This window comes from Lithobates pipiens, unplaced genomic scaffold (genome assembly GCF_037356315.1).
Source record: "Lithobates pipiens isolate NorthernLeopardFrog02 unplaced genomic scaffold, aLitPip1_a1.2 Scaffold_1, whole genome shotgun sequence".
NCBI lineage: Eukaryota > Metazoa > Chordata > Amphibia > Anura > Ranidae > Lithobates > Lithobates pipiens.
This window is the reverse complement of record NW_027507685.1, coordinates 229,730,333-229,850,403: the sequence shown is the minus strand read 5'-3', so window position 1 is coordinate 229,850,403 and position 120,071 is coordinate 229,730,333. Positions and strand designations below refer to the sequence as shown.

The following is a 120,071-nucleotide window of genomic DNA, read 5'->3' as shown; positions in this document are numbered from 1 at the left end:
AGCTTGCATATTGCACTGCAAACTGACAGTTCGGACATGAATTGGATTACATACGTGTGAACACACATGCGATCCGATTCTGGTCCGAACAGAAAAAAGGGTCCTGTGCGTGTTTGGACCGAATGCGGTGCTATATCAGCCATACTATCTGTATGACTGACATCGCACTACACAGACATTGCATGTAATGTGAACAGCAGTGCGCTGCGAATTACATGCAATAAATATATATAAATCAATCCATATATCTGTGCATCCGCATGAATCAGTCCATCTCTCATATAGACGCCAACGTTTTTAAAAAAAGCATTGTTGCATTTTAATGTAGATATGAAATTAATCCAGCCGTTATGTGTTAAAATTATATTTAAAGTTGATTTTATTATACTTAAAATTGATTTTACTATCGATTTTTATTTTATATTATACAGATACAACTAATTTATGCCCCATTATCTAAAACTGATAATTACAAAAAATGTCTATATAAGTATTTATAATTCCAGCAGATTAATTATGGAGGAGGTTGGGGGATTATTATACCGGAGAAGCATGTGGGTATTATAGTGGGGCGATATAGATCGCACTGTGTATGGCAGAAGAGGATCGGCTAATGAGGGTTTGCTCATAATGATGAGAAGAGATAGATCAATATAAGGAGTGTGAGAGGATGTGGTGAGTTAGGTATAGGTGGATTGTGCCCCCCACACACACACACACACACGGGTGTCCCTTTTCTACTGTCACCAGGCAGGAGGATGTGTTCTGATCATCCTGTTGGGCGCAGAGAAGGGTGAATATGGGCATAAATTAAATAAGAAAACGGCGCGGGCCCTCAGCGTATTGTGAAGCAGAGACCGGGTTGTGACACAGCGCTCGTCACTGAATGCGCATTCCCACAGTGACTGAGCGCTGATTGGCATTGACTCGGTCTGTTGCTAGGCTCTGTCGGAAAGTGGTAAACACTAAGGGCATGGCTACGTCACACACTTGCTGCCTCGTGCATGCGCGTGCTCGGAAAGGTGATTGGTGATGCTGTAGTGTGATGATAAGGAATTGCTGAAGTGGCAATACGTGAAAATAGGGTTAATCTAGCAAGGTTAAAATATATAAAAAGGGAAAAAAAATAATAATCATACGACGCCACCCTCAGATGATGTCTTTACGACGAAACGCGTCAGTGTGGTAGCGTATGAGAGAAATTTATAGATGCAGTGGGGAGATCAGGAGAGGCCGGTCCGATTAACAACATAGATCCCAGGGATGGGTGAGCGACATAACGAGCCTTATAGAGCCTGATGAACCTTCTGTGAACTTTATTGATGCCTATTGAAGATTTCATGTTTGTGAGTGGATAGTTTGCTGTTTTTATATAAATAAAGCTAAATGTTTTTTATGGAATTACACTATATGTGGCCTTTTTTCTACATAATCATTATCTGGGAGAACTGAAGGTAGTGAAGTGAAAGGAAATGTGGAAGAAGAAATAATGAAAACCAATATGGATTAGCCTGATGTGCTTGTGAAATGCTGATTACATTAGTGCATTCTGCCAAGAATATCACCAAAAGGGGGTCTTCACTCATCACAAACCTCCTTTGGGTGGATTTCACGTGTGAAGGTGGTGTGGAAAAACAGGTGGTGGTGAAGTACTTTCCAGCACAAAGGACTAACTCTGTGGCGTCTATATGAGAGATGGACTGATTCATGCGGATGTACAGATATATGGATTGATTTATATATTGATTTATTTATTGCATTTTATTTATTGATGGCAACGGATATCCACTAATATTATAAATGATCGAAATAATTGATCGATCGAAATAGCGCTGCTTGATCAATATAACATTGAATGTCTTGAGATAGTGATTATTTTGATGTATTTATATGTATGTGGGTCCGATTTTGTGATTAATTAAATTTACTCCTGTGAGGAATAAATATAAGCAGCTGCTTGATTAGAGATCCTACAGCTCCCAATATACACACAATTGGTGTGTGAGCGCTTGTGTTTATATGTATCGGTAGTGATAGTATGTTGAGTATAAACTTAAATTGATACATACAGATATGTCACATTAATCCATGAAGTATCAAAAAATGAAAACTTTCTAATGTGGTTTTCTATTTTTTTTAAATGTGAAGGCATTATTTTACTAAATGGACTTTAAAAAACATGCTGTACTATGAGATACCTTTGCTTTTCTTTTGGACTACTACCCATTGGGAGTTCTGATGGTCACCACGGTAGGAACAACTACTGAATATGTTTACCCAAGGGAGAAGCTGAGAGATGTTCCATTTCAGGAGGAGATGTCTGACTGTGCTTTTTGACTGCAAGGTCAAATGTATTTGGTCAGATACTGACTATGCAGTTTGAGGGTCTGTGTCACACATCCTTATGAGCACCACCTACCATCCATTTAAAGAGGAAGTAAACTCTGATGGGTGTTACTTCCTCTTTGTCTCCCTGCAAAGGTAAAGCATAATGGGCTACTATGCATTGCATAGTAGTCCATTATGTGTCACTTACCTGACACAGGAGCCAGCGATGTCACTGATGTCCCCTGTAGCACGAAGCGTCCATCTTCTTCCGGATATCATTGCTCCGGTGCTGTGAGTGGCCAGAGCAGCGATGACGTCACTCTCGCGCATGCACACGGGAGCCGCCACTAATGGCATATCGACCTTGGCAGCAGCATGCTCAGTGTGCCTGCGCGCCGTAAACAGCGGTGCCCTGTCTCTTTGCAAATATCTCCTAAACCGTATAGGTTTAGGTGATATTCCATGGACCTACAGGCAAGCCTTAATCTAGGCTTACCTGTAGGTCAATGTGGTCTGTAAGGGTCTACAACTTTATGGACTTACCTGATCAATTTAAATTGGTTTGCACCTCTTTGTTCATCCCTTTTACAGGCTCTATTTTTAATATTAGTGGAGCACCGCCTTTTTCATATAATTGTGTTTATATTGTAGCCTGCAATATTGTGTCAGCTGCTCATTTCTTGACAATTAGAGGCTTAGCGCAGGTACTATTTGTGATTTAATAGTTTTGGATTGGCAATTCTATTTTCAAGACATGTTGTGAATATGAACACAGAAAGGTTCATTTACTAGAGGCAAATAGCCTGTGCACTCTGCAAGTGCAGTTTCCTTACTTACCTGACACAGGAGCCAGTGAAGTCACCGCTGTCCCCTGTAGTCCGGCACATCCATCTTCTCGGTGGGGTCTCGCAGCTCGCCGCTGTCATTCAGCGAAGCCGCGATTACGTCACTCCCACGCATGGGAGCCGACACGAGCGGCAGATCCGTCGTTGGAAATGCCCCACTTAGTGCGCCGCTGTCTATGGCGCATGCGCCGTAGACAGCGGTGCCTGTCTTGTGGCAAATATCTCCTAAACCGTATAGGTTAAGGAGATATTTCTTGGACCTACAGGTAAGCCTTAATCTAGGCTTACCTGTAGGTCAAAGTGTTTTGTAAGGGTTTACAACCACTTTAATGAGATACAGCTTCACTTTACAAAAGAATACCCAATCACACGCGAGGAAAATAAAAAACATCATTTTGCTTGCACGTGATTGCAGTGGCATAGCGTGGGTTGTCAGCGCCCGGGGCAAGGCAAGTAATTTGTGCCCCCTAACTTGCGGACTTTTAGCACTCTGAGTCCTGTCCCTTCCCTTCCTACAATAGTACTAACCAACCCGATTCCTATACTGACCACTATACTATACTGACCACTAAACTATCCTACCTACAGTATTCCTATACTGACCACTACACTGCATGACTCTAGCTGCTCTTCTACTCTGTCTCTCTCTGGCTGCTCCCTCTCCCCAGACCGTGTCCAACCCGGGCCAGCCCAGCAACACGACTCTCACATTGATCACAAGGGAGCCTCACCTTCTCTTTGTTCTCCATTGGTCCGGAGGGTTGGAGGAGGAGAAGACAGCGGCGGCTCACAGTCTCATGTGCCCCGTGCTCCGCCATGTTCAGACTCCGGTGCCCTGTGATTGGGCGTATGGGGCTGGCCTGTTAACAATCATGGTTTCTCCTGGAGTCCCGCCTCCGCACATGACCCCATTCACCCAATCACAGGGTGCTGGAGACTGAAAATTTGCAGAGGCAGGACTCTAGGATCTACCGTGAGCATGGACAGGCCAGCCCCGCCACCGCACATGACCCCATACGCCCAATCACAGGGCACCAGAGACTGAACATGGCAGCCAGAGCATGGGGACACAGGAAAGTAAATTTAGGAGGAGGCAGCCAGAATTTCACTGCTCTAAATGTTGCACCCAGAGCCACGGCCCCCTCCGCACCCCCCAAGCTACACCACTGCATGATTGGATGATGGAAGCCAGCAAAGCTTCTGCTCATTTACTAAGCTCTGTAGTAATTGCCCTTGCAGAGTACACAGTCTGCCTTTAGTAAATCAAACCCAGACTGTCCTTATCTTTCTTAGAGTGTCTCCATCTATACAATGTATGACAGTTCTATTGGTGCAAATGTACAGAGCACATATCAGGAGGAAGAAATAAATACACATTGCATGGATATTTTAAAGAGTTCTCTTAAAAGGGACCATTTGTAAAAAATGTTATATTATGTACAGTGGAACCTCGGATTGCGATTAACGGGGTTAACGAGCGTTTCACAATAAAAAAAATCGTAACTCGGTTTGCGATTGTTGTCTCTTAAAACGAGCACGATTCAGACCAAAGCGGTGTGCAGTACCGCATTTGGCCCGAGGTGGGAGTGCCCCAGAGCAGAGCCGAATGTCACATTCGGAAATGCACGGAAAGAGCAGAGAACAGCTGACCTCGGTAAATCTCGGGTAGGAAGTCTTTCTGAGGTTTGTCGAGGTCAGCCGAACTTTCCTCCTGCCTTTTTGGCCGTTTCCGAGGCTCTCCGGTGCCCTCCCCCCTCTGGCCACATGTGGTATTGCATCCCATTGAAGTCAATGTTGAACAAATTATTTTTATTTCCATTGACTTCAATGGGAAAACTCGCTTTGATATGCGAGTACTTTGGATTATGAGCATACTCCTGGAACGGATTATGCTCGTAATCCGAGGTTCCACTGTATATATATTCACACACACACTCATAAGTTTACATACCCTGGCAGAATTCATGATTTCTTGGTCATTTTTAAGAGAATATGAATGATAACACAAAAACATTTCTTTCATGGTTAGTGTTTGACTGAAGACATTTATTATCAATCAAATGTGTTTACTCTTTTTAAATCATAACAACAGAAACAATCCAAATGACCCTGATCAAAAGTTTACATTAATACTTATGTAAACTGTGTATTGTCCCCTTTAACATCAATGACAGCTTGAAGACTTTTGTGGTATTTGTGGATGAGGCTCTTTATCTTCTCAGATGGTAAAGCTGCTCATTCCTCTTGGCAAAAAGCCTCCAGTTCCTGTAAATTCTTGGTCTGTCTTGCATGAACTGCACGTCTGAGATCTCCCCAGAGTGGCTCAATGATATTGAGGTGAGGAGACTGAGATGACTACTCCTGGACCTTCACTTTATTCTGATGTAGCCAATGGCAGGGCTCACACATCCCCAAAACATCAGCGATCCACCTCCATGTTTCACAGTAGGAATGGTGTACCTTTCATCACAGGCCTTGTTGACTCCTCTCCAAATTTAGTGTTTATGGTTGTGGCCAAAAAGCAGTTCCAAATGGCATTGTGCCAGAAGGTTTGAGGCTTGTCTCTGTGCAGTTTGCCGTATTATAAGTGGGATACTTTGTGGCATTTGTATAGTAATGGCTTTTTTCTGGTGACTGGACCATGCAGTCCACCTTTCTTCAAGTGCCTCCTTATTGTGCCACACCACATGTTTTCAGAGAGTCCCGTATTTCACCTGAAGTTATTTGTGGGTTTCTCTTTTCATCCCAAACAACTTTCCTGGCAGTTGTGGCTGAAATTCTAGTTGTTCTACCTAAACGTGGTTTGGTTTCAACAGAACTCCTCATTTTCCACTTCTTGATTAGAGCTTGAACACTGCTGATTGACATTCTCAATTCCTTGGATATCTTTTTACATCCCTTTCCTGTTTTATACAGTTCAACTACCTTTTCCTGCAGATCCTTTGACAATTCTTTTTCTTTCTTCATGACTCAGAAGCCAGAAACATCAGTGCAGCACTGGGTGAAAGATGCAAGGGTCTGTCAGGAGTCTAGAAAGTCATTGACCTTTTATACACACACATTAATTACAAGCAAACAGATCACAGGTGAGGATGGTTACATTTAATAGCCATTCAAACCCCTTTGTGTCAACTTCTGTGCATGTTATCAAGTCAAAATCACCACCAGGGTATGTAAACTTTTGATCAGGGTCATCTGGGTAGTTTCTGTTGCCATTATGATTTAAAAAGAGTAAAAACACAGTTGATTGATAATAAATGGCTTCAGCCAAACACTAACCGTGAGTGAAAGAAGTTTTTTTGTGTTATCCATCATATTTTCTGAAGAAAGGCCAAGAAATCACAAATTCTGCCAGGGTATGTAAACTTATGAGCACAACTGTATAATATATATATATATATATATATATATACATATACATATACACATACACATACACATACACACACCTCATGTGTAGTCATGGTTAGATATTTTATCAAACTTTCTTCTTCTACTCACCGTATTTCTTAGTGAGAACTTCCTCCAGACTGCTGTGGTCCACATGACAGGAGTAAGTGTCGGCTTCCTGGGTTGGCACTTCCACACTGACTCTGATCTGATAGGTGCCATCAGGATGGGGGAGAGTTGGACTCATTTCATCTGAAGGAAGATGGTCCTTCCCATTCCTCATCCACTTCACATCCACAGGTCGGGGGTGAAATCCGTACACCAGGCACTGAAGTCTTGTTATTCCATCTTGCTGAGCACGACCCCACACCTTCACCTCTGGACGCACTGAGGGAGATAAAACAAAAAAAAATCTATAAAAACACTGATGGTATACATGTAAAGAAAATATGGTTGGGACTTTGTATGAGGCCATGACTATACAGTACACAGGTCTCCATCCCTATTATTTGATAAGGAGGGGAAGGGGGGAAAAAAGAGGGCAATGGGACTTTGTATGAAACACCCCACTAGGGTAGATAGTAATAATTAATTCAATATTGATTGATTCAAACACAATAAAGTGCCATAAAAAGCATTAATGGTAAATCAATATATATGATACAGAATGGAGGTAAGCATGAGTAATACATGACATAGTAAAAATTCATAGCATAGTAACATTGTTGCACATAATTAGTAATAAACTAGCAGAAAACTCAAATTTGAGTAAAAACATAGTAGGTAAAAAAAAGTTGGATTGATGATTCAAACAAGTCAACCCATGGTAGACACATGATTACTGTGGCATAGCATCAAATAATAAAAGCTTGACGCGTTTCGTGGATTGTTTCCACTCATCAGGAGCAGCTATACATTGGGGGTACCTAAAATGAATTATAAATTCATAATCAATGGTAATTGATTATAACAGGAAGAGAGGGAACAAACAACTATGGTCCTAGCACTCTTACCTATGGGTAGAAGGTTATAAAGGTAGATCATGATGATAATGATGATTGGTGGCAAATTTGAGTTTACTGCTGGTTTATTACTAATCATGTGCATTCAAGGTCCCAATGAGCTCAGTGGCCTCCATCATCCGTAAATGGAAGAAGTTTGGGACCACCAGGACTCTTCCTAGAGCGGGCTGTTTGGTCAAACTGAGTGATCGCGGGAGAAGGACCTTAGTCAGGGAGGTGACCAAGAACCCGATGGCCATTCTGACAGAGCTCTAGCGTTTCTCTGTGGAGAGAGGAGAACCTTCCAGAAGAACAACCATCTCTGCAGCACTCCACCAATCAGGCCTGTATGGTAGAGTGGACAGATGGAAGGCACTCCTCAGTAAAAGGCACATGACAGCCTGCCTGGAGTTTGCCAAAAGGCACCTGAAGGACTGTCAGACCATGAGAAACAAATTGGCTTTGGGAAACTTCTGTGAATGTCCAGCCAAAGCCCAGACTTGAACCCGATTGAACATTTCTGGAGATCTGAAAAAAGGCTGTGTACCAATGCTCCTCATCCAACCTGATGGTGCTTGAGAGGTCCTGCAAAGAATGGGAGAAACTGCCAAAAAATAGGTGTGCCAACCTTGTAGCATCATACTCAGAAAGACTTGAGGCTGTAATTGGTGCCAAAGGTGCTTCAGTATTGAGCAAAGGCTGTGAATACTTATGTACTGGTCATTTCTTTTATTTTTAATACATTTGCAAAGATTTCAAACTTCTCTCACAATGTCATTATGGGGAATGGTTTGAAGAATTTTAGGAACCCCCCCCCCCATTCCATAGCTCTCCCTCTGTCTTATCTCACTAACTCTTCTCTTATCTTTATTGCCATTGATTTGTATGTGTTTTTTTTTGTTGTTTTTTTTTTTTTTCTCTTTTTTTCTCTTCTTTCCCTCAGAGGTGTTTTTATTTTTTCTACATTCTGCTTAAAAATTTGTAAATCAGTACTGCTTTGACCTTGAAGACGGGGACATACCCCGAAAGCTTGTCCTGAAAAATTGTATGTTAGTGCAAATAAAAAAAGTATCACGGACAGTACTCAAGAATTTTAGGAAAAATAATGAATTGAATCCATTTTGGATTAAGGCTGTAACATAAAATGGGGAAAAACCGATGCACTGTGAATACTTTCTGGATGCCCTGTATAAGAGGATCGCACACATACAGAGACAACTCTACAATCATTTGTCAGGATCATTAACCACTTCAATGCAGGGCTCTTTCCCCCCTTCCTGCCCAGTACAATTTTCAGCGCAATCACATTTTGTATGACAATAGCGCAGTCATGCGACTCTGTCCCCAAACAACGTTTTTATCATTTTCCCCCCACAAATAGAGCTTTTTTTTGGTGGTGTTTGATCACCACTGGGGTTATTTTTTGCACTACAAATAAAAAAGACCCAACTTTTTTTTTTTAAAGGGGAAGTTCATGGTTTCTCTTACAAAACTTTGTAAATAAGTATTTTTTCTCCTTCATTGATGAGGCACTGATGAAGCAGTACTGATTGGCACCGATGAGGTGGCACTGGTGATGAGGCACTAATATACAGCACTGATGGGCACTCATAGGCAGCACTGATCAGGAGGCACAGGCAGGCTTCACTGATGGGCATAGCGTGCCATCCCTAATGGGCACTGATTAACATCCCCGGTGGGCTCACCTGGTGGTCATGGGTGGGCATCCTCGGGGGGGCTGCACTGACAATCAATCAGCGCAGATCCCCATCAGGAGAGCAGCCGATTGGTTTCTCCTCTAATCGTCCTCGTCAGTGAGAGTAGAAGAAAAGCCAATACACGGCTTTTTCTGTTTACACTGATCAGCTGTGATTGGACACAGCTGATCATGTGGGAAAGAGCCTACATCATAGACTCTTTACCACGATCAAAGATGCGGTGTGTCACACTGACACACCACAGATCGCTGTGCGGTGAGCCCCCGCAGGCGTGTGATCGCAGCTTATCCTGCTGGAGGTCATATGAGGCTCAGTCAGGATAACAGAACCACTTTCTGGCTGTCATTTTGTTATATGGCGGGTGGGAGGTGGTTAGGAAAGCCGACATTTTATGCCTCCAGAGTGAAAGGTTTTGCAATTCGGCAGATCAAGGTTACTCCAAAGATGTTATTCTGGAAGCCGGACTCCAGTAACACTATACACACAGGTGATACATTATCCTTATATGGGAAAGATTTTATCTGCTAAAGAATTTGCCTCTCTCTCCATCAATCCAGGAGATTTACACGACCCCCTTCCTGGAAGATAAGGGACCTGATATTTCTCTGCTTTAGTGATATATCATTTAGAGGGCTCATTCCCACCCCCAGCCTGAGACTGGAAAGTGAAAGGAGAGGCAGAAAACTGATGAGCTTCATCTCTATCACTCTGCTCTCTCCTCCTATCTGCACGCTATATGTTAACACAAACATTAAAGCTCAGCTTGTGCTCCTTCTACCTCTCCCAGTCTGAGCTCTTCTTCAAGAGGCTGATACCAAGTCAAATTAAGGTACTTGCACTGTTTGAATTAAAAAATAATAATAACTTAGATTGTAATTATGAATACAGAACTGCATTGATCCGTGTCTAGGGTTCCGCTTTAGTAAAAACATATATATTTCTCATACAGGACAAAAGCAACAGGTTCACTTAGCCACTTGCCAACCAGGCACTTTTACCCCCTTCCTGCCCAGGCCAATTTTCAGCATTCAGTGCTGTCACACTTTGAATGACAATTGCCTGGTCATGCAACACTGTACCCAAATGAATTTTTTTTATAATTTTATTCGCACAAATAGGAGCTTTCTTTTGGTGGTATTTAATCACTGCTGGGTTTTTTATTTTTTACAAAAAAAAAAAAGTTGAAAAAAAAATTAAATGAAAGAAAAAAAAAAGATAAATAGGATTTTTTTGTACTCACCGTAAAATCCTTTTCTCCGTAATTCACCGACTGACACAGCTCCACTCTTATCCATTGTTATGCCACCTTTAGAAGAAGACTAGGCATAACATGTTATGAAAAACACAGAACTTTGAGTTCCGCCCAAGGGTAAGTAACAACCCCCAGCCTTCCATGCAGCCTCAGTACGTCAACAAGCAGTATAACGGAAAGAAAAATAGGAGGGGCGGGTCCTGTGTCAGTCGTTAAATTACAGAGAAGAGGATTTTACGGTGAGTACAAAAAATCCTATTTTCTTTTGTATTCACCGACTGACACAGCTCCTATATTAGCCATTGGGACGTCCCCAAGCAGTGCCAAAACAAGGGGTGGGTCAACAGCATAAAAACTTCATCCACCATGACAAGTGGGAACTAATATAAACTTTACCCACAAAATCAACAGTGTGTGGAAAAACCACCACAAACACCGGGTGCTCCTCAACAGAGAGACACCACCCTCAAACCGCACCAAAACTGCGGTAACAAATGCAACAGTGCCTTTACTTAACCACTTAACAACCGCCCATAGCCGATTAACAGCTTCAGGGCGGTTGTTTAACTCTGAGAGGCCGTTAATTAACGGCCTCCCAGAATTCTGCTCTCGCGCGCCCCTTGGGGCGCGCACACGAGAGCATCCGTGACCGCTGGGTCCAGTGGACCGGCGCATCACGAATCACGGTAAACGGCCGCTCATCGTGGCCGTTTACCACGTGATCGCTCCATCAAATGACGGAGTGATCACTTGTAAACAAGCCGGCGTCAGGTTCCTCCCTCCCCCTCTCTGTACCGATCGGTACAGCGGAGGGGGAAGAGATTGATGTCAGCAGCGATGTGGGCTGCATCTGCAGTGCCCACATCGCTGCTCACTGAAAATTAACCCCTCGATTCCCTGCATTACTCTGCATTACTCTGCAATGCCCTGCATTACTCCGCAACGCCCTGCAACACTCCGCAACGCCCTGCAACACCCTGCAACACCCGCCAATACCCTGCAACCCCCGCCAATACCCTGCAACACTCTGCAATGCTCTGCAACACCCGCCAATACCCTGCAATGCTCTGCAACGCAGTACTCTGCAACGCCATGCTCTGAGATACCCAGCCATAGTCGGTGATACCCTGCAATACCCAGCCATAGACATCTCCCGCCGCCCTCCGGTGCTTCTACCGAATCGCTAATACGATCAAAGCCAGAATCTTTTTTTTTTTTTCAGGCTTCCCAGCTTAGAGGTGAGATGCGGGGTCTTTTTGTAAAAAAAAAAAAAGTAAAAAGAATCTTGATTTTGCAAAGAATTGTGGGAAAAAATGACAACTTCAAAAAACTCATCATGCCTCTTACTAAATACCTTGGAATGTCTTCTTTCCAAAAAGGGGTCATTTGGGGGGTATCTGTACTTTTCTGGCATGTTAGGGTCTCAAGAATTGAAATAGGCCGTCAGTACTTCAGGTGTGATCAATTTTCAGATATTGGCACCATAGCTTGTGGACTCTATAACTTTCACAAAGACCAAATAATATCCACCAATTTGTACTTATTTTTACCAAAGATATGTAGTGGTATAAATTTTGGCCAAAATTTATGAAGAAAAAATTACTAATCTGCTAAATTTTCTAACAGAAACAAAGAAAAATTTGTTTTTTTACAGAATTTTCGGTATTTTTTCTTTTATAGTACAAAAAATAAAAAACCCAGCGGTGATTAAATACCACCAAAAGAAAGCTCTATTTGTGTGAAAAAAAGGACAAAAATTTCATATAGGTCCAGTGTTGCATGACTGAGTAATTGTCATTCAAAATGCGAGAGCACCAAAAGCTGAAAATTGGTCTGGTTATTAAGGGTGTTTAAGTGCCCAGTGGTCAAGTGGTTAAAGGTACTGCATATTTATCCAAAAAAACAGGAAAAAGGAAAAAAAATTGTATAAGCAATTGCAACTATACAGCCACCTGCAAAACTATGCGGCCAAACCAGGCATCAGCCGATGTACCGACATCTACCTTGTAGAATTTTGTGAAGGTATGAACAGACGACCAGGTCACCGCTTTACACACTTGAGCGACAGATGCTTGATGTCGGAAGGCCCAAGACATTCCAATTGCCCTCGTGGAGTGGTCCGTGACTGGAAAGGGGGGGGTATCTGCCCCTTCAAGGCGTAGGTTTGTACTACAATCTGTCGGATCCACCTGGAAATGGTCGCAGGCGAGACCGCCATGCCTTTCTTTGGACCAGCCACCGAAAAAAAATAAAAAAAAATAAAAGAGTCTGACTTCCAGAAGGGAGCCGTGGCAGACAAATACACCCTCAGAGCCCGAACCACGTCCAGGGAATGGAGGGCCACCTCCTTAGGATGTGTCGGCTTAGGACACAGAGATGGTAACACAATGTCTTCATTGATGTGAAACGCCGAGACCACCTTCGGCAGAAAAGAAGGTTGCAGACGCAACACCGCCTTATCCTGTGGATAACCAGATAGGGCGACTTGCAGGACAAGGCTGCCAGTTCTGCACCCTCCTGGCCGATGTGATGGCCACTAGAAAGACCACTTTCTGGGAAAGGGTCAACAGCGGGATCTCTCTGATATTTTCAAATGGTGGTTTTTGCAGCGCCAACACCAGATTCAGATCCCACGGGGCCAACAGTGGACACACCCGAGGAACTACATGACGGACCCCTTAGACAAAAGTGCTCACTAGAGAGTGAGACGCCAGGGGTCGCTGAAAAAAAGACAGCCAAAGCTGAAATGTGTCCTTTAATGGAGCTCAAAGCCAATATCTGGTCTACTCCTTGCTGAAGAAACAGCAGGAACCTGGATATAGAAAAAGAGCATGGATGCCACCCTTTCTCCTCACACCTGGAGCTGTAGACCTTCCAGGTACAATAATATATCTTCCGAGAAGAATATTTCCATGCTCTCAGCATAGTTGGGATCACCGAGTCCGAAACACCCTGGTTCCTTAACACCTGGCTCTCAATAGCCATGCCATTAAAACCAGTGATGGTAAAGCAGGATGGAGAATCGGACCTTGAGACAGAAGGTCTTCTCGTAACGGCAGTCGCCAGGGGGCGTCTGCCACCAGGCGCACAAGGTCTGTGTACCAAGGACGCTGGGGCCAATCTGGGGCAATCAGAATGACTGGACTCCACTCTGCGGAGCAGACGTGGTAACAGCTTCAGCGGAGGAAAGGCATAGAACAGCTGGTACTGATCCCACGGAGGCACCAGCTCATCTGACACATCTGCCCACAGATCTCTTGTCCTGGACACGAATCTCGGCACCTTCCAATTGAGACGGGAGGCCAGAAGATCCATGTCTGGTGTGCCCCAATACAGGCACAGTAGCCTGAACACCTCTGGATGCAACGCCCATTCTCCTGGGTCTAGCATCTGTCGCCTGCCAGTTCTCCACTCCCGGAAAGTAAATGGCCGACATGGCCGGTACACGTTACTCTGCCCACCGAAGTATGTGAGCGACCTCCTGTGCGGCGGCTGAGCTTCTTGTTTCTCCTTGGTGATTGGTGTATGCCACAGCCGTGGCGTTGTCTGACTGGATCCTGATCGCACGCCCTCAAAGTCTTATCGACCATGTGGAGAGGCATAGCCTGATCGCTCTCAGTTTGAGCAGATCGGTAACTTGGATTCCTCCGCTGACCAGAGGCTCTGGGTCGACTGAACACCCATTACTCCACCCCAGTCCTATAGGCTGGCGTCTGTTGTGATCACCGCCCATTACAGAGGTAGGAACAAATTCCCGGATTGAAGTACCCGGGACATCAGCCACCAGATCAGGGAATCCCTGACTAACTAGCTCACCTGAATTTGTCGAACGAAGATTTGTCCCATTTTTTATCAAAATCTCCTTCTGCAGGACTCTGGTGTGGAACTGGGCATATGGTACTGCCTCGAAGGAGGCCACCATGAGTCCCAGGACTCGGATGCAGAAGTGTAGCAACCACCAATTGTGGTTCATCAGCAGTTTTACTGCTGATGAGAGTCTGCAGCTTGTCTGAAAGGAGAGACACTCTCGCTTCTATGGAGTCCAGCAGCAAGCCTAGGTACTCCAAATGCTGAGTTGGTATGATCACCGACTTTTTTAGGTTCAAATGCCACCCAAATTCCTGCAGGGTCTGCATGGTGATCGCCACATCCTCCTCTAACTCTGAGGCGGAAGATGCTCTCAGGAGGAGATCGTCTAGGTATCCCACGATCATGATCCCGCGTTTTGCTGAAGCAATGCCAACACAGGAGCCAATACATTGGTGAAGACTTGGGGGGCTGATGCCAAACCAAAAGGGAGAGCCACAAACTGGTAGTGGGCAAATTGCAGAAACTTCTGATGCCGGAGGCATATGGGTATGTGCAGGTATGCATCCTGGATGTATAAGGACGCCAGGGAGTCCCCCTGATGGAGTGCAGCGACTACTGAGCGAACTGATTCCATTCTGAACCTCTGTACTTTCACAAAGTAATTAAGGGCTTTTAGATCCAAGATTGGACGTATCTCTTCCTTCTTGGTGACTACAAACAGGTTTGAGAAGAATCCCTGGAAACATTCCGATTCCAGAACAGGTACTATCACCCTACGACTCAGTAGGTCCCTTACCGCCCCCCAAGCGGGCCTCCCGGCGAGCTGGTAGTATGGGTATGCTGGAGGGGAAGAATCTGTTTTGCGCCCAAGAGAGGAATCCTATCTTGTAGCCAGAGGAAATCAGATCGCAGACCCATTGGTCGGACAGCCGAGAGTGGGGGGCAAACCTTCATGCGGTAGCACTTTTGCTCGCAGGCTTGTTAATCTTCCCGTTCCAGGGACGCTTTGGTCCTTCAGTGGTCGTCCTGGGGAAGTTTGGTCGAAGCTCCGGGCGGACGAAAAAGATGTTTGTGAGCGGAAAATGAGGGCCCTTGCCTACAGCGTGGCTCCTTAGCCTTCCTGGCCTGTGGGAGTAGAGTACGCTTACCACCTGTGGCATTTTTAATAATGCCATCCAAAGAGGCTCCAAAGAGTCGGTCGCCAAGGAAGGGAAGATCGGTCAGGGCTTTTTTGAATGCCTGGTCAGCAGACCAGCATTTTAACCAAATCAGGCGGCTCAGCACCACTGCTGACACTGAAGCCCTGGATAACAGCGGAAGAGTATCCAGGGCCGCGTCACAAACGTACTTAAGGCCTTGCACTAGTTGGTCTGCTAGTTCCACGCAGACAGGAGAAGCCTGTTATTCTCCCAGTTTGCGGTGCAACCGTTTTGCCCACTCAGTTAGTGTCTGCGACACAAGTTCAGATGCCAGTACTGGTCGCATGGTTGACCCCACAACCGTAAACAAGGAACGAGCCACTGCCTCGGCCTTCCTGTCCGTGTCGTCCTTAAATGCAGGAGTCTCCTCTACCGGGATTGTGGTTACTTTGTTTAACCTGGATACCGGGGGGTCCACGACTGGAGGAGCCAACCATTTTTTGAGAAGGCTCTCCTCAAAGGGGTAACGCACCACCATGTATTTGGGGACTGAAAAGGTCTGTTGCGGTCAACCCCATTCCTTGTAAATGAACTTATCAAAATAAGTCAAATATGTGAACACCTTAGATGAACGGTTTGGCTATCACCATCAGTCATTTAGGACAACATTGGATCATTCAGAGATCCTCGCTGAACATCTGGAGTGAGTTTGTTGCACTGAAAGTAAAGGGGCGAATAATTTTGCACGCCCCACTTTTCATTTTTTTATTAGTTAAAAAAGTTTCAAAAATCCAATAGATTTCGTACCACTTCACAATTGTGTCCCACTTGTTGGTGATTCTTCACAAAAAATAAAAATTTTATATCTTTATGTTTGAAGCCTGAAATATGGCAAAAGGTTGAAAAGTTCAAGGGGGCCGAATACTTTCGCAAGGCACTGTATCTACAACGTGTTCAGGCTCAAAGAAAATGGCCGCCGAGCGTCCAGTATAAGGACATAAAACACAGGGGAAATGGCCGCTGGACTACAGGAAAGCATGCTGCTCCTAGAGACTGACCAAAAAAAATGTGCTCAGGCTTCAAGAAAATGGCCACCGAGCGTCCAGTATAAAGGACAAAAACACAGGGAAAATGACCGCCAAGCTACAGGAGAGCATGCTGCTCCTTGCCCTCACCTAAGATGGCTGCTGAGGGAGTGACCAGATGCAGGAGAGAGTGAGCGAGAGTGTGTGATGTGTGCTCCGAGGTGCCTCTCCCTTCAGAACCTGGGTTCCTGATCTGCTCCACTCGGCTGCTCAGCTGTTTGTGTTGAGAGAGGGAAGGCTTGGACGGGAGGATCTGATAGCCAGCAGAGAGCGTGGGGTCGGCGGTGTTATTTGTGCTGCTTGAGCGCCCCCGCAGCATTATCTCCATGTGATCTTGGTGTGATATCTGCTCTCCCCCCCTTACAGCTGCTGACGCCGCTATTGATGGTATTCCCATAGGACCCATTAAGTCTTGGGGTCTGTGGTGGCAGAGTGCGGTGTTTGGATCACTTCAGCCCTAGTCCTGGAAGGGCAGGCATTTCAGACAAGGTGGTGAGTGACTTTCTATTAGCTTCCTGTGATCTCTCTTTTTCCCCCCTGCCTGGACTGTACGTTTTATCCTTTTATCTCTCTCCAAGAAAAATATTTTTGGATCTGCATCAAGGCCAGTACTCAAGGGTACAATTAACAACACATATATAGAATTCAAGATATATAGTATAATATAAATTGCATAAAACTGCATGAAATCGCAGGACAATATATACTAGTTTTGAGCATGGCATTGTAAGCTCCATCTAAAGTTAAGATGTCTAGGAGGAGAGCGGCGGAGGATCTGCCACCACCGGAGGGGGCCTTACCAGCACGATCTGTTAAAGACAAAGACAAGAGGAACCAGAGCCAGACTGCAGCAGCAGCGGCTGTGAAACTGGAGAAATATGCCCATGCAACTGTAGTGTCGCCGGTTAAAGGGGGGGTCCAGCAGTGGCCGCCGCAAGCTAAGATGACTACAGGCATTTCTTCAGATAGAAGGAGCCAAGGACAGACCTCTTCTAACCCACCTACCCCCATAATCAGCAAAACTGAGTTCTAAAGGGGTAGGGGGGGGGGGGGCAAAAATTGGAGCTGTGCCTTCAAAGTCTACTCAAGCTTTAGAGGTGCCAACGGTTCCCCCGATGGTGGACTCTATATTTGTGAGTGATGAGCCCTCACTGAAAGACATTTTTGATGTGGTAAAAACTTGAAAGGTTTCAATTGATAGTCTTGATATCCAGCTGAAGAGTATAAAGGAGGAACGGCATTCCACAGGACAAGAACTGTGTAGGATTGCGGAAAAGACTTCAGCTTTAGAGGAAAGAATAAGCACGTTAGAGGATGATGTGTTTCCACTGTCACATGAAATAAAGGGGTTGAAGGGGAAAGTGGACATGCAGGCAGAAAAACTTGATGCGATCGAAAACAGAAATCGCAGAAATAATGTTAGAGTGTTAGGCCTCCCAGAGCAAAGTGAGGGTTCAAACCCTATAGTGTTTTTGGAGAGGTGGCTCAGGGATATACTAGGCTCTGCAATTTTTTTCTCCCTTTTTTTGTCTTGGAGGGCGCATCATGTTCCTTTGACTATGCGCCAAATGGGAGGCCATCCCAGACCCCTTCTTTTGAAATTTAGGAATCACAATGACAAGGTGGCCTTGTTACGGAAAGCCAGGGAGATGGGAGATGTTATGTATAATGGGGCTAAGATCTCTTTTTACCCTGATTTCTCCCCAGAGCTTCAAAAACGTAGGGCTGAATTTATACCAATCAAACGTATTTTCATTAAAGCGGAGGTCCACCCTAAAGTGGACCTTCCTCTGATTGGAATCCTCCCCCCCTCCGGCGCCACAATTGGCACCTTTCAGGAGGGAGGGGGGTGCAGGTACCTGTACAGTACAGGTATCTGCACCCACTTCCGGGATAGCTCTCTGAGGAAAGGGGCGTAGATTACGCCCCTTTCCGAAAGTCCCCCGCTGCCTGCTGGGAAACACACAGATCCCAGAGGCAGCGGGTCCATCCTTATTGCGCAGTGCGACTCACGCATGCGCAGTAGGGAACCGGGAAATGAAGCCGAAAGGCTTCACTTCCTGATTCCCATACCCAAGATGGCGGCGGCAGCACCCGAGAGACGATCAAGAGATCGGCTTCGGGTGCCGACATTGGGGGCGCACTGGGCGGGTAATTGTTCTTATTTTAAAAGTCAGCAGCTGCAGTATTTGTAGCTGCTGGCTTTAAAAAAAAAAAAAACACGGCGGAACTCCCGGCGGACTCCCGCTTTAAGTACAAGGTAACATATGCATTATTGTATCCAGCACGTTTACGAGTATCAGCCCTGGGTCAAGCGTATTTTTTTAATACTCCAGCTGAGGCAGACCATTGGTTTGAGGAAAACAAGATGGTCTTGTGACCTGCGACTTGTTTATGCGATTATATTGTTCTATTGTTATTTTTTTTGTGTAAAGTAATAGGAGAAATGGGGAAAGAAAATGGAGAATTTTTTTTTTTCTCTTTGGCCCCTTTCACACTAACGTCCCGTTCAGGCCCGCCTGTCAGTTTTTCAGGCGGACCTGAACGGGTGCTCCATAGAGGTCTATGGAGCGTCGGATGTCAGCGGTGACATGTCCGCTGACATCCGACCCGCTCCGATCCGAAAAAGTGTGACGGAGGAAAAAGCTATTTTTCCATCCGTCTGCGGATCGGATCGGATGACGACGGGCACTGCGGTCCGTCGTCATCCGATCTCCCATAGGGGAGAGCGGCGCTGTGACAGGTCCGTCCCTGCACAGTGTGCGGAGACAGACCTGTCATCTCCCTGCTCAGCGGGGATCGGCGGAGTGATCCCCGCTGAGCAAACGGACATCCACGGGGCGGATCAGAACTGATCCGCCCCGTGTGAAAGGACCCTTTCTCTTTTTTTCTTTCAATAACACTTTAAAATGGTATAAAATGGTATAACGGTATAATGTTATCATAATGATAGGAATAAAAGGAAATCCAGTGTGGAGGAGGGTGAGTGCATCTTGATTTGTATGTTTTGTTATTTAGAGGAATGTTTGTTAAGGCGCAAATGAGGCTCCCATTTTGGATACACTTTGCACTTATAAACTTGAGACTACAAGGATGGGATGTAAGAGGGGATAGGTATGGTAGGGTCACGAGAAAACCCTTGATGGGTAGCCCAAGTGGACAGAGGTGGGAGGGTAAGGGAGGGTGGGGGGTGGGCTCTGGGTGGATGCACCATATTTATTATTATGTGCACCTCAAGTATTTCAGGCACTACAAATATTAACACTGATATGGATATGTTTTGAGATATACTTAGAGAAATGGTTGGATTGTACATTAAAGAAGAAGAAGGAATACAAATGGGTGGAGGGTCAGACTGGTTTGGGGAGGGTCCATAGAACTCTCACTAACTTGCCTGACCCTGATACGTTTTTTTTTTCTCTTTTTGTTATTTTTGAAATATCGTTTTTTATGCTTATGCAGGATAAAACCTTTAGTATAGTTTCTTGGAATGTCCGAGGCCTGAGGGACCCAATCAAAAGAAAGATAGTTCTGTCTGTATTAGAGGGGTCAGGGCCCGGACTCCTTTTTCTCCAGGAGACGCATTTGACCAAGGATACCATTCCGCTATTGCGTAGTCAGAAATTTTGTTCCCAATATCATTCGGTTCACACCTCCTACTCGAGGGGAGTGAGCGTAATGATTGGGAAAGAATTAATCTTCTCCTGTAGAGAAAGTCACATTGATGTACAGGGCCGGTTTGTTTTTCTGTTCTGCTCAATTGAGAATAAATGATATGTTTTAGCGAATATCTATATACCCCCCCTATTTAATTTTGAGGTATCACAAGAACTGGTGGCATTTACATTAAACAAAGTGGGTATCCCCATTATTGTGGTGGGGGACATCAATTAAGTTTTAGACAGAGGTTTAGATAGGACTGTTCCCAGGTGGGAACCTAACACAGCGGCTGAGGGCCGCTTATCCTGCTTTTTATCTGAAACGGGACTATTTGATATATGGCGAACCTGATATCCGCAAGAGCGCCAATATTCTTGTTTTTCAGGTACTCACCTTACCTCATCTAGAATTGATATGGCCTTAGCTAATAGTGAAGCATTTCTGTTGATAAGGGGTGTAGAATATGGCCCAAGAGGGGTCTCTGATCACTCCCCACTGTCGTTGGTTGTAAACGCTGGGGGTAAAGCCCAACGCATCGAGTGGAGAATAAATCCAACTTGGCTAGAACTGATGGGCAGCTCTGGAGGAATAGTAGAAAAACTGCAAGAATTTGTCCAAATGAATACTGGCACAGTGTCGTGGGGGGTGGTCTGGGACTCCCTGAAAGCCTACCTCAGGGGCCTTTTAATTCAACAGGTAGAAAGAGTGAAGGGGATTTCTAAAAGGAGGGAGATTGATGTTAGAAAAGAGATGCTGCTTGCAGAAAGGTCCTATGTGATGAATCCAACCGTTGATACCCAGAAAGATTGGCTAGAAAGACAACGGGCTTACAAAATGACCATCATGAGGAAGGCAGAGAATAAACGAATATTTCAGCAACAATGTCAATTTGGAGAAGGAGAGAGAGTCGGTCGTATGCTGTCCTTTTTGATTAGAGCTAACATCTCCCCTCCGGTTGTTTCTGCGGTCAGAGCCCCAGGAGGAGGGATTACGACGGATGTAGGAGAGATAATCCAAGTATTTAGTAATTATTATAAATCTCTCTATACATCCAATAGAGAGCAAGGGAGGGAGAGAATTGATGATTTTCTTCAGGAAATATCAACCCCGACCAAATCAACAGAGGCTAAAAGAGAGTTAGAAGCTCCAATCTCGCTGCAGGAAATCCATTGTGCTGTAGCTGGGATGTCCAATCGGAAAGCCCCAGGTCCAGATGGGCTCCCCATAGAAATTTATAAAAAATATGGGGAGGTTCTGCTCCCGGAATTACTAAAAACTTTCGAGTGGGCACTATCCAGTGGGGGTCTGCCCACATCAATGTCGGAAGCTAACATCATTGTAATTCATAAGGAGGGGAAAGATCCGTTAGAACCTTCATCTTATCGCCCTATCTCTCTTCTCTGTACGGACGTGAAAATTTTAGCTAGAATTCTAGCAACTCGTCTAAACAGACACATACAAAATCTGATACATTCGGATCAGTCAGGGTTTATCCCCAATAGGTCGACCAGCGTTAATATTAGGCGAGTTTTCTTAAATATGCAGATTCCAACAGATGAGGAGGGTTCATGGGCTGTGTTAGCCTTGGACACAGCCAAGGCCTTCGACACCCTAGAATGGGATTATTTATAGAGAGTACTTGAGAGTTTTGGCTTTGGCTCTTCATTTATTAGGTGGGTGAAAATACTTTATACTGAACCACGCGCAAAGGTAAAGATCAATAATGAATACTCAAGTCTTTTTCGGCTTGAGAGAGGAACAAGGCAGAGATGGCCCCTGTCTCCTTTATTATTTGCCTTTGCAATTGAACCCCTGGCAATAAAAGACTAGATCAATGACCGAGGTACAAGGATTTCAGAGACAGTTGCAGGAGGATAAAATATCATTGTTTGCAGATGACGTCCTTTTTTTTTAGGTGATGTCCAGTCCTCACTGAAAACTGTAATACAAATGGTCGGCGAGTTTTGAACGGGCTTCTGGTCTGGTTGTCAATTGGGAAAAATCCGCCTTATTGCCGGTTAATCCTCTTGGCAACCAGACCTGTGTAGACATCCCCAAATGAAAAATAGTGGGAAAATTAAAGTATCTGGGCATCTGGATTGACAGGGACCTAAACCAATACCTCAGGGATAACATAAGTCCATTGTTGCTTAAATGGAAGCAAAAAGGAGATACTTGGAGCCGCCTCCCTCTGTCAGTAGCTGGGCGCTGTAACCTAATAAAGATTATTTGGTTACCTCAGATTTTATATTTCTTCCACAACTCCTCAGTTTGGATAGACCATAAATGGTTTAAACGAATAGAATCTTTGTTTAGAGACCTGATATGGAAGAAGGGTCAGCCTAGGATCAGCTTACAAACCATGCAGTTACCATTAAAAGAGGGGGGAGTGGCGGTTCCACATCCTAGGACATATTTTCTTGCATCCCAGCTCCAACACTTGGGGGTTGTGGAGATTATGAGGGTGGGAATCCCAATAGGAGTTTAATGTTGATGAGGTCAACGCATAACTCTCTACTTGAGGTTCTGGAGGCAGAGTCATTCTTCCATAAGTGCCCGACGTTCAAACTGATTAAAAAAGTCTGGCAGACAGCGAAGCTTTTGCTGGGGTATAAGGGGATATCAGAATATGTTCCTTTATGGAACAATAATAAACTGCCAGAACTAAGTAATATAGAGAAATCATTAGAATGGGAACGGCAGGGCATTAGACGCTTACGGCAGCTATATGACGGCAGTACCTTGAAAGCTTTTTCAGATTTAAAACAAGAATTTAACATATCAAATAGTACCTTTTATAAGTACTTACAACTTAGGCATGCGATCCAAACCCAGTTCAGGTCACAAATAATCGAATGGACTCGGCTTTCGGTTTTGACCAGTATAATTAATTCAGATGCATCTAAAGGCCTAATCTCTAAAATATATACTAGTTTGGAAGCTAAAACAATAAGCAGAATAGGACTTTCTAAGAGTAGAGCTAAATGGGAAAGAGACATAGGGGCAATAACAGAGGATTGGGGAGAAATCCTGCAAAGAGGAAGGTTGGTCTCAATCTCTCCCTCACAGAAGGTGTCGCACCTATTTCTGCTCCATGGGGTATACTACACTCCAGCAAAAATGTTTAGTTTTGGATGGAAACAAGATGATCATTGCTTTAGATGCTGAGCATCAGGGGATTTCATCCACATGCTTTGGAGATGCCCAAAGCTATTTAAGTATTGGATTGAAGTAGTAGACAGTATAAATAAAATCTTTAACGCTACCCTGGAACCAACGGCTAAGATCTGCTTACTGGGAAGTGTGGAGAGGGGCAGAGCTTCGAAAAACTCTGGAGCCAGTTTTGAGATGCCTTTTCCAGGCAAGAAAAATGATTACACAGAAATGGCAGGCACATACCCCCACCCCCACCCATCCCCACACCCCCCCCATCCCCGCTACTGCAGTGGGGAAATAAGAGAGTGATGTATACTCGACAGGGTAATTATGGGAAATGTATTAGAATGTGGAAGTCCTGGCTAGATGAGACGGGGGTATCCCCCTTAAGGGGGGATTGGGACATATTTATATTTTTCCCTGTTTTTCTTTTCTTCTTCTTTTTTTCTCCTTTTCTCCCTTCTTTTGTAAATGTTTTTCTTTTTTGTATAATTAGTGGATATAAGTACACTTATATGGTGCCGGGATGGGGGGAAGTTAGGAAGAGGGGGGGAAGTTAGGAAGAGGGTGGGAGGGTTTGGGTAGCTGAGGAAATAGTATTGTTATCTGATATCATTTAGAATATTGTAACATTTATGTTGTGAAGAAAGTATTTTTCATAATTGCTATTTTTTTATACTGTAATTTCTGTTATTGCTATGTTCTTGGTGTTAAATTATTATATAAATGAATAAAAAAATTATTAAGTAAAAAAAATAAAAATGGCTGCTGAACACTGAAATACCATGAGGGACAGTGACAAAGAATGGCGGTGAGCAGCGCTGCAGGGATCAAAGACACAGCCTCATCAGGCACCCCCGGGAAGAGAAAAAACACACATCAAGGCACAGTCAGCCAGCGCAGCCCCCCCCCCAGGTGAGAGCCCCTGCACATGACACACTACAGCTCAGCAGCCACATGCAGCATCCCCCGCGGGGGGGGGAGGGAAGATAGGGACAGGGAGAGAAGAGAGGAAGGTGAGGGACCCCCGAATCGACCTCCCAGGGAATGCCCAGCTGCTCAGCCTCACCGTGGCAGGGAGAGCTGTACTTACCAGTCCTGCAGAGCTGGGAGACATTCCATCACAGACTGACTCTCCGATCAGTACAGGGTGGCTGCTGGCCACGGCACACTGACGCAGACATCAGTAGCCCGGTCATGTGTGCCCCGGAGCATTAAAGCTCACGACCACCTCTGGAGCTGAGGTACGTCGTGGCAGACCCAGCGCATATCTCTGGTCTGCACACGCTCACTGGCCAGGCTGGGGAGACTACAAGGATAAGGGTATCCAGCCTGACACCCAGCTGTCTGTTCATAGCAGATCACAGGATCTTTAGTCTTGTGCAAAAAGCAAAGCTTCTGCAGAAAAAAAATCCAGAACGATGGGCACGCAGGGTTCCTAGTCCCTTCTCCTTCACTAGGCAAAATAAAACTGAGACTGCATGGCAGGCTGGGGGGTTGTTACCTAAGGGACCGCCCCTTTGGCGGAACTTAAAGGGGTTGCAAAGGTAAATTTTTTATTTTCTACATAGGTTCCTTTAAGCTATTGCATTGTTGGTTCACTTATCTTTTCCTTCGATTTCCCTTCTAAATGTTTTTTTTTCTTTGTTTTCTTTGTCTGAATTTCTCACTTCCTGTTCCTCCTCAGTAAGCTGTTCAGTAAGCTGTTCTGGCTGACTAACCACCAGCTCGGATGATGGTGAGAAGTTTACTGAGGAGAAACAGGAAGTGAGATATTCAGACAAAGCAAAAAAACATTTAGAAGGGAAATCAAAGGAAAAGGTAAGTGAACCAACAATGTACTAGCTTAAAGGAAACTATGTAGAAAATAAAAAAAATACCTTTACAACCCCTTTAAAGATCTGCATTTTTCATAACATGTTATGCCTAGTCTTCTCCTAAAGGTGGCGTAACAACCCAATGGCTAAGAGAGGAGCTGTGTCAGTCGGTGAATATATAATTGAAAAGTAATTTTTCTCCTTCACCGATGTGCGCTTATGAACAGCACTGGTGGGAACTGATAGGTGGCAGGGATAAGTGGCACTGAAAGGCAGCAGTGACTGACATCACTAATGGGCACTCAGTGCCCCGATTACATGCCTGGGCGTCCCCTGCAAGGAGATACCGCTGACCGGCTCTCCTCATCACACACTCTGTTGCGTGAGATGACAGATGATCACTGGGACTACTGTGTTTACATGTGATCGGCTGTGATTGGACACAGCCGATCACATGGTTAAAGCGCCGCTTGATGGGCTCTTTACTGAGATCGGGTTTGCGGCATGCACTAGCAACATGGTGCAAGCCCACTGGCCGGGCTCCGTCATATAACGTCCACCCAGAACGAGAGCCACACCGCTTCTCCGTCATTTGACAGTGGGCGGGCGGCAAGCTGTTAAAGCCCAACTCCAAAAAACTGCAGAGGTGATCAAATACCACCAAAAGAAAGCTCTATTTGTGGGGAAAAAAGGATGTCAATTTTGTTTGGGTACAGCGTCGCACAACTGCGCATTTGTCAGTTAACCACTTAAGCCCCGGACCATTTTGCTGGCCAAAGACCAGAGCACTTTTTGCGATCCGGCACTGCGTCGCTTTAACTGACAATTGCGCGGTCGTGCGACGTGGCTCCAAAACAAAATTAGCTTCTTTTTTTACCCCACATATAGAGCTTTCTTTTGGTGGTATTTGATCACCTCTGCGGATTTTATTTTTTGTGCTATAAACAAAATAAAAGCATCAATTTCGGAAAAAAAAAACACATTTTTTACCTTTTGCTATAGTAAATATCCCCCAAAATTAAAAAAAAAAAAAAAAACATATTTTTTCCTCAGTTTAGGCCGATACGTATTTTTCTACATGTTTTTAGTAAAAAAATTTTTTTTGCAATAAAGCGTTTGATTGGTTTGCGCAAAAGTTATAGTGTCTACAAAATAGGGGATCGTTTTATGGCATTTTTATTAATATTTTTATTAGTAATGGCGGCGATCAGCAATTTTTATCGTGACTTTGACATTATCGCGGGCACGGCAGACAATTTTGGTGCGATTTTGGGACCACATTTATACAGCGATCAGTACGATTAAAATTGCATTGATTACTGTGTAAATGTGACTGACAGTGAAGGGGTTAACACTAGGTGGCGCTGTAGGGGTTAAGTGTGTCCTGGGGAGTGTTTCTAACTGTAGGGGGGGTGGGCTAGCTGTGACACATCACTGATCCTGATCACAGGGATCCCTGATCAGTGACACTGTCACTAGGCAGAACCGGGAGTTGCTTGTTTACATTAGCATCTCCCTGTTCTTCCTCTCTGTGAGATGATTGTGGGTATCCCCACGGACATTGAGTCCAAGGGACCTGTCCACCCGCCTCACGAAGCTTCCGGCTGGCACGCAGGTATATTTAAAGGGACGTATAGGTACGCCCATTTGCCCAGCCGTGCCATTCTGCCAACGTACATCGCTGTGTGCCGGTCGGGAACCAGTTAAACTGACGCAGTGCCTGGTTAGCAGCCAAATCTTCCGGTCTGTAAGCGGTTAATGTGGGAGTAAACTACCATGTATAATTTTTACCTATAGGCAAGCCTTATAAACTTATCTATTAGGTACTGTAAATATATCTCCTAAATATGAACTGTTTAGGAGATATTACATTTAGATGCAGCTGGTGATGTCACCAGCGCATGCGCTCTGAAGTAATGGCATAACCATGTCATTCTTGCAGAGCTGCGCCGCAAACCACGACTCCCGTACGCATGCATCATCGCCGGCTCGGCCATTCATATTGCCTAAGTCTGTGAACCCAGAAAGAAGACCAGGTGAAGATGGAAGCGCATTCAGCGGTGACACGCACCTCTGGAGGGCTTTTGTTTTCAAGTCCTGCATAATTTGCTAGTATGCGAAGCATACTAGCACATTAGGACTTAAAGCGGTTCTAAAGGCTTTTTATCTTAATGCATTCTGTGTGCAGCAGTCCCCCTAATATTTACCTGAGTCCCATCTCAATCCAGCGATGATGCACAAGAAACTAGGCTGTCTGGGACTCTCTTGCCAATCAAAGTCAGTGAGCCAATAAGGAGAGAGGGGGTGGGGCCGGGCTGCCGCTCCGTGTCTGAATGGACACACAAAGAAGCTCGGGTGCCCCCATATCAAGCTGCTTGCTGTGGGGAGCAGGAGGGAGGGGCCAGGAGCATGGAGGAGGGAACTGAGAAGTGGAGGATCTGGGTTGCTCTGTGCAAAACCATTACACAGAGCGGGTAAGTATGATAGGTTTGGTATTTTTTTTTTTAAATGGAGACTTTAATATCACTTTAAACTGCCCGGGGCCTGATTTTATTTATTTTCCGATGCGGTTTATCTAACGCTTTAATTGCAGTGACTTCTTAGGCAGGCTTTTTTTAACCCTCACCTCCCTGGTCATTCTTGCTGCCTAAAAAACTTCCTCCCTGAGACATCCCAAACAGACTTTTGCGTAGCAGAAACGCACATTCCCGCTCAGGTTTTTTTGCCTGTTTTTCATTAGTAAATACATTTCACGTATAGGGCAGCTGATTCACTTGAATGGGCTTCCCTACGGGCGACAAATTCCCCAAAGTAGCTCAACATTTTCAGTCGTGGAACATCACGCATTTTGGGAGCAAAACACACATCTGCCAACCGTGATTGGGGCATCATTAAAAGTTAGCCTGAATTCAGGACATTGATGACCGGGCAGCTACCCACGTTTTGGAAACTCAAAGCAAACGCACGTCCCACTTGCACTGCCATTTAGGCACTTATTAGCACTGAAAATGCACAGAAGTGCCCACCAAATCTTCAAATCATCATGCTTACAGTGCCATATAGGCTGCATTCGCATCTGCGTGTTTCCGAATGCATGGCAACCCACATAGAAAATGCATGCTTTGCTGTGCATTTTGAAAACATGAGGCAAAGTGCGTTGCTTTTGGGTTAGAGTACACGCACACTGGGCGCTGAGAACAACTGCCCTGGATGTTTTTCTTCTGGCAGCAAAAAAAAAATAAAATAAAAAATACTGGTAAAGGTGTGTACCACAATTAGACGTATTTACCCGTGTCAAGTGCTTTGGGTGTTTATTCATTTCATTGGCCAGAATATTTATTCCATCCATTGAAATAAATCGCTGAAGTGCTAAAAGCTCCTAACATTTAGGTGTGTTTTGGCTGCGTTTGGCATTTTTCTGTCAATAAACTCCTCTCCTGAATGCGAATTTAGTCTTTGTGTGATGCTCCTAAACGTGAGTTTTCCAAACGCATGACAACCCAGAAGAAAACACACGATTTGCCGAACATCTCTGAAACACGCTGCAATGCACGTCGCGTTATCATAAGTTTGCACCTGCATGTTTCCAAATGTGTGGCGACCCACAAGAAAATGTATGCCTTGCCCTACGTTTCAAAAAACTCGGAGTACACGTCATGCTTTCGTTACCATTTAGGCTACATTCTCATCTCTGCGTTTCCAAACTTGTCAAAACCCGCACAGAAAACACGTGGCAATGCGCTTGTGTTACCAATTGTTTGCATCTGCCCAATTTTCAAGTGCATGGTGTAATGGAAATTTGTAGGTTCTGTATATAATTGTATTATATTTTATATGTATTGCACTCTGCCCTCACTGTGCACACGGCACTAACAATGTTTTCAGTACATGTTTTGCATTCTTTCGAGTTCTGATTAGAATAAGCCTGCCTATGTAACGCCCCTTGTTACCATAAATGTACAATTGTAATATTAATGTGATACCTACGTAATCATGTGTATAAAAGCCTTCAAATGCGTCATAATAAAGGAGAACGGTTATTTGGAAAGATGCTGAGCGTATCTTTTGTGTCTGTTCCCTACTGCAGTAGTTATTAATTTGGAACCACTAATCAATATGAGGATAGGAGTTGCCTATCATCAAAATATCCATTTCAGGTGGCGAAGCCAGAGCCAGGAGGGGTTATCAGGTGACCCCGAGTATCCGAAACGAGGAGCTTGAGACGATCCGGGAATTTCTGATAATCAGCCGGCTGAGGTAAGCCTTTTGCTTACATTTGAGTTATCAGACTTCCTTGATCGGTAAGGCATTTTCGGGACAAAGGGTACCTATTTTACTCCCCTTAATCGAACTGTATTGATTAGTGGTTATATGTTATGTTGTCACTGTCTACTGTCCATCAGAGTGTTATAGAGAAAGAGAAGAATAGTGCTGTTCACAGGTATATGTAGTACATCTGCTAGATAAAGTAGTTTAGAGGCAAAAGGGTATAGGCACACGTAGAGAAGACTGGCCAGTCATTATGGGCATTAAATTAAGTAAGGGAATGAAGGGTAAGAGACCCTCAAAAATGCCCAGCGCAAGAGGAGCGCTATATATGAACCGAAGGTGCGGTTCCGCCTATACTGAGCCCCTAGATTAATGGTTAAAGTGGACAGGGATCCACAAAGGGTAACTGGGTTACCACCAAAGTCCACAGGGACAAAGAATCATGCAGAGTATACAGCTAGAGAAACAGCTATTTATGTGAGCAGGATGGATCAAGAGTGACATTAACACTAGAGAGAAAGAGACTTTTTGATGTTAAGTTGTGGGATGAATTTGGGGTCAGGCACAACAACTAGTAAAGTCAAGAAACAGTAATGAGAGTTAAAACAGAATCCTTTATATGTTGTCAGAGAGGGAAGATGGGATGAGCACTATAGCTGCCCGTCTGATCATAGAAGGTACAGTATGTGAAGTATGGAATTACAATACATTGGATGCAAAGGATATCAGAACAAAATAAAGAAAGCAGAAATGTAAGCAAGGAAGTATTAAAAAAGCATTAAAAGAAAGTGAGAGAATGATATGCATGTGTTGTGTACAAATGGGAATAATGTAAGTGATTTTAGAGCGATACTTGTGTATGTTTGTGAATGCTGGAACCTGTAGTTCTATCGCTTGTGTCATGTACGCAGATGTGACCCCCACCTTTGTGCTCTCCTGAAAGAATGTGGCTGGCATGAGAGATTGGTGATAAGCTGGGAGGACACCATGCCAATTTCAGTTTTTTAGACAAAACATTTATAACAAAATGTGCCGAGTTAACGAATCTAATGATAAACAATGTGATCACAATTATTTTTGAATCTGTTTTCCAAACATGGTAAATTGAAGGTTACAAATTAACCATGTCTTACACTAATTGAATATCCTGTGATAGTGGAAACAGTGCATTAAAAAAAAAAGAGAGAGAAATTGAGTAAAATTCAGTAATATGTCCTCCTTTAAGGACATTTATCTGTCATATATATTAGTGTGTGATATTGAAATTATCATATGAGTATTCATTTCTAATATGATTTTAACAATTTTATTAATAAATATAGATATATTGAAACTGGTTTAGACAACCTTTGGTTGGAAATGAAATCCAGGTTAATGGGGAAATTGGTAAAAATTGAATTAGTTTAGATTAAGATTAAGATTTTATATTTATTGAGTGGAAAGAGAAAAAATTAAGATGAGGTTGTTAATTTGAATACAGCTGCAATAATGTTTAACAAAGCCAAGATGAATGGGATACATAAGGAAGTTTTTCTACAGAAATGAAATCTTAAAGTCTGATAATAACTTGATGTGCGGTCCATGATGTGAGAGTAATAATAACATTTAAATTTAACAGACCCATCACATCAAGTCCACACACCCTGTTAGGATAGCTGCTGCCTGCAGCCAGTTGGTTTATAGTTTTTGATGGCCAAGTGCTTTCTGGTCCGTCATACATATGGTTGGTCCTTTTGTTTTTATGTATTTTTATTTTTGAAATCCAAAGCAGAATGTGTGGATTGTGAAATGATGTGCCCCTTTTCCTTGTAAGTGCAGTGGGTATAAGTAGAAGAATATTTTGGATTTATGGACATCTCTGCATGACCGCAGGGTATTCTTATCATTTATTATAATATTGCCAGGAAAAAGTTGTCTTTTTGAAACATTAAAATGGAGTTTCTTACACAAACAGCATGATAGAAAACAAGCCATTGTTATATTTATGCAAGCTGGACCCAGTAATGAAGGGTTCACTCCGATTTATCAGAGCTGTAGCTTTATGCAAAGTTGCTATTAGACAAAGTTACAGATATTATTTTGGTTGAATATTTAATTTTTAATAGTCCGACATTCTGCACAAATATATAGCTAAGTGTTTGTCTAATGAAAGGTTCAAAATATGAATTTGTTTTGTGTGTTTATGTACAAATCTAACAATGAAAAATGTGTACATTTGAATCCAGCCACCTTATTGCCTCTATTGGAGGAGGCTGGAGACAAAGAAAAACACATGTGTTACATTGATGACGTGGGAATCAGCTGCCTTGAGCCCAGTGCAGGATACACTTCCTGGAGACCCGAGTATTTACTTTTTTGTAGTGATTCCTGGTTTTATACCGAGGATGAAGTTTATCACCCAGAAGGATTCCCTGTCTTCAGTCATTGGATCCTTTTTCCCCAGCTCAAGAAGCAGAGCTCCATGTTTTAGAAAAGCCTGTGAGCTATAAAAAGAGTATGTATTTATATAGATAGTCGAGATATAGAGAGCTTTTGGTTCCATTTGAAGGGCCAGAAGTTTGTTTTTATTTTGGCGGGTAAAACAATCAAGCATGCCAAGTTAATTTGATCGGCTGTTTTCAGCCTTCCAGGTTCTTGCTGAGGTAGCCATACTAACAGTAAAACTCACATATGGAAGCAGACCAGGCGACTCTAAGGATGCTGCATTTACAGCCCCGGACACTTGCTGGGTCTGTGCAACTCAGATTCCACCCCAGTTCTGGCCCAGTATAGCTGGGATTAATAATTCAACTTTAAGGACCCCAGAACGAGAAGCACAAGTGGTCCACAGAGGGCAACTTCTTACGAAACAAGACTTTGGAAAAGGTGATCATTTATGTCTGCCAGACACTCTTTTCCCTCCAGCTTGACACATGGACCGTGTCATCAGTCACAAGTAGTTATGGCTCCTTAGTAAATGAGCGTGGGATAGAGCCAGGGTTCTCCACAGTTGTTTTTATAACATACCACTTCTTGTTTTACCTGTTACCAAAGGTGTTACCAAAAGCTGAACATCCCTTCCAGAGATAGCAAAAAGATATATCCAGATGCCCAAGTCAGGATCTTATGAGAATGTATTTTGTTTGTATAGACTTGTTTTCTGGATGTCCAGTGGCAAATGCTACTGCAAAGGCCACAGTAAAAAAAAAGTGTTATCAGAAGTAGTTTGTAAGTACAGAGTGCAGAATTTACAGAGAGTAACAGAGGAAATCATTTTTATAGGAGAGTCCTTACTAGAAGTTTTGAGGTTTTATTTTTACACCCCCTACTGTCTACAATGTAGCGGACAAAGTAGAGTAAGAAACTAGAAAACTTTTGCCTGAATGTTTTATTATATTTTATCAAGCCCGTAAGGGGATGTTGGACTCTCTCCCTATGGGATTTGGGTTGGGAGTGTGTTACTCACTTGCTTATATTTTGTCTCAGCAGCTGAAGTCCTCCATTCGGATCTCACAGAGAATGTTGCTGATCTTTTAAGGTTTTTGACAAACTTATTTATGTGTTTTCTCCCCAATTCCAGATCCTAAAAGTTTGGAAGGATCTAAAACTAAAGCTAGTTGACTTGTGGATTGTAAAGAGACATTTATATATATAAGGAAATGTTTGGAGACTCAATACAGCATCTATTTCATGTACAGTTTTGCAAAACTTGAAGGAAAAGTCACCTGGATCCACACCAGACACTGTAATATGACTAAATGAAAGAAATCTCTGTGTTTGATTTGTTTCCCTCTTGCAATAAAAGTCTAGGGTATTTTTTGATTCAATTAATTTAATTGTAAGGGATATATATATATTTGAAAAGTAGTTTAGCCATGTTGAAGTCATATTTGTCTTTTGTACCTTTTCCATTTTATGTAGAATTGTCTGTGTTTACATGTGCTGATAAGTCAGCATACCAACAATTATGCTAGAAGGCCATTCTGGCCACAGGAGTGTACAGCCAGTACTCTGTAAATATGTCTTATCAATCATTTGTTTTTCACAGTGAAAAGTCGTTTTGTAATGAAAAAAGCTGCTCAGCTATTATTTTCTCCACAATGGAGTTTTTGCCTCTTTGGCCAGGACTACCTCCACCTAAGCGTGTGGAGGTTCCAGGTTAAAGGTGATAGCAAGTATGGTTAGTGATCAAAATATTGATCAAAAGAGAGGAGACTGTAATGGAAATTTGTAGGTTCTGTATATAATTGTATTATATTTTATATGTATTGCACTCTGCCCTCACTGTGCACACGGCACTAACAATGTTTTCAGTACATGTTTTGCATTCTTTCGAGTTCTGATTAGAATATGCCTGCCTATGTAACGCCCCTTGTTACCATAAATGTACAATTGTAATATTAATGTGATACCTACGTAATCATGTGTATAAAAGCCTTCACATGCGTCATAATAAAGGAGAACGGTTATTTGGAAAGATGCTGAGCGTATCTTTTGTGTCTGTTCCCTACTGCAGTAGTTATTAATTTGGAACCACTAATCAATATGAGGATAGGAGTTGCCTATCATCAAAATATCAATTTCAATGGCAACCAGCAAGAAAATGCACGCTTTGCTGCGCATTGTAAAAACATGCGGCAACGCGTGTCGTGCTTGCTTTACTATTCGTACACACGCGCGTTTCCAAACGCATTGGCAACTTGCAAAAAATTACACTCTTTGCTGTGCATTTTTAAAACGGACAGCAATGTGCGTCACCTTTGCCTTACCATCCAGGCTGCATTCTCATCTGCGCATTTCCAAACCCACAGCAACCTGCACAGGAAATGTGTGCTTTGCCTTGAGTTTTGAAAAACGCAAAGCAACGCGCATCATGCTTGCGATATCATTTGTTTGCATCTGCACATTTCTGAATGCATGACAACTCGCAAGTAAAACAAATGCTTTGGCATTCGTTTCAAAAACGTGTGGACACCCGCACAGAAAACATGCGCTTTGCCTTACATTTTAAAAACACGTGGCAATGCGTGTCACGATTGTGTTACCATTAATTTGCTTCTGTCTGTTTATAATCGCACTGCAACCCGCATTGCAATGTGAGTCACACTTGCAGTACCATTTAGGCCGTGTTCTCATTTGCGCATTTCAAAACACGTGACAACCTGCACAGAAAACACGTAGCAATGCGCTTATGTTATTATTAGTTTGCATCTGCGTGTTTCCAAGCGCACAGCAACCAGCAAGAAAATGCATGCTTTGCAGTGCGCTTCACATGTGTTGCACTTGTGATACAATTTGTTTGCATCTGCGTGTTAACTAGTGTATAGCAACAAGAACATACATGCTTTGCCGTGCATTTATTTTGAAAATGTAAGGTAATGTGTGTCATGCTTGTGTTACTATTGAGGCTAAACTTGTATCTGCACAGCAACCAGCACAGAAGATGTGCGCTCTGCAACACGTTTCGGAAAGATGCATTGCACTTGCCCCACCATTATGGTGACACAAGCATGATGTGCGTTTGCAGGGCATTCCTGGAATGTGCGGCAAATCATGCGGTTTCTGTGCGGGTTGTTACACATTCGGGAACACACAGATGTAAATACAGCCTGATTGTTAATGACGCCCCAATCACGGTCAGCAGATGTGCGTTTTGCTGCGTGCAAAAAGTGCTACAAATGCACCAAAACATGAACTGAACAAAACACGACAATCTAAGACTGGAAATGTTCTAGAGATACTTTGGGATGTTTGTTGTGCGGAGGGCAGCCTGTCCAAGTGACTGGGAAGACCAACGTGTGACCCAAAATAAAAAAGAGACGGATCCATCAAAGTCATAGGAATGATTATCAGTAAAGTCTCTGATGAGTTTGGTGGGGGGAAGTTGCGGTCGTGTGATTCGGGGATTCCTTCTCCTTCTAGGGCGGAGCAATTGATAAATCTTTGATTTTAGACAATTGAGTGTTGGGTGGAGTGACACTTGTTGGACATTTCTAGGATTGGATTGTTATGTATTGTATGGTGTGTAGATCGCACACATTGTATGGTGTATTATACACTCAGTGTTGGACTTTCTCCTATGACATGTAGAAATCCTGAGAACTCTCCCAGTATCGGGGTGCAGGGAGCAGATCATACTGGGGGGTGAAGACTCGGTGGGACACGTGTGATGGAAGCAGTCACAGGAAGAGAAGATCTATAGAGGTGACTGATCTCTGAGGAGAACCCCGAGATCCTGGAGGAGTCACTGCGGGGGAGGGGAGATTATTCTTACATCACCCCAATACTTACCGATGTGACCGGACAGATCCCGACATCTACACACTGGAAGACATGAATGGACACAGACTGGGATGGATGGACAGACAGATCATCACTGACAGACAGACCCAGGCAGAGTCTCAGGAAAAGACCCTGTTGGGGGATGAGAAGACACGCCCACTTCACTAAACCCCACCCACTTCTGGGCCAAGGACTCTCCAGGCTGTATTGGGTCCTATTAGAAGGTGTGGGTGTGGTTTCAGGTGTGAGTGGGTGTGGTTATCAGAGAGGTGGGAGGAGTTTGTGATGACGTAGGAGGTGCTGTGTATACTAGTACATATATACACTTCGGTTCTTCAGTTCACTTGCTGAGTCTACTGACAAGCAAGTGAAGCGAAGCTCTGACTCAACCGTCTTAAATGATTAGAATCAAAAGAATGATTCTTCTCAGAAGGTCGGCAGCTCCTGGGGAGGTTTACTTGCATTTAGTTCCTTGCTACAATCACAATCCTATTATTCTGTCAGACCACAATTTGTCAGATCAGCCGCGTCATCAATTTTGGTGACACATAAAGCTGTGAAAATGAAAAGCGGATTTTTGTGCATGTGATGGGCCAACTACACAGTTAACATTGCTGGACCTCAGATTTTCCTGTTCTCTTTACAGTGCATGCACAGGAAAAATGATTGTATTTTACTTCCGCGTGCAGGCGAAGTATCCACGGTAGTAAAATCCAATCGTTAGGCTCCTTTCATACTTGTGCGACTTGAAAGTCATGCAATTTTTGCCACGATTTTTACCGTGACTTTGATGCGATTTTGATGTGACTTGAAGGAATACTTATGTAATCTTGAGGTCTCTGCCTCAAGTCGCATCAAAATCGGACCAAAGTAGTGCAATAACTACTTCGAAGTCGCTGTGACTGGAAGACCCACAGATATGAACGGTACTCATTGCAAATCTTGGGGGAAGACTTGTCATGCGACTTTGTATCCCAAGTTGCATGATAAGTCACACAAGTGTAAGAGGAGCCTCATTATGCACTGTAAAGACTACGGACAAATCTGATGGCTAGCAATCTTACCTGTGAAGTTGGCCCATCAGAATGCAGAAAATACACACAAAAACATGCTTTTCGTTTACACAACTGTTTGTGCATCACCGAAAGTCGCAATATTGGCTGCTCCTATAGATTGCTTGATCTGACAGAACACCTGCTACCCAGGTTACTGAGCACAATCCTATACTCATATAATCATATACCAGACCCCATATGCAATAAAGAGAACCTGTCACTTCAACAAACTATCACATAGGGGCTTGTTAAGTGAAAAAATTTAAAAAATAAAAAATAAAACCATCCCCACCAACCCTGATATCTGCATGTGAATAAATGTGTGTAAGGCACGTGTACATAGACCATGATTGCTTCACACGTGAGGTGTCACCACAAACGCTAGAGTGACTGCAATAATTCTAGAAATATAATTCATGGTTAATGAATGTACTGTACAGGCTTTTAAATTGTCATCCATTGAGAATTTAACACTTTCCTTCCTTTTTGATCAGTATGATCAGAGTTATAATCAATTGGATGATAGGGAAATGTGTTAGAACCAGGAGTCACCACCAGTAGTTATTTCAGTGTACTGTGTTCTAAAAACGGATCTGATTCTTTCACTCTGTAACTTGTACGATTCTTTACCTCGGTGTACTGTGCACTCCTGACTCTTGTTTTAAAGTGGTTGTATGCTCAATTTTTTAACTTTTACCTACAGGAAAGCCTATAATAAGACTTACCTGTAGGTAAAAAAAATATCTCCTAAACCTGTACGGTTTAGGAGATATTCCCCTCGGTATGCGCCGCTGACTGCAGCGGCGCATGCGCACAAGGGGGTTCTCGCCGTGAAAATCCGGCAGCGGCCGACCGGCCGGACTGAAATCTCCCACGCGCATGCGCGGGAGTGACGATATCGCGGCTCCGGCCACTCACAGCGCCGGAGCCGCGATACCCGGAAGAAACGCCGAGGGAGCATGTCAGCTCCCTCGGCGTGGATCGGGCCAGATGTCGGGGCCTCGTTCTAAGGTAAGTATTTCATAATGAGCTAGTATGCGGTGCATACTAGCTCATTATGCCTTTTGCTTTGCAGGTTTAAAAAAAAAATAATAATTTGCGGGTTTACTACCGCTTTAAGTTTGTATCCAGTTCCTGAGTGTCACTGTGCTTCGAGTCAGCTGATTGGTTGCAGGGAGGGGCGGAGCTCTCTCACTCTAGGATCATATTACCACTGCCAGCTCTGCTATGTACTGAGTGCAGTGAAATGTTTCAAACGAATCAGTTCATTCAGATGAATCGATTCATCCAGTTCACTAAAAAGAACCGATTCAAAAGAACGATTCGTTCATGAACTGGACATCACTAGTGTATACAGATAGAATGTATAGAGAGTATACAGAGGATGTATATAATACAATGTATATATATAGTGTGCGCTCACCTCTCCTCTCCAGATCTTCTCTCCCATTGTTGATGTGTTTCTTCAGCCATTCTATACATTCATTCTCCAGATAATTCTTGTGTATCTCCCCCGCTCTCACCTCCGGACTGTTCCATCTCTGTGTGGAGATCTGAGCCTCATTCATGGTCGGGATATAGATCTCTCTCTGTGTGTCCAGATATATGAAATCTCTCCCATCATATCCGTACTGGAAATACCCCTCAGTGGTGCCGTCATCTCTCAGCTCACAGCCGTACATATACTGTACAATATGGATCCCTGCAGAGAGAAGAGGAAGATGTGACCTGGGATCAGAGGAAGTGATGTGTGTAATATGTGTTCACATGACATGTATAGTGTGTATAGTACAGACACTGAGCATCACTCTGTATATTTCTACACTCACCATCCCCCTAATCATCTGTAGAGCGGGGGGAACTACAAGTCCCAGCAATCCCCCCTCAGACACATCCTGAGGAGCAGAGGAAGAGGGATCCGCCATCCTGCTCCCCCCTACCGCTGTGTACAATCACCCCGGGGTGGAGACGATGATCCGCCTGAGGAAACCGGGTCACATGACCGGAACAACCAATAGGAATGGCGACAAAACACATCATGGGAGAAATCTGTACAGCTAGGAGATCGCTAAGACGCTGCTGATCACTGATTGGACGCTCTGAGCTGTCAATCACGCCTACATCCAATGAAAGGTATTCATCCAACTTATTAGCTAATGTTTCCCCTCAACCAATCAAACACCAAGTCTGTCAGAGAGACGAGGACCGTTCCATCCTATAGCGGGGGGGGGGGGGGTGAATCCATTATACAACACTGAGAAATGATAACATTATACAGATAAATGATCAGTCCTGAGAAGAGAAGTGACGGAGTCTGTGCCGACCAGGAAAGGTCATACCGAGTGTATACTGTCAGTGCACACAGAGTTCAGGAAATATAAACTTCATTCCAACCCTACAGAGATCACTGAGGACTTTATATAGGAATGAGGAGAGGAGAGGAGAGGAGAGGAGAGGAGAGGAGAGGAGAGGAGAGGAGAGGAGAGGAGAGGAGAGGAGATTGTGTGTTCATAGACAAGCCAATCCCTCATCACACATATTCCTCCGTTCTGTCTCCTGTTCCAGCAGGGGGGCGGCCTGTACCTCTCGAATATAATTAGGTAGGAGTGATGGGAGTGAGGGTTTGACCTGATGGCAAAGGGTCTCACTAAGCTCGCTGATCTCCATGCCTTTCTGGCTGTGGTGGGGGCTGTCGGGGATGCTTTTGTTGGAAAGCCCATGGTGATGTGCCCCTGGAGTGGCAGTCCAGGGGTGCCTTATTCACTGTGCGTCTGCACTTTGATTTTGGCACCTAGGTCACGTCACCATTACACGCTTTTTTTTACACCTGCCTCTAGGGCCCGGCCTTTTGGCTAGGACCAGAGGAATTTTTGATTCCTGGCAGGAGGGCCTGGTCATTGTATTGCACAATGGCCACTTTTCACTCTCCTCTCCATTATCCCTTCCTCACTTTTTATTTATTTTATTTGTGTGTGTTTTGTCACTGTTTGTCACTTCACGTTTTGATTAGTAGGGTGTCCTCGGACCTATCCTGAACGTCTTGAGGGAAAGCGGACATAGGCCTTTTGGCTTGGTCCAATCTCCATGAGGGGGGCCTACCTTCGGGGAAGCCCCCATAGTACCAAGTACCTAGGAGGTTCTGTTTCAGCAGTCCTCTTGGGGAAAGGAGGTCTTCCGGTTTCGTCCGGGGACCACTGTGTTGAGTCTGGTACCTCAGTCCCTGTCTGGAGCCTAACGCCCCGGGGGATCAGGGTATGGTCCTTCTTTTGGAGGACATCAGACACCCGTCTGCACTTTTTAGTGTTTCACTCTTTATGTGTGTGCACTTTTTTATGCACCGGGTGGAAGTTTTTTGGGTGTGTTTGCACGCCATGGGCTTTTTCAATAGAAAATTCCTCCGTTCTGTACTCAGGAAATCCCCCCCATCCTCTGCTGGATTATAGAACACACCTACCTGATATCTTCTATATCTGTCATCCTCATCCTCAGTCTGATCTGATGATGTCACAAGTCATGGAGGCGGAGTAATGCTCATCTCCTGGCCACTTACCTCTGTACAGTGACAGGATCCTCCACACAGCACTGGCCACTTACCTCTGTACAGAGACAGGATCCTCCACACAGCACTGGCCACTTACCTCTGTACAGAGACAGGATCCTCCACACAGCACAGCTCCAACTGCTGGGGAACTACAAATCCCATCCCTGCCCCACACTCAATGAGGGAAGAAAGTCACCAGGCAGATGGCAATGCCTGCTGGGACTTGTAGTTCTACTGCAGCTGGAGATCTGCTGTTCTCCTATCACTGATATGAAGGAAATGTCTGCTGTCACTGGGATTCCTGTCTGCTGGGATCTGTTTATGTAATAACTGTCCTGTGCAGCTGACGGGTTTTACTAGAACAGGACCTGTTATCCCGGATCACATCCATCACTATTCATAGGGAGATCTGTATTGTAGAAGGAGCAGAACATACATTGGAAGACACTTCATCTGAATGGTCAGACTTCATGGAAACCTCAACTCAGGGGAATATGGCGGCTGCCATTACTGACCTCCTGAGCATACCATCTGCCTCGCTGTCACTGGGCTCAGTGCTTTCCGAGTCCCTGACCTGGAAGAAGCATGCAGCAAATGAAGTGAGACTCTCTAATATGCAAACTTATTCTGGGTGAGTGATATATATATCATATGAGCACCATTGGATCAGCATGAAAGCCAGGCAATCAGCATTTTCTAAAGTAAATCACACAGAATACACAGCAGTCTAAGAGGTAAACCGCAGAGCTCCATCCTGAGTGCAGTAGGGGGCGGTGTGGTGCACAATTTGGCGCATCAAACAACTTCCCTTTTATTCATCACTGAACTTTATTTGAAGTGGACAAATGTACACTTCATTCATGTCACTGTTAAGCAGCTTGTGATGCGATCCTGTACAGCGACATGCGATCCTGTACAGCGAAAGGCAATCCTGTACAGTGACAGGTGATCCTGTACAGCGACAGGCGATCCTGTACAGCGACATGCGATCCTGTACAGCGACATGCAATCCTGTACAGCGACAGGCGATCCTGTACAGCGACAGGCGATCCTGTACAGTGCACTGTAATTAAATACAGCATGCCTACATTTTATTACAGCCCACTGCAGCACAGCTCTGGGGTGCATTACAGTGTGAATGAGGTTCACAGGTAACAATTGTGGTGTGTGTCATCTCACAATGCAGAAAACCTCCGATCACTGCACTGTGTGAGTCTAAAGATCAGAAATGCCGACATGTTTCTTATTGTAAATATCAGATATCGCAGCCTTAGGCTCGGGTCACACCGATGCAGTTTGCTTTTGATCTCTGCAGTGCTTTGTGGTGTGTTTTGCATTTTTGCACACACATTTTTAAAGCATTTTTCACAAGTTTTTTTATTGCATTTTGCATTTCTTATGCATTTTTTTTGTAGAGCAGATAAAAAAATATGCACTACACACTTTTCTGTAGCTTAATGCAGCGACTGAAAAACGCACAGATGTGATCATGTCCCATAGGAATCCATGTTATATGGACTGTAGGGCGTTTCTGCAAAGAAGTACTAAAGAACACAGAGGTGTGACCCAGGCCTAGAGCCGGCCATAGACATGGGATGATTGTCACCCGATCGTTCTGTTAGTTGTCAGATTAATAAGCTTTATTGATCTAATAGGACGATTGTGTTCCCATAATAAGAATTCCATTCAATGGGGTCCATGAGAACTGCATTGATCCCAATAATCCCGGCAATGATCCTCACTGCGATTAGTAATTCATAGGATTGATCCCGGGATCACACTGAGCTGCGGGAATGAAATGGGGCGAGTTCAGCGATTTCATTCCCGCATGTCAGTCCGATGATTTCAGCGACATCTCTGCGTTTTCCTGCACAGATGTCCATTGAAATCGCACCTGAAATCACCAAATCTAGTACAGAAAATACTTTTGGGAATCGGTGCAGCACTGATTCGGAGGGTGTCACTGCTGGCAATAGCTGCCGATTTGGAATGCGATTTGACATATCAATGTGAACCAGGGCTGAAGAGCATCTAATGAAGTCACCTGTGAGATGTCTGCTGTCCGTCTGTCACCTTCTCTTCATAGATCCGAATCCTAATTTCCATCCATATCATCCGGGGGGGGGGGGGGGCAGGGCCCGGGAAGCTCTATTATAGGGCCCCATTCACATCTGAATTACTGGCAGTCGTACAATTCTGCTACACTGGAAAATCGCACAAAAATGTGCAACATGCGTTTGGGAGCCATTATTCTTAATGATACTCCAAAAATTGGGCATTTTGTCATGTGAAATACGCTCCAAAAAAGATACAGAAGATACTTTGTCAGAACACAATAGCTTAGCGTGGGAGTTCGATGTACTAACATTAGACTGTTAGTACAGGATCTCCTCCTCAGCTCTTGAGGGTTTTTTTCATTTAGCCCGCTGGGTTTAACAATAAAACTGATAGTGTGCACTTGGCTTTATACTCGATGTGAGTGATATCTCACTAATCATGCTGATTTATAAAGATTGTGTGAACCCAGACTTAGCTAGAGTTTGCACTATGAAACCGCACAGGAATCACCTATGAATCGCACAGGAATCACCTATGAATCGCACAGGAATCACCTATGAATCGCACAGGAATCACCTATGAATCTCACAGGAATCACCTATGAATCGCACAGGAATCACCTATGAATCACACAGGAATCACCTATGAATCGCACAGGAATCACCTATGAATCGCACAGGGATCACCTATGAATCGCACAGGAATCACCTATGAATCGCACAGGAATCACCTATGAATCACACAGGGATGCACACTAAATTCTTGTGCAATTCACATGTGATTCAGTGCAGTGCGATTTGAGGCTGAAAATTGCACTACATCACACCAAAGTAATGCATGTACTACTTCTGGAAACGCACTGCACCCGGATCGCATAGTAGTTTTATACCGTGTGATCTGATGCAGACAAATGCACTGCGTTTGTGACCTGCGTTTGCGGTGTCATTATCATAGCACTGACACCCGCTGCAGATCACAAGGGCAGTGCAATCTGAACTCAGTGCGGGAAACGCAAACGGATTGCTGTTTTCTGAGCCACGTTCTGGTGTGAACCCGGAGCTTATCACCCCCTTACTGAAAGCTGCACTAATATTCTTCATCAACTACCAAGAAATAGTTCTACATTATCATTTCTCCAAATCCATCCATTCCCAATCCATGCACAAGAAGCTATTATACAAATATATATAGGGGGCTGGATTAAAAAAAAATGCTGTATGAATGTCACAAGCACAACCATCAAAGAATCCCTAATATGTGTGCTTTATGATCATCAGCTCCCCCTAGTGGCCATAATATAGCATTTTCCTGTTTGAGGTATTTCAGGAAAATACTGCATATCATGGACACTAAATGGAGCTGATGATCATAGGAAGTAAACATATTAGACACAATAATGAGGGATTACGGTATTCGTGATGGTTGTGCAAATGCTTGTGACATTTGGACAGCAGTTTAAAAAAAAAAAATAGAATGTAAAGTATTTAGGAAAAACATAAATTACAGAATATTTTCAACCATCCCTGGAATGTTGTTTTGCAGATACATTTGTCATATTAAGAAAAGAAAAAAGTCCTAATGTTTTATCGTGTATGGTCCAACTAAGATCAAAATAATAATAATAGGGCTAACACCCCTCCCCCTACAGTCTTCAGATAAGAGATACTATACAATATGAATATAAGTATTATAAAGCAGGATGCAGACATGATGATCATCACAAATGGGATTCTTAAAGCGGTTGTAAACTTGACAAAAAAAAAAAATCTGTCAAGTTTTTTGTCATAATGCGCTAGTATGCACCACAAACTTACCTTAGAAATGGCGTCAAATGACGGAGCGATCACTTGTAAACAAACCGGCGTCATGTTATGATGCCGGTTCCTCTCTCCCCTCTGTGTACTGATCTGTACAGTTGAGGGGAGAGATCAGATGGAAGCAGCGCTGTGGGCACTACAGATCCAGCCCACAGCAGTCACATCCATCCATACTCTGCAATACTCGGTGATGCCCAGCCATACTCATCCGTACCCAGCCAGTGGGGGAGATGTGGATATTACAGTGGGGGAGATGATGTGGATATTACAGTGGGGACTATATGGTGGTGGAATTTTAACAGGTTTTTGCAAATTCAATAATTATTTGCTGATCAGAAAAATGATCCGATTAGTTTTTTGATCCGTTGCACCCCTAATGGGCAATGTTATTACCTGCCTATATACACATGTATATATTGTATATATAGTATATTGTACTCACCTTTGTAGAAGGCTTCATGAAGCTGTTGGATAATACCAAGTCTACACATTTTGGGGAATTATTCACCTCTGAGATAAAATGTGCGAATTCTTACATATTTCATTCAATGAATTAGAAAACAGGTGATAAAGGTGCTGGTTGGGTAAAGTTTTTAAGATATTTCACAATAAAGATTTATAGGCAGGCGAGTAGATTTGCCTACAATGGAGGGAGGTGTCTGAGGATTATGATGCCTCGTAACGGTAGAACAATGAAGATGGAACCACATGGAAGTTTATAAATGTATCTTCATTTTCACTTTGAGCTACAGATTACCCAACTGTCATTTATTGTTCTTTTATTACAAGGTACATTTGTCTTGGTCAGATCTACACATCATACAGTTCCATCTGGTGATTGTGAACGGATCATTGCCCAACATATCCAAGGAACAATTGCGTGATATTTTCCCTCAGAAGTCGAGATGCCTTGAAAACTGTAAATAATGCAGATATCTTCGGCTACATTTGTGGTGAGGTCACATTTGTATCCCCAAAGTGCAGTATGACGGCGGTGATAAAAAAAGGCAAACCACTTATATTGTGGATGCACAATAGGGGATCAGGACAGGAGTTGGGCCCCCTCATTGTGTGCGACTTCTCTCCATCATTGTCTAAACAAGAAGAACAGTCCATGCCTTCCGCAGTCCCAATGGTGTGGAGGGAACCACCAATCATAGTGGTGATGAACATTTTTACACGGTTCCCTCAACTGCAAAAGGCATCTCAAGATCCTACTGCAATTCACAAGAAGAAAGCAAAAAAGCGCAGTTTAGATACTGAATAAAGATGGAACCTTATCATTTAATCTGTTGCTAGTCCTTTTTTCATGCAAAAAGCATGAAAAGGTTACATGAAAAAAACAACGAATAAATGGAATATTATTGGTACCAATAAAAAGATACATTTATAATGATTGGTTTGGCACCATTCTCATTACTATCACATTTTGCAAAAAAAGTTATGAATTATAATCGCACATCCCCCTCGTAATTTGGAATTTTGTTGAAATTTTGACCTGAAGCTCTATCCAGGAAACTGGAGCCAATTCTCAGGACTTCATTTTCCTTTAATTTAATATCCAAGGCTTTCTCCTCATATATGAGTGTAATTATTACATACATCTTGGCAGGATTGGGGGTAACACCCCATGTGACTTGTACACAGCGGCTCCATAGGGGGATGTCCAACTAGCAGGTGATGCCCAACAATTGTTTTATATGTGTGTTTATTGGTCTTGTTGTACATTTGTGTAAGTAATGAATATTACCGTATATACTCGAGTATAGGCCGACCCGAATATAAGCCGAGGCCCCCAATTTACCCCCCAAAAAACTGGCAAACTTATTGACTCGTGTATAAGCCGAGGGTGAGACATGCCTGTCCATCCCTGTGTGTGTGTCCGTCCATCCCTGTGTGTCCGTCCATCCCTGTGTGTCCGTCCATCCATCCCTGTGTGTGTGTGTGTCCATCCATCCATCCATCCCTGTGTGTGTGTGTGTCCATCCATCCATCCATCCCTGTGTGTGTGTGTGTCCATCCATCCATCCATCCCTGTGTGTGTGTGTGTCCATCCATCCATCCATCCCTGTGTGTGTGTGTCTCCATCCATCCATCCATCCCTGTGTGTGTGTCTCCATCCATCCATCCCTGTGTGTGTGTGTCTCCATCCATCCATCCATCCCTGTGTGTGTGTGTATCCATCCATCCCTGTGTGTGTGTGTCTCCATCCATCCATCCCTGTGTGTGTGTGTCCGTGTGTGTGTGTGTGTGTGTGTGTGTGTGTGTGTGTGTGTGTGTGTGTGTGTCCAGCCTACCTGTGTCCCGAGCCTCCGTCCCGTGCCTTGCCTCCGTCCCGTGCCGTGCCTTGCCTCCTTGCCTCCGTCCCGTGTCGTGCCTTGCCTCCGTCCCGTCCCGTGCCGTGCCGTGCCTTGCCTTGCCTCCGTCCCGTGCCTTGCCAGGATCGCCGCTCTTCGTCGGCGCCTCGGCGGCCATTCTACCCTTCAAACGCCGCGCCTCCACCTCCGCCTGTGATAGGCGGAACACTGAATTTCCCAGCAGCCTGTGTTCCGCCTATCACGGACATCGTCTCATCCTCGTCCGTAGTACGAGGATGAGACGATGTCCGTGATAGGCGGAACACAGGCTGCTGGGAAATTCAGTGTTCCGCCTATCACAGGCGAAGGCGGAGGCGGAGGCGCGGCGTTTGAAGGGTAGAATGTCCGCTGTCTGTCTGCTCGACACGCTGATCGAGCAGGCAGACAGCGATGACTCGAGTATAAGCCGAGGGGGGCACTTTCAGCCTCAAAAAAGAGGCTGAAAATCTCGGCTTATACTCGAGTATATACGGTAGTCCTATATGGATTATACACTGTAATATACTTTATTATGTATTAATAATTGTTACCTGTATCATTTTAGATTCTCTGCAAATATATTCTGAAAAAGTTGAACCTTGTTCATGAAACGCATAGAGAGCGAACATCAATGGGAAGATTTATGGATATCTGCGCTAACATTAATGTATAAACATGGTATAGGTAGAGATTAAAGCGGAGTTCCACCAGCGGAAAAAAAAGTAAGCAGCTACAAATACTGTAGCTGCTGACTTTTAATAAAGGAAACATACCTGTCCAGGGAGCCCGCGATGTCGGCACCCCAGCTGCCGCCGCCATTCCAGGTAAGAGAACCAGGCAGTGAAGACTTCCGGCTCCACTCCTGGTTCCCTACTGCGCATGTGCGAGTCGTGCTGCATGTTCTGATTAGTCCCTGCTATCTTCTTAGACCTGCATGTCTCCCAGAAGACAGCAGGGGGGGGATTTACCAGACATTGCGTAGATTGTCGCACAATGTGAAGTGATTTTCCCCAGAAGTGGGAGCAAATACCTGGATTAGACAGATATCTACTCCCCCCTCCCCCCTGAAAGGCGCCAAATGTGACACCGGAGGGGGGAGGAATTCCGAACAGCAGAAAGTGGAACTCCGCATTAAAGCAGAAGTGAACCCAACGATCTAACAGTTTGAAAAAACAGTTACATTCCCGGCATGCTGGAAATGTTAACTGTCACATTGGTTGTGCTCTCAACCAAACTGTCAAACCATCCAATGGCTGGTGTGATAACTGATCACATGTGCAGCTTCATGGCAGTTAAAGATTAAAACGGAGGCCAAGATGGCAGCTTCCTTGGCTGAAAATGATAGGAGGGTTTACTTCCACTTTAAGGCTTCATGTAAAATGCTGCTGATAAAAGGACATTTAGGAGCAGTTGGGTGTTTTTTCAGCTGCCCCTGAACTCTCCTCTCTGTTATCTTATCACTACATGTACACAGGGTTGTTTAGTCATTTCTTTACAGGTTACCACTTTAGATTTACACAGGAAGTCTGGTCCCAGAATTACTGCCCATGATCTGACATTCACCGTGATACCTCACTTGTGTGGGATGACCGCTGTTTGAATTCATTCACCTGCATTCGAGAATGTAAGCACGGGGGGCACTTAAATTTTTTTCTATTCTTTACACTGTCACTTTTTTTTATCATGTTTATTAATGTCACAAAGAATGTAAACACCCAGTGTGAGAGCAATAGGCATGTGACAGGTACTCTTTATGGAGATCTGAGAACTATAGGATCCCAGATACCTCCTCTGAACTTAAAAGCATGTGGTCACACCAAGATCGGGGTTATCAAATACTTCTGATTTTTGAAAATGGTGATGTAAGGTCATCGCTTCGGGTTACCATATCAGAGCCAAACAAAGCCGATTCGGTCATTGTTTGGCTGTGCAATCAACCAAACAGGGGTGCCAGCTGGTCAATTGGGACTCCCGATGGAAGGGAGATCCCACTGCTTGTAAAAGCAATCCAGCGGCTAGTTAGCTACTAGGATTGCTTTTACAAGAGAGCCGCCCATCGGCTCCAAAAAACTTCATCATTCTGGTATAACTACTTAAAGTCCAGCGATGCACCAGGGACATGATTTGTTGGCAGGTAGTTATACTGTTTAATTATTGGTTGTATTTTCTAAACTGGAGCAATGTGACTCTGCACAACAAGTCATATCCAAACCTCAACTTTATAGCATTTGTAAAGGCATTTTTTTTTTTATTAAAGTAATAAACATGTTATGAGGTGGTATCAAAATGTTTCAGGACTAGTTTTGTAACACCAACAGATGGCAGCACAAGTCACAGGGAGCACCAACCACCATAAGTCAGTGTGCCAAAAGACATCATCCTGTGTACATCGGGAGCTGTGCATCTGGTGCTATTCTGACCATGTGCATTACCACGTCTGCTATTTTATCATGGACAGCAAGTTAGAACAAAGAGCAAACTAACAATAACAAGTTGAGGAATCATACTGGTTCTACTAATGATGGTTAATTTTTAGGATTCCTGGAGACAGAGGAAGCAGAGAAACTGGCTCAGTTAAAGCTCAATAAAGTAATGGGCACTGATGATATTCATCCCAGAGTTCTAATGCCACGTACACACGATCGGAAATTCGGCCAGCAAAAGACTGATGAGAGCTTTTTGGACGGAAAATGTGACTGTGTGTATGCTCCATCAGAATTTTGCTGGCTGAATTTCCGCCAGCAAAAGTTGGAGAGCATGGTCTCAATTTTTCCGAGGGAAAAAGTTATGATCGGAAATTCCGATCATCTACAGCAATTCCGACGCGCAAAATTCCTACGCATGCTCGGAAGCATTGAACTTCATTTTCTCGGCTCGTCATAGCGTTGTACTTTCTTGCTTTTGTGTGACCATATGTATGCAAGTCAGGTTTCAGCGGAATTCCATAGGAAAAACCATCATAGCTTTTTCGGACGAGAATTCCGATCAGATGTACGCGGCATAGGAGAACTTTGAGATATAGTTGTTGGATCATTAATGGATATTTTTATTTTTAATCAATCTTCTAACAGGAGAAGACAGCTAATATTGTACCTATCCTCAAGAAGGGCAGAAAGGTAGAAGCTGGCAATTACAGGCCAGTGAGTTTAACATGAATTGTAGTCAAGTTAATGGAATCACTCCTGAAAAGAAGGATCATTGATCACCTAAAAATACACAGCTTGCTGGACCCAAAGCAGCATGGCTTTACTTAGGCAGCTCATGTCAGACTAATTGGATTGCATTTTTTGACTATATTACCAATATTTTGGACCAGGGTGGTGCTGTGGACATAGCATATCTTCATTTCAGCAAGGTATTTGATACAGTTCCACATAATGATCTAATACAAAGTTTGTACAAGCTGGGACTTATCCCTTGGGTGGTTCAGTGGATATGTAGTTGGCTGAAGGATAGATCCCAGTGTATGGCTCTAAATGGGGTTCACTAAGAACAGAGACCAGTCACTAGCGGGGTACCACAAGGCTCTGTACTGGGTCCTGTTCTATTTAGTCTCTATGCAAGTGATTTTTGCTAATGACACAAAGGTGTGTAATGGGGTTGATAGCTCTCCAGGTGTCTGCAACATGGAACAGGATTTGGCATTGCTGGAAGATTGGTCAAAGCAGTGGAAACTGCAGTTCAAAAAATCTAAATGTAAAATAATGCAACTAGGGAAAAATAATCACCTGAGAGAGTATAACATTGGGGGTACAGTGTTGGCCGGCAATACAGAGGAAAAAGATTTGGGGGTACTTTCAGATGATTGCAAAATTAGCAAACAGTGTGACCAGGCAGTGGGAAAAGTGAATAGAATTCTAGGAGGCATCACTAGAGAGATCACCAGCAGGAGGAAGGAGGTCCTGATTCCTCTATATAGATCTTTAGTTAGACCTCATTTAGAATACGGTGTTCAGTTCTGGAGACCTCACTTACAGAAAGATATATTGAACGAGTCCAGAGACAGGAAACAAAAATGGTGAAAGGTTTAGAGAGATAAAACATATTGAGAGTGATTTCAGGAACTGAAATAGGAGAGTCAGCTGAAAAAAATAAAAGTCAGCAGCTACAAACACTTTAGCTACTGACATAATAAGCACACTTACCTGTCTAGGGTGCTCGCGATGTCAGCCGTCCGAGGGCCGATCCATCCATTGGATTGGGTCCCAGCGCCACCATTAGAACTAAGGGAAACAGGCAGTGGAGCCTTGCGGCTTCACTGCCCATTTCCTACTGTGCATGTGCAAGAGTCGCACAACACTTTTTTAAATGGCTGGCTGTGTTCTGAGACACACACAGTTCCCAGAACACAGCGCTCCCCATTCCTCAGAAGACATTGTGAAGAATGAAGATCACTGTGGTGTAAGAAGTGGCAGATTAGGACGATCTGCCTAGCAACAGCCATTTCTGGTAAGTAAAAAATGTTTTTTTTTTCCTGAAAGGGTAGTTGATGCTTAGAATAAACTAGCTGCAGAGGTAGTGAGACAGTCAACAGTAAATGGCTGCAAACATGCTTGAGATAAACATAGATCTATACTCGGACAACACAGTTTAAATAAAATACACAAAAAAAAACCAGAAAAACAAAAACAAGAAAATGGGCAGACTCGGACTACTCTACTACTGTCTTGTTCTGCCCTCAGTTTTCTATATAAACATATAATTCTTCATTTAACTGGGCAAATCTGCCACAAAGACATTTGACCTGATTTGGCAAGTTTACGGCGATGCTGCAATGAGTCATTCGAGGTGATTTGAGTTTGCGGTGTCCCCGGCTGCTGACCCAGGAGCAGAAGGAACACCGCGTCAAAGCCTGCCAAGAACTCAGTCAGCGTGCCGCGGGGATGAACTTGGCAGCAACACGACGCATGTTCAAATCACAAGTGGCTGAATGGTTTCAACATTTTTGAGGGTTGAGCTCATTGATGGTCTTCCTGATCTCTCGTAGTTTTCCAGTGATGTTCTTCGGCTCTTGAAGCATGCATGCCACTCAAAACACCTCAAGCAACTCATTAAAGCATCGCTGTAAACTTGCCGAATCATGTCAAATGTCTGTGGCAGATTTGCCAAGTTTCATGCAGAATTTCACGTTTGCTGTCTGTTTTCTAACTTGATGTCTATGATGAAATAGCAGACGTGGTAACACACGTGGTCAGAATAGCACCAGTTGCACAGCTTCTGATGTACACAGGACACATATGATGGTCGGTGCTCCCTGTGACTGTGCGTGCAGCCTTGTGCTGCCCTCTGTTGGCGTGTTACAAAACTAGCCCTGAAACTTTTTGATACCATCTCGTATCTGCTCTGTGGAATGGTATTGCAGAAAGCGTGCCTGTGCCTTCTCTTCCCGGCTCCTTTGTTGGGCACTCTAGGCTCCTCCTCTTCTCTGTGCACCCTGATATAAAGCCACTTGCTATGGGGGCACTCATGCAGGCTTGCACACAGGATTTGATTCACAGCCTTATAAGTCAATGGCTCCCGCCGCCTCAGCAAAGCCTGTGAGAGCGGTGAGAGGGGAGAGACCAGATGCAACTGGACACAGTGCTGGATTAATACAGAACACAGGTAACCGTTTGGGGCGGGCACACAGCAAATGATAAAATGTTTTTATATTAAATGCAGGGAATGCAATAAGATAAAAAAAAATAAAAAATCTGCATCCACCTCAGAGCCTGTAGATGCCACATCTGCATGGACACAGTTGTATATCATGATCTGACATACATACATGTGTGAGTGCACTGATGGAAAAGCAGACACTGTGCCTCTGCATCCATGTGCCCATTCCTGCATGCACATCAAATTTTCACATACAACTATGTCTGTGTAGCCCCTGTGTCTGCAGCTACTTCTATAGGCTGCCTGTGTGAAGCTCCGAGGTGGATGCAGAGGACAGGGGCTCACCAAACAGGGCGAGTCTCAGCCCTTCTAAATGAGCCCTTAACTGCCCTATCAGTTTTGGGTGGGATTACACTGGCCACAGACATGTAGGAAGGCGTGGCGCAGGCCAGCCTGAATTTGTAGGAGGAGCCTTGCCTTTTAAAATGCATGCCCCTGGTCCTCCTTTCCTGTCAGCATTTCTTCTCACATTGAGGGGGCGTGGCATTCTTGTTAGGGGCGGTCCTTTCAGGTATCAGGGGTGGAGGTGTGGATCAGGCGTTTCCTGTTTGTGTTGGAGGCTCGTTCGCGTCCTTTCCAGCATGACCGCCAACATTTCCGGTCCATCGAGGGAATGTGTGGCCGCTGAAGGGTTGCCTCTTCTCCCCGTTTTTCTGGAGGGCAGGCTCAGGTATCGCTTCAGGGGGACCGCCCGCTCACTCACTTCAAACTAAATATCTCATGTCTGTAGGGGAGGGGGGCCCGCTCATTTGAGGGGGGTGTCACCTTTCCCACAAAAGGAACTTGGAGGGAGGGGGGGTGTGTGTGTGTATCATGGTGTAAAGAAAATACTGCTCTATCTCTAAAGTGACAAACTGCGGCTCAAAATGTTATACAACACCCACAAAATATTAGACAAAAAAGGAGCTGTGCTAAACAGTGACAGCACTCAAAAACTCAATAAAGTGCAAATAGTGATATTAAAGTGCCAAATAAATAAATAAAAAGTGAATAAATATACATGGTGATGGAATTGATTAAATTAAATATAAGCACCTAATTGAAAAAACAGCACCCGATAATAAAACTATAAAGGTGTATAACTGGGAGTGCATACCATAAGCTCAATGAATGAATAAAGTAAATAATAACCGCATATAAATAATACAAAAAATTGTAATAATTTAATAATAGTTAACAATGTCCTATTGATGACGAAACGCGTAGGGAGGAGCGACTTTCTGACGTCACAGCTATACGCTTAGTCCTGGAAGCTACGGGATGTGAGCGAGGCCGGCCGGCTCACATAATTTTTATGCTGATTCCATTCACGGTTTCGTAAGTGTATATTTGTCTGTATATGAATAAATCTGAAAAGAGTTTTACGCTATGTGAGCTTGTTTTATCTTTTGGGAATCCTGTCGTAATTTTGCTAATATGGATTAACCCTGGGAGCTGGGAAACCTTTTGAATGCCAACCTGATTTTAAGTGTGGCTTTCCAATTGTGGATGACCCTGTCAAGCTGATGAGTTTATTTTGGTGTCATCACCATCCCTGGCTGTGGTTAAAGCCATACACGCAGTGTGGCCCCCCTATAATAAGGGACCGCCTAGTTCTGGTAAGCGGCAGTGTGTTTACACATGGTGGAGATGGTTCACAAATTTTTCTTCTGTGGAAATTTGGGTGTCACCCTGGTGTTAAGAAATCACAGGACTTTATATGGACTATTATTAAATGATTACATTTTTTTGTATTATTTATATGCAGGTATTTATTTTATTCGTCATTGATTTACATTCATTGATCTTATGGTTTGCACTCCCAGTTATACACCTTATAGTTTTATTATTGGGTGCTGTTTTTTCAATTAGGTGCTTATATTTAATCTAATCAACTCCATCACCATATATATTTATTTATTCACTTTTTATTTATTTATTTGGCACTTTAATATCACTATTTGCACTTTTGTACTTTATTGAGTATTTGAGTGCCGTCACTGGTTAGCGCAGCTCCTTTTTTGTCTAATAGTGTGTGTATCATGCCATGCTCATACGGGTTGGGGAGGGGGATGCAGACACCACGCTGCCTCATATTTTTGTGTCTGGTTAGGGAGGAATATTAAATATGTCACAGAAGGTTATGGGATTACAGGTACCACATCATCATTTCAGACCCATCCCGGTATTGCCGTGGCTTAGGGTTACTGCCACTCACAGCAGTCACTCAATGACACTTTTTATTTAGAATAAAGACTTATACCATGAGTAAATGCCAAAGATTGTATTACGTCACACAGCATTGTTTCAGACATGCTGTGCATTTCGTCATTTCACGCCCACTGGCTACTTAAAGAGGAGGGCCAGCTTTAAAAAAAACTTTTTAAAAGTCAGCAGCTGCAAACACTATAGCTGCTGACTTTTAATAAGCAGACTTACCTATCCAGGGCGCCCGCTATGTCGGCCGCCCGAGGCCGACCCATCCCTTGGCTCTCGGGTCCCAGTGCCACCATTTCAATTAAGGGAAACAGGCAGTGGAGCCTTGCGGCTTCACTGCCCGTTTCCTACTGCGCATGCGCGAGTCGCACAGCGCTTTGTGAATGGGGCGTTCTGTGTTCTGGGACACACATTTCCCAGAACACAGCGCGACCCATTACCCAGAAGACACCGCGCGGAGGAGAGAATAAATAAGATCACCGCGGAGGAGGAAGAGGCAGATTAGGACGATATGCCTAGCAACAGGCATTTCTAGTAAGTTTAAACAAAAAAAAAATATTTTTTTTTTGCTAATTTTTTATTTACTTTTGTTTTTCAGGGTGGCCCTCCACTCCCAACATGTGTAAACTAAATGTAGAAAAAATAACTACAAATGTGTGTTTTTTGAGAGCTGTACCATGTTTTCTTAGAAGGTGGGGGTAACTGTCAATTTTGCATGTGTATTTACTTATGGAGCAGATATATGATTCGCCCCCCTCCCCCCTTTTTCTTTCAGATGTTTCCTGGGTGTCGCTGAGTCATGGTGGGTTGTGGCATTTCAGGTGTTTGTTTTTTTTATGGTTGGTCATGTCATTTTCCCGGTTGTGTGTAATATTATGGAGTTTGTGATACCCCACAAAAAAAAAGAAGAAGGGGAAGGGGGTTGCGGGGAGTGTGTCACATGAGACTTGGTTGGTTCTGTTAGACTTCATGTTTATCATCCTCTAGGCTTTTTCTTTCATTGTCAGGTGGGAGCCTCTTGTTTGCTTGTCTTTTTGATTCTTGTAGTGCTCATTTCTGCGTGACATTCAGGGCCCGGGGGGTTCATATTTTTCTCTCGGTTTTCAGTTTTTTTTTCACAGATAGGTTTATTATTATTCACCATACTTGTTTTTGGTCACAGTCATGGGTAGGCTAAGATTTCTCCCATCAGGTATCACAGTGTGACACCATCGCTAGCTTACATGTCATGTTTCATGGGTAACATGGGGGTGATCAGTTTTGATGGTCTCTTGTGATGACAGGGCCTCTCACCCATCACTCCCACATCATTCGCTCATTTCTTTCAGGTTTTCGCCACTCACCACCTTTTGTTTCTACTGTCGGCCAGTCACTTTTATCCGCATCACTGGGGGAGGGGGGTGTCAGGAGTACCTACCAGATTGCACCTAGGCACCCCACGGTCAGCTGGGTAAGGCTCACACGGTACATGGTGTCTGGACCATCTCCAACGGGAGTCTAATTTCTCTTAGTTATGTTGCGTTTCATTTCTTAAAACCTGTGTTGTTCATATTCTAGCATTTGTTTTAGAAGGATAGCTTTGGTATGTTCATGTTCCGTTGTTTCATTTCTACATATCCGCCAGGTTTCCCTGCGTGTTGGTCAGGAACCAGGGGTTTCACATTTTATTTCAAGCTCCAGCGTGTTTCAGGTAGGTGTTATACTGTTTTCCATGAGCTACTTTTCATCACTACATGGCTATATTAGGGTTAAAGGCGTTTCACCGTCACTTGGGTTACCAATCACATTTATATATATGAACGGCTTGAGATGAACGTTTTTGATTGACTTTTGCGGTGGCAAGTTTTGCACGTCCGTTCCACATACGTCATACGTTTTACATTTCACTACTCTGATATCTTACCTGACCTGTTTTTAGGTTTGAGGCCTGAGTGTATATTTATAATTACCTGCTACGCCTCAGGTGACTCTTTTCATTTCACTTACTGACACATTTTCAGTCTGTTTTACACGAATGTCACTGGCAACCCACTTGCACCACATTATATAATATATATTAGAGCTGCAACTAACGATTAGTTTGTTTGTCGACTAATCTATCAATTATTTTTTCGATTAGTCATCGACTAGATGATTATTTATTTTTATTTTTATTAATCCAGTGGGTTTTTTTTGATTAGCTAATTAATCCTTTGGATAACTTTACAAAAAATAAGTACATAAAAAAAAAAGTAAAATAAAAGAATATAACTAGTACATACATATATATTCTTTTATCTTAACTTTGCAAAAAATAAGTACATAAAAAAAAGGTAAGATAAAACAATCTAAGTACATATATATAATATATGTATGTACTAGTTATATTCTTTTATCTTACCTTTTTTTTTTAATGTACTTATTCTTTGCAAAGTTAAGATAAAAGAAATATATATATATATATATATTTTTTTATCTTAGCTTTTTATTTTCTGTTCAGAAGTTCATGAATGTTTATAATTTATTTTTTACAATGCTTTCTTTTTTTAAGGGGGAGGGTGTGTGGGGACAGTGTCAGTGTGGTTTTTTTTATTATTATTTACATTTTTTTTTTGTTATTTATTGCAATTTTTTATCAGCCCTGTTGGGGGGGGGGGCTATGGTGATCTATCAGGGGTCTTTAAGAGGAAGTAATCCCTGATGAGTTTACTTGCTCTTTCTTTTCAGGTAAAGCATAATGGGAAACTATGCATCACATAGGTGGGTCTCGCTGCTCCGCCGCTGTCATTCGGCGAAGCCGTCACTTCCGCGCATGCGCACGGGAGCCGCCACGTACGGCATATTCGGTGTTGACGGTGCCGCGCTCAGTGTGCCCTGTGAATGCGCCGTAGACAGCGGTGCCTGTCTTTCGGCAAATATCTCCTAAACCGTGTAGGTTTAGGAGATATTTCTTGGACCTACAGGTAAGCCTTAATCTAGGCTTACCTGTAGGTCAAAGTGTGTTGTAAGGGTTTACAACCACTTTAACAGACCTCTGACATCTCCCATTTGAGACAGGGAAAGGGATTCCCCAGTCCCTTTCTCTGCAGCCTCTGCTGCACTGATAATGAATGGAGAGAAGGAGTGGCTTCTCTCCATTCATTAACTGAGATATCGCAATCACAGGCGGTTACAATGTTTCAGTTATGTGAATGGACAGAGTCAGTGGTCACTTACCGGCTCCTACCTCTGCTCTCCATCCTGAGATACCGAGGGGGGTGGCAGGACAGAGGGGGACACAGAGAAGAGAGAGGGGGGACAGATGCATGGAGGGGGACACAGAAGAGAGAGGGGGACAGATGCACAGAGGGGGAGAGAAGAGAGGGGGACAGATGCACAGAGGGGGAGAGAAGAGAGGGGGACAGATGCACGGAGGGGGAGAAGAGAGGGGGCAAGAGAGGGGGCGGCAGCATGGAGGAGAGCGGGAGACATGGAGCAGTGTGATGCATCGAAGCCCTGCACGCACGTCCACTCGTCGTGGCAGCTCTAATTAATTATATATATATATATATATATATACACACACACACATACATATACATACACACACACATATATATATATATATATATATACACACATACATACATACATACACACACACACACACACACACATACATATATATATATATACATACACATATACACACACACACAATATATAAAAAAAAGGGGGGTATAATTTTCGTGTGTTAATCACTCCCTAATCATTTCAATGTCACAAGCCGACACGATTTCAGTCCGGATGGTTAAATTTACTAATTCACCATCACCTTATGTCAATTAAGTCATGTCTCAGGCGGCAGACATCGAGGATTTTGCGTCCATCCCTTGGTCTCCGGCTAGAGGTCCTGAACATGGCAGTACACCCTCCCTGAGGTCCTGGACCATTCCCAGATTGATGGCTGAATTACAGAGCAGGGGTATCTCTTACCCAGCGTCAGCGAGCAAAGCGGAACTTTTCAGACTCTTGACCCCTAGTCAGGGCAGGACTTAGGGTGGTGGGGGCCCCTGGGCTTGAGTCACTTTCGGGCCCTACCTTCTATACATTACCGTATTTATCGGCGTATAACTCGTACCCCAAGATAAGGAGGGAATTTTAAGTAAAAAAAATTACATTTAAATGCCCATCAATGCAGCCTGGCAGTGTCATTTGCAGCCTTGTCAGTGTAGCCTTGTCATTTACAGCCTTGCCCCAGTGCCATTTGCAGCCTTGTCATTGCAGTCTTGAAGTTTAAAAATGGTGCCGCCGAAATACAGAGTCCTGTGTATCTCGGCGGCTCTTGGGTCATCTCGTGGCTCTCAGGTCCTCTCGGCGGCTCTCGGGTCCTCTTGCAGTCCTGAGCGAAGCCGAGAGTAGTGTACTCGGCTCACAGTCACGCCCATTCCCTGTGTTATGTCCATCATAGGTCGGGACTGGGTGTGACTGTGAGCGGAGCTGAGCCGAGTACACTCGTCTATGTATCTCGGCGGGGCCCCCTATTGGGCGGGGCCCCCTATTGGGCGGGGCCCATGGGCTTGAGCCCAGTCAAGCCCAATGGTAAGTCCTGCCCTGCCCCTAGTAGTCGGGTCGTTCCTCACACAAATCCACTCTAAGTTTATTGGCAACATCCTTTCAAGAGTTACCAGGGCAAGGGTGGAGGTCTTAGAGAGCCCTCCATGCCCGGCTACGGAGGCACCTGTCGTCCCCAGCATGCCAGCAGTCTCTGTATCACCCTTAATCAGTCCGTTAGTCGCAAGTAAAACCACCAGCTCATTGTCGGTTACTCCGTCCCATTTCATCCCGGCTAATATCAAAAAGGACATTTTGGATGCCAAAGATGTCAATTTAGCTTCCCTGTTGATAGCGGCTCACGACATTGCTGACAATAAGCCATATACTTGTGGTGAGGTCTCGGTGGTAGTCAAGACCAGGGACCATAGGCTTAATTGCAAACTCTCCATTCCAGACTTTGTTCTAGATTTTAGCATTTTTAGGGATGTTATTTGCTCGGATAGTCCTCAAAGGAGGGAGGAGCTTGATCTCTACCTTTATGCTGTAGTGGAGTTGGGGCAAAAATACGGGGGATCAGCCTTCTACGAGTATCATCGTTCTTTCTCTGCTAAGGCGGCAGCCATTTTTGCCCAGCACCAAATGATGACTGACTGGAGCAACGTGGATACTGAGCTTTTTTGTCGCCATTTTGCCAGGTTGAGGTCTCCTGTGCCACATGTCAGTCTTCAACACATACCACCTACTGGTGCCCGATCATGGGACCCCTGCTGTTCCAGGTACCTCCAAGGTGCCATCAAGTCTGTTACCAACCCCAGCTCATTTGATTGCCTTTGACAAACTTGGCTGCCCAATTCACTTTCTAGGCAGGTCACAGATTTGTAATTTTAATCATGGTTCCTGAAATTACAGCCAGTGCTGCCTCCTACATGTCTGTGCCAGCTGCTATAGGGCACACCCCAAATCTGCCTGTTCACTGAAGCAGGTGAAACCCTCATGACTAAGCCGCATCAATATCCCTTTCTTAAAGGCCTGTCTGGCTTCCCATCCTCCCCCATGTTTTGTCAATATTTGGTGGAAGGGTTCACTTGTGGTTTTCACACAGGTTTCATTACATTACCTCAGGGATTGCTTGAGTGTAGAAATCTGTTGTCAGCAGTAGCAGACCTGGAGGCGGTGGACTTGCTACTCCAGTCCGAGCTTCATCATTGGGCCTTTTTCCACACCGCCTTTTTATAATTGGAGGATCAACCCCCTTGGCTTGGTTAAGGGGAAATGTTCTAATAAACTTAATTTAATTTACAATTTGTCAGCCCCTCATTGTTCTGTGATGGGATTAAGGAATTCAGACTGGGCACATGCAGAGTTTTCACTTAAATATACATCTGTGGACCAAGCAATCCAGAGTATCATCTGCATAGGTAGAAATGCTTGGATGTTTAAATCAGGCATTTCAGATGCTTTCAAGCTTCTCCCTATTTTACCTTCTCTCTGGCAGTGGCATGGCATTAAGTGGAGGGGGTGTACTATTTCACAACTAAGCTCACTTTTGGGTCCAAAAGCAGCCCTTGGCTTTTTGATGTCTTTGCCGAAGTACTTGGATTCTCATGTATAGGGAACTCTGTCAGGAAGTTATCCACTATTTGGATGATTTCCTCCTGATCGAAAGTTCGAGCTGCGCACCCACTGACTGTTTTCTGCTCTTGATGTGCCATCGTCAAGTAAGAAAATGGAAGGCCCAGCTACCACTCTGACCTTTTTGGGAATTGTGTTAGATTCTTGGTCCATGCAGGCAAGTCTGCCAGCAGATAAGTTGGCAAGGATCAGGGATCGAATCCATGGTTTTACAGTTTCGCAAGCCATTTCCTGGAAAGATTTTCAGTCACTATTGGGCATGTTAAACTTGAGGATCATTCCCCGGTTACTGGCGTTATTACCCTCGGCCCCTGACTCCGATTCTAGGGTCAAGTTAGACGCAGCGTCCTTGTCTGACCTACGCATGTGGGATGAATTCCTTCAGCATTGGAACAGCATTTCCATGTTTATTTCTGCTGTTTCGGTGTCTTTCCAGGTCATCACTGATGCTGTAGCCACTAGAGGCTATGCAGCTATTTTTGGCACACAATGGCTGGCAGGACGAGTGTCGGGCAATTCCTGGGTTCTCAGACGTCTGCCTTGTTCGAGGTCTACCCCATAGTGGCTGTAGCTCAGGTGTGGGGTCATTTGTGGACAGGCAACACTGATATTCTGCAGGCAATTTCCAAGGTCATTAACAAGGGTATAAGGACCCTAAAAAGAGACACAAGTACCCCCCGGTGCAGCGGGACTTTGAGGGCGAACAAAAAGAAAAATTGTGCATCATAAAATGTTGTTTATTTGCGCCCCCCCCCTACCCCAAAGCACCTTGTCCCCATGTTGATGAGGACAAGGGCCTCTTCCCGACAACCTTGGCCATTGGTTGTCGGGGTCTGTGGGTGGGGGCTTATTGGAATCCGGGTGCCCCTTTAATAAGGGGGCCCCCAGATTCCAGCCCGCTCCACCCTATGTGAATGAGTAAGGGGTACATCGTACTCCTACCCATTCACCTGGGGAAAAAGTGTCAAAAAAAAAAAAACACTACACAGGTTTTAAAAGTAATTTATTAATCTGCTCCGGGGGCGTCAGGGGTCTTCTTCCGACTTCTCTCGGTGTCCGACCTCTTCTCCCCCTCTCCGGCGTCTTCTCCCGGGCTCCTCCGCTGTCTTCTTGGAGCTCTTTTACTAGCGGAGGAGCCCGGTCTCCTCTGTCCTTCCTTCTTCTTTCAATGTTGACACGGCGCTGTCTTCTGCTGTACTGGCATGTGCGACATGCGCGGTGACTTTTATAGATATGGGGCGGGGTCACCATGTGACATCACCCGGTAAGTCGCTGCGCACGTCGCACAAGCCAGTACAGCGGAAGACAGCACCGTGTCAACATTGGAAGAAGAAAAGGTGAGAGAAGAGAGAAGGAGGACAGAGGACGGAGGAGACCGGGCTCCTCCGCTAGTAAAAGAGCTCCAAGACAGCGGAGGAGCCCGGGAGAAGACGCCAGAGAGCGGGAGAAGAGGCCGGACACCAGGAGAAGTCGGAAGAAGACCTGCGACGCTCCCGAAGTAGATTAATAAATTACTTTTAAAACCTGTGTAGTTTTTTTTTTTTTACACTTTTTCCCCAGGTGAATAGGTAGGGGTACGATGTACCCCTTACTCATTCACATAGGGTGGGGGGGGTGAAGGGGGCTCCCGGATTCCGATAAGTCCCCCGCCTGCAGACCCCGACAACCAACGGCCAGGATTGTCGAGAAGAGGCCCTTGTCCTCATCAACATGGGGACAAGGTGCTTTGGGGTGGCGAGGGCCCGCAGGGCGCCCCCCTTCCCCAAAGCACTAATCCCTCCATGTTGAGGGCACGCGGCCTGGTACTGTCCAGGGGGGTTCCCCTTAAAATCCATACCAGACCCAAGGGCCTGGTATGCTCCCGGAGGGGGAGTCCACGCCATTTTAAAAAAAAAATAACTTGGCGTGGAGTTCCACTTTGAGAGCTCATTCTCTGATTGGCCTGGCCTGGGGCGACCTAAAGTCATGTTGTAAGTCGCCCCAAGTCGTGTCCAAGTTGCCTCCAAAAGTCGCGTTGGCCCTGTGTGAACCGACTCTAAAGAGATACAATGTTTACACTTCTGAATGAACTCAACTCTGTGTGTAGGAATTCTCAGTTTAACCATTTAAAGATTAAATCTTTTCTGACACTTGTTGCTTACAAGTAAAAATCCTGTATTTTCTGCTAGAAAATCACTCAGAAGCCCCAAAAATGATATATTTTTTTAGCAGAGACCCTAGGGAATAAAATAGCAGTTGTTACAATATTTTCTGTCACACAGCATTTGCGTAGAGGTCTTTCATTTTTTTTAAAAAAAAGACACTAATGATTAAAAAAATAAAAATGAAAACAGTAAAGTTAGCCCAATTTTTTCATCCAAAAGTTTTGATTACCTGTTTTTGTGTATTTAATATATCGTTTTTTTTAATTTTATATCTAAATTATACATACAAGTGAACGGATTGGAGGTTTGTTTTGTTTAATAAATGTTTAAATGTAAGAAATTTGCTGTATCACTGATTACTTAAAGTGGAAATAAACTGCTCTATCGTTTTCAGCCAAGGAAGCTGCCATCTTTGCCTCTGTTTAATCTTCAACTGCTATGGTGCTGCACATGTGATTCGTTATGACACCAGCCATTGGATTGTTTGATAGTTTGGCTGAGATCACAGTCAATGTGCAGTTAGCATTCCCGGCATGCCTTTTTTTTTTTTAACTGTTTAAATCGATGGGTTTACTTCCACTTTAAGGCTGCTTTCACACTGGAGCGGGCAGGTGTTGACGGTAAAAACGCTGCTAGATTTAGCGGCGCTTTACCATCATTTTAGCGGCGTTATTCGGCTGCTAGCGGGGCACTTACAACCCAGGAAGAGGTTAAATGCGCCTGTGAAGCGCCGCTGCCAAATCACATTGCCTGCACTTCGGCAGTGGTACCCATTCACTTCAATGGGCAGAAGTGGTAGAGGAGCGGCATACACCACTCCAAACGTGCTGCTTCCAGGACTTTTTTTAACATCCTGCCAGCGCATCGCCTCCGTGTGAAAGCACTCGGACTTTGACACAGACTGCAGGGGAGCCATTTTGCAGGCACATTACAGGAGCTATTTTTAGCCCAAAAGCGCCTGAAAAACACCCCAGTAGGAAAGGTGTCTGTTAGAATTTATGAAATAAAAAAAAATAAATAAAAAAAAATCGGCCTAACATACCGGCCCAAAAAAACAGCATCATATATCGGCCGTTGTCGCCGTGATTTCTAAATATCGGCATCGGCCAGTGAAAAACCCATATCAGTTGACCTCTAACCCCGATATCTTCTATATCTGTCATCCCTCATCCTCAGTCTGATCTTATGATGTCAGAAGTCATGGAGTCGGAGTAATGCTCATCTCCTGGCCACTTACCTCTGTACAGTGACAGGATCCTCCACACAGCACTGGCCACTTACCTCTGTACAGTGACAGGATCCTCCACACAGCACAGCTCCAACTGCTGGGGAACTACAAATCCCATCCCTGCCCCACACTCAATGAGGGAAGAGAGTCACCAGGGAGATGGCAATGCCTGCTGGGACTTGTAGTTCTACTGCAGCTGGAGATCTGCTGTTTCCCTATCACTGATATAAAGGAAATGTCTGCTGTCACTGGGATTCCCCGTATTTTTTGAATATGTTCAGGTGTTTTTAACTAGCCTGGCAGGAAATATCATTCTTGAATGTGTGCGCTGTAATATGTTTTGTACTGAGATTCCTGTCTGCTGGGATCTGTTTATGTAATAACTGTCCTGAGCAGCTGACGGGTTTTACTAGAACAGGACCTGTTATCCCGGATCACATCCATCACTATTCATAGGGAGATCTGTATTGTATCATACAGTTTCTTAAGTTCTAAAGTAAGGAGGTATGCTGCCATATTATCTGTATCCTATACCAATCAAACAGGCTCAGGGGATGTGTGTTGCTCTGTGTACATGCAGTCACCATTTAAAATGACATTCCGCTTAAACCATCTAAACCCATACACAAAATGAAATGTAGTAACTACATGTGTAGACATATGTACATACATTATTGATGAATCTGTCCTTATACAGAATTGTCACTTCCCCCTAAAAACACACACTGACAATATGGCTGCTGTGATCCCACCATTTTATAGTGAGGGGGCCGGATTATCCAATCCTTCAGATTATTGGTTTCAGTTGATCATTATGGGATGTTCCTCATTTCTGGCAGTGAGTCTAAGGCCGCGTACACACAGGTGGATTGTCTGCCCAACTAAGTTCGTCAGACAATCCGACAGACAGTCCGTTCAAAATTTGCATGAACGGACTTGACCACACATGATGAGCAGACAGTCCGCTGAAAGCGTGTGTGATGACGTGTACAGCACGTACGACGGTACTAGAAAAACGACGTCCTATACACTGCAATGCAACCTTCGGCCGTGTAAATCCGTTCTGAGCATGCGCCATACTTAGTCCGTCCAACTTGCCTACACACGAGCGGACTGTCCGCTGAAACCAAGTTTGGATGGACAAAACCAAGTTTGAACGGACTGTGTTATGGAAATTCCGTAAGACTTTGTTCGTCAGATTGTCCGCTGAAAAAGTCCGCTGAAGCCCACACACGAGCGGATTGTCCGCTGAAACACTGTTCAGCGGACTAAGTTGGGTGGACAATCCGCCCGTGTGTACGCGGCCTTAGGCTCCATTGCACACTGGGCTTAAAAAAAGCCAGATCCCTTGGCAGAAAAAAAACGTCCATATAGATCATTTTTTGTACAAAGCTTAGATGAGCTTCAGAGTTTTGCATTTTTTTTCTGCCAGAAAGCTCCAATCAGAAACGCAAACCAGAAGGGTTTTTCCTGCCTCTAAACGTTGAGCTTAACCACTTCAGCCCCGGAAGGATTTACCCCCTTCCCGACCAGAGCGTTTTTTGCAATTCAGCACTGTGTCGCTTTAACTGACAATTGCGCGGTCGTGCGACATGGCACCCAAACAAAATTGACGTCCTTTTTTCCTCAAAAATAGAGCTTTCTTTTGGTGGTAATTGATCACCCTTGCGGTTTTTATTTTTTGCGCTATAAACAAAAAAAGCAACAATTTTGAAAAGAAATGCATTATTTTTTACTTTTTGCTATATTAAATATCCCCCAAAAACGTAATTTTTTTTTTCCCTCTGTTTAGGCCGATACGTATTCTTCTACATATTTTTGGTAAAAAAAAACAAAAGCAAAAAAAACCCTCAAAAAGCGATTGATTGGTTTGCGCAAAAGTTATAGCGTTTAACAAATAGGGGATAGTTTTATGGCATTTTTATTATTATTATTTTTTTTACTAGTAATGGCGGCGATCAGCGATTTTTTTTTTATCATGACTGCAACATTATAGCGCTCACATCGGACAATTTTGACCATTGGCATTAATACAGCGATTGACACAATAAAATTGCATTGATTACTGTAAAAATGCCACTGGCAGTAAAGGGGTTAACCACTAGGGGGCGGGGAGGGGTTAAGTGTTCCTAGGGGCACGTTTCTGTCTGGGGGATGGGCTGTGTGTGACACCACACTGATCACTGCTCCCGATGACGGAGCAGACAATCAGTGTGCTGTCACTAGTCAGAACAGGGAGATGTTGTTTACATCGGTTCCGTTTTTGAGCTCCGTGACATGATTGTGGGTATCCCCGCGGCGATTGAGTCCGCGGGACCCACGGGCACGTTCACGGAGCTCGCGGCAGGCCCGTGCTGGCACGGCAGGAAATTCATAGCAACGTATGGGTACGTTACTTTGCCCAGCCGTGCCATCCTGGCGACTTACAGTATTTATACAGGAACCGGTTAACCACCTCCCGTCCGCACTATAGCCGAAAGATGGCTACAGCGTGGACCTAATTTGCCGGGAGGGCATCCATAGACATCCTTCTGTGCTCGCGTGGCCTGCGCACCCCCGTGATCCCGACCCCTTACCATGTGATCAGCTGTCAACCAATGACAGCTGATCATGTGATGTAAACAGAGCTGGTAATCTGCTATTTTTTCTCCTCATGCTGGTACTGTGGCACTAGTGTGAGGAGAGAAAAAATAAAAAGCTGATCACCGGTGGCTGTGAGAGGGACAGCAGTTTCGATCTCGAGAGCCTCTGCAGAGGCTTCTGTGCCACCCATCAGTGCCCACAGTACCACCCATCAGTGCCCACAATGTCACTTACCAATGCCCACCAGTGCCACCTATCAGTGCCCACAGTGTCACCTATAAATGTCACCAATCAATGCCTCATCACCAGTGCTGCCTATCAATACCACCTACCAGTGCCCATCAGTTACACCCATCAGTGTCGTCTTATCTGTGCCCATCAGTGTCGCCTTATCTGTGCCCATCAGTGTCGCCTTATCTGTGCCCATCAGTGCACCCTCATCAGCGAATATCAATGAAGGAGATAAATTACCAGTTTGCAAAATTTTATAACAAACTATGAAACTTTTTTTTTTTTTTTTTCAAAAATCTGTCTTTTTTTGTTTGTTTAGCAAAAAAACCCAAAAAAAAACCAAGTGCTGATTAAATACCACTAAAAGAAAGCTCCATTTGTGTGGAAAAAAAGAGATAAAAATGTAATTTGGGTAGACTGTAGCATGACCGCGCAATTGCCATTCAAAGTGTGACAGCGCTGAAAGCTAAAAATTGGTCTGGGCAGGAGGGGGGTTTAACCCCTTCCCGCCGAGCGTACGCAGATATGCGTACTCGGCTTCCGGGGGGTATACCGGGATGATGCCCGCACCTGCAGGCATCATCCCCATACTGTTTTTTTCAGCGAGCGATTGGCTTTCCAGCCATAACAACCGAAGCAGCTAAAAGCCGCTCGGCTGTTATGCCGGAGGAGCGGGAGGGGACGGCCCCCCTCCCGCAGCTGTTACCGGTGCTCCCGCTCGATCGGGAGCACCGATTCGCCATCCGTCGCCTCCGGCTGCTAGGGAGGAACTGAAAAGAAGCCGTAAATGGCTTCGTTCCAGTCTTCTCATAGTAAACACGGAAGCGACGTCACGTCACTTCCCGTTTACTCGGCTGCCAATGGCGCCGGTTTTAAAAAGATGTACGGTATTCAGAATCGCCGTTTTTGGCGGTCTGAATACATTGAAGTGTAAAGGAGGGGTGGGGGGTCTTTTAGACCCCCGATCCCTCCAAAAAGAGGACCTGTCACCACCTATTACTGTCACAAGGGATGTTTACATTCCTTGTGACAGCAATAAAAGTGATCAAATTATTTTTTTTTTTAAACAATTTATTAATTTTCAAATGAATAAAAAAAAAAAAATTTTTTAAAGCGCCTGTCATCCCCGCGAGCTTGCGAAGCAAAGAAAACGCATACGGAAGTCGCGCCCGCATATGTAAATGGTGTTCAAATCACACATGTGAGGTATCGCCGCGATCGTCAGAGCAAGAGCAATAATTCTAGCACTAGACCTCCTCTGCAACGCTAACCTGGTAACCGTAAAAAAAGTATTGCCTATTGAGATTTTTAGGTACCGTACTTTGTCGTCAATCCACGAGTGCGTGCAATTATAAAGTGTGACATGTTTGGTATCTATTTACTCGGCGTAACATTATCTTTCACATTACGCAAAAAAATTGGGCTAAATTTACTGTTTCGTTTTTTTTTTAATTCATGAAAGTGTCCCCTTTCCCAAAAAGTTGCGTTTAAAACACTGCTGCGCAAATACTGTGTGACATAAAATATTGCAACAACCGCTGTTTTATTCTCTAGAGTCTCTGCTAAAAAAATATATATAATGTTTGGGGGTTCCAAGTAATTTTCTAGCAAAAAATATGGATTTTAACTTGTAAACACCAAATGCTAAAAATAGGCTTCGTCATGAAAGGGTTAAGTGCCCAGTAAGCAAGTGGTTAAAATACACCTGTAATTGTCCTAATGTGGAGGAAACATCGGGTGACACTGAGCTGCTTCTACAGTCAAAACTCCCATAGAAACAGCATTTTTTTGTAAGCCCGTGTGCCCGGAGCCTAAGGCCGCGTACACACGGGCGGACTGTTCGCCCAACTTTGTCCGCTGAACAGTGTTTCAGCGGACAGTCCACTCGTGTGTGGGCTTCAGCGGACAGTTTCAGCGGACAGTCTGACGAACAAAGTTTTTCGGAATTCCCGTTAGACAGTCTGCTGAAACTTGGTTTGAGCGGACAGTCCGCTCGTGTGTAGGCTTGTTCGTCAAACTAAGTCTCGCGCATGCTCAGAAAGAATTTACAGGGCGGAAGCGCTCGGTCTTGTAAAACTAGTGTTCGTATTGAAGCTAGCATATTCGTCATGCTGCTAATTTTGTGTTTTTTTAATATAGCCCGTTCTTTTCTTCTTCGTAATGCAAGAAAAGTGAAGTATATATTCACACAGAGTTATACCACATGTTTTTATTCATCCTCATCCTATGATTAATCTTCCAATTATCGAAAAAATATATTCAAAATAAAAAAAAAATAAAAAAAACCCTAAAAAAAATAAAATGATATATATATATATATATATATATATATATATATATATATATATATATATATATATATATATATATATATATATATATCTTAAAAAAATATATCAAATAAAAAAAAACCCAAAAATGTGTTTATATATATATATATATTTATTTATTTCTTAAAAAAAATATAGAATTTATCTATTACTATATATTTTTGGAACTACTATTGTCATATTTTTTGTTTTTTTTTGTTTTTTTTGTGGGGGGGTTGAAACAAGTTGGACATTTTTTTTGGCCAAGCAGGACTATGCAAGTAGAGATAGATAGATAGATAGATAGATAGATAGATAGATAGATAGATAGATAGATAGATAGATAGATAGATAGATAGATAGATAGATACCCAAACCAGCATTTTAGCTTACACATGATTGCATGTTCAAAATCAGCAGAGCTTCCCCTCATTTCAAATGTTAAGCCTCAAATTTACAGCAACTGCACTTCCAAGTGCACTTGCAGTGCTTTAAAAATTGCACTTGAAGTTAGCATATTTACATGAACGTGTGTTTTGTAAATAACCCCCAGAGTCTTTTGACATGTATCTGCCTACTCACAAATAAACTTTGTTTTTTAAGCCAAAATAAAAAAAAAATAAAAAAAATAAATAAATAAAAAACATACAAGATTTTTTTGAAATAATAAATTTTTATTTTTCCTCAGAACAAAAATAAATCAAGAGGGAGGCAACACTGGAGACAATTTTGACGTTTATGAAGCCTTTTGTCCCCCAGGCACACATCAAGTGAGTGGCCACCAAAATTCAGAACCTGTTTAGCATGTAAATAGGGAGCACAAGCAGGTCCTAGAATCCCAAAGACCAGGAACAGCAGCAGATGAGATCTATGTCCCCAGACTGTGGTACTACAACAGCCTGCGTCTTCTTTCAGAGCAGACTGAAGCCAGGCAGTCACTTCCGACTCTTCCGTCTAGCCTTCCCTCCACGCGTCGCTGGAGGCTGTGCCTCTGGTGGTGGAGTTGTGGTAGGAGGAGGAGGAGGAGGAGGAGGAGCAGTAGGGTCTGCGTTGTAAAGCTTGGTGGTGGGTGTGAGCTCACCCTTCAGACCCCGTTGGATGGCATCAAAAAATATTGCTTCACACAAGTTGCGCTGTGGTTTGTCCATTTCAAGTAGCTTACTAGCCAGATAAGTGCCATAGGCCTCCTCCGGATTGGGAGGTTTGGACAGAACTTGTGTGGCTTGGCGTATAAGCGCCAAGGACTCCTCCTCTATACGGGTCATCCTCCTGGGCCTTTTGCTGGCTAGGCAGAGGGGAGGGGCCTGGCTTTCAGTCCGACTCCTGCTGGGCCCAGCTAGCTCTTGTGTGGGGCTGGTCCCGGCCTCCTCCTGGGTGAGCTCATCCTGTGTAAAAAAACAAAGAAATCACTAAATAATTTTGAAATCATCAATCACTAACAATTTTACAGTTCTCACTTGCAAATACATTTGTCTTGAAATACAAAAGGCTATCATTTTGACACCATCATTTTTCCATCAGTTCACCAAGATTTGAGCCACATTTGTGTAAACTACTGTATCCTTCTATCTAATTTAATTTGTGATGAAATCCTAGATTTGGAAGCAATTCAAACATTGAACTTGACAGCATTAATATTTGAGCAATCCAAACTTTAGAAACTAAAATATACCTGGCTCCAGCTGGGCGCATCAACTTCGTCCAGCAAGGAAGGGTCTGGATCTTCCAGGGATGGCTCACCTGAGGCGGAGGGAAGGGTGGAGGGACGGGTAGATGGAAGAGTGGAAAGTGACTGCCTGGCTTCTGACGTGTCATCCAGAAAACACAGCCTGTCATAATACCACAGCTTAGGTACATAGACCTGACCTGCTGCTGATCCTGATGTTTGGGACTCTAGGATCTTTCTTTGCTCCCGCCTATACGCGCTACGCAGGTTCTTAATTTTGGCGTTCACAAAGTCAGTGTCTGCCTGGGGGACTCGGGTTTTCACAAACGTCAAAACTGTCTCCAGTGTCTTCTTCCGGGCAGCACGGCTTGAATATTGGGGGTGTTTTGAATCCCAAAGACTACTGTGCGACTCAACTAAATCCAGAAATGTTGAGAGGAAGGCCTCCTCCTTAAAGGGGTCTGGGGTATACCTTTGCATTTTCTGAAAAACAAAAAAAAAGTCAGACCAAATGCACACTATATTGTGACAATGTAGGCGAGACACACACTACCACACACGCTACCCCCCCACACACACACTACCCCCCACACACACACACTACCCCTCCCACACACACACTACCCCTCCCACACACACAAACACTACCCCCCCCCACACACACAAACACTACCCCCCCACACACACACACTACTGCCCCATATACATACACACACACACACACACACACACACTACCCCTCCCACACACACAAACACTACCCCCCCCCCCACACACACACACGCTACCCCCCCACACACACACTACCCCCCACACACACTACCCCTCCCACACACACAAACACTACCCCCCCACACACACACACACACACACACACTACCCCTCCCACACACACACACACACACACACACTACCCCTCCCACACACACACACACACACACACACACACTACTGCCCCATACACATACACACACACACACTATCCCCCCCCACACACACACACACACACACTACCCCCACCCCCCTATACACCCACCTCCACCCCCACACTACCACACAAAACAACAACCCCACTCAACCACCAACCCACATAAAAATCAATTAAACATCAATAAGATTAAATTTCAATATGCACATTCCTAACGCAGGCTTTAAATTAAACGAAAATAAAACGAAAACTATCTTACCGTCGCGTGTAGCACTCACTGCTTCCGTTCGGACAAGTGTACGGCCTCGCGGTAACGCTTTATATACAGCGCATGCGCTCAGGCTCCGCCTGCGTCGCCCGCCCCTGACGTTCCTTGTGACCGTGTTTCCCTGCCCCTTTTACCCTCGTTCCGCTGTGGGTGAATGATAGGAGAAAATGGCGGACGCAAATTCAATGAGCAGCGTGAGCAGCGTGGAGGAAAGCCATGGGCCCCATGCTTCAGGAGCAAGGAGGAGATATAAGGCCACCAATATGGCCTTTGAAGAGATGGTGGCTATATTAAGAAGGGAGGACTATGATGGGGAACATGGCCCGTACCCCAAACCTAATGTCCGGAAAAGCGCCATCTTGGATGAGGTCGTCACAACCTTGGAGAACAAATTTGGGGTACGAAGAGGCAAGGACCAGCTCCGGAAACGATGGTCCAACATCAAGTCCAGGGAGCCGGACCAATATCACCGCATCAAAAAGGCCCTGAAAAAAAGTGAGTAAACTCCGCGTTTCTCGTGACTGTCAGACATAATCGTTCGTATAGGTATTGTATGTAGATCTGGCGGATTTGTTCGTAATCGTTCGTGTAGGTAGTGTATGTAAATCTGGCGGATTTGATCGTTCGTGTAGTTAATAGTTCATGTAATGAGCGCATATGGTTGTTCGTATATGTGGGCGTAAATAGCATGAATTTGTGTATGGTGTAAATTTATCTGGTGTTGGATTAGATTTTAATTAGTTATTAATTTTTTTGTATTGTTCATGATAAACTGAATTGTCACGCTCAGTTTATAGGATATAAATTTTTACTAAAGTTTCATAAATTTATTCAGTGCAATGTAGACTCAATTAAAAAAATTAGATAGATAGATAAAATGCTGGTTCAACATCTGGACTGGGAAACATTTAAGTGTAGTTTGGGACATCATAGAACATTTTTTGACATAATCACACACAGGTACTCCAGGGGATGATTCGAGTGTGTCCGTCTGTGAAACTTGGACAAAAGATATAAAGTATCACAGTTTGGTTAAAGGCTAGGTTCACATTGCTGCAATGTACGAGCTCAAATGTGATTTGCACCGCACTGCAGTGCAAATCACATGTGATCTCTGTGTGATGCGATTTCAGCCATGCATATAGTATGGCTGAATTCGCATCGCATCCGGCCCAAACTTGTACATGGCCCTTTTTTTAGTCCACAGCCGAATCGGATCACATGGGTGTTCACACCATGTGGTCCGATTCCTGTCCGAGTTTAAAGATTGCACTGTGAAATGAGAACTAATTTGGAGGTGTCAATAAAACTTTACACTGATGACACTCCCAGCAGGTCACATAGGGCAGTGCGAACTGCCTCCGGGAGGCATGCGATGTGTGAAACCACAGTAGATTTGCAGCGTTCGCACATCGCAGCAGTCTGAACACAGCCTAACTAAAAAAAAGTCATTTTAATGATGTATTAAACTAGGATCTTGTAATAACCAGCTAATAATTGTACACCACTTCAAACCAATGTTTCATATTCAAATTTCTGAACTCAAATATCACTATGCTTAAAAGTATCTTTTTTTTTTTTTTTTTTTTTTCATTCTCATAGGGGAACAAAGACTCAGACAAGAGGCGGAGCAGCCCAGGACCCCCCGACCTCGCCAGCCTGATTGGGCACTTAGCCCCAGCCCCGCGTCGGTATTGGAGCTGCCCAGCCCAGTGTCCGAGAGGGAGCAGCCAAGCTCGGTATCCTCCGCTGGACCAAGCTTCGTAGCTCCTCTGGATGAGCCGAGCCCAGGGCTAGATGTGGAGGAGGAAGAGCAGGTGGAGTTACACACCCCACAAAGTGAGTGTCTGACAACCCAGCTTAAGGTAAACAATTAATGGCTGTATATTTTAACCAATTTTTTATCTACACATGTTTTTAGGTGATGATCTGGTTGTGGTAGGAGAAGCCACGGAGCCATTTTCAGCGGACAGTGCCCAGAGGCTAATTGGTGACATCATGGCCTGGAATGGGCAGATTGACCGGATGGAGAACCAGATTCTCAACATCCAAAGAGAACTGGTCACTATGAGGCAGGGAATGAAGAACATGATCGATGTTTTAGGGAGAATCTAAGCAACTTTTCCCTAAAACCCAATTGATCATGTTCTTCATTCCCTTGTAAAAACGTTTTTAATGTTTTAAAAACAGAGTTTTTAGAGGCCAAATTTTGAAGATGCACACGGTGTGTCAACATGTGCTATGTGCCATCAGAGGATCGCAATGGACGCATTTGGTGTTTGCAAACCCTTCCTCATTCTAGTATGTGAGAGAAAGGGATTGCACACACCAAACACGTCCATTGATCACTCATGATGGTACATAGCACATGTTGACATTACCAATTTTTGGTGTGCATCTTCAAACTTTGGCTTTACCCCTTGTTTTATGTAAATAGTTAAAAATATGCTTTTATTTTTTTTTATTTTTGTGATAATTGTATTTGAGATATATCTATATATTTCTATGTTTACAAAAAAAAAAAAAAACAATTTAAAAAAAAAAATAAATAAAAAAAAACTATTTCCAAAAAAAAAAAAAAAAAAAACACAAAAAAAAACGATCTAAAAAAGAGGCACTGGTTGGAATGTGCACTATTAAAAAATCAAAAAAAAGATGTGTGTGTGTGTGTGTCTACTTCTTTCAATACTCAATACCAGTTTGGGAAGTCATTTTGTGTTTTCTGTCACAAAGGGCCTTATTTCCTATTGTCAAAAACCACTTCGCTATACAAATGCACTAGGACAGGAATATGCAATTAGTGGAAATCCAGCTGTTGCAGAACTACAAGTCCCATGAAGCATAGCAAGACTGACAGCCACAAGCATGAGACCCAGAGGCATGATTGACTTGTAGTTTTGCACCAGCCGGAGGTTGGCCAATTGCATATCCCTGAATTAGGACAATGTAGGAGACAAGCAACGTGAAAAGCAAACAAGAACCAAACTTAAAAATTTGAACAGACAAGACATATTTCAAGAAAAATACATTTTTATTGCTCAGCTGGCATTGGAATAGCCCCCCTACCATTAAAATAGCTGACATAGGGGTCACGCACCTCACGTGCTGTTTGGGGGGCTAAGCCAGGAAGGGCATGATCCAGCCCTGTCAGTTCTGGAAATATGAGTCCGGCCTCAGGCCCAATAGGCTGCAGGTACTGGTTACCTGAAAATTTCCGTAGAAAATTGTGCAGAATGCAGCAGCACAGAATCACATAGTTCAGTTTATATTCTGCAAGGTTGATCGCTGTCAGTAACAGACGGAACCGGCTGGCCATAATGCCAAAGGCACTCTCCACAACCCTTCTTGCTCTGGCCAGCCGGTAATTAAAAACCCTCCTCTCCGGGGTGAGGGTCCTTTGGGGGAAGGGTCTCATAAGATGTTCACTCAGACCGAACGCTTCATCAGCCAGAAAAACAAACGGTAGCCCCTCCACATTCTCGGCATCTGGTGGCAAGTCCAGGCCACCAGTGATAAGATGGTGGCAGAACTCGGTCTGCCTAAAGACTCCTCCGTCAGACATCCGGCCGTTCTTCCCCATATCCACATAAAGAAAGTCACATTGTGCCGACACCACCGCCATTAGCACCACACTATGGAACCCCGAATGGGGTGGGGGCACAATCCTCACATGTTTCCCGTCGATCGCCCCTCCGCAGTTGGGGAAGTCCCAACGGGCAGCGAACTGGGAAGCCACAGTCTGCCATTCCTGTGGCGTGGAAGGACACTGGGGAGTCAAACACAGGGAAAAAAAATTAGTCATTGAATAAAAACAATTGATAAGAAATAAAACTCAAAAACATTTTGGAACAACAGTTAAACAGAAATATTGCAACTTTGTTTTCTGCCAAAAAAATAAAAAAAGTAGGCGGACCAATTCACAGATTAATCAGCCCTCTGATGGACCAGGGGACATAAATTAGGTGGGTAAGTGGGGTGGGGGGACTAATTAATGAGTATCCAACACCTGCAAGCAATTTGAGTGGGGGGACTAATTAATGAGTTGACAATCCATATATATTTATCTATATCTATATATCTATCTATCTATCTATCTATCTATACACACACACACACACAGGGTGTATACAAAGAGTATACAAAGGGTGGGGGGCGGGGGGGCAAGTAAAATAGTACAATGGAGCTGACAATATGAATTATAGAGAAAAACAGTCTCGGCTGTGGGTGTATATGGGGCCCAGGATTGAATGCTGAGGACGTTAATGAAAGCAAATATGCACGTGGGACACAAAAAGGTAAAAAGCTCCAAAAAAATGACAAAAAAAAATAATAATTTAAACAAAAAAACAAAAAAAAAAAAATGGGTGGCCCAATTCACAGATTAATCAGCCCTCTGATGGACCAGGGGACATAAATTAGGTGGGTAAGTGGGGTGGGGGGACTAATTAATGAGTATCCAACACCTGCAAGCAATTTGAGTGGGGTGGGGGGACTAATTAATGAGTATGCAACACCTGCAAACAATTTGAGTGGGGGGAATAATTAATGAGTTGACAATCCATATCTATATATCTATATATCTATATATCTATATATATATATCTATATTTCTATATATCTATATCTCTATATTTCTATATATCTATATCTATATCTATATCTCTATATATCTATCTCTCTCTCTCTCTCTCTCTCTCTATCTCTCTCTCTATCTATCTACACACACAGGGTGTATACAAAGAGTATACAAAGGGTGGGGGGGGGTGGGGGGCAAGTAAAATAGTACAATGGAGCTGACAATATGAATTATAGAGAAAAACAGTCTCGGCTGTGGGTGTATATGGGGCCCAGGATTGAATGCTGAGGACGTTAATGAAAGCAAATATGCATGTGGGACACAAAAAGGTAAAAAGTTCAAAAAAAATGACACAAAAAAATAAAAAAAAATAAAAAAAAACATAAAAAATGCATGCATTCATATAAAGGGGACATTCACATCATATTCCTGTCATGGATATTAAAAGTCATGATGAAATGAATACAAACATACAATGCATATAATGCAATATTAAAAGAACAAACTTACCTTCATATAGTCCTTCTGCAGGACCCGAATAATGGCAGAACAGGTCTCTGGAATAATGATCCCCAGAGCCTGGGGGGAGATGCCTGTCGAGAACTTGAGGTCCTGAAGGCTTCTCCCTGTCGCCAAGTAGCGCAACGTGGCGACGAGCCTCTGCTCCGGAGTGATGGCTTGCCGCATGCAGGTATCCTGCCTGCTGATATAAGGGGTCAGCAAAGCCAGCAGACGGTGAAAAACGGGTCCGTCATCCTGAGATAATTCCTGAAATCATCAGGATTATTCTCACGGATCTCACGGAGTAAAGGCATATGCGAGAAATGGTCACGCTGGCGCAACCAATTCTTTGTCCATGAACTCCTCCTCGGCCTGTTCACAGACTGGGCTCGGGTCAAAGTATTAACCCCAACACCAAGCCCCAATATAGCACGAACTCGTTCCCGGGTACGTCCACTCTCCATGGCTTTGAAACGGTCGGCTGGACAGACAAGCTCAACTGAACGCACTGAAGAACAGCCAGACCTATGAAGAATGACCTGAAACCCAGAAACGAGCGGACCAGAAGCGCCTAATAACAGGTACAACTGATCCACGCGTACCGAAAGACAGATACAAACTTAAGCTGAAGTCTGAAAAGCGCGAATCGTCTCTAACCAAACTTCTACTAACGCAAAGTCAGCAGAAGGAGCCCAAAGGGTGCTTTGCTTTGTCTTGGACTTCCTATTTCTAGTCCCGTCGTACGTGACATACGTCATCGCGCACGGTTTCAGCGGACTGTTCGTTCATCGTGTGTGGTCAAGTCCGCTCATGCAAATTTTGAGCGGACTGTTGGTCGTACTGTTTGACGAACAAGGTTGGGCGAACAGTCCGCCCGTGTGTACGCGGCCTTAAAGGTTTTTGGACAAAAATTTGCAATTTTTGAACCCATTATAACCCTGAAAATTGCTGTGAATTAATGATAAACCTGAACCTCATCTCCACCAATAACCGCAATCTTCACACGGCACATGTGATGACATCACAACACTCCATGTGGGATCATTGCTGTGTATAATACATTGAGGGACATTAGTGAGTGCCGTACAGACATCATACTGACTATAATGGAATGGTGACCTTCCAGCACTCAACTCATTTCACCTTCTATATATACTGTGCAGAGGGACTTTGTTTTGCACATAAAAATATTAAATAGAACTTTGGTTTATATTTATCATCAAATCCATCAGAGTGTAAAAATTCTCTCACCTCCAGTCTGGTTGAATCGACTCATCGCTGTCTGTACATCGCGCTTGTAAACAGCCTCATTGCTCCGACCTACTTGTGTCTGTCCATCCCAGTAATCAGATCCCAGTTTCTTCATCCACTCAGTCCTGGGAAGACGCTGACGGGTGTCACTGTTATAATTTGTTATCTCCTTATCATCAACATATCCGACCACAGAGAACACAGGGAGTCCGGATCCCGGAGAGGAGACTCCAGTGTTATAATACCGCAGAGAGTGACTGTCTGATAGAGAGAAAGATACACAGATGGTTATATATCACACAGCATATAATATATCCTGAGAAATAAGGGTGACCCCACACCATACACCCCCCTCCCCCCACCATACACTATACATACACCCCCCTCCCCCCACCACACACTATACATACACCCCCCCACCATACACCTCCCCCCCACACACAGGCAGATCTGTCACTGACTACAAACATTATACAATCTCTATATACAGCGATGAGATCTTCCATTCATTGGAGTTGGCAACCAAAATCTCAGAATTTAATTTTAAAGGGGTTGTAAAGGTTTAAATTTTTTCACCTTACACTATATATACACCTCACCCCCCCACCATACACCCCCCTCCCCCCACCATACACTATACATACACCCCCCTCCCCCCACCATACACCCCCCCCACCATACACTATACATACACCCCCCATCCCCCCACCATACACCCCCCTCACCATACACTATACATACACCTCCCCCCCACCATACACTATACATACACCTCCCAACCCCCCACCATATACTATACATACACCCCCCTCCCCCCACCATACACCCCCCATCCCCCCATACACTATACATACACCTCCCTCCCCCCCACCATACACTATGCATACACCCCCCCCCACCATACACTATACATACACCCCCCACCATACACTATACATACACCCCCCACCATACACTATACATACACCCCCCACCATACACTATACATCATACACCCCCCCCCACCATACACTATACATACACCCCCCCACCATACACTATACATACACCCCCCCACCATACACTATACATACACCCCCCCACCATACACTATACATACATCCCCCCACCATACACTATACATACATCCCCCGTCCCCCCACCATACACTATACATACATCAATGTCCCCCCACCATACACTATACATACACCCCCCGTCCCCCCACCATACACTATACATACATCAATGTCCCCCCACCATACACTATACATACATCCCCCCACCATACACTATACATACACCCCCCGTCCCCCCACCATACACTATACATACATCAATGTCCCCCCACCATACACTATACATACACCCCCACTATACATACACCCCCGTCCCCCCACCATACACTATACATACACCCCCCTGTCCCCCCACCATACACTATACATACACTCCCCCCACCATACACTATACATACACCCCCCCACCATACACTATACATACACCCCCCCACCATACACTATACATACATCCCCCCACCATATACTATACATACACCCCCCGTCCCCCCACCATACACTATACATACATCAATGTCCCCCCACCATACACTATACATACACCCCCACTATACATACACCCCCGTCCCCCCACCATACACTATACATACACCCCCCTGTCCCCCCACCATACACTATACATACACCCCCCGTCCCCCCACTATACACTATACATACACCCCCGTCCCCCCACCATACACTATACATAGACCCCCCCACCATACACTATACATACATACCCCCCACCATACACTATACATACACCCCCCCACCATAAATACACCCCCCCACCATACACTATGCATACACCCCCCTCCCCCCACCATACACTATACATACACCTCCCACCATACACACGACCCCCCCTCCCCCCACTACACACTATACATACACCCCCCGTCCCCCCACCATACACTATACATACACCCCCCGTCCCCCCACCATACACTATACATACACCCCCCCACCATACACTATACAAACACCCCCCTCCCCCACCACACACTATACATACACCCCCCACCATACACTATACATACCCCCCACCATACAGTATACATACACCCCCCTCCCCCCACCACACACTATACATACACCCCCCCACCATACACTATACATACCCCCCACCATACACTATACATACACCCCCCACCATACACTATACATACACCCCCCACCATACACTATACATACACCCCCCACCATACACTATACATACACCCTTGTCCCCCCACCATACACTATACATACACCCCCCTCCACCCACCATACACTATACATACACCCCCCTCCACCCACTATACACTATACATACACCCCTCCCCCCACCACACACTATACATACACCCCCCCACCATACACTATACATACCCCCTGCCATACACACACCCCCCACCATACACTATGCATACACCCCCCTCCACCCACCATACAGTATACATACTACATACACCCCCACCATGCACTATACATACACCCCCCTCCCCCCCCACAACACACACTATACATACACCCCCCCACCATACACCATACACTATACATACCCCCCACCATACACTATGCATACACCCCCCCACCATACACTATACATACACCCCCCTCCCCCCACACACACCCCACCATATACTATACATACACCCCCCCTCCCCCCACCACACACTATACATACACCCCCCTCCCCCACCATATACTATACATACACCATCCATATATGCAGTTCTCACCAGGTGACACTGTCCACTGCCCTAATGACACCATCATCTGCTCTACTGGCTGACAGTGTCCACTTTTAAGGTAGGCTATTTTCACTGACATTTCTTTTATTAATCGAATCATATTTTATGGGTACACTAATGCTTTTGTTTTATTTAGCCATGGCCTTTTAAGTCCCCCCCACCCATTGTTAATGCAATTTGGCCACAGCCACTGTTCACCGTAGCATACCTCATTACTACTCTTTTTGGGTAACCCAAGGTATTTTACAATCCTATATCGTGTACTACGGAAAAATTGCCGGGCGCCACGAAAATGTTCGGGTTTGGCTTGAAGAAAAGGTGGCAACCCTACCCCGATGTCCTCTTCACAGCTCAGCCTGGCCATTGATTGGCTAGAGTGGATGGATTGAAAGCAGCGCAGCCATTGGCTCGCACTGCTGTCAATCACATCCAATGACAAGGTGCGCCGGGGCCAAGTGATACAGTGAGCAGCTATAGGCGCCGGCCGTATTAAGGGAGCGCGCCCGCAAGAACTAACCACCATGTGAGAGAGTTTGCATGAAGGTGGTTAGTTCTTGTGGGGAGGAGCTGGGACAGCCGCAGAGGGACCCCAGAAGAGCAGGTTCGGGGCCACTCTGTGCAATACGAGCTGCACAGTGGAGGTAAGTATAACATGTTTGTTATTTAAAAAATAAATAAAATTGTCTTTACAACCCCTTTAAAGTGGAAGTAAAGGCAACAATTTTTTATTTTTTTTTAAAAAGCACACCCTGTAAGGCAAAGGCATAATGAGCTAGTATGCATAGCATACTAGCTCATTATGAATAACTTACCTGGGAACGATGCCCCAGAAGCGGTCCTCCGTCTTCCTCTTCGCCGCTGCCATGGATCCCGGAGCGACTTCCGGGTCTCGGGGCTCCAGGGCTGTGATTCACCGCAGCCGCAATGACGTCACTCCCACGCATGTGCATGGGAGCCGACACTCGTGGCATATCGCCGTGATCTGCGGCCTGCCCAGTGCACCGCTGTCTACGGCGCATGCTCCATAGACAGCGGTGGCTGTCTTCGGGTAAATATCTCCTAAACCGTATAGGTTTAGGAGATATTTCTTGGACCTACAGGTAAGTCTTAATCTAGGCTTACCTGTAGGTCAAAGTTGGTTGTAAGGGTTTATAACCACTTTAAGGCCTAATGGACACCTAGAGCTGCACGATTTATTGTTAAAAGATCGCAATCTCGATTCGACCCCTCCCCCCACACAATCTTAATTCAGCACTTCTATGATTCAGCCAATTATATTTTCAAGGACAGGAGAGAAGCATATGATAAATTTGGTGCAGTGATTTACATAAATGAAAAAAAGCCCTTGTGTTAGATAAATAAATAAAGTCCTATGTGTAACCAACTGCTGTGAACTGACGATCCTTTCTTAATGCAAAAGCCCCCTGTGACAGTGCGATGTGTCAAAACAAAGAAAGGGAATAATATCCAGCATTCAATTATAAACACTTGTGCCCAAAGTGTTGCACAGAGCTCCTTATCTGTGATATCCCTCCACCATTCTATACACTCACCAGATAGTAAGACATTACAAGCCTTGAGCCATCGCCATAGAATCTGGTGAGGACATATCCTGAACTGCAGTGAGTTAAGAGGACTTTGCGAGGAACCGGCAATAGATGGCTGCCACTCCTACCACGAGGTCGTGGTGGCAATGATGTCAGTGTGTAGGTCCCTTCTGATGCATTTCATGAGCATGCACGATCAGGGATCAGCCTAATAGACCATCTATTGTCGTTTCCTCATGAAGTCCTCCTAACCCCCTACAGTTCAGGATATGATGTCACCAGGTTCTATGGCGATGGCTCAAGGCTTGTAATGTCTTACTATCTGGTGAGTGTATAGAATGGTGGAGGGATATCACAGATAAGGAGCTCTGTGCAACACTTTGGGCACAAGTGTTTATAATTGAATGCTGGATATTATTCCCTTTCTTTGTTTTGACACATTGCACTGTCACAGGGGGCTTTTGCATTAAGAAAGGATCGTCAGTTCATGACAGTCGGTCACACATAGGACTTTATTCATCCAACACAAGGACTTTTTCTTTTTTCATTCATGTAAAGCGCGGCACCAAATGTGTTTATCATCTGGTCTATAGGAGTTGTATATTCACCTTTGTGTGTGCTCCCAGATATATTATTATCTTTTCAGCCATCTTGTTTAGTTGAAGCAAAGAGTATTATGTCTTATTTTATTGTCATCTTGATAGATAATATAATGTTCAGGGGTTGTAAATCTTTAAAATAAAAAAGTTCTTCAGAATCGTGAGAGAATTGTGATCTTTATTGTAAGCAAAATAATTGTGATTCTCATTTTATCCAGAACCGTGCAGCTCTATGGACAATCAATGTAATTATTTACACACATCTAAATATACAGTATATGTTTACAGTTTATGTTAAGCAAATAAGGGTTAGAACCCCTCTCAGGGTTTTCTTACTATTCAGGGCTCAGTTAGAGGGATTATCTAATCTTCCAGTCCCCCTGACAATGTGGTGAGGGGAACCTGCCAGACATTCTAATCCTCACCCCCTCTATCCAAAGCTGGAAACAAGGGTTTGGGTTGAATATTCTTTAACTATTTGAGGACCAGCCGCCGCAGTTATACTCGTAGCTGTACGTCGGGCGATTTATTTTTTATTTTTATTTTTTTTATCAAAAATATGTAGAAGAATACATATCGGCCTAAACTGAGGAAGACCTTTTTTTTCATTTATTTTTTGGACATTATAGCAAAAAGTAAAAAATATTTTTTTTTTTTTCAAAATTGTTGTTTTTTTGTTTACAGCGCAAAAAATAAAAACTGCAGAGGTGATGAAATACCACCAAAATACTCTGTTTGTGGGGGGAAAAAGAAAAATATCAATTTTGTTTGGGTACAACATCGCACGACCGTGAAATTGTCAGTCAAATCAAACCAGTGCCGTATCGCAAAAAATGTCTCCCCTTACCAAAAGGTAACTAAAGGCAAAACATTTTAGTTTTGGATAGGTTGGGGGGGGATTAGAACTCCTGTCAGGTTTTTATTGCTGTCTGTGTCCCAATTACGGAGATTCACCCTCTCAAATTGCCCTGTTTATTGTTTTCACCAAAAGTTAAAGAAAATCCCAAATTTTAGGTTGTCACCAGAACAGGAATAGAGGGGAAATCTTCCAATGGGGACACAAGTTCTGGTGACAAACAAGGATTCCCTCACTTTGCAGGGATTTCCTCTAACTTTCTGTTTTGGCTATAGGGAAGGAAGTGAAGGGACATCTCTCCAATAGGACACAGGTGACAATGAGAAAAATAAAACTGAGAAGGGTTATATAGTGGATCATAATCCATTCCAGGATCCATATCAATGCGAGTTTCCCCATATAAGTCAATGGCAACAAAGATAATTTGTCCCGCATTGACTTCTATTGCATGCAATACCGCATGTGTCCAGAGGTGGGGGGCGTCAGAGCGCCTCGGAAATACTCATGGACAGCTCAGCTGACCTCGGAAACCCTCGGGAGGGCCCCGAAACACTCGGAAACTGAGTATTTCCGAGTGATTCCCAGTATTTCCGAACGGCTCTGAACCGTTCCGAGTGTCACCTGCGCCCCGCACCTCTGGCCAAATGCGGTACTGCACACCCCATTGGCTTTAATCCTGCTCGTTTTGCAAGACAAACACTCGCAAACCGAGTCAGGATTTTTTTTAAAAAGTTGCTAGTCTTTCAAAGCGCTCATTAACCGCGTTACTCGTAAACCAAGGTTCCACTGTAACTCCCTTAACAGCTTCCTCTGAAATGAATAAATTCACCTTTGGTTCTACTTTTACAGGCTAGTTATATTTTTAACTAAAACCTACACACCTTATTTTAGACCCAGAAAAATCATTACTCCGTCTCTGTATGTGAAACTTTCCTTTTAAAGTGAAGGTGAGCGTTATACGCCTATAAATACATTATATCCAAATCTCACGCCGAGCTCATCCTTAGACTCTTCACCACACGGCCACAAAAGCACAAGAATTCTCCTTGGACAGTGTATTAGTTCATTTGCATTTAATTTTAATGGTTCAAAGAATGTCGGGCAAAATGGTCGTCCCTCATACATGTTCACTTCATCATATCTGGCCCTCTTTGAAAAAAGTTTGGACACCCCTGGTCTATATGGACTAAGGACTTTTTTTTACTTAGGTGTATATTTATGTTTTAATTAGCGGCTGCTTTTATGTACATAGATTTACGTCCTATACATCATACATTATACATCATACACCATACATCATACATCATACACCATACATCATACACCATACATCATACATCATACACCATACATCATACATTATACATGCTTTCTGAATATATATTTTTTTGGGAACTTCATTTTGTCCTGAGTGCTGAGCGGTGCAATTAGGCCTTTTAGACACTGAGATTATTATTATATTGTGTGCGTTTGCACTAAAATAATTTCTATTATATTTTTTTCCTGATAATATGCACTTAATAAACAGTTGCAAAATATTAATGCAATGTAAAAAAATTGCAGCAAATATCTTTTTGTTGTACAGGTCTCTGCTTTCACAAAATATAGAATGTTCTGAAGGTTTTAAGTAATTTTATAACCAAAATTGCAGACTTTTACATGTGTGCAAGAAAAAAGAAAAAAATGTTCTAGAGCCAAAGCAGCTAAGAAATGCCGCCTACCTGAAGAATACAGAACATCGATATGATCCCCCATTCAAGATTGTTATAATGAAAAAGGAAAATCTAATATTAGAGAATGAAGGACACGTCCTATCATCAGAGACAATAACAATACATGGAGGGATGTAGGGCCCTAGTACTCTGTTTAACCACTTCAGTCCCAGAAGGTTTCACCCCCTTCATGACCAGGCCATTTCTTGCGATTTGGCACTGCGTTGCATTAACTGACAATTGCGCGGTCGTGTGACATTGTACACAAATAAAATGTATGTACTTTTTCCCACAAATAGAGCTTTATTTTGGTGCTATTTGATCACCGACAATTCTCAAAAAAACAAAACAAAAAAAAATATTTTTTACTTTCTTCTATAGAACATAGCTAAAAAAAATGTAAAAAAATCTAATTTCTTCATCAGTTTAGGCCCGTACATATTTTTGGTAAAAATATCCCAATAAGCGTATATTGTTTGGTTTGCGCAAAAGGTATAGTGTCTACAAACTATGGGATATCTTTATGGAATTATTATTTCTAATAGTAATGGTGGTGATCAGCAATTTTTGGTGGGGATTGCGACATTGCGGCAGACAAATCGTACACTAAGTGACACTAATACAGTGATCAGTGCTAAAAAAAATGCACTCTCACTGTACTGATGTCATTTTCCTCTCTGACAGAACAGCGGTCTGCCTTGTTTACATACGCAGACTGCTGTTCTGCCTCTCATGTCCTGGTGAACATCGCGTCCGCTGGACCCACTGATTGATTTCCGCTGGGTCCAAATACAATGGGAGCGGGTCGCCTTTGGCGAGCCCCAGACCTGGAAGAAGACACAACGTACAGGTACATTGCTTCACACAGCTGGGCCGCCATGCTGCAGTAAATGTGAGGTGGACGGTCCAGAAGCAGTTAATTATCTCTTTGTTTTTTTTTTTTACATTGTAAGTCTTTCTTAATATGACTGACTCTACTTAAAGCTGCTCACAGCAGGGGTCCGGTGTGTCCTGATTCACCGTTTCAGGTCAGAATTCAGCCCCAATTTTGGGCTGAATTCGGACCTGAAATGGACCAAAAGACGCACAGCGGTTTTGTGCAAATTGCACCGGACACCGGAAATCTCCTGCTATGTGAACCCAGGCTTATGTGGGAATGCTAGACGTACCTAGGGTACCTTTGGCAGTTTCGCATATAAGAGACTCCAGTTTTTTGTATAAGGGCTCCACCAATATGGGGAAGACTTTTATTGAAAGCTTTGGCAGGGTGTCTTTAGCCAATCGTGGCTCAAGGCGACTAAGTTCACGCCCCACACTATAGAACGCTGCTTACATAGCGCCCGTGTATATAGATTGAGCTAGATTAGGCAGCAGGTTAGTTAGTGGCGTGCAGGCAGCGTATTTAAAAAAATATATATATTATATATATTACACACATACACAAAGTCTAATATATATTATATTCTGCATTTAGTGTAGACTAGATATTCAGTGTAGACTCTATATTCAGTCAGTACAGGCAGTGTAGTATAAATAATAAGTATGTGGCGCTAACTAGAGTGTGTAGATAAATTAACACAATTAATCAACCTAAAATGTGTATCTAGTGATGTCTAATGATAATTCTTCAATGTGACATCAAGAAGTAATATACAGACAAACATGCATCCACTATTCTTAAGGTGCATAAAAATAAAAAAATTGAATAAATCGCAAATATTTGAAAAAAGTTGCATAAGTAGAAAAAAAATTGCATAAATTGCAACAAAGTGAAAAAAAAACACACTAAATGTATAGTATAGGTAATAGATAATGTATTAGATAAGCCTTCCAATAACAGATCCTAGGTAAAATATATATATATATATATAAATATAAGAATAAAAATAAACTAATCTCCTATATAAAAATTACCACAGGACAGCGCCATCTGGTGGTAGTTGGTCAAATAGACCCAAAAAAAAAAAATCGCAAGTGACATCTAGTGGTACAAATCTATTATAACATTCCTAAAATACAATTCATAAAATATAATCCTTGGTCTATGCTTCACATCTACTGCCATCTTGTGGATTGTTAGCAATAAGCATTAATAATGTAGAATATTAACCTCAATATGTAAAAACACAGTAAATTAAGAACATAAATAGGGGGTTTTTAAAACATATGTAATTTTCTGTTTTTAAAACATGGATATATAGAACATCTTAACCCTCAAATTATCCACATAAAGGACACATAACCGCATAGAGAAGAGGAAAATTAAAAAAATTATAAAGATATGTGAATAGCAGACTAATAGAAATAAAACAGTTAAGATGGAATTAAAGTTCAACGTTATGCCCCAGAGGAATCAAAGTACATATTTCATGTATCCATTTAGACTCTGATTGGCTTATTTTGATCACCTTATTATCTCCCCTCCAGTGAGGTTTGTATTTTCCAATGCCACATATCCAGGGCTGGACAAATCCCGGGCGCCAGGTCGCATTTGCGACTATAATTAGCGACCTGGCACGGCAAAGCTAGGGTTATCCTGTCTCTGTGCGCACATCCCCCCCCCGGTCGGTCCAATCGCGTTGAGCCACGCCGGCCAGTAATTATTTTTTTATTCTAACATCCTAGAGAATAAAATGGCGGTTACAACGTATTTGCGCAGCGGACTTACAAGCGCCCTTTTTTTGGAAAGAATACTTTAATTACAAAACAAGACCACAGTAAAGTTAGCCCAATTTTATTTTATATTGTGAAAGATAACGTTACGCCGAGTAAATTGATACCCAACACGTCACACTTCAAAATTGCGTCCGTTCGCGCAATGGCGACAAACATTTACCCTTTAAAATCTCCATAGGTGACGTTTAGAAAATTCTACATGTTGCATGTTTTGAGTTACAGAGGAGGTCTAGGGCTAGAATTATTGCTCTCACTCTACCAATCACAGCGATACCTCCTACCGCTTTCATATGCAGGTGAACTCAAGTATGCGTTCGCTTCTGCACGCGAGCTCGGCGTGATGGGGCGCGTTTAAAAAAAAAAATTCTTATTTATTTTAATTTTTATTTTTTATTTTTTCACTGTTCTTTAAAAAAAATAAAAATAAATGGTGTCACTTTTATTCCTATTACAAAGAACGTAAAAATCCCTTGTAATAAAAAAAAAGCATGACAGGTTCTCTTAAATATGAGATCTGGGGTCAGAGAGACTTTACACTAAAAAGCAATTTAAAAAAAATGTGTAATTTGAAAAAAATAAATAAAATGTCCCTTTAAGAGCTATGGGCAATGACTTGGAGACAGGTGGGGGGCCATCTTCCCCTCACTCGTCTCCATGTCAGGCCAGGGACAGGTCCGGATCACCACTACTGACGGCCACTATAAGCAGTGGAGGGCACCGGAGCGCGGAGGGACGGGGGGCCCTTTTCCAGCCACCGATAAAAGTGATCTTGCGGCGAATCTGCCGCAGGGACCACTTTTATCTGAAAGAGAACTGCCGGCTCTTGAAGAGGATACCGGGGTTATGGTAGATAGCTATGGCTGTCTTGTGTCCCTGCAAGGCAGGTAATAAAAGCAGTCACGTCTGATCTAGTCATCTTTCTGTGTAAATTTAAAATTGATTCATTTTTATATTGAAAATAAAGCTTTGTCGGTCGTAAAAAAAAAAAAAAACAGCTCCTAACTTTTTTAGCTGGCTCTTAGATTCTAAGCAAATTTGTCAAGCCCTGCACATATCACTAGGGAAGAGGGATCTTTATTGTGAAATTCGGCGTAATGTCTTGATAGACTGTTTTACAAAGAACTTTTTTATGCTTTGGACATGTTCCCTCAATCTTCTCCACAGTTCTCTTTTCGTTCTGCCAATATATTGAATCCAGCACAGGCATTCTAATAAATACACCACCCCCTCAGTCCGACATGAAATAAAGTCCTCTATTAAATACTCTTTTTCCTCACATTGGAGATAAAACTGGATTTATTTTTCTTGCTTTCTCTAGTGTGGCGACAAGTGTAACAATTTTTGCAGGGGTAAAATCCTTTTTTTGATCCCACTTTTTATGTCTCCTGGATCATAAGCCTTCTTTATTTTCAAGTACTCAAGGTCCTTCAAAATGATTTTTTTTGAACACTTCAATATTTCCATCCTTCCCCAGAGGGGGGTTGAAAAGAGATTTATTACAGAGACCTCTAAATAATATACCATTATTATCAAGAACATGTTTTCCCTGCCATCTCCATCTCTATGTAAGTTTCTAGTGAATTTAATGTCCACGTACGTGTTGAGTTGAAGTTCTTTTTAGGGGCAAACTTTAATCCGTTATCCAACACTTTGATTTCCTCTGTGAATTCTATTCCACTAATATTTGTGATCCCCTCCCCTACTATTCGTTTTCGTTTGTTTTTTGACCCCTGCTCGGCATCCTTCTTGTTTTTCGTTTCTTCCTGCTCTTTTCTCTACAGATCTTCTTGGAGTCCTTCTCTGACGTTCCTTTCTCTCTCTCGATCCCTCTGATTCTACAATCATCTCCTCCCCTCCTTTTTCATATTTCTTTGTGTTTTGGGATCTGGGGTCCGTTTGGTGTCTCTACGGGGATCCTGTTCCAAATGGTACCGTTTTGGAGATTCCCGGGGTCTTCCCTCTAAAAAATGATATGGAGTTGTTTCCCATCTATAACATTCTTGTGGATACCATGGAGATCTCCCTCAATTAATTAGAATAAGATCAAACTGTACAATGAAAGAAACCTTTTATCAAACAGGTGGAAGTGATTGGAGAGAGATTCGTGCAAAATCCCGGAAGTTATAGAAGAAAGAATAAAAGATGTGGCGGCACTGGATAGAGAAAAGTTGATACAGGACACAGCAAAAAATACAGCAAATAATAACACTGTATCACTTGTCATGGATTTCAACATCCAACATAAACAAGTTGAAAGAATTGTTAGAAAATATTGGAATATTATTAAAGCAGACCCCCACCTCACTACTATTCTCCCAGAGAAGTCTTTATGGGCGTATAACATGAACATTCATTTTAAGAGGGAAGTTTCAGAAAAAAAAACCATACATTTTAAATAAGAACTTTGAAGCAAAATAAGGGTCAGTGCCCATCTGCAGCCTCACCATTGCCATCAATGCAGCCTGATCAATGCCCATCTGCAGCCTCACAAGTGCCATCAGTGCAGCCTCATCAGTCCATATGAATGCAGCCTCACCATTGTCCTTAATACAGCAGCCTCACTATTACCATCAGTGCAGCCTGATCGATGCCCATCTGCAGCCTAGAGGGGAGAGGGAGGGGGCAAGATGAGCGCTGACAGATTACATACAGTGAGAATCTCCTATGATAGACAGAACAGTGGTCCAATGGCAGCCCAGGAGATGGGACTTCCTATTACTGAGGCCGCCAAGTAAATAGGAGATTCTCACTGTATGTAATCTGATGGCGCTCACCCCGCCCCCCTCCCTGTCCCCTCCGAGGCAGCTAAAATTGAAGTATTGGCGTATAACACACATTACGCGCTATTTGCACCCGATTTTCATGGTGGAAAAAGTGAGTGTTATACACCAATAAATACAGTATATACTTTTCATATATGATTAAGTCCTTTGAATATTTGGACGGCTTAAATCATAGACTCTTGTTAAATGGATTTTAAGCACTGCTAATGCTGGATTGTATTTTAGCACATTTGTTTAATATTTATTGTGATTATAGCAGCTTCCAGATTATATTATAATACTGGATGTTTTTTCCCACCGCTCCTTCAGTGTCACTTACAACTCTACTTCCTCCTCTCCTCTTCCTTTCTCCGTTGGGGTCCCTCAAGGTTCTGTTTTTGGACCTCTTCTTTCCTCTATCTACACCTCCTCCCTGGGTCAGTTGATTGCCTCCCACAGCTTTAAATATCATCTCTATGCTGATGACACCCAAATCTCCATCCCCCAGCTCTCTCCATCTGTCTTCTCACACATTACCAACTTACTAGCAGACATATCAGCCTGGATGTGACATCACTTCCTCAAACTCAGCCTATCCAAAACCGAGCTCATGATATTTCCTCCCTCAGGTGCCGCTTCCCCTGATTTCTCTGTCAATATCAACGGCTCAACTATCAGCTTGTCCCCCCACACCAAGGTCCGAGGTATAATCCTGGACTCTGGACTAACCTTTTGGCCCCACATCCTATCGCTATCTAAAATTTGCCACCTCAACCTCCGCAACATCTTCAAGATACGACCCTTCCTAACCAATGTCACCACACAGCTTCTAATCCACTCCCTGGTTATTTCTCGCCTCGACTACTGCAACTCCCTCCTCATTGGCTTACCTCTAAATAGGCTATCCCCACTTCAGTCCATCGTGAACACTGCTGCCAGGCTCATCCACCACACAAACCGCTCAGCGTCTGCTCACCTTCAGGACTTCTCCAGAGCCTCTCCCATCCTCTGGAATGCTCTACCCCAATCCGTCTGATTTTCTTCTGCTTTATCCACTTTGACGATCCCTGAAAACTCATCTATTCAGAGAAGTCTGTCTGGCCCCAACTAACAACTGTACATTTATCTTCTCAATCAGCACATCACGCACAGTTATTACCTCTTGTATCTCTTGACCTTCCCTCTTAGATTGTAAGCTCTACGGAGCAGGGCCCTCTGATTCCTACTATATTAATGTGTATTGTCTACCCTCAAGTTGTAAAGAGCTATGTAAACTGTTGGCGCTATATAAATTCTGTATAATAATAATAATAATAAGCGCTTGGGGGTGGCTTGGTGAGTTTACTTTTGTATTCTTACCATTCCACAGATATTTTTTAAAACAAAAAGTAATAACCTGTAGTGGGGGATGCGGAATGGACATAACGCCTACCCATAACACCCAGGAGATGAGGGGGAGGAGAAAAATGGGACACAACAACAATCAACACACAATATTATACAAAGCAAGAGATGCAAAACCAACACAAGTGTCCATAAATTGCATCTTGTAAGATGTAGAACAGGGGTCTCCAAACTTTGTAAACAAAAGGCTGTTTTTTATCTTTCGGGGGGCCAGAATACAGTCATCAGAAGTACAAAATGTCCTGGTGTCCCCTATTTAGTATATGAGGAATAGTGCCCCATTGCTGGTGTCAGTGGGAGGAAGTGTCCTTTTATTGGTTTCAGTGGGAGGAAAAATGCCCCACCATTGGTGTCAGAGGGAGGAATACTGCCCCATCTTTTGTATTCAGGAGGAATAGTGCCCCATTATTGGTATCACTGGGAGGAATAGTGCCCCATCACCGGTGTCAGTGGAATAGTGTCCCATCACTGGTGTCAGTGGGAGGAATAGTGTCCCATCATTGGTGTCAGTGGGAGGAATAGTGTCCTATCACTGGTGTCAGTGGGAGCAAAAGTGCCCCATCACTGGTGTCAGTGGGAGGAATAGTGCCCCATCACTGGTGTCAGTGGGAGGAATAGTGCCCCATCACTGGTGTCAGTGGGAGGAATAGTGCCCCATCACTGGTGTCAGTGGGAGGAATAGTGCCCCATCTTTAGTATTGTTGAGGAATAGTGCCCCATCATTGGTGTCGCTGGGAGGAATAGTGCCACATTGTTAGTGTCAGTGGCAGGAACTATGCCCCACTGTCAATGACAGTGGGAGGAATAATGCCCCAAGGGCTGGATAAAAGCAAGCAAAGGGCTGCAGTTTGGAGCCCACTAATGTAGAAGATGTCATTTAGGAATCCTTTCTTTGTTTAGAATATATTGCCTTCATATTTTTGATTTTCTATGTTTACAGTTGGAGATTTGTTATTGTGTTTTGATTTTTATAGTAATGTGATACACAATTTAAAAATGACCCTAATAACGTCTTAAAGTGGTTGTAAACCCTCCATTTTCACTTTATCTCATTCTGATCTCACAAAATTAAGTACACCCCTCACATTTTTGTAAATATTTTATTATCTTTTCATGTGACAACACAGAAGAAATTACACTTTGCTACAATGTAAAGTAGTGAGTGTACAGCTTGTATAACAGTGTAAATTTGCTGTCCCCTCAAAATAACTCAACACACAGCCATTAATGTCTAAACCACTGATAACACAAGTCAGTACACTCCTAAGTGAAAATGTCCAAATTGGGCCCAATTAGCCATTTTCCCTCCCCAGTGCCATGTGACTCGTTAGTGTTACAAGGTCTCAGGTGTGAATGGGGAGCTGGTGTGTTAAATTTGGTGTTATCGTTCTCACTCTCTTACAGGTCATTGGAAGTTCAACATGGCCCCTCATGGCAAAGAAATCTGTGAGGATCTGAAAAACAGAATTGTTGCTCTACATAAAGATGGCCTAGGCTATAAAGATTGCCAAGACCCCGGGAACTGAGCTGCAGCACGGTGGCCAAGACCATACAGCGGTTTAACAGGACAGGTTCTTCTCAGAACAGGCCTCTCCATGGTCGACCAAAGGAGTTGAGTGCACGTGCTCAGCGTCATATTCAGAGGTTGTCTTTGGGACTTAGACGTATGAGTGCTGCCAACATTGCTACTGAGGTTTAAGGAGTGGGGGTTCAATCTGTCATTGCTCAGACCATACACCACACACTGCATCAAATTGGTCTGCATGGCTGTTGTCTCAGAAGGAAGCCTATTCTAAAGATTATGCACAAGAAAGCCCGCAAACAGATTGTTGATTACTGGAACCATGTCCTGTGGTCTGATGAGACCAAGATAAACGTATTTGGTTCAGATGGTGTCAAGAATGTGTGAGGGCAACCAGCTGAGGAGTACAAAGACAAGTGTGTCTTGCATACAGTCAAGCATGGTGGTGGGAGTGTCATGGTCTGGGGCTGCATGAGTGCTGCCGGCACTGGGGAGCTACAGTTCATTGAGGGAACCATGAATGCCAACATGTACTGTGACATACTGAAGCAGAGCATGATTCCCCCCCCTTCGGAGACTGGGCCACAGGGCAGTATTCCAACATGATAATGACCCCAAACACACCTCCAAGACAATCACTGCCTTGCTAAAGAAGCTCAGGGTAAAGGTAATGAACTTGCCAAGCATGTCTCCAGAACTAAACCCTATTGAGTATCTGTGGGGCATCCTCAAACGGAAGTTGGAGGAGAGCAAGGTCTCTAACATCCACCAGCTCCACGATATCATCATGGTGGAGTGGAAGTAACCCGTGAAGCTCTGGTGAACTCCACGCCCAAGAGGGTTAAGGCAGGGCTCGAAAAAACCCGGGCGCCAGGTCGCATTGGCGACTAGAAATAGCGACCTCGCGCCTGGGGCAGCACAGCTGGGGGTATCCTGTCTCTGTGGACCCCCCCAGCGTGATCGCGTCGGGCCGTTCCGCCGGCGGCCGAAAATTTAGGCCGCGGCTTTGAGGCATTCTGCGGTCCTATGATTCCTTATGGAATCTGGCGCCATCTTGTGGTCGCCGTTGGTATGACAAACCAGCAATGCTAATAAAGCTTCCTCTGCCTGTTTTATATTACCTGCATCTTGTTCCCTTTATTTAGAACCCCCTAAACATTATATATATATTTTATTCTAACACCCTAGAGAATAAAATGGTGGTTGTTGCAATACTGTCTGTCACACCGTATTTGTGCAGCGGACTTACAAGCGCACTTTTGTTGGGAAAAATAATTTAGTTAATAAAAAAATAAGACAACAGTAAAGTTAGCCCAATTATTTTTTATATTGTGAAAGATAATGTTACGCCGAGTAAATTGATACCCAACATGTCATGCTTCAAAATTGCACCCGCTCATGGAATGGCGACAAACTTTTACCCTTTAAAATCTCCATAGGCGACGTTTAAAAAAATTCTACAGGTTGCACGTTTTGAGTTACAGAGGAGGTCTGGGGCTAGAATTATTGCTCTCGCTCTACCGATCACGACAGGTCCTCTTAAATATGAGATCTGGGGTCAGAGAGACCTCGGATCTCATATTTACACTAAAATGCAATTGAAAAAAAAATTGTCATTTGAAAAAAATAAATAAAATGTCCCTCTAAGAGCTATGGGCAATGACTTGGAGACGGGGGGGGGCGGCGACGGCGCTGCTATCTTCCCCTCACTCATCTCCATGTCAGGCCAGGGACAGGTCCGGATCGCCGTCACGGACCTGGCTCCTAACTTTTTAAGCTGGCTCCTAGATTCCAAGCAAATTTGTCAACCCCTGGGTTAAGGCAGTACTGGAAAATAATGGTTCTCTCCCCTGTGACTGTATAAAACATCACACACGGAGAGTGAACCAGAGCAGCACAGAGAGTGATTTGTTCTGTCGGATAGTGCCCGCTATGAAGATGTGCCCCAGATGTACTGTGCATGTGCCGTACAGAACAGCACAACAGCTGATTTTATGATCATGGCGCAGGAGCACAATAGCCGACAGAAGAAAATTTTCTGTCAGATTGTGTCAGATTGCTGAGGCTTGTTAATGACGGTGAGCGGCGGATTTGTACATGTTGGGGGCGGATTGTAAAATTGTGGGCAGTGCAGCAAAGATGGGGGTGGAATTTTAAATGATGCCTCATGTCGGTGAGGGGCGGATTTGTAAATGTCGGGTGCGGATTTTTACGCCCCGCAAGCATCCAGGAAAAATAGCAGAATAAAATTTGTTTTGCAGCACTGGCCATCTTTGCAAAATCCACTCCCATCTTTGCAGCACTGCCCATCATTTAAAAATCCCCCAACATGTACAAATCCACCACTCACCGACATGAACACACCACGCCAGCGCCAGGCAAAATCCGACAGAAACATTTCTCCTGTTGGCTATTGTGCGCAGGCGCCGTCTCAACAATAAAATCAGCTGTTGTGCTGTTCCGTACGGTGCATGCGCAGTACATCCCAGGCACTTTTTGATAGCAGGCACTATCCAATAGAACAATGGCTTAGCACAGTTCCCACAGTAATGGCATCTAGCAATAAATTTGTGTTTGAACTCTGCAAACTGTTGTACTTGGTTCCCCAGGAACACAAGCGCACAGGTTGTGCCACAAAGGTTTTGCTGAAGGAGACGTAGCCTGATGTGTGATTGTGTCACCGGCGTTTAAAATGCCAGTTTATCTGCGTTTAACCATGTTTGCGTCTAGAAGCATTATGTTAAAATAAAATATTAAGACCCTCCCCAAGCTTGAAAAACAGTATTATTTAACTATTTCAGATATTTTGTGGACCATCCACTTGCCACAAGTTGCTTGTTCAAATCTAACCACATATGGGTCAAATTCCAATTCTACTTCGGATAACAGCAATGCTAGTGGTGTATTGGATTGGATCAAGGGCTCATTAGGGTATAGAAATGGTCTATGAATCATTGCATTTACAATTTTTTTAAAAATATTTTTATGGTTTTTCCTCATTGCCCAAGATTTTTATTGTAAAAAAAAATAGGGCACCTTTAAAAATGAAAACGCAGCTAAATGTGAAACATGGAAATCTTTGGCTTCTGAACTCATTTTTTTGCCTTCTAAGAAAGGCTGTTAAACGCAACTGCCTAAAAACGACTAAACGAAGCTGTGTACATGATCACATAGGATAACACTGAATGAGTTCAGGGGCAGTTGAAAAAAATGTCCAACGTCCGTTTAAGCCCATCTCCTCAGCCAAAGCTTTTTATCCTGTTTTGAACAAAGCCCAGAGAGGTTAGAGTGTCTGTCAGGTTTTTATTGCCATCTATCTGCTGTGGGGATTCACCCTCAAATCCTGTCAGGACAGAAAGTGATGGGAACACAAACATGTTTTGTAGAGGGAGGCCGAGAGAGAACATCTGATAATGTGGTTTCTGCTGTTCATGTCTTCTTGTCCTCCTATTTCTCATACAGTCATCACAGTGACAGGAAGTGAGGAAAAATCATCCAATGGGGTTACAGAAAAAAAAAAGACAGAAAATGTAACTTTCCTACCCTGTAGAAAGCTTAAAAAAAAGAATCAGCTGGGTTTAGACTTTAAGGCACTTTCCATTACAATACCATGGTATACAATGAGCTGAGCGACACTACATGACATATGCGGGATACACCATTATAAAGAAAGAACAATAATCTTTGGAACATCAAACGAACCCATCTGTAACATCTCGTATCTCCCAGAAGGAGAAACGTATTAATTGCGATCGACTCTGTTCTTAGCTGTGGTGGTGGGTATCTTACTACAGAAGGTTCTCTTGGACTACAGGATGGTTCCGTGTATCTCGTCCCCTTTTTCCAGTTACGTGTAGAAGTAAAGCAGCATAGGTCCATGGGGCACCCGATAGGTCCCCACATACCTAGACCATTGGCGAAAGAGAGAAGAGATAGATAGAAAGAAAAGGAGGGGGGAGACAAGAGGTAAGGGGGGGGGAGCCAGAGGGAAAGGGAAGGGGCCCAGGGAGGCAGTCAACGCACCCATCTCCGGGCTCGAGCATAGGCTGGTACCACCGACCGCCTCCCATACTCCTGTCCGATCATCCATTGTTCTCTAATGGGACTGTACTAGTCTGGTGTATCACTCTCCAGGAGGGCCTGACCTTCGTCTGAGAAGATGAACGTGTTCCACATGGACCATGTCTTGGTAAACTGTTCATTTTGATGGCGAGTTCTGAGGATTAGGTCCGCCACTTTTTAAAATTTCCTCCACCTTTCTAAGCAACAGGCTAATAGGTGGAGATTGTGTGGACTTCCAGTATATGGGAATGCAGGCCTTGGTCGCATCTAGCAAGTGAGGGATCAGTGACTTTCTGTAGATTTTACGTGAGCTGTTAGAGGCATGCAGTAGGAAAAGGGCTGGATCCTCCAGCATGGGACGATCAGTGAACCTTTGCACCGTTTGCTGGATAGCCTTCCATAACCGCTCCAGGATGGGGCAGGTCCAGAAGATTTGGAGGATCGATCCTCGTTCCCCCTGCCATCTCCAGCAACGGTCTGGGGAGGAAGGGAAGATCTTTTGTAATTTTGCAGGGGTATTGTACCCTTTGGTAACTATTTTGCAGTTGGTCTCTTGAGTTTTTGTGCAGATGGAGGATCTATATGTGAAGTGTAGGATATTTTGTTTTTGATGCGTGCGCTATATGTTTTTCAAAGTTAAATCTCCTGAAACCACAGTTGGGTTTTGGGGCTAATTTTACTAAATTATGGTTTCAGTACCAGTCCAGCTGGGTGTATTGAATGCCACGTTTCTTTCAGAACCAGCCCAGTGGGAGTGTTCTGGGAGGTGGTATTTAAGGTACCGATGCCAGGGATTCAGTGTTCCGTGCCAGAAGATATTTTCTGTCTGGTTCTGGTCCTCCAGACCAGCCCCCATGGCCCTCCTGGCCTGGGGTGCGGAACCATACATTTCCAAGTCTCGGGGCTGGCTAGCCCGAGGTGACGCAACTGCAGGGACAGGCCTGAATGGATATCGGGGCCTATTGATTCAAAGGTGGCCCAGTGCCATCTCATCTAAGGAGAGGCCCAGCAACTGGAGAAGCATCCAGGGGAGGATTTTTTTTTTTTTTTATCTCTTTATTAGATTTTCTTTATCATTTAAAACGTGCAATACAATACAGAATTAACGTACCGAATATATAAAACAGGAAAATTCCATACATATTTCATATAGCCCTTTTCCATCCCTCCATTTCCACATCCATCTCATTCACTCCCTCACTCGCTCCAACCCACTACTCCTACTATTTCTCACTAAAAAAAAAAAACGTTATCCTATTTATAACCCACATCAGCATTCATTTTCTCACACCACAACTTCCATATCCTGTCAAATTTTTTGATACCACCCTGTCTTATATATGCAACCCTTTCTCTGAGGATAACCCTATTCATATTCTGTAGCCATTCTCCACTTGTAGGGGGTGTTGACGACTGCCATTTCTGGGCTATAAGTTTCCTGGCCTGGAAAAGGCACCTTACTTTGGCTAGTTCCTTATTTTTGGGGTCCCCGCCCCCCTTTATCCATCCCAGTACACACCCCATAGGTTCCACTTCTACTGCCATCTCAAAAACTTGATTAATTATACTCACTACCTCACGCCAGTACCTGTGTAACTTGGGGCATCTCCAGAACATGTGGATCGTGTCTCCTTCTAACCTTCCGCACCTAGGGCACGCCGCATCCCGCCTTCTACCGAACTGAAAAAGCCTTTTGGGAGTATAGTATGCTCTGTACAGCAAATAAAGGTGGGAAAACTTTTGAGGAGGCGAGATAGAAACCCACTGTGCTAGCTCAAGGATCCTCCCCCATTGAACTTCCGAAATATTCCCCACATCTACCTCCCATTTATTTCTAATCCTTTGCTCTTGTATTCTTACTTGAGTCTTTTTACACAGATTTTGGTAGGTTTTAGATATTAGCCCTTTCCCCGATTTTACACGTAATATATCCTTCATTACTGGAATCTCGCACCATTCTATTGCCTCCAGCCCAAACTGTTTTTCCAAAGCGTGTCTAACTTGCAGATATCTAAAGAAAGACATCTTCAGGATTGCAAACTGGTCTCTCAACTCATGAAACTGCTTCAGAATACCATTATGATAAACCTGATGGATAAACTTTATACCACATCTTTCCCATTCCCTTATTTGTCCTATCTTTTGTATCTCATTCAACTTATTATTATTCCAAAGGGGGGAGTACTCCGTAAAGCCGCTATATCCCAGTATATTTTTAGTTATTTCCCACACCTTTGTCATCAACCCCAGAGTAGGGATATCTTGCTCAGAGATCCCTGACTCCAGTGTCTCTGCCAATGTTCTACCAAGCCATTGTTCAACAAGGGATTTCTTTTTTTGACCTTCCTCCTCTAAACCCTCTCCCGCCAGATGTTGCAGCTGGGCCGCCAAGAAATAATTGAACGGGTGTGGGAGTGCCACCCCCCCCTCCATTGCTTGGCAGTTGTAATGTTTTTAAGCTAATGCGTGCGTGACCCCCCCTTCCAAATCAATTCTCTGAACATAGCGTCCACCTTATAGAACCATTTTTTGTATATCCATATTGGGGAGTTATGAAGGACATATAAAAGTTGTGGTAGAACTATCATTTTAATTAGATTACATCTGCCTGCTGTTGACAAGGGCAGTTTCCTCCAGATATTAATTTTGTGTTTGAGTTTAGATAACAGTGGGGCCAGGTTGTTTGCTATATACTGTTTAGGGTCTTTGGTGATACAAATACCTAAGTATTTCATCTGCGTCACCATCTGGATGTGCGCTGCTTCACAGGGTAGGGGGCTGTCTATGGGATCAACAGGCAGTATACAGGATTTCTCCCAATTTATCTTCAACCCCGCCATATGCCCAAAATCTTCAATTCTAATCATTACTTCCCTTATGGAATGCTGCACATCTCCAAGAAGTAGGAGCAGATTGTCTGCAAATAATACTACCTTCTCCTCCTCACTTCCTCTCCTAAACCCCTTTATCCCCGTATTTGATCTAATGGACACTGCCAAGGGTTCGATTGCGATGGCAAACAAAAGGGGAGACAAGGGGCACCCCTGTCTTGTTCCTCTCTTCAATCGGATCCCGGCCGAGCTATCGTTATTGATTCTTATCCTCGCTTCCGGAGTACTATATAGCATTTTCACCCATTTTATAAATACCGGGCCCACATGGAATTCCCTCAAGACCCTCCACAAATAGCTCCACTCTACAGTATCAAATGCCTTGGCGGCATCCAGGGATAGGACAGCTCTCTGGCCGTCCCCATCCACTGGTATTTGAAGGTTTAAAAAAACCCGTCTTATATTTATGCTCGTAGATCTACCAGGAATAAAACCTGATTGATCAGGATGAATGAGCTTCTCTATTACTCTGTTTAACCTAGCCGCCAGAACCTTTGCTAGAATCTTTACGTCTAGATTCAGTAGAGGGATGGGTCTATATGACGAGGGGTCGAGGGGATCCTTATTCTCTTTCGGTATCACTATTATTGTTGATTCCATCATTGAAGATGGGAGCTTTCCCGTGTTCAATGACCAGTTCAAAACTTTTAACAATTCAGGCATTAGCATCTCGCCAAAATGTCGGTAAACCTCCACCGGGAGGCCGTCAGGCCCCAGGGCTTTTTGTCCTGCCATTTCCTGCACTATACACCGGATCTCTTCTATTGTTATAGGGCCATCCAGAGTATCTCTATCTTCCATAGAAAGATGAGGCAATGTCAAATCCTTAAAAAATATATCTAATTCTTCTTCCTTCTCGACCTGATTTGAGTCGTACAGATTCTCATAATAAGCTCTAAATCTCTCTAGTATATCTAGCCCGTTCGTGGAAATACCTCCTCCTTCCGTACTAATCCTTGTTACCATTGAGGGTGCTGAGTTTGTTTTCAAAAGGTGAGCTAACATTCGGCCAACCCTTTCACCTTCCCCGAATGCTTGTTGTTTCTGGAATATATATTTATTTTCCGCTTTCTCTAACATTAACTGACGACATTCCTGTTGCGCTTTCAACCATTGTCCCTGATTATCGGAGGTTGGGGCGTTTATATACTGTATTTCTAATTCTTCCACTCTCCTTAGGGCCACTTCCTCCCTTTCCCCCGCTTGTTTCTTTATTTTAGAGATTTGTTGTATCAAAAGACCCCGAAGATAGGCTTTTAATGTATCCCAGACAATCCCCGGCAAAGCCATGCCAGTGTTCAGGTCAACATATTCTCTTAATGCATCAAGTAGTTTTTTGGGTTCTCCTATAAGCTCTAGCCATGGGGGACTAAATCTCCACCCTCGTTGCTGGTTTCCCTTCCCTATCACCAAAGCAGCCATTATTGCCGAATGGTCAGATAAGTTCCTTGGCATATAATTTATTTTTCTTACTAAACCTACTGCCTCGTCATTCCCCAACATCATGTCTATCCTTGACAAGGTTGAGTGAGTCGCGGACAGACATGAGAAAACCCGGGATTTTGGATTCTGGATTCTCCAAATATCTTTCAATCCCATTTCTCCCATAAACTGCAAAAAACGGTCATCTGTCATACCTCCTTGTCGTAGCCTCCCTTTAGGGAACCTATCTATTGTTTTATCAATAACCATGTTAAAGTCTCCCACGATTATCAGTGGGGTTCCCGGCCTGTCCAACACAAACCCAACCAGTGCGTAAAGGACCTCCATGGAAGAGGGTGGCGGTATATAAATATTAGCCAGAATCAAGGTTTTCCCCTCTATCATACCATGTAAAAAGACATACCTCCCTTGATCATCAGTCTTAACCTGAAGGCAACTAAAGGGTATCCCTGTTTTAATCAAGATGCTAACTCCCCTGGAAAATGAGGTGTTTACAGAATGATATTGAGTAGGGTATTCCCCCCACCTTAATTGTGAACTAGTATTGTATTGTATTGTAACTGGGAAATGAGTGCTAGCAGGGTTGAAGGTTTTGCTCAGTGCACAGTGTGCCACATGTATGCAAAAACTGGTGCAAGAGCTCCAGGATGCATACCGCTGTGACAGATGTGAGCAGGTTGCCCTTCTAGAAGCTCGCATTAGAGATCTGGAGGAGCAAGTTGCAACACTGGGTGGAAAGGACAACCTTGAAAGGGGTCCTCTGCTCGCTGAGCAGGTGGTCAGTAGGGTTGATGTGGAGGGTGGAGGGGCAAGTCAGGATTATCACGTAGGAAGATGGGTTAATGTAGTTAGAGGGAGTGGAAGGGGCTCGCAGAAAAGGAAGGCCAGTCCTGTGTTTGTGCATCAAAACAAATTTGCCGAGTTGGGTGAAAATGTGGAGGTGACAAACACAGAGGTGGCAGCCCTAGATGTCACTGCTCCCCCTAACAGCCGGGAGAGCAGCCCATCTAGTAGAGGAGGTGAGGGGAGTGCAGAAAGGCCTAGACAGTTGGTGGTTATAGGGGATTCTATAATCAGAAGGACTGATAGAATAATTTGTCGCCAGGATCGCCTCAACCGAATAGTTTGCTGTCTCCCTGGTGCTAGGGTTCGGCATGTGGTGGACCGGGTGGATAAATTACTGGGAGGGGCTGGGTATGACCCAGCAGTCTTGGTCCACGTTGGAACCAATGACCGTATACATGGAAGGTGGAGGCTCCTCAAGAATCAATTTAGAGAACTAGGCTGCAAGTTGAAGGGAAGGACCTCCAAGGTGATATTCTCTGAAATATTGCCTGTGCCATGCGCAACACAGGAAAGGCAGGGGGTGATTAGAGAGCTGAATGCATGGCTAAAGACCTGGTGTAGGGAGGAGGGATTTGGGTTTCTAGAGCACTGGGCTGACTTTTCATTGGGGTGCAACCTATATGCTAATGATGGTTTGCACTTGAATGGAAGGGGGTCTGCTGTGCTGGGGAAGAGGTTTATGGGAAGGCTGGAGGAGTATTTAAACTGGGTTTGAGGGGGGAGGGTGAACCAGAAGTACATTGGGCAGACAGGTCAGTTAGGGGTCAGACATTAATGGAGGGTGGAATGGGGATAGATGGGGGGTGGGATATGGCAGGTGTCAAGAAATTTCCCATGTTGCAAACAGCCATTGAAAACTATAGTGCAATTTGTACTACTAAAAATAATATGAAAAACACCAGAGCAAAATGTAATAATGCATTAAAGTGTTTATTCACCAATGCCAGAAGTCTGCCAAGCAAAATAGGTGAGTTGGAAGCTGTGGTGCATCAGGAGAGCTATGATGTAATCGGTATTGCTGAAACTTGGCTTCAATCCTCACATGACTGGGCTATTAATATTCCTGGCTATGCACTCTTTCGGAGAGACAGGGTAAAAAGGAAAGGTGGCGGGGTCTGTCTCTATGTGAGAAGTGATCTCAAAGCAAGTGTGAAAGAGGACCTGGTGGATGGAGAGTGTGATGAGTCCGAAGCATTATGGGTGGAACTGCATTTAGATGGGGGTAGTTCAAAGTTAATCGTTGGAGTTTGTTATAGACCACCCAATGTGAATGAGGAGGTGGAGACTCAGCTCCTTGCACAGATGGAAAGGGCTGCAAGGGCTGGGACAGTGATAATAATGGGGGATTTTAACTACCCAGAAATTGACTGGAGTAATGGCACTGCTGGGACAGTTAAAGGGCAAAAAATGATAAACCTATTACAGGACAATTTTATGGTCCAGTTTATTGAGGCCCCAACTAGGAATGAAGCTCTGTTGGACCTGGTAATCTCAAACCATGCGGAGCTTATTACTAATGTCCAGATAAAGGAACACCTGGGTAGCAGTGATCATAACATGATTTCCTTTGATGTTAGCGCTAAACAAGAAATACATACGGGTAAGATAAAAACACTTAACTTCAAGAGAGCTAATTTTCCAAGGATGAGGGCTACTCTCCAGGACTTAGACTGGGAGAGAATATTCGCTTCAATGGGCACAGAACAGAAATGGGAATTCTTCAAAAAGACTGTTGGGGACCTCACTGCAAAGTATATTCCCATGGGCAATAAGTTTAAAAGGCTAAAAACAAAACCTATGTGGCTCACGGCCAAGGTTAAAAAAGCTATAAACTGTAAGAGAAGAGCTTTTAAAAAATATAAAAATGAAGGATCACTAGTGTCATTTAAATGTTACAAAGAAATTAACAGTATATGTAAAAAGGAAATCAAGGATACAAAAATTCAAAACGAACGACAGATTGCAAAAGATAGTAGGACAAACCCCAAAAAATTCTTCAAATATATTAATAGTAAAAAGGTCAAGTCTGAGCATGTAGGCCCTTTACAAAACAATCTAGAGTTGGTGACTGGGGACAAAGAGAAGGCTAATTTATTAAACACTTTCTTCAGCTCTGTGTACACAAAAGAGCATGGGGGAGCTCATGTCCATAATGGGGGTGGTAGTGACACAGCCCCAAATGATCCACAATGGCTCAAAAGGGATATGGTCCAGAAATACTTAGACAGAATAAAGGTGGATAAAGCACCTGGACCTGATGGCATCCACCCACGGATCCTAAAAGAATTGAGCTCTGTAATTTCAGAGCCATTGTATCTAATTTTTAGGGACTCATTAATGACGGGAATAGTCCCACTGGATTGGCGCAGGGCGAACGTGGTGCCTATATTTAAAAAGGGATCAAAGTCTTTACCAAGTAACTATAGACCTGTTAGCTTAACTTCTATAGCTGGGAAGATACTGGAGCGTTTAATAAAAGACCACATCGACGAGTTCTTGCTGAACAATAACACTTTAAGCAACAGACAGCATGGATTCATGAAAGACAGAAGTTGTCAGACAAATCTGATTTCTTTTTATGAGGAGGTAAGTAAAACCTTGGACAGAGGGGTGGCGGTGGACGTGGTATACTTGGATTTTGCAAAAGCATTCGATACAGTTCCGCACACACGGCTCATGTGTAAGGTAAAGTCTACAGGTTTGGAAATATCAGTTTGTAAATGGATAGAAAATTGGCTAGAAGACAGAATTCAAAGAGTCGTGGTTAATGACTCTTACTCTGAATGGTCTAAGGTTATCAGTGGTGTACCCCAAGGTTCAGTGTTGGGACCCTTACTTTTTAACATCTTTATAAATGATATTGGGTCTGGCATCAAAAGTAATATTTCTGTCTTTGCAGATGACACCAAGATATGCAGTGGAATAACGTCTTTACAGGATGTCTCCAATTTACAAGCCGACCTCAATACACTGTCTAATTGGGCGACTATGTGGCAGATGAGGTTTAATGTTGATAAATGTAAAGTTATGCACTTGGGGCCTAAGAATATGCATGCATCATACATGCTAGGGGGAGTACAACTGGGGGAATCCATAGTGGAGAAGGATCTGGGGGTTTTGGTAGACCATAAGCTCAATAACAACATGCAATGCCAAGCTGCTGTTTGCAAAGCGAGCAAAGTCCTTTCTTGTATTAAGAGAGGTATGGACTCCAGAGAAAGAGATATAATTTTGCCCCTGTTCAAATCATTAGTAAGACCTCACCTGGAATATGCCGTTCAGTTTTGGGCACCAGTTCTCAAAAAGGATATCGGGGAACTGGAGAAAGTGCAGAGAAGGGCAACCAAACTGATAAGAGGCATGGAGGAACTCAGCTATGAGGAGAGATTAGAGGAACTAAATTTATTCACTCTTGAGAAGAGGAGATTAAGGGGGGATATGATTAACATGTTCAAATATATTAGGGGTCCATATAGTGAACTTGGTGTTGAGTTGTTCTCTGTACGGTCAACCCAGAGGACACGGGGGCACTCTTTACGTCTAGAGGAAAAGAGATTTCAGCTTCAAGTACGGAAAGGTTTCTTCACAGTTAGAGCAGTGAAAATGTGGAATAGACTCCCACCAGAGGTGGTTCTGGCCAGTTCAGTAGATTGCTTTAAGAAAGGCTTGGATACTTTCCTGATGGTACATAATATAACTAGGTACTAACATAGGTAAAGTTGATCCAGGGAAAATCCGATCGCCTATTGGGGGATCAGGAAGGAATTTTTTTCCCCTGCTGTAGTAAATTGGAGCATGCTCTGCTGGGTTTTTTTTCTCGCCTTCCTCTGGATCAATTGTGGGCATAAAATTGGGTATCTGGATTGTACGATTATTTTTTATTTTATTTATTTGTTTTTAAGGTTGAACTGGATGGACTTGTGTCTTTTTTCAACCTGGCTAACTATGTAACTATGTAACTATGTAACTATGTAGTAGAGTTTGAAAAATGTGTCTCCTGCAAACAAAAAAATGTTACATCATGTGACCTAGCTATTGACCTAACCGCCATCCTCTTCCTCGGATCTCCCAAACCTCTAACATTCGAAGAATATAAAGTGAAATTTTTTTCTTTTAACCTTGTGAAATCACTCATTAATAATTATAGTGCCCATCCTTATTACAAAATTTGTGTAAACTCCCTTTATCATTTAATTTTTTGTGGTCAACACTTGACCATTGTTCCGTTGTGGTAAAGTACTTTTTATACCGTGCTCTTCCATTTAATGTGTATTTCTCACCTCTTTTTCTACAACTTATATACCAATCATTCCTTACATCCCCTCCCTCCCCCTCTCTCCAGTCACACCTATCACCCACCTCACACACTTCTCCTATTGCCTCCCTGGGCACCTTCTGGGGCCTTCTAATGTGACCTTCCCATACATGCCCCTCCCACCCCCTTTTCTCATACCCTAATCCCTCCCCTCTCCCCCTCCTCTCCTTTCCCTGCTCCCCAAAAACCCACCAATCACCAGGTGTGTCCCATACATCAAACAAAGGCAGATAGCAGCACGCTAGCACCCCTACATATAAGGGTGTCATACGTGTCGGTCCCCTCCTTCTCTATCTCTCCCTTCCCTCTCCTCTCTACCAATGGTGAAAAAAATTTTTTTACCAGTTATTCCCCTCCTCCCCCTCCCACTCCCCACCTCCACACGAATATACCCGCATTTCCCCCTCCCCCCCAAAACAGAAAGAAATGGGGGGGGCGAACATCCAAAAAAAAACAAAAGGAAAGACAAAACACGGCATTTCTTTCTACAGTCTCTGGGATTGGGACTCCAACCACTCCTCAACACTTCTGGGGTTATCGAATATTCTTGCTCCTTCAGGGGCATTTAGCCGTAGTCTTGCTGGGTATAATAAAGCATAAGTCACGTTTATCTGACGTAGTTTACGTTTTACTTCTCCAAATTTAGCTCTCCTTCTTTGGAGATCTGGTGAAAAATCCGGGAAAATCGATACTCTGGAGCCATTATATACAATCCTACCAATCTCTCTAGCTCTCCGTGTAATAGTCTCCTTATCTTTATAGAACAATAATTTAGCCAGGAGTGGTCTCGGGGGAGCCCCAGTTCGTGGAGGCCCCGCGGGGACCCTATGTGCTCTCTCGATAGCAAAAAACGGTGAAAAAATATCTTGACCAAACATTTCTCCAAGCCATTTAACCAAAAAAGCTATGGGGTCTGTTCCTTTACAGTGTTCTGGCAAGCCTACTATCCGGATGTTCTTTCTCCTCATCTTATTCTCCATTTCATCTAATTTACTTTCCTGCTTGGACAACTGATCTCGCATAGCCCTAACTTCCTGTAACAGAGGAGCTAGGTCATCCTCCACCTGGCCAACTCGACCCTCTAAGGCTGTAGTCCTTTCCTGGATTTTTTGAATGTCTTGTCTAACATAGGAAAGATCTTTCTGGATGGTAATTAACTGAGCACTCATTCCTCCCAGGGATTCTCTGCATAGATTTACTGCTGCTAGGACCTCTTTTAACGTTGGTTCAGGTTCGGGTTCCGATACCATTCGAAGCCCATCCTCAGATGGGCCAGGTACCCCTTCCACGTCCGCAGCCATAGCCTGGCCCCGAATGACCTCCACGTCCTCGCCTTCCTCCAATGCCATCTCAGGGTGATTTAGCCCATGACTTTTCCTAGTACCCCTGGCTCCTGATAGCCTGTTACTTTGATTTTGTTGACCCTGTTGGGTGCCTTTCAGAGGGGTCTGACTAGGCCCCTGGCCGGGGTTGTGGGCAAATTTTTCTAATTTCGCAGCAACCGCTGACTGGCTTGTCTTTGTCGTACGATGTGACGGCATAATGGCTTTTTACCAAGTGTGTAAGGCTTTATCTTCTCTAAAAGTAATTGATGGTTTGGTGGTTTGTCTGTATAGACTCAGGGAGGTGTAAAGACTCAGGCAACAAGCAAATGTACAAAACAGGATTGCAAAAGAAATTGAAATTTTCATAACATGGAGTATTCCCAAAGAAATAATCACCCCTTAGGGAGGGATGGTGACTCATTAAGACAGCACAAGTCCACTTAGCTCCTTTCCACTTGATATTTAGCCAGAATGGCAGACATTTCGAAAGTAAATTAATAACTCCTCCAGATAAAACAGTTCCGTAAATTATCACTTCAACGGGATGCTTAAGTATCAAAGCCAGGGCAGGGGGAACTCCAAACAGATCAATATATGGGGTGGGAGTTTAAAAGTCTATCGAGCGTCCTTTTAGGTCATATAAAATCTTCATCACAGTTCACAAATCAAAAGAGAAAAAGAAAAAAAGGGAAGACTCACTGGATAATGCACACCACCCCCTTTTCTTTTTTTTGCTGATGTTTCTCTCCCCTCTCTCCCGGGGTAGCCTGTCAGCTTGAAGTGACCTGTTTTCGTTGGAAGTAGGGGTATAAAAAGAACCCGTTCGTCTCTCTCAACCCCTCTCCAATCCCCTTCCAATCACGAACCGATCGATGAACTCGGTCGTCAGAGCCGGTCGCTTCTACGCCCGGGGGAGAGCCGGAGAGCCCGGGAGAGAGCCGATCCGTTCGGTGTTCCACTACACCGTAGCCTCCGTCATACGGCAAGGTAACAGACGGAGGAAGACGAGGGTGTCTGTTCTGCGCAGGTTCCGTTCGGACTACTATCCGACTACGTGCGGGAGAGGGTGGCGAGGAGGGACGCCGCTCATCCTGGAGGCATAGAGGGGAGGGACGAGACGCCGGCTCACTCACACGTGTACGGCTTCCTCCCACATCCGGTCACGCCCCTCTCATCTACGCACATGAACTTTAATGGCATCCCAGTCTTAGTCTGTAGGGTTCAATATTGAGTTGGTCCACCCTTTACAGCTATAAAACTGGGTTCACACTAGTGTGAACTGGAAATGGGTTTCCCCACTGCCAATTTGCATATCAGGAGATTGTGACCGGCTCTCTATGGAGTAGGGTTGCCACCCAGGGGAGGACTCTTTAGGAGAAGGCGTGTGCAAGGCTGCCTTCACTGAAGGAGCCTGGAGGCTCCGTTGAAGGACACTTCATGGATCTACACTCATACGGTATCGCGGGACTGGCTGTGAGATACTGGTACCGTATGATAGCTCTTTAAATTGGTCTACATCCCTCAGTTACATTCAAGTCTGTGGCAGAGACTTTTCTCAAGTATTCTATACTCAAGTCTGTGGCAGAGACTTTATTTTACTTGACACCGTACCGGCTGCTAGGCCTAGTGAGAGAGGAGGTCTATCTGGGGGTTGTAAAATCCAGCTGTGAAACGGTCATTTTCTGGCTTTCTTCTGTAGCACTAACCCCCAAAGGAGTTGCTGGTTAGATTGGGCTTACCGTTACCTTTTTTTTCTCCTCACTTCATGTCTAGGGGTGCCCTGTGGTAGATGGCCCAGTAACTCGAGAGACTGACAACAGTTCCACTTAAATGGATTTTATTGGCAAAAACGTAGACAATGAACAGTCTCTTAACATGGGATCAGAGGGTTGGAAAAGAAGTTCAGGTAGTGTCAATGTCAATGTTGAAGAATTTGCTTACTTTGACTGTATCCAGAGAATAGCCATTCGCAACTGGATGTTCACTCAAATTGGACAGTCCCTCTCTCACAAGGCCTAGCAGCCAACAAGGTGCTTACTCAGGAACATGTCTCTGCCACAGACGTCGTTGTAGAACATGTAGGAAAACTAAACTTGTAGAACACTTGTGTGATACCTGGATCTTTCAGCCAGCTTGGTGATATCCACGAGACCGGATTCTCTTGGGTACTTCAGCTCCTCCAGGCGCTTGCCAAGAAACCAACCCATACGTGGCCTTCTTCTGAAGAGTCCTCCCCTAGATAGCATGAAATCACTGGGTCTCTCCCAAACCAGGGACGGCACCCAACCACCTTAGAATCCTCCTATAGTTTCCTTGCCTCGGGCTAGCTAGCCCCGAGACAACAAGATCAGGTGGATCTGCACCCCAGGCCATAGCCTTCCTGGGGGCTGGTCAGGAGGACCAGGACCATGAAGTCAATACATCCTTTTGGACCGGAACCCCGAACCACGTGACGTCCGCATCTTAAATACCCTCTCTCAGAAAGCACAGCAAGAGCGCCACTCCCACTGGGTGGGCTCCGAGAGAGAGTAACTTAAGCACCCAACCAGACCATAGTTCCACGCCTGCCAGAAGCGACAGTGCCCCCCTGTGGTCAGGCTGAACGTCTCATAGTCCAGTCAGACTGATGCTGAAGTCCAAATTTAGATAATTGTACCCAAACCAAACTGCAGTTCAGATGTAACCTTAACTTTGAAAAACACATAGCGCGTGCTCTTCAGGAGCCAGCGCTACATATCCTATAAGAGACTTTCCATTTTTGCAGTCCAAAGTACCTGAACGTTATCCTAACCCTCTACTCTAACCTGAGAGACTCTGTTTCTATTTCAAATAAATAACCCAAAAGAAGATTCAGTGTCAGTTTCCATATTTCTTTGGGCCATCTACCATGGGAAACCCTAGATGGAGAAGCAGTCAAGAAGGTAACCGTAAGCCCAATAAAACCAGCAGCTCCTTCGGGGGTCAGTGCTAAAACTATATATATATATATATATATATATATATATATATATATATATATATATATATATATATATATATAAAATTTATTTTATTTTTTTAACTACTGTCTGGTCTATTGGGTTTAATATCCCTAGGGGTACTAGCTGTGCCTTTGTGCACTAGGCTTCCAAATTTTTGTTACGTTCCGGTTACTAAACTTTGGCTATGTTTTGACTATGTTTGTACTTTTATTATTAAACAAGTGCAATTTAACTGTACTTCTGTCTTGGTCTGATTTCATGCTTTGACAGTAGGCGAAGGCTACGAATTCTGATGCAGTCAATCCACTTGTTGGTAATATTTTTTTCCAGATTAGATGAACTGGATCATCGCATGGATCAGTTCACCATGGTGTTACAAACGCTCTTGAGTCGCACGGCTCAACTGGAATCTCCCATTGTGGCTACCCTGATACAACCTATGTTGCAGGCTGACCCTGCTGCTGCTCCAGTCTCTGTGCAGGCACCCTCCTCGAGTATTACCTCTATTGGAAGGTATGTCTGGTTCCGCTCCACTTCCCCAGCGATTTTAGGGCGATCCAGTCCAATGCAGAGGGTTTCTCAACCAGGTTGAGATATACTTTGAGATTCTGCCCCAGGCATTTCCCATGGACAGAAGCAAAGTAGGTTTCGTGATAGCTTTGCTTTCTGAGAGAGCCTTGGCCTGGGCAAATCCTCTATAGGAGACGCAAAAACCTGTTGTCTTGAGTTAGTGGCTTTATTTAAAAGGGTATTTGACATTCCTGCATGCTTTGCTTCTGCTGCAGAGTGCCTCGTGTCCATTGAACAGAGTATGAGAACTGTTGCCGACTAAGCCTTTGAATTCTGTACTCTGGCAGCAGAGGTTCTGTGAAACAATGAGGCCCTCGTGGCTGCTTGTTCTCATGGTCTCTCACGGATACCATCAAGGATGAGATAGCAGCCCGAGATATACACACTGAGCTGGAGAAGTTGATCATATTTGCGATCCTCATGGACTTCAGACTCAGACTCATTTAAGGAGCGCTTGCAGAAGCCCCCTGTACGAGCTTTGCAGTCCCATCTGTGCCTCCCTCACCTCCTGGTACCGAGTGGGGCAGTGAAGGTGAACCCATACACTTGGATTTCACGCGTCTCTGCGGATGAGAGAGCCTTTAGGAGGAGGGAGAGATTGTGCCTTTATTGTGGCCAGGCAGGTCACTTTTTGAAGTCTTGTCCTACCCGTCCAGGGAACACCCGAACCTTGAGGTCCTGTCATGGACAGACCTTAGGTGCCGTTGTTTCATCCCCAGTTATCCAGAAGGATAGGCCCCTGGTTTTGGTCACCCTTTCTTGGGAGTCATCCAAGATACAGGCTCTAATCGACTCTGGGGCTGCAGGTCTGTTCATTGATGCTGCCTTTGTATCGAAGCACTCGATACCGCTGTGCCTGCGTGACACTCCACTTGCCATTGAGGTTCTTGATGGAAGACGTTTACAGCCTGCCCATGTGACTCATAAAATAATTCCATTGTCCATGGCCGTAGGGGCTCTCCACCATGAGATAATCCAATTCCAAGTTATTTCCTCACCTAAGTTTCTGCTCGGTATTGGTTATCCTTGGTTACAGAGGCACAATCCCTCTTTTGATTGGCTCAGTGCTGAGGCTCTCTCCTGGTCACCACAATGCAGTGAGACATGCTTCCAGAAGGTAGCCAAGGTCCTGTGCACCTCTTCACTCTCCTCCCTGCCGGAGGAGTACTGCGATTTTAGCGATGTCTTTGACAAAGTTCAAGCTGGTAGTTTGCCTCCACACTGGCCGAATGATTGCGCAATTGCCCTTCAACCTGGTACCCCTCTCGTGGCCCGGGTATATCCTTTGTCGGTCTTGGAGGATAAGGCCATGGAGGAGTATGTTGCAGACATGCTCTCGAGGTTTCATCCTCAAATCCTCGTCTCCTGCTGGTGCTGGTTTCTTCTTTGTGAAGAAGAAGAGTGGTAAACTGAGACCTTTGATTAAAGGTGTCTCAAGATTAAGAATGCCTATCCGATTCCATTGATTACAGAGTTATTTGACCACCTCAAGGGAGCAACGGTTTTCACAAAGCTTGATTTGAGAGGGGCATACGATCTTGTGAGGATTAAGGAGGGCAACGAGTGGAAAACTGAGTTTAATACCAGAACAAGCCAATATGAGTACCTCATAGATGAAAATGTCCCTTGAGCCAGCATCAGTGGGAATAAACATGACCTCAGTGTAGGTGGAGGAGTAGTGCCCCATCATTGGTATTGGGGGAGGAATATTACCTCATTGTTGGTATCAGTGGAAGGAATAGTACCTCACTGTTGGTGTCAGTGGAAGAAATCAAGCCCCATTGTTGGTGTCAGTGGAAGAAATCGTGCCCTATTGTTGGTGTCAGTGGAAGAAATAGTACCCCATTTTTGGTGTCAGCGGAAGGCATAGTACCCCATTGTTGGGGTCTGTGGAAGGAATAGTACCTCATTGTTGGTGTCAGTGGGAGGCCTCATATCATCAGCAGGAATAGTGCCCCCCAAGGCTGGATAAAAGCTAGCAAATGTCTGTAGTGTGGAGAGCACTGGGATAAACCAACAAGTCCTACTTTTCATCACTACTTTCCATTTTTATACTATTTTTAAATAATGTGGACATTTAAAAGGTTGTATGGAATGTTTAGTGCACTATTACATATTTTATTGGTAAATCGTAGATTTTATTAGAGGTGTACATCAGACCACATACAGGACACATTGAGGAGGATAGGAGGACCGAGGCGATAAAGCTGGCCAGAGACCAATCTAAATTCATCTGGTTTATCAGCGATCACTCAAATTTCGATCAGTGTGTGACCGTCCAAGTTCTACAGAAAGCAATCGTTTGATTAACTTCTGTCAAACAAACAAATTGAAAAATGTTTGTTGATCGATGTCCTGTTGTCAGGGGGGAGTCTCGCTGTCAGAATATGATGTCCTCTGTGGATGGAGGAATCTGTCGGTTGTCTCTTATTCTGACTGCTGGCTGAATAAAAGAACAGGCCCGTCTATGGCCGGCTTTAGTCCCATATGAAGGATCACCGGAAGCTCTGCATTTGTCACCTATTATTTGAAAAGTGTCTGTATAGTAGTGTGTGAAGTACAGATGGCTAGATAGATCGAATACTTGCCAACAGTTCCGATTTTCCCGGGACAATCCGGATTTTTGGACCCTTGTCCCGAATTAAGCTTGTCTCGATTATTTTCCCGGGATTTTGGTTTTGTCCTGGGAAAAATCGGGAATGTTTTAGGCTAAAAACTGCAGTGGGCCACACAAAGAAGGCCACCACTGTTGCCACAATTATTGTTTACCCTTGTGTTCAGTGGAGAGGAGAGGGCAGCCAATCGGCTTCTCTCTTCAGTGGCTGCAGGGATTGGAGACCCCTCCCCTCTCCACTGAACACAACAGGAAGAGATCAGCCGCCATCAAACCCTCCACCCCTGTAGAGCAACATGTGATCGCTCCCCTTCAGATTAATGATGGCTCAGACCCCCCCTCCAGTACAGTAGAAAGCAAAGCAACATGGCACAGAGCGAGGAAAACATGTCATGCTGATTAACCTGCCTAGATACAGGGGGTCCCCAGGTTACTAACAAGACAGGGACTGTAGGTTTGTTCTTAAAGTGGTTGTAAACCCTTACATACCACTTTGACCTACAGGAAAGACTAGATTAAGGCTTACCTGTAGGTCCAAGAAATATCTCCTAAACCTACACGGTTTAGGAGATATTTACTAAAAGACAGTGACAGCTGTCTACGGTGCGTGTACCGTAGACAGCGGCGCACAATCGCCGTTAGCAGCATGCCGCTGCTAATGGCGATATGCCGTTAGTGACGGCTCCCCTGGGGGGGCCGGAGCAGCGATACCCGGAAGAAGATGGACGCTCCGGACTACAGGGGACAGCGGTGACATTGCTGGCTCCTGTGTCAGGTAAGTGACACATAATGGGCTACTATGCGATGCATAGTTTCCCATTATGCTTTACATTTGCAGGGAGACAAAGAGGAAGTAAACCCATCAGGGTTTACTTCCTCTTTAAGTTGAATCTATTTGTAAGTCGGAACAGGTACATTTTTTAAGTGTAGCTCCAGCCAAAAAATCTATTTTTAAGCTTTTTGGATAACATAGAGAAGGGTTATCACCCCTGTAACGTTTGTTTAGCTGTCTGTGCCCCTGTACAGAAGATTTCCCCTCACTATCTGTCCCAATGATAATTGGATTTTGAAAATTTTGGGCTGTTAGGGAAACAAGGATTGGTGATAAAGCATCAGTGGAGACACCTTTTTCCCATATTAACTCTTAGGCCGCGTACACACGGGCGGACTGTCCGCCCAACTAGGTTCGTCAAACAGTTTGACAAACAGTCCGATTAAAATTAGCATGAACGGACTTGACCACACACGACGAACGAACAGTCCGCTGAAAACTTGCGCGATGACGTATACAGCACGTACGACGGGACTAGAAAAACGACGTCCTATACACTGCAATGCAACCTTCGCCGTGGAAATCCTTTCTGAGCATGCACGCAACTTAGTATGGCGAACAAGCCTACACACGAGCGGACTGTCCGCTGAAACCAAGTTTCAGCGGACTGTCTTACGGAAATTCCGAAAAACTATGTTCGTCAGACTGTCCACTGAAACAGTCCGCTGAAGCCCACACACGAGCGGACTGTCCGCTGAAACACTGTTCAGCGGACAAAGTTGGGCGAACAGTCCACCCTTGTGTACGCGGCCTTACAGGAGAGAATTTCCCTTCTTAGTGGTAGATTTTTTCTCACTTCCTGTTATCTCCCTCAGTTTGTAAGTAGGAGTCGTTGTACTTGTTATTATTAAAGCCAATGTGGCAGTTAATGATTTCCTGGAAGATCCATGTTATTCCAAGGTGATTTATTAACCACTTCGCACCCGCGCTATAGCCAAAAGATGGGTACAGCGCAGACGCTAACTGCTGGGAGGCCGTCCCTGGACGTCCTCCTGTTTACTTCCCCAATGCGCGCCACCGCCTGGCGCGCATTGGGCAAGTTCTGTGCTGGCCGTGTCCCCCGGACACAGCCAGTCACAGATCTCTGTAAACGGCCAATCACAGCGGCAGTTTACAGTGTGATTGGCGTGCCCAATCATCTCTCATCGCCGGCTCTCCCTCCTCACACAGACAGCGTGTGAGGAGGGAGAGATGAACCGCTGCATCTCTGCTGCGGTCAGTGTAAAAAATAAATAAATAAATACATAAATAAAAATACAGTGCCTATCTGTCCCCACTGCCACCTGTCAGTGCCATCTGCCCCAGTGCCACCTGTCCCCAGTGCCACATCAGTGCCATCTGTCATCAGTGCCACGTGTCATCAGTGCCACATAGTGCCATCTGTCATCAGTGCCATATCAGTGTCACGTGTCATCAGTGCCACATATTAGTGCCATCTGTCATCAGTGCCACCTGTCAGTGTCACGTGCCATCTGTTACCAGTGTCACGTGTCATCAGTGCCACGTATTAGTTCATCTGTCATCAGTGCCACGTATTAGTTCATCTGTCATCAGTGGCACGTATTAGTGCCACGTGTCATCAGTGCCACATATAATTGCCATCTGTCATCAGTGCCATCTGTCAGTGTCACATGTCATCAGTGCCACGTCGGTGTTACGTGTCATTGTCCTGGTGCTCCAGGGCCTTCAAAAGTGTAATAGGTAGTCAACAAGTTAGATGTGTAATTTATGCTCCTAGAACACGTGATGGCACTCCCTGCATGTTGGGCCTCTCTATGTGGCCAGGCTGTGGAAAAGTCCCACACATGTGGTATCGTAATACTCAGGAGGAGTAGCAGAATTTATTTGTGGTATACACATGCCACGTGAGAGAAATAACCTATTATAATTTTGTGGAAAAATTAAAATAAAATATCTTCATTTTGCAAAGAATTGTGGGAAAAAATGACAACATCAAAAAGCTCACCATTCCTCTTACTAAACACCTTGGAATGTCTACTTTCAAAAAAGGGGTCATTTGGGGGGTATTTGTACTTTCCTGGCTTATTCGGGTCACAAGAAATGAGATAGACCACCAGTACATCAGATGTGATAAATTTTGTATGATTCGCACCACAGCTTGTAGACTCTCTAACTTTCACAAAGACCAAATAATATCCACTAATTTGGGTTATTTTTTACCAAAGATATGTAGCAGTATAAATTGTGTCCAAAATTTATGAAGAAAAATTAATAATTTGCAAAATTTTATCACAGAAACAAAGAAAAATGTGTTTGTTTTTTTCAAAATTTTCATTATTTTTTCATTTATAGCGCAAAAAATAAAAAACCCAGAGGTGACCAAATACCACCAAAAGAAAGCTCTATTTGTGGGGAAAAAAGGACAAAAAATTAATTTGGGTACAGTGTTGCGTGACTGAGTAATTGTCATTCAAAGTGTGAGAGCACCGAAAGCTGAAAATTGGTCTGGGCAGGAGGGGTGTTTAAGTGCCCAGTAAGCAAGTGGTTAAGGGGTTACTCGGATGTTTGCCTGAGATTGCTATATTTATGTCCATAAATAGGAACTACAAGAGCCAGCATGCCTGGCTTGTTTTTATACTAAAATGGCATCTCATCCAGCATAGACACCATTAGGTACAGTAAGTGGTTCGTAGAACTACAAGAACCAGCATGACTTGTTTGCTATATAATGACATTGCAGCACCCAGCATGGTCTAGGGTCCCCGATACTAGTGACACCAGGAGATAAGTGGTCTGTGTAACTGCAAGAGCCAGCATGCCTGGCTTGTACTAAAATGGAATCCCATCCAGCAAAGACACCATTAGATACAGTAAGTGGTTTGTAAAACTACAAGAACAAGCCTGACTTGTTTGCTATATAGTGACATTGCACCACCCACCATGGTCTGGTCTCCAGAACTACAAGAGTCAGCATGCACTAGGGTACTTGGTATGATTACAGTATTTACAGATAACTAGGCTGAGGAACTACAAGAGCCAAGATGCCTTGTTTGCTGCATAATGACATTGCATCAACCAGCATGATCTGGGGTCCCTGATACTAGTAGTGTTGTAGGATCTGGGGCTGCTGTCCCTCCATCCCTCTCCCCCTTTCCCTCTCCATACCTCATTCAACTCAAACTCTAACCACACCCCCTTTGAGCCACACCCACTATTTCCCATAAACCACACCGGTTTTTCGCACACCCCGCATTTTTATTTTTTTTCCCTATGCCACGCCTACAAACGCATGCCCCGCTCCTTAATTATAATGTAACACCGACAAAAGCTAAAAAAAAAAGTGTCCCTAATTTTTTTTTTACAATGTTGGCAAATATGACAGATATTATAACTCCCACACACCCATCATATACCGGCGCTGTACTCACCGGAATGGACTCCTATGACAGACACACAGAGGAGTGCGGCGGCGACAAAGAGCCTCATTCTCTTCTTTGTACGGAACCAGAACCGTCCTCTCACCTCACCCACTTCTACTGATACTCTGAGCAGGAGGAGGCGGAGACCCTGTACACAGGACGCTGCTGATTGGGTGATAATTATCTCCCATCCAATAGAAAAATTCATACACAGATTATCACCAGTTGCTAGGCAGAGGCAGTGTGAAAAGGTTGTCTAGTTGAGGAATAGAATGGGAGAAAGTGAAAGTAAAATGCTGAGATGTTTTCAACAAACATGATGACAGAGGAGCTCAGGGTGGGGGAATTCCAGATCCTGAGCCATGATCACTGAGACGGGAGATGTGATTGGTTGGCACAGGAACTGAAGCCTTGTTACTGGCAGCCATTTTGTCATTTACAGTTTAGAATAGAAAAGATGATTTTTTTTTTTATCAGATTGTGATAAGCCCCCGATAACCACCCGCCAGGGTTGTAGGGTCCTTGTCCCTTCCTAGAAATGACCTGGAAGTGGCAGGAGGGCACCTCTCCCGCCGCCTCTTAAAGTGATCCCCCCGCAAATCCACCGACGGGACCATTTTAATTCGATGTAGAATTGGCCACAGTAAACAATTATACTGTGCTAGCTGCTGCCATAATACCGTATTTAACGTCAAAGTAATGATGTATATTTACTGTGGACAGTCGTCAAGTGGTTT

General features: G+C 44.0%; 1 protein-coding gene across 1 annotated transcript; it reads right to left on the bottom strand.

Moving 5' to 3' along the window:
* Positions 1-6,648: 6,648 nt before the first annotated feature.
* Positions 6,649-119,498, bottom strand: LOC143984145 (class I histocompatibility antigen, F10 alpha chain-like). The gene is made up of 4 exons (XM_077484457.1): positions 119,344-119,498; positions 78,225-78,485; positions 38,210-38,488; positions 6,649-6,950 (listed from the first exon to the last, which is right to left on the bottom strand). Exons 1-4 carry the CDS (start codon positions 119,399-119,401, stop codon positions 6,667-6,669), a joined length of 882 nt encoding a protein of 293 aa, XP_077340583.1. The 5' UTR covers positions 119,402-119,498; the 3' UTR covers positions 6,649-6,666.
* Positions 119,499-120,071: the final 573 nt, after the last annotated feature.

Coding starts and splice junctions, on each gene's coding strand:
- LOC143984145 (XM_077484457.1), bottom strand. CDS start 119,401: ATGAGGCTCTTTGTCGCCGCCGCACTCCTCTGTGTGTCTGTCATAGGA. Junction 78,486..119,343: donor TGTCATAGGAGTCCATTCCG/GTGAGTACAGCG, acceptor TCTCTCTATCAG/ACAGTCACTCTCTGCGGTAT. Junction 38,489..78,224: donor TCGATTCAACCAGACTGGAG/GTGAGAGAATTT, acceptor TTCTCTCTGCAG/GGATCCATATTGTACAGTAT.